The sequence below is a fragment of the Papio anubis genome, chromosome X, assembly GCF_008728515.1.
Source record: "Papio anubis isolate 15944 chromosome X, Panubis1.0, whole genome shotgun sequence".
Classification (NCBI taxonomy): Eukaryota; Metazoa; Chordata; class Mammalia; order Primates; family Cercopithecidae; genus Papio; species Papio anubis.
This window is the reverse complement of record NC_044996.1, coordinates 45,702,561-45,846,739: the sequence shown is the minus strand read 5'-3', so window position 1 is coordinate 45,846,739 and position 144,179 is coordinate 45,702,561. Positions and strand designations below refer to the sequence as shown.

The window sequence follows — 144,179 nt, the reverse complement described above, 5'->3', positions numbered from 1 at the left end:
AAACAATCTTTGTTTTTCTGAGATTCAAATTCACCTGTGCATCCCGGTTTTGATCTGGCTGCCCTAATTGTGAGTGAATCTTGATTTTATAACTGAGGTCTGGCCACCATAAGATTTGTCAGTCTGAACACCAGTATCCCAGACAAGGAGATGGGGGAAAGTAAGTTGAAGAGGCTGAGCTGAGTGGGTAGTTCATGAGTAGTCCCTCCCATTGACAACTGCTTTCTTAAACTCCCCATAGCTGCTTGTTTTCTTCCTAATTGCTCATTTCTTTTAAATGCCAATCACAGGAAAAAAATTAACCAGTTTAAGTCATGTGTGTGCTCCAAGGAAACTGAGCTAATTGTCTATGAGGCACCTTATTGTGTGGATTAAATAAGATCATGTCAATGAAAGCCCCTTAGCATCCAGGAGTTGCTCAATAAATGTTACTTTCCTTCTTTCCTGAAACATCAAGGATAACTTTCAGACATCCTCAGCCTGGCTGTGGCTCAGAGAGAATATCCAGCTGACCTTCAGATCCCTGAATGCCATTATTATCTTAGTAACCAATGCCTTTATTGAAAAAATAAGCCATGGTTAACAAAAATCCAGGCAGTACAAAATAGTATACGATGAAAAGGGAGTCTCTCTCCTACCCCAGGGCACAGTCCTCCACTTCCTCTCCCTAGAGGCAACCAGTTACCAATGTATTCTTCCAGAGGAGTTCCATGCATATGCATACCTATATATAACCCTCTCATTTCCCACCAATGTGAACATACTAGACACACTGTTCTGCATCTTCACATGCTACTTTTAGCTCCTAATTACCTGGCTGTGGTGGGATACAGGCAGTCGATCCTGAGGGTCCTTATGAAAAGCAGCCCTTGGAAACTTGTTGCTACTGCTATTGAAAGGATGTTGTCAAGGCTGTTGTTCATTGTATCCCACAGCATCCTCTCTGAGGACCCCTGGGAGGAATTCCTGTCTGATCTTAGTACTGAAAACACTTGCCCTTCTGAGCGATTCGTTTGTTTTTATCTCCTGGACATTGTGAATTGTGTAACAACAAGGTTTCCCCTTCCCTGTTGGCTGCTAGAAAGCTTTAGTTAGAGCCAACTTTTTGGCCCATCCTTCGTGGGAGCAGAGGTCTTTGTGGCATGTATCTGTAGCCTGATGCTTGGCTGTATTTTGTGTCCACCCTCCCCTGCTTTTCTATCTTTAATTTACGCTGCCTTGATATACTTTGTGTGCCCTTGCAAGCCACCTGAAATCACTTCTGAAAAAAGGCAAAGTTGGAGTAATTAAATAACTGCCTGGCTCAGCGGCTCACTACCTTCGGTCTCCACCCACCCTCTCTTAACCCCCATCATATCCTCTCAGCAGCTTCCTGGAGCTCCCCGCTGGCCTGTCGGGCAATTACTCTCCCCTTCAACCTTTTGTCCTATCTGGCCCCTCATTGCTCTTGGGCCTTGCAGGGCCTCTACTGCTTTTCGCTGCCCCCTCACCCCCCGGCCCGCATCCTCACCTCCATATGCATCGTGTGCAGCCCTCAGATGCTTGCTTTGATCATTCTGGGCTGAAAACTCAGGTCCTTGGCTACATGTTAGGACTGTTCTCTGTCCTTCCAAGGTTCAGTAATGCATGCTGCTAGAGCAGAGCCATCATAAAGGAAGGCTACCTCTCTGGACCAACCTGGGCAAAACTCCAGGGGCCGGGTGTGGTGGCTCACGCCTATAATCCCTACAGTTTGGGAGGCCAAGGTGGGTGGATCAACTTGAGGCCAAGAGTTGGAGACCAGCCTGGCCAACATGGTGAAACCCCATCTCTACTGAAAATACAAAAATTAGCTGGGCATGGTGGTGCACATCTGTAATCCCAACTACTCAGGAGGTTGAGGCAGGAGAATTACTTGAACCTGGGAGGCAGAGGTTGCTGTGAGCTGAGTGCCACTGCACTCCAGCCTGGGTGACAGAGTGAGACTCTGTCTCAAAAAAAAAAAAAAAGAAAAAGAAAAAGAAAAAAGAAAAAAGCTCCCGTGAGGCTGATGAGATGATGATGTATTGCATAGAGGAGGTGAATTTTTTGAAGGGCGCTGCATCCCAGGACAGCTAACCTTGTTTCCAAGGTGAAGAGCTTAGAGTCTGAAGGGCCAGGAAGGCAGAGTGGTCTCGAAAAAAGCATGAAGGCCCTACAGAAAAATTAGGGCATGCAAGTTCTGTCTGTTGCCCCACCTGCCACTGAGTGGCTAGGCAACATCACATAAGTCCTGTCTGTTCTCTGGACCATGTTTTTCTTTTTTGAGACGGAGTATAGCTCTGTCACCCAGGCTGGAGTGCGATGGCACAATTTCGGCTCACTGCAACCTCCACCTCCCAGATTCAACCAGTTCTCCTCCCTCAGTCTCCCGAGTAGCTGGGATTATAGGCATGCGCCACCATGCCAGGCTAATTTTTGTATTTTTAGTAGAGACCGAGTTTCACCATGTTGCTTAGGCTGGTCCCGTACTCCTGGCCTCAAGTGATCCACCAGCCTCGGCCTCCCAAAATGCTGAAATTACAGGCGTGAGCCATCATGCCTTGCCTTTTTTTAAACAAACAAACAAACAAACAAACAAAAAAACCTAAGAGGGTTGTCTCTATGTTGTTCAAGCTGCAGTGCGGTGGCTGTTCGCAGTTGTGGTCATAGCACACTATAGCCTTAACCTCCTGGGCTCTAGCAATTCTCCCACCTCAGCCTCCAGAGTAGCTGGGACTACAAGTGTGAGCCATGGTGCCCAGCCTGCATTTCCTTTTGATGCCTCTGCAGCATTGTCCATTTCTCACTGCAGTTAGATGAAGTGACTCATAATAAATGTCATTTTACTGTTTTCCTGATAGTCCTCTCTGAGCTGAACGTGCTCAGCAGTTAATAGTGGCCTTTTTACATGGAGTTGCTATTTTTGGTTTTAAATATAAATATGTTTGATTCAGAAACCCTTGAAACAAAGTATAGAAACAATAACAGCTGATTCTAATGATTCATACTTACTGGGTCTATATGTACCAGTCCTGTCCAAAGCACTTATTTATTTTGAGACCATTACAGTGCTGGGATTACAGGCGTGAGCCACCATGCCCAGCCTGTTCAAAGCACTTTAGATGGATTATCTCATTCTTCACAACATCCCAGTGAGGTTGGCACCATCATAATATGCACTTTATGAAGTCACAACCCAGATTCAAGATGTTCACTTTTTGTCATATTTACCCTAGATCCTTTTTTTTTTTTTTTTTTTGAGACGGAGTCTCGCTCTGTCGCCAAGGCTGGAGTGCAGTGGTGCGATCTCAGCTCATTGCAACCTCCGCCTCCCAGGTTCAAGCAATTCTCTGCCTCAGCCTCCCAGGTAGCTGGGATTACAGGTGCCCGCCACCACGCATGGCTAGTTGTTTTTTTGTATTTTTAGTAGAGATGAGGTTTCATCATCTTGGCCAGGCTAGTCTTGACCTAGATCCTTTTTTAAAAAAAGAAGAAAGAAAACATTGCACACACGATTAGCATTCTCCCCATCCATTCCCCTTCTACCCTCCCCATTATCCTCAAGTTGGTAGTTGGTGAGGGTCCTTCCTGTGGTATGTTTTCCTATCTTTACTACATAGTGTATATCCATAAATATAATACTGATTTCTGAGGTTTTTTTGGCATCCATTATTTCTGATTTTTTTTTTTTTTTTTTTTTTTTTTTTTGAGACAAGGTCTCACTCTGTCACTCAGGCTGGAATGCAGTGATGTGATCTCAGCTCACTGCAACCTCCACCTCCCGGGTTCAAGCGATTCTTGTGCCTCAGCCTCCAGGGTAGCTGGGACTACAGGAGTGTACCACCACACCCAGCTAATTGTTGTATTTTTACTAAAGATAGTTTGGGTATGTTGACCAGGCTAGTCTCAAACCCCTGGCATCAAATGATCCACCTGCTTTGGCCTCCCAAAGTGCTGGGATTACAGGCGTGAGCCACCACTCCTAGCCCAATTTCTGAGGTTTTAAAATTTTTATACAAATGGTGTTATAATGTACATTTTTTTCTTTTTTTTTTTTTGAGACGGAGTCTCGCTCTGTCACCCAGGCTGGAGCGCAGTGGCCAGATCTCAGCTCACTGCAAGCTCCGCCTCCCGGGTTTACGCCATTCTCCTGCCCCAGCCTCCCGAGTAGCTGGGACTACAGGTGCCCGCCACCTTGCCCGGCTAGTTTTTTTGTTTTTTGTTTTTTGTTTTGTATTTTTTTAGTAGAGACGGGGTTTCACCGTGTTAGCCAGGATGGTCTCGATCTCTTGACCTTGTGATCCGCCCGTCTCGGCCTCCCAAAGTGCTGGGATTACAGGCTTGAGCCACCGTGCCCAGCCAATGTACATTTTTTTAAAATACAGGGTCTGTCACCCAAGCTGGAGTGCAACGGTGATGTTCGCAGCTTCGACTTCCCGGGCTCAAGTGATCCGCTCACCTCAGCCTCCCAAGTAGCTGGGACTACAGGCATGCACCACCACACCGGGCTAGATATTTTATTTTTTATAGAGGCGGAGTTTCCCTGTGTTTCCCAGGCTGATCTGGAACTCTTTGCCTCAAGCGGTCCTCCAACCTTGGCCTCAAAAGTGCTGGGATTACAGGAATGAGCCACTGCACTTGGCTGTGTATATTTATTCACCACCATAACTGTCTTCCTTCCAACTCATCAGATCCCAGAGCTTCAGTGATTACCTATTGAATGACTGACTTGCCAATCTGTATCTACAAAGCCCCTATTTCTCCTGTGCTTCAGGGCTGTATATCTATCTGCCTAACTGGACACTCTGTCTGGATGTCTTATAGGTATCTCAGATTCAACCTGCCTCAAGCTGAACTTATTTCCACCCTCCTAAAACAAGACACAACTCTTAAAATAATTGTCTACATGCATGGCTTCAATGTTTCACTTCCCATTTACTTTTTTTTTTTTTTTTTTTTTGCCTCAGCCTCTTGTGTAGCTGGACCCAGGCATGAGCTACCGCACCTGGCTAATTGTTATTTTATTTTATGTATTGTACAGACTGGGGGTCTCGCTATATTGCCCAGGTTGGTTTTGAATTCCTGGCCTCAAGTGATCCTCTCACCTTGGCCTCCCAAAGCACCGGGATTATAGACATGAGCCACCACATCTGGCCACTCCTCTTTTTAATCTGTTCATTTTCAACCCATTCCAATCTAGCTTCCATCCCCATCATTTCACAAAAGCTGTTCTTGTCAAGGTCCCTGGTTTCCTCCAGTTTACCAATCCCAGCGGTCAATTGTCTGTCCTTAACTTACTGTGCTTCTTAACACCATTTGTTCCACTGATCACTCAGTCCTTCTTGAAACTCTTTTCTTACTGGGCTTTTGGGACTCCTTCACACTTTCCTGGATTTCCTACCTCACTGGCTGCTGTTCCTCACTCTCCTTTGCCAAGCCCTTCTAATCATTCGGCTCTCTAAACGTTGCAATGACCCAGGACTTAGTCCTCAGATTCCCTCCTCTTCTCTACCTGCACTCAGTCCTCAGACAACCTCATTCAGTTTCATTGCTGATGAATCCTGATTCCCAGCACCACTCCACAACTCATCTCTCAACTCCAGACTCATACAGCCAACCACTTACATGACACTTCCACTTGGATGTCTCACTGATATCCCAAACGAATCTAGCCAAAACTGAACTCAAGTTTTGCCCAAATCAGACTTCCCCACCTTAGGAAATGACACTCAACTAGTGGCCTTAAGCAGTAAACCTAGAAGTTATCCTTGACATCTTCTCCCTTACCTCCTGCACCCCAATCCATCATTGCATCCTGCCAATTCTACTTCAACATAGGCCTATTCCCATCACTTCTCACCACTTCCATAGCTTTTGCCCTAGTCTAAGCCACCTCATTTTCTTTCCTGGACTTCTCATTGGTTTCTCTGCCTTCAATCATGCCCTCTTATAATTCATTCTCCATATAACAGTCAGCTATATATTTAAGTCAAATATATCAACTCCCCTACTCCAAATTCTTTAACATATGCCCATTGTCCACAATAGAAATTTTAAAAATGGGGAGGCTGAGATGGGTGGATCACGAGGTCAGGAGATGGAGACCATCCTGGCTAACACGGTGAAACCCGCCTCTACTAAAAAATACAAAAACTAGCTGGGCGAGGTGGCGGGCTCTCGTAGTCCCAGCTACTCGGGAGGCTGAGGCAGGAGAATGGCGAACCTGGAGTAGCGGAGCTTGCAGGATCTGAGATCCGGCCACCGCACTCCAGCCTGGCGCAGATGGTGACCTGGCCCCAAAAAAAAAAAAAAATTCTAAAACGTGTGGGTGGTGATTTTTTGAAACAGTGGGACTTTTTAAAAAGTCAAAAGGCTGGGTTCAGTGGCTCATGCCTGTAATCCCAGCACTTTGGGAGGCTGAGGCAGGAGGGTCGCTTTGAGACCAGCCTGGGAAACATAGGGAGACTTCGCCTGTAAAAAAAAATTTAAAAAAAAATTAGCCGAGCATGGTGGTACATGCCTGTAGTCCCAGCTACTCATGAGGCTGAGGTGGGAGGATTGCTTGGGTTCAGGAGGTCAAGGCCGCAGTGAGCCGTGATGGTGCCACTGCACTCCAGCTTGGGTGACAGAGAGAGATCTTGTCTCAGAAGAAGTTTAAAAAAACAAAACAAAACAAATCAAAACCTTCTGACACAAGTAAAAGTGGAGTTATTCTGTTAGGCTGGTGCAAAAGTAATTGTGGGTGTTTTGGAGTGAAGTGTTGATCCTATAGCCTCATCTGCCCACTGTCCTCCTCGCTCCTGCCTCCACTCTCACCACCAGCAGCTACTGGGGTAGTTCCACAGAGGCAGCTCTGTGGAACGTTAGTGCTCTGGGAAGCTCAGCCGGAAAATCTGCAGGATAAAGTCCAAACTCTCACAAAAGAAAGAAAACAATAAGAACAATAGAAAAAGACTTCCTGAGCCAGGCATGGTGGCTCATGCCTGTAACCCCAGCACTTAGGGAGGCCGAGGCAGGTGAATCACTTCAGGTCAGGAGTTCGAGACAAGCTCACAATATGGGGAAACCCCATCTCTACTTCAAAAATACAGAAATTAGCCGGGTGTGGTGGCATTACGCCTGTAATCCCATACTTGGGAGGCTGAGGCAGGAGAATCGCTTGAACCTGGGAGGTAGAGGTTGCAGTGAGCTGAGATTGTGCCACTGCACTCCAGCCTGGGCTACAGAGACTCTGTCTCAAAAAAAGAAAAGAAAAGAAAAAGAAAAAGACTTCACCATGCTCTGGGTCCTGCCTTCCTGGCCTTGCATCATGCTACCCCTGCCTTGCTCCTTATGCTTTAGCTACAGCCAATCCTTGGCATCTCCCTCAGCACCCTAGAAGTTTTGACCCCCTGCACACAAGCTTCCTGTTCCCTGGGGGTGTGCCCATCCTCTCTGCCAGGTGTTGGTCTGACAAACTACTCTTTCAAGAGTCAAGACAAAAGTCAGCTCAGCACTGTCTCCGGGAAGTAGTATTCCCTGACTCCTCTTGGAAGAATTGGTGGCATTGTGGGAGGTGGCTGCTCCTCCTTCTTTCTTCCTCCTCTTCTTCCTCCTCCTCCTTCCTCCTTCCTCCTCCTTTTTTTTTTTTTTTATTTTTTGAGATGGAGTTCCACTCTCATCACCCAGGCTGGAGTGCAATGGCGCGATCTCTGCTCACCGCAACCTCCGCCTCCTGGGTTCAAGCAATTCTCCTGCCTCAGCCTCCTAAGTAGCTGGAATTACAGGTATCCGCCAGCACACCCAGCTAATTTTTGTATTTTAGTAGAGATGGGATTTCACCATGTTGCCCAGGCTGGTCATGAACTCCTGACCTCAGGTGATCCACCCACCTTGGCCTCCCAAAGTGCTGGGATTACAGGCATGAGTCACTGCGTCTGGCCAGTGGGAGGTTTTTTCAAACTCAGAGTGCTCAGAGCATTGCATTATTTTGGCCTGGGTGCCTCGAGGACAGCTATCTTATTTTGTTTCTCTCTGTATGCCACAGTGCTTGGTTTGTAACAGGTGCCCAATCAACGTTTGGAGAATGGCCCAGTAGACTGAAGTGATGGACTTGACCCTATTAATAGACCCTATTAATATGGTACTTTAACCAACAGGACAAACTAGATATGGCTATCTTTACTGATAAGAATGAAATACACTGAGCCTGGCTGCTTCTTTCCCACCCTGAAAGATATAAACAATGTATCCCTTCTGAACTTAGCAAGTTCCTGAAGGGGAAGACAAGCTTCTCAAAGCCAGCTGGTGTTGGCAGCCTTCTTGAACCATATTTGGCCTGAGTGGGAGCACAACAGGACCTCCAGGTAATGAGCACACAATGGCTACAATGTGTGGAGCGGCAGAGTGAAGAAAACAAACATTATATTCTTTACACTAACTTCATAAAAGCATTTCACACAGGTGGAGGGGCAATGACCCGAGAAGACTATCAACAGGGAGAAGGGGGGTAGTGGGGAGGGAAGTCTGCAAATTAATCAGCAATCCTCCCTGAAAAACATGCTGAGGTGGCTCCCACTATCTACCTCATGTTTTTTTGTCCAAGAGGCAGCAAGGGAAAGAGGACTTAACAAATAACAGCTGCCATTTATTTAGGCTATTTATTTTTTAATTTTTTGAGACAAGGTTCTCGCTCTATCACCCAGGCTGGAGTGCAGTGGTGCAATCTGGGCTCACTGCAGCCTCCACCTCCCGGGTTCAAGTGATTCTCCTGCCTCAGCCACCCGAGTAGCTGGGATTACAGGCGTGCAGCACCATGCCCGGCTAATTTTTGTATTTTTAGTAGAGATGGGGTTTCACCATGTTGGCCAGGTTGGTCTCGAACTCCTGACCTCAATGATCCACCTGCCTCGGCCCCCCAAAGTGCTGGGATTACAGGCATGAGCCACTGTGCCTGTACCTGGCTATTTAACCATTACTATGTACCAGGTACTGCACTGATGGTTTTGTGTATATCAGTTAATTCCTAATAACCACTTGAGATAAATTATTATTCCCATTTTAGAGATGGAGACACAGGCATGGCAAGGTCAAGTAGCTTGCCTGGTGTTAGACAAGGCAGTATTCAAACCCTTGCTGTCTGACTCCAGAGCCCATGCCCTTAACTGCTGTACCACACTGTCTCCCAGTTTTTTTCTTTTTTGAGATGGAGTCTTGCTCTGTCACTCAGGCTGGAGTGCAGTGGCACAATCTTGGCTCACTGCAGCCTCTGCCTCCCAGTTTCCAGTGATTCTCCTGCCTCAGCCTCCCAGGTAGCTGGGATTACAGGCACACACCACCACGCCCAGCTAATTTTTGTATAGTTAGTAGAGACGGAGTTTCACCATGCTGGCCAGGCTGGTCTCAAACTCCTGACTTCAGGTGATTAGGTCGCCTCGGCCTCCCAAAGTGCTAGGATTACAGGTGTGAGCCACAGCACCCGGCCCTATCTCCCACTTTCAAAAGTCCATTGCTCTTGGGGAGCTGACAAGAGGGCAACCAGAGACTGACATGGTCTTCAAGGGGAGAGAATGTGACCGTAAGTACACTGGGTAGAAAAATAGAAAAGGAAGCCCAGATAGGCTCACTAGTCACCAGTCAGTTGATGCTGGGACTCACTGGTGACAGGGGCGGGGGTTAGGGTGGGGTGAAAGAAGGTGCTTTTCCTAGAGGTGCTGTTGTATGCACAGAGACAAAGGAGAGCTGGGGCAGAAAGCTGGGAAGGCAACTTTCTTCTGAGGGGGGCCAGACCACTAGGCTGCCTCAGGGAATGGGCAAATGGCCCCAACATCCACTCCTAGGTGCATACCCCAAAGAATTGAAAGCAGAGACTCAGACGGATACTTGTACACCAATGTTTACAGCAGCATTCTTCACAATAGTCCAAAGGTGGAAACAACCCAAGTGTCTATCAATGGATGAATGGATAAACAAAATGTGGTGCATCCGTACAGTAGAAAATTACTCAGCCTTAATTCATTAATAGGAATGAAACTCTGGCACATGCTACAACATGAAGATTATGCTAACTGAATAAGCCAGACACAAAAGGACAAATATTGTATGATTCCACTTATATTAGGGACCTAAAATAGTCAAATTCATAAGAGACAGAACATAGAATGATGATTACTAGAGGCTAGGGGGAGGGGAGAATGGGTATATTCTCTACCCTCACTCTGGGGGCGGGTTTGTGGGGGGGATTGTTGTTTAATGAGTACGGAGTTTTGCAACATGAAAAGAGTTCTGGAGGTGGAGAGTGGTAATTGTTGCAGAATAATGTAAATGTACTTATTGCCACTGAATTCTGCACTTAAAAATGATTCAAATGGCAACAATTTTTAGGCTGGGCATGGTGGCTCACACCTGTAATCCCAGCACTTTGGGAGACTGAGGGGGGCAGATCATGAGGTCAGGAGATCGAGACCATCCTTGCTAACATGGTGAAACCCCGTCTCTACTAAAAATAAATAAATAAATAAATAAATTAGCCGGGCATGGTGGCGGGCACCTGTAGTCCCAGCTAGCTGGGAGGCTGAGGCAGGAGAATGGCATGAACCTGGGAGGGGGAGTTTGCAGTGAGCCAAAATCGTGCCACTGCACTCCAGCCTGGGCGACAGAGCGAGACTCTGTCTCCAAAGAAAAAAAAAAATTAGCTAGGCGTGGTGGCACGCGCTCGTAGTCCCAGTTGCTTGGGAGGCTGAGGTAGGAGAATCACTTGAACCCGGGAGGTGGAGGTTGCACTCCAGCCTGGCATCAGAGACTCCCTCTCAAAAAAAAAAAAAAAAAAAGATTCAAATGGTAACAGTTTTTAAAACACCACGAAAACAAAAAACAAAACAGCCCGTGCAGCAGCCTAGTCCACTGAGCTTGCAGCCCAGAGATTGGTGGTAGGTTTTGAGGTCTAAAAATAGGGCCTCCTATGGCAAAAATTGGTCACCTGGACAAGAACAGCAGTGAGAGCTTATTGCCTGAAGAGGGTGCAAGAGAGCTCTCGGACAGTGAGTTTCCTCACCCACCCCATCTCCCTTTCCCCCTGCCTCTGTGCGCGCGCGCGCACGTGTGTGTGTGTGTGTGTGTGTGTGTGTGTGTGCGCGCGCGCATGTATGTGGTGCACACCGCACCACCCCACCCCACTCCAGAGCAGACAGACCGCCAACCCAGCAGAAGCAACTGGGTGTGGCCTGACTCCCTAGGAGTCCTGGGGAATCCCTGCAACTGAGCAAAGGTCGCTCCTGCCTCTCCCAGATTCTCCAGGGAGCTCTCCTCTCCTCTGAGGTCCAAGTTAGCTAGCCTATTCTCCAGTGAAAAGACTGATAGGAGGTGTCCAGTTTTCAGGATTGTCCTGGGGGAAATGGAGGCAGTCCAGTCCAGCAGAAAGATCATCGATTCAAGTGTAGCGGACTTGAGTTCAAATCCTGATTCTCCCACTTAGTAGAGTATGACCTTGGGCATAGTGTTTAACCTCTCCGTGCCTCAGTTTCCTTGACTGTAAAATAGTACAGGGACCCATCTCAAAATTGTTGAGGATTAAATGAGATGTGCAAAGCACTTACAACGAGTGTGAGATAAGCATCAGCTAGGATTACCTCATAGTGATTATTAAATGGTAAAAGGGTAGAAGCACCCAGTACCGTACAGGCCCTCAATCGGTGGTAGCTGATATAATGATGCTAATAATAACGATCGAGGTGCAGAGGCCCGAGAACCTAGCAGTCAGAGTAATGGCCAGAGGAATGTGGAGATACCTAGTGCTGGCAGAGAAAGGAAAGCCCTGTTTCAGGGGCTCTAGGGAAGACAGTGGCAGCTCGTCCCTAGAGAGCACTGCTTGGCATCTCCTCTAGGTTGTTGCTTTGTGGCTGAGGCAGCCATTCAGGAAGGCATGGGAAGGGAAGGAAAGAACCAGTAGTAGACATCCAGTGACACTGTTGGCCTTCCACCCATGGGAAACCTTCAAGGGAAGGGGAAGGGGCGGGGCCACCTTGGAGTCTCCAGGGACCAGCTGTACAGTAACAGCCTTTTTTTTTTTTTTTTTTTTCCGATTCCTCCCCTCTTGGTGTCAAGCTTGTTTTTGTGGCTAGAGAGGAAAGGCATGGGCGGGGCTCGGCTGCACAGCACTTGGAACCACAAGCCCGCCCCCAGAATGAGGGTACAGAATGTACCCAGACTGCAAACCACACCCTTGTGGCTTGGGGTGGCCCCTGAGGTGGGCTGCGGAACTGTCACACTACATTGTTTGAGCCCTGCACCTAGCAACCGGCCTGGGAGCCTGCAGCGCTCAGACAACGAGGTGTACTCAGGGACCAGGACTGAGTTAAAGGACCTCCTGCCAAATGGTCCCCCAGGACCAAGGATCCCTCTGATCGGAAAAAGAGGTCCATGGACCCCTAACACCCTCCTGGGACCAGATTAAGTCTGGAGCTGGCCTAGGAGAGGTTCCAGCCAAAGGCTACCGGCTGGGGACACTCCCAGTCACATCCAGATCCTCCTCCACCCCCAATCAATTTAGGGGGGCAGAGTCTGCTTCCCTTTACCTGTCCTCCCCCCCCCCCCCCCTCCCAGGGAGGCCCCCCCTCCCCCCAGGGAGGTTGCCCCCCCCCCCCCCCCCCGCCACTCAGGGAGGCCTATGCAGGGTTTCCAGAGCAGTGAAGGGAGGAAGCCAGATGGGACCTTTTGGGAGGGTGGAGAAAATTTTCCGAAGCCTGAAGTGACTTGAAAATGACAGAAGGTTGGGAGGGGGGCCAAACCCACAGCAGAGAGGGGAGGGACTTTCAGTTGGACGGGTTAGAGGAAGAAGGTCCTGTGAAACGCGGGTGAAATTCAGCGGGGATATGTGCAAGGGGTTCGTTAGTGACAAAACCTAACAACATAATTCGGCTCGACACAAATAAACAAGGAAAACACCAAGTGAAGGAGGGAGTTGACCACAAGCTGAGTATGATTCAGCCTCAAAATAGAGCACAGCTCACTTCTGTGGACCACATTTTCCAAACCAAAGATCAGGACACATATTTGACAAGGATGAATGTGCTTATGGGGAAACAAGCCCGAGTGTTTGAAGCTGAGACTCTCCCCAGCAAACGTGGGTCCTAAGCTTGTTGAGACCATGCTCTGTGACAGTCTAGAGTCTTCATCAGACAGCCGTGTCCATCATCTGGGGAAAAGGGAAAAGGTGCAGAATAGGAAGAAAGAGATGAAAGATGGGGCCTCAGGGCAGAGTGGTGAAGTAGAGGCAGTGTGGTGAGGTGGAAACAGTTCAGGCTTTGTCACTTAGTGGCTGTGCAACATCAGGAAAGTTACTTAACCTCTCTGAGCTCCAGTTTCCGCGTCTTTAAAACTTGGATAATAATCTCTGCCATAAAGGTTGTTGTGAAGATTTAAGTGATTCAAAAAATGTAGAAAGCACTAAGCATAGTAGGTCCTCAAGAAATGCTTGGCTGTCCATTTGGAGAAAGGAGAAATAAGATGAGAAGATTTTATAAGGAGGCTGCTAAGCAGTAATTTTCCCACACTCATGGAAATTGGAACAAAAAGAAACAGACTACGGCTGGAGTAGAAAGGATTTGGGTGGGTGTGGGTAAGAACCTGGTGACTGTCAGAAGTTGCAAACTGGTGGCTAACAGACTGAATCCAGCCCTCGGGCAGGTTTTGTTTGGCCTGAACAGTGTTTTCCATAAATTTGAATTAGTTGCCAACCTTTTAAAAAGTGGAAGATTTCCCATAAAAATCCACATATTGGCTTCTTTTGCAAAAAAAGCAGAGAATCCAGCAACTCTGGACCCTCATGGCTGCATGGCAACGATTGTGGGAAGGGAGTAAGGGCCGTTTGTTTTAGAGGGTCTTTCATGCCAGTGCTTTGCAAACTGTAATGTGTGTAATTGCAACATCCAGACGGAGCAAATCCTTAGAGACAGAAAGTACAGCAGCGGTTGCCCATGGCTGTGGGGAGGGAAATGGGGACTGACTGCTAAAGGTTCCGGGGTTTCTTTTTGGAGTGATGAAAATGGAACCAGATAGAGGTGGTGGTTGCACATCATTCTGAATATACTAACAACTGCTGAATTGTACACATTAAAAGGGTGAATTTTATGGCATGTGAATGATACTTTAATAGGGCTGTTATTTTTTAAATGCAAATGCTGATTCAGTAGATCCCAGCTGGGGCTCAAGAGTCTGCATTTCTGACAAGCTCCCAGTTGTGGTCCATGCTGCCGGGCTTGGGACCAGCTCTGAGCAGCGAGCTCTTGCACTGCTGGTTTTCAGAGTCAGCTGCACATTGGAACCACCTGGGGAGTTCAGACAAACACTCCTGCCTAGGTCTCACCCCCTGGGATTCTGATAACATTGGTGTGAGACTGGGGTGTCCGGATTTGTAAAAGCTCCCCAGGTGATTATAATTTGCAGCCAATTTTGAGAACCACTCTCTTGCACCCTGGCCACTTTCCCCTTTCCCCTTACCTGCTTAGGCAGGCTCTCAGGCATTTGACCCCTGCTCTCCTCCAAACCCCAAAGCTTGGCTTCCAAGGCTGTGCCAGGGCAGCCAGCCCTGCCTGCCTCTCTACCTCCCCCCTGACTACCCCTCATCCCACTGTAGTTCTGGGATTCTGAGGCCAAACATTCATTGCCTCCCCCACTTTTTCCCGCCTCCCTAGTTAGTGGAGCTTGTTTTGTTTTCTTGGGCAGCACTGAGTGAGGACATGTGTCAGAGGCGTTTGGAAAATCTAAAGAACTCACGTCCTTCCCTGGTGCCTCTTGTCTCCACTCCAGTCACCCGGAACTCACCAGGAGCCCCAGGCAGGGCGAAGCGTCCCGGTCCCGCCCTCGTCTGGCGGCCGCATGGAGGCCCACATGCCTTATGCTCCCCAAGCCGGGGCCGCGTGGGGAGACATGTGCTGCCAGTCACAGGGGAGGGTGGCCAGAGGCAAGTGATGCTGATCAGCATGGGCTTGGAAGCCGCCTAAGAACCAACCACAGCGACTTTTCCAGTGGGATGAGGAGGACGGGGAGGGGAAAAAAGTGGGCGGGGGCGGGGGAGGAGATCTTACACCAAGGCTTACTGGGTAATTTATTATTGCGTGAGAGCGTCTTAGAGCAGCAGCCCTGATCAACGTCCAGACATAGCAAGTCATTCCAAGTGAAAAGAGGTTATAACCACAAAAAGACAGAACATTTCGTTCTGAGTGGGAGGGAGACAGCTGGGCAAGGCCAGTGGAAAGGCCCCCCAGCCAGGCTTGCTTTTAAAGGACTGCTACCATTTCCCAGATGTTTTAAGCATAACATCACTAATTTTTTTCCCCCACTGACTACCTGTTTTCTCTGTGAAGGCGGCTTGAATGCAGCTGTGTGTGTCCTCTTTTTCTCAGGTGCTTGCTTTTTTCCCAGAGATTGGGACGGAGTTAATGAGATTCTACCTAGAAGGTACAGAAGAAGCTGGGAAATAAAGCTGACAAATCAAGGGCTTGATTGCCAAGGCGATCCTAATTGATTTAGCACCAGGGGCATTTTCACACTTGCTCTCCATAACTCATCTGAGGTGGAGGGGGAGTAAGTGCCTTTGGAGAGACCTGGTGGGCACTTTGGAGAGCAAAAAACGCTGCCTCCAGTGGTGGGTAAACCTCAGGAACCCCCTCTCTTTTCAAGAATAGCTTTCCCGGCTGGGCATGCTGGCTCACGCCTGTAATCCCTACACTTTGGGAGGCCGAGGCGGGTGGATCACTTGAGGTCAGGAGTTCGAGACCAGCCTGGCCAACATGCTTGAAACTCCGTCTCTACTAAAAACACAAAAAATTAGTGGGGCGTAGCGGTGCATGCCTGTAATCCCAGCTACTCAGAAGGCTGAGGCAGGAGAATCGGTTGAGCCCGGGAGGCAGAGGTTGCAGTGACCTGCCACTGTACTCCAGCCTGAGCAACAGAGCCAGACTCCGTCTCAAAAAAAAAAAAAAAAGGAAAAGGAAAGATTCGCTTCTCCCTTTGGGTTTTCAGTGTGTGGTGTGAATTGGGGCACATGGGTGCCTTCAAGAGAGCAATAGAAGGTGGCAGCGCTGGGCTGGACTGAGGGGGCTGCCAGGAGGGCTATGTAGGAGGTGATCTTTTGAGCTTTTTAAGCTTCTTTTTCCTTCCTTCTGCCCAAGAGACCAGAAACTCAGCTGGGAGGGAGGCTGTGGCCCCGGGGAAGCCCAGCTTTGGACAAGATGGCAGCTGGACATTCTTAGAAAGCTCAGTCCATCAGTGGCTGCTTCCCCACATGGAAAAAGCATTGACGGGACAGACTCTCAGCATCTCTTCTGCCCAGCCTGGCCTAGCCAGCTTGCTCTCTGTCCCTGTCCTTTGTTCCCTGTCTCTGGCTCCTTCTCCTGCAATGGCACAAGACAGAAAAGGCAAAGTGCTGAGGTATAGAGGGCAAGTGGCTCCAAATTAGGGTGAAAGTCCCAGGGAGAACTGCCATCTGTGGAGCAAGGACTGAGATTGTCAGAGAAGGATCCATGAGGAAGCTCTGTGGCCAGCCAATGGTGGCCCGAAGGGGATGGTCCTGATCTGTGGCCTTGGGGAAAAAAGTCTGATGAGGGATGAGGGAACCAAGAGGGGATGATGGGCATAAAATCAAAGGGGGATAATTATAATAACTAACGCTTATTAAATGCTTACTATGTGCCAGATGCAAGGCTAAATGCTTACCTGAATAATCTCATTTAATCCTAGCATGTACCCTTATTATCACCATTTTGCACTTTGGTAGCGGATATTCTGGCTCAGAGAGGTTGAGTAATTTGTCCAAGGTCTACAGCTAGTGAGGAGAGAGTGAAGCCTAGAACTCAGATGCATCTGAGTTTAGAGCCACTCCCCTTAACCACTATACTAGGCAGCCTCCACATTAACTACATAATGGCCTCAGAGGTTACCAAGGAAGGTGCTGGCAACTCCATCCCAAGCCCCGAGGGACCACTGCTTCCCAGATCCTAGAGAAAGACAGCAAGGATCTTGGGCAAATTCTCACCCTACCTTTGCATCCCATGGGGAAGAGCCCTTCCCTGCTATCAGCCTCTTCCTGTCCCTGATGAAGCCATGTGCAGATCCATGTGCAGCCATGAGGTCACAGGATGGGGGCGGGACTTGAGGTCAGCTCAAGCATCTGGGCCAGGGTGGAGCAAATCAACACATAGAAGCAGGCTCTGCCTTCCTGACTCTTGCATCCCCAAGGAGTACCAGGCTTGAGCTTAGGAGAGTGTTCTAGATACTCCTGGCCAGCAGCAGGGCTGAGGTGGGGCATCTTTTTCATCAGTTGTGCTGAAAGTCACCCCCAAAAAAGACCAGCATTGTTTTGGCACCTGTTGTGTCCCCCTGTGTGAAGCTTTCTGAAAGAGTTTGCACAGGAGGCTGTTTGGAGTGTTCTTTGGGGTTGCCTGGCCCCTCCCCCGGCAGGCAGGACCTTCTGTCCAGGGACAGTGATTCATCCAGCCCAGAATGCTCACATCTGCATGGGACAGCACTGTTTGCTCTGGACGGGTGCCGGGCCCGAGAGGGAAAGGGAAGTGTGCAGGACTGACTGGGGGAAAGCCTGGGAAAGGTTTCAGCTATGGCAGCTGCTCAGGCTCTTCTACCTAAGCCTCACCTCCTTCCCTTGGGCAGCAGGAGGTAGTGAGGAAAATCACAGGATGCTCGCTGCTCGCCTATCCCCTACTTGGAGGCTGCTCCTTCTGCAAGCAACATCCATATGCCTCACTCCCCCAATGAGCACTTGTCATTAAGGTAGCACCCTCTGATTTGGGCTGAGTTGCTCCTGTATCCCACCTTCCTCTTTATTCCCGCTCCTCTGCCATGGCTTAGGCCTTAATCCTCTGTCCCTTGAATTGCTGTGACAGCCTCCAAACTTGCTCCACCCAGCAACCCATTCTCCTTGCTGCTATCCAAGCCATCTTTCTAAAAGGCATATCTGATCCGGTCAGTCCTCAAGTTAAAACCCTTCAGGGCCTTCCTTTCCCCCAGGGCACAAAGCAAACACTGTAGCATGGCATTCAAGATTTTCACAGTTTGGCCCAAACTTGCTGTCAGAAAACGCAAGATAGATGCCAGAAAACGCAGGGATGCCCACTTAAATTTGCATTTTAGAAACACAACAATGTTTTAGTTTAAGTGCGTCCCTTACATTGCGTCCTGTATTTTTATTCATTACATCTGGAAACCCTACTCTAGCTGCATATCCATTTCCACTGGTAGAGCTTTAATTCAGGTCTTATCGGCGCTCTTTTTGATGAAGTCACTCACTTCCAAGCTGATTTCCTGGCTCTCTGTCTTCCAAACCACCCTGCCCTGTGCCCCAAGATGTAGCTCAATTCACTCTCTCACTGCCATCCAAGGATGCTCTGTACATTGCCCACTCCTGCCCAAATCCTCCTGTCCTTCACCCTCAGGTTCCTCCTCCATGAGGCTTTCTCAAAGTGTCCCGACAACAGTCACTACCCTCTTTTCCCTGGACTCTTGACACACCCCACTGTTGCACCTAGCATTTGACTGCGTAATGTTTTACACTGCAATCCGTCGATCTATGGAGTGTATCTTCTTGACTCAATTGTAAGCTCCAAGAGGGAAGGCACTATGCCTCACTCATCCTTTTTACTCTCTCTCTCCTCCCACCGTCCCACAGTGGGAACCTCAATAAATGTAGATTGGCTGATGAATGGGCTATTTTCTCCCTCACAAGACTGTGAACTCCTCAAGGGCAGTTTCTGGACAGAGTCTTATGCTGTTCTGTTTGTTAACAAAAAATGTTAACAAACATTTTTTGACCAGGATCTGTTCCAGGTGTGGGGTTACAGAGATGAAAAGCATAGCCCCCCCCGCCCCCACAAGGAACTTACCATGTAGCTGGGAAACCAATGTGTGTGAATATTTACAATGCAGCATGAGATGTACAATGAATAAAGCATATACAAGGTGAAAAATGCCTAAAGAGGTGAAAGTGGTAAGCAAAATTTGGGGAATGGGATGTTGAAGACATAGCAGAGGCAGTGCCTGCTTAGGGAGAAGGTAAGGACATTCCAGTCAGGGGAGCCGTAGGCATAAATGTTTGCAGGCAGGAAAGAGTACGTGGTGTGTGTTAGGGAACAATGGAAGTTCGAGAGCAGGGTCAGGTATGAAGGACCTTGAACAGTAATGGGAAGTGTTCAGATGGAGAATGATGGGAAACTGTTCAAGGGTAACTGAGCAGACTTCTGTACTGAAAGGCACTCAAAGACAAACACAAAAGACCCCATAGCATATGATTCCATTTATATGAAATACCCAGAAAATACAACTCCATGGATACATAAAGTAAATTAGTAGTTGTCTGAGGCTAGGGTTGGGAACAAGGGAGTGACTTCTAATGGGCACGAGGGACCTTTCTGGGGTGATGGAAATGTTTTAGCGTTGGAGTGTGGCAATGGTTACACAGCTCTGTGAATACACTTAAAGTAATTGAGTTGTACACTTAAGAGGTATGAATTTTGTTTTGCTTTGTTTTGAGACAGAGTCTCGCTCTGTCACTCAGGCTGGAGTTCAGTGGCGCGATCTCAGCTAACTGCAACCTCTGCCTTCTGGGTTCAAGCTATTCTCCTGCCTCAGCCTCCCGAGTAGCTGGGACTACAAGCATGCACCACCACGCCCAGATAATTTTTGTATTTTTAGTAGAGATGGAGTTTCACCATGTTGGCCAGGTTGGTCTCGAGCTCCTGACCTCAGGTGATCCACCTGCCTCAGCCTCCCAAAGTGTAGGGATTACACTCCCTTCACCATGCCTGGCTAAGAGGTATGAATTTGAATTGGATGATATGTAAACTATACCTCAGTAAATCTATTTAAAATTAAGAGTCTGCCAGGTGTTGTGGCTCACACTTGTAATACTAGCACTTTGGGAGGCCGAGGTGGGAGGATTGCTTGAGGCCATGAGTTGGAGACCAGCCTGAACAACATAGCAAGACCCCATCTTAAAAAAATAAAATAAAAATAAGAGACCATCAAATCAGTCTGACTGCAGTATGGGGAATGGATTGGAGTGAGGCTAACCTCAGTATGGGGAGAGCAGTGAAAGAACTTTTGCAATGGCCCAGGCAAGAGTTAGTGAGCTCTGGCGCTAAGGTAGTGGCAGAGGGGCTGAAGAGGAGGGTTGAGAGTCAGAGGACATTTAGGAGGTTGAATCAGTGAGAGTAGATAAAAGGATGGAGGGGAGGGGATAAGTTAGACAGATGGAAGAGTCTAGGATGCCACTCTGGTTTCTGGCTTTGACAGGTGGGCAGATGGTGGTACTACCAAACCCCACAGGGCTCAGTACAGTGTCTAGCCCTCAGCACAAGTCTGTGGAATGAACACACGATTGAATGATTGAATGAAGCGTATTCATGTCCTCCCCTCCCTCTCTGTGGCTCCTTATCACCCACAGGGTAGACCTTTGAACCTCAGCATACTTGATTCCACCACTGCCCATTTAGAGGCATGGAGCAGCATGGAGATTCTGCTGTTCCTGGGTTCAGCTCCAGGATACCATTATCTTATTTCTTTCCTTCTGGTCCAGAAACCACCTGGTCACCCAAGAGATTCTTGGCCAGGGTGGAGGGATGGGGGGGAACTTGGGATTGGATAGCCACCAAGGTTCTGAGGACCCTTGTCATAAGCTCAGGACCCTATCATATCATTAACCTGCATCCTCACCCAGGCTCTGCCACTCATCCACAAACCCGCCTCCTCCTACCCAGCTATGCTTCCCATCAATTAGTGATGCGACTGGAGTCCTCATTCCTAGGTTTCCTACTGTGGGCCTATGTTTCCTTTGAAGTTCCCACTGGAATAAGCCACTTGCCAATCCACCAGGACGGCGGTGGGCCTCTCAGCATTCTCTTTGGACCACCTGCCTCAGAACCACGTGGATAGGGAGATTTATTAAACACGCAGATGGCCACACTCCATGTCTGCTCCACTAAATCAGATTCTATGGGGCTGGGTAGAAGGAATGCATCAGTCCTGCATGTTTCAGAGGTTCCCTGGGTGGTCCTGATACCCAGTAATGTGGGAGCTGCTGTGGTGGAGAGTGTGAGTGTGGATTAAGGGTGCATGTGCTCCTGCCACCCTGCACACAGCCCCTGGGGGCCACTCAATGGATCCTTCCTTAGAATGCTCTCCCAACATGGGCATGCTGCCTCAATGCTCATCTTTCCACCAGGAAACACACTCCTGCTCTGCCACTAATCAGATCTTGCAGTCTTCTGCCCCTCCTCCTTCCCCCACTAAATTTCCACAGGACAATCAGTACTCAATTGCTTTTTCCTCTGTCCTCCCAGGCACTTATCACAGTCTGACTTGTGTGAGAATTGGTTGTTTACATGTGAGCTCGTGAAGAGCCTGGGCCGAGTCTGGTAAGACTAATGCTTTTAGACTAGCAGCATCTAGGACAGGGCCAGGCATACAGTAGGTGCCTGATAGATACTTAGGGAATTGAATCCCTCATGAGAGCAGTAAGAGGCCTGAATAACATAAATCAAAGTCTTGTGCATTTGGCTTTAGGATGACTGCATTCCAGGTCTTTTCCGAGAACAGATTTGCCTGACAGTGAGGTTAATAGGTCATCACCACTGCTTTATAAGCCCCAGGGAGGTGGAAACAGAGTGACCTGCCAAGGCCATAGCAGGGTCAGGAGCTGTGGGGCTGGCACTGTGGACAGGCCAAGCTGGCAGGGAGCTTCTTGCATTCATTCTTTCAATCAATTTTTAGTGAGTTCCCCCTATGTGCTAGGCACTGCACAAAGTACCAAAGATAAAGCCGTGAATAAAACAGACAAGGTTCCTGCCCTTACAGTGTTTACAGTTTAGAAGGGGAGATGGATGTTAATTAATTTCATAAAGAAGTATAGTTATGATAAGTGCTGTAAAGGAAAAGAACAATGTGAACTGAATGTGCATATAATAGGAGGACTTGATTTAGCCTGACACGAGGGCAGTGGAGCTGTTCAAGGAGGGTTTACCCAAGGAAGTGGCCATAAACTGAGATCATAAGCATGCTCAGGAGTTAAACACAAAAACCTTGAAGGAGAGCATCCAGGCAGAGGGTGCAGCTATGTGAAGACCCAAGTCAGTTGCAAGTTTGGCATGTGTGAGGAACATGAAAGAGGCTGATGTGGGTAGAACAGAGGGACTGAAGGGGTGAGAGGCAGGAGTTGAGACTACATAGTTAGCTGGGCGCCAGGTCACTAGGGCTTTTGTGGGCCATGGTAAGGAGCTTGCATTTTACTAAAAGTGGAATGGGAAGGTTTTAAGCTGGGGAGTGGTACAATTTAACTGTGTGTGTGTGTGTGTGTGTGTGAATAGAGAGGGGAGTCTCACCATCTTGCCCAGGTTGGTCTTGAATCCCTGGGCTCAACCGATCCTCCCACCTCAGCCTCCCAAAGTGTTGGAATTACAGGCAGCGTGACCCACCACACCCGACCTCATTTGTGTTTTAAAGAGAGTCCCTTGGCTGCTGTGTTGTTGGTCATGGATTGAGGTGGGGACAAGAGTGGGAGCAGAGAGACAAGTTGGGAGGTTATGATGGTGACCTGGCAGTGGGTGGTGGCTGTGGAGGCCTCCTGTGAAAGTTGAGCCCACACATTTTACAAATGAGGAAACTGAGGCCCAGAGAAGGGGAGTGACTTTCCCAAGGTCACCCTGCTTCCTGGTCCTATTCTCCCATAAGAGGGAATTTAACAGAGAATCAAGCAGATAATTCTAAGTGAATTCGGTAGGATGAATTTGTTGGTGCACTGTGGCAAATTTGGGGTTCTGGAAGCTGATGCAGATGCTCAGAGTGGGAAGGAAATGAAGAATTCTGGTATTTGGGATTCTCTGTTGTTCCAGTTCCTGGGGCTGCAGTGGACTGGCATCAGCCCCCAGTTACATATCCCTACCCTGTTTAGTCTGGCCATTGCTCAGACAGGAGCTAAGTGCTTGCAGGCCAATTCCTTCCTGCCTCCATAGTATAAGGAAGTGTGAGCTGGGCAGGACTCCCAGTGCTCTCTTGGTCTTAGAGCAAGCAAGCAGAAACCTCATGCGGGGCCATGTGAGGTCAGGAGGGAGGGGTCCGAATACCTGAGCTTGGTTGAGATTGGCTGCTCTTTGACACACCACTTCTGTGGATGGCCAATCACAAGAGCCACAGTATCCTTGCTCACTTCTTCCCCTGCTTCACTTGTCCTTGCAAAAGCCACAGAACTTCCCGCTACAAAGTGAGCAGGCGAGAGAAGTTCCTTCCCTCCTCCACTCCATAACCGGTCCAAAAGGCCTTGGGGAGAGGCGCCTTGCTTACAGCCAAAGGACGAATGCCCTGCTTCCCAAAGCTTGGAGAGAAGTATTTGCTCTTTGTGGCAGATCAGGTTGAGCACCAATTAGGGAGAAATGACACCAAATGGATTTTCAACCAAGGCTTTGCCGAAATAGTCTAGACTGTAGATAATCGTGAAAATAATCCTAGACAGGAAAATCCCTCTTCTCACAAGGCTTTATCTCCTTCTCCTTCTCCTTCTCCTTCTCCTTCTCCTTCTTCTTTTTCTCTGTTGCCCGGGCTGGAGTGCAGTGGTGCGATCTCAGTTCACTGCAACCTCCTTCTCCTGGGTTCAAGTGATTCTTCTGCCTCAACCTCCAGGTAGATGGGATTACAGGCATACACCACCACGCCTGGATAATTTTTGTATTTTTAGTAGAGACGGGGTTTCACTATGTTGTCTAGGCTGGTCTCGAACTCCTGACCTCAGGTGATCCACCTGCCAGCCTCCCAAATTGCTGGAATTACAGGCATGAGCCGTGCCCGGACAAGGCCTTACCTTGTAGGCGGCACTGGTACCCTGTTACACTGCACCAGTCAAAGGGGCATTTGCCATCTCCCCAACCTGACCTCTAGCAGGTTGGGCCTCAGTTCACTACCTACCCATCTGCTTTGGACAAGAGAAATACCATAGTGGAGCGAAAAGGGTCAGGAAACCGTTTCTAATCCTTGTTCTTTTGTCGGTGAGTTGGATAACCTCCCCTCTAGACCCATTTCTCCATCTAGAAACTGAGGGAGTTGGAGTAAATACTCTCCAAGGTCACTTCCAGTTGTGACATGCTAAGGGTCAAATAGCTGCTATGCATTAGATACCAGGCTAAGCATTTTACATTTCTTATTTAATTTCATTCCCACAACAGCTCCTGTGAGGCAGATACTATTATGCCCCTCACCTCACACATAGACGTCACAGATGAGGAAATCACAGCTCAGGGAGGTTAAGTGACTTACCCCAAAACACACAGCTAGCAAAGGGCACAGCCAGGATGTGGATTCAGATCTGTCTGATCCTGATTCCACACTCCACACTCATAACTGCTTCCCTAAGCGCGACTTTACAGGTTCCATGCCATCCAGATTGCCCTTAAAGCCCTGATAAACTGGGACGGCCGAGGAACGAAAATGACCCTTCCTCCCTGTTTCACACTTTGAAGATGGGACTGACATGTTGGTTGAAGCAGGTGGGCACTTGGATCCTGTGAGCTGAATTGCCAAGAGCGATCGCCTGGCAATAATCTACTGCCATGCTGGGGTGCCCTGGGCATCTGGGGAGAAGCAGGAGGGCACTGCCAGCTGGGAACGTTGGCAGGAAGAATGCCTCACAATCCCCTAACTTATGTTCTGAAATGTCTGACAAATCCTATACAGGTTCTCAGTGCTATACTCTAATGATATTAATGAGGTCAGGGGAGCCTAGTGAAAATTTAATAGACCAGGATAAAAAGTTGCACAGACTCTGTCTGCAGTTCTTTTGAAGGTCCACACAAAGCCACAGAGCTGCTTGGAACTCTCCATCCAAGGAAATTATTAACCTTCCTCATTTCTGGAGGACGATGCAATCTGTTTATTAAATGCCTAAATTAAAGGGAGAGGACACAGTGCAGTTGGGGGTTTTCCACCATAATTCATCTGAGGCTCTCGGTCAGGGAAATTTGAGCCTGGGGCCCACTCAGCTTCCTGACCACTTCCTGCTCCCAGGCTTCCTCCAACCCTGTGTCTTTAATAAGTTCAGGTTGTTTAGAGTTCAGCTCTAGTTAACTCTTTGAAGTCTGGGTGGATAAATCACAGCTCAAGTCCACAAACCACTTAATGTACATCAAAGATTGACCAGTGAAGCAATTGTTCCAGCATGGAAGCTCCTATCGTAAGGATCAAATGAGATAATGTATGAGTGTAAAATGAGATAATGTACGAGTGTAAAATGAGATAATGTATGAGTGTAAAAGCACTGTGTGATCTTTGAAGCACAGTAAATTACTTTTATGATTATTTTTCTCAATAGGATGGCTTGCTTATCTACAGGATAGATACCTGTTCTCATTGGAGGCCTTCAAACAAATCAAATTGGTACTTGTTGAGCCTGGAAGTACTAAATTTTCCTTGTACTTGCCTCCTGTGTTCTTCAAGCTACTTGACACCTGTTTAGGTAGCTTCTGATGGGCCTGTAGCCTTGTGTACTTGGATTAAGAGTAATTTGCTTATTGTTTCTCCTCAACAAAGAATGTGAAAGGCAGACGATGCAGGAGCATTTCCAGCAACATAAGGCTTGATTTTGTCCATTGCTCCCCATACCCCAACCCTGGGATGTGAGTGCTTAAGGGGCAGGTTGTGTTCTGAGTGCCTGAGGGGCCTTCGTGTGCACTGGGATGAATCAGTCATAGACAAAGACAGGTCAGCTAGGAAAGCGAGCTAGTTAGTGTTCTGAAAACACCCTCTTTCAGAAACTCCTGAAGTGGCTCTCATATGTGGCTAGAGGGGAATAAAATTTGTACAGTATCTCACAAAATTATACATGCATTTATCTTTTGACTTACCAATCCCATTTTTAGGAATTTACCCTGAAGATATACCTCCAACAATATGGAAATGCATATGTGCAAGAATTTTCATTGCAGTGTCATTTATGATTACAAAATATTAGAAACTACCCAAATGTCCATACATAGAAAAGTGGTTGGATTATGACATAGCCACAGAGTGAAGTATTACGCAGCTGTGAAAAATAATGCAGATGCTGTCTATGCACTGATATGGAGTGATTTCCAAGATATATTGTTAAGTTAAAAAGTCACGTGCGAAAACAAACAAACAAACAACAACAACAAAACAAATATGTCTGTAGTATGCTTCCTTTTGTGTAAGAAGGAAGGGGAAGTAAAAAAAATTTAGAGCAGCATCTGCTCATTTGTACAAAAAGAGACACAAGAAGAATAAACCAGAAACTGATGGAATTGGTTACCTACAGGAGTGAGTAGGAACAGCTCGTAATAGGTGCTTAATATGCATTTCCTGGTGGTGAATTACAGGACACTACAAAGGGAATGATTGACTCAGCCTGAGAGTATCGGAAAAGGTTTCTATTGCTGTCTTGAAAGATGAGTGTGTGGTCATCAGGTTTGCTGACCATAATGGGGAGATTGTTTCAGGCAGAGGGAACAGTTATGAGCAAAGATCCACACAGGGGAAGTAACCTGGTATGTAAAGTGGCAGGAGCATTGGGTGGGATGGGGACTATTGTGAGAGAAGGCTGGACAGAGCAGGCAGGAACCAGAAGGTGGACTTCCTTCTATGCAATGGTAAAAAGTTTGCATTTTCATCTCAGTAAGATGATAACCCATTGGGATATTTTCAGCAGGATTGATATGGGCCAGTTTATGCTCCATCAATCCCTCTGCTCTAGAGTAGGTATGGACTGAAGGGGATGAGAGTGGAAGCAGGGAGGCCAGTTAGGAAGCTATTATAGCCATCCAGGTAAGAGAAGATTGTGGCTTGGACCAGAGAGGTAGTACAGGTTGAGCATCCTAAATCCAAAAATCTGAAATCTGAAATCTGAAATGCTTCCAAATCTAAAACTTGTTGACATGGCACTCAAAGGAAGTTCTCATTGGAGCATTTCGGATTTAAGATTTTTGGATTTGGGATGCTCAACCGGAAAGTATAATGCAAATATTCCTAAATTCAAAGTCTGAAACATTTCTGGTCCCAAGCATTTCAGATAAGGGATACTCAACCTGTAGTAGAAGTGGAAAGAGGTGGCCATGTCCTGGGTATATTTTGAAGGTAGAGTCAGCAGGACAAATCGATGGCTTGGATATAAGGGAGGGTAAAGGAGAAAAAGAAGTCTTGGCTAATTCCCAGATTTCTGGATTAAGTGATGGGTGTCTGATGGAGCCATTTGGCAAGATGGGTAACAGGGAACAAGGAGCAAAATTCGTGGCATAAGGTGATGAGCTCAGTCTTGGATCTGTTACATGTGAGATGTCAGTGGGATACCTAGCAGTTGGACATATGGATCTGGGGCTCAGGGGAGAAGGCCTGGCTCAGGCCACGGATGTGGTAGCATATAGATGGAGGGGGGAAAGATGAGATTGGATGGGGCCAGAATGGGAGAGTGTATGTACTGGAGTGGGAAGAGGTCTGAGGACAGAGTCCTGGGGACCACTGACATGTAAAAGGGGCAGAGGAGGATGACTTAGTAAAGGTGGCTACAAAAGAGTGGTAATAGCACAGTAGGAAGTCTAGGAGAGAAGAGAGTCGGAGAAGGCTGAAGAGAAGAGAGTTTCCAGGGAAGCATGTTCAGTATGCTCAGGGCCCAGGGCTGAGAAGCCCTCTAATACAGGAGTGGAAAAACATCCATTGGGTCTGGTGTTTACATTGGATCTTTGAGCAGGTCCAGGGGAGTGTCACGGGCAGAAGCCAAACTGCAAGACTGAGGAATGAAGGGAAGGAGTGAGGTGGGATTGTAGCCAGGGGAGGAGTGGAGGGTGACAGGTTGGAGGAGAGTCCTTATTATAAGGATAAGAGACAAGTAATCCTGTGTTAGCCACGGAGAAAGAGTCAGTAGACAGGCTAGGCTGAAAACCTAGAAGACAAAGGAATTAACTAGTGGAGCCATGTAGGGAGTGGAAGGTGGGGGCTTAGAACCCAAGAAGAGGGGTTCGAGTTGAGTAGGAGAAGGGATACCTCTCTTTGAAGGGTTATTTCTCATGAAATCATTTTCAATGTGAAGGAAGAAGCGAAGATTAAATTATCAATGCATGAATTGGGGCTTTTCTTTTTTCTTTTGCAAACTTGGATAGTGTGGCCTAATCATGTGTTGATTCAGATAGAACCCTGAGCCTTGGTCATAGGCATCTGGAGAGGACAGTGCTGACAGAGACATTGGTTCCCTGCTGGAACGTGCAAACAATGCTGCTTCAAATGTGCTTATACAGATTCAAACACATTTTAATGTATGCATGGGAACCTACAGTACTAATCAAGGTTTAAAAGTCTCCCTTAAAACAAATTATGAGCCTTTAGAGTGAATAAATAGGATCTAATGAATAGGTGTGCTAATGGTTCTATCCTGCTCTGGACTTGGGCCAGGAGCAGGAGCATTAAAAACAGAACAGGGAGAAAGGCCTTGGGCTCCTTTCAAGTTTCTCCCCTCTGAGGCCTCCCCCAGCCCTGAAGATTCAGCAGAACTCATGGCAGAAGTGAGGCCCGGGATTGGTAACAGCATTGATCTCTTATGAAGCAGAAGCCCACCAATCATAGTGTTTGCCTTCTAGGGAGAACGGCTTAGGGCTAAGATGTTCTGTCCCTTTGCAGACAATAGAACCTATAAACTACTTCAGAAGAGCTCATGCTAGTCATTGTCTAACTGAAAAACAATGGTCTGACTCTCGCTACATGGCAGGGTGACATATATTGGACAGAGACGCAAGACATCTGGTTTTGACCCAGGCTGTGCTACAAGCCTGCTGTGTGACTTTGCGTAGGTACCTTCCACTTGCTGGGCCTCAGCTGCTCCATCAACCGAGTAAATGGAGTGGACAGATTGATCCCTTGGGGACCTGAGACCCCAACTTTCTTTTTTCTTTTCTTTTCTTTCTTTTTTTTTTTGTGTTTTTTTTTTTTTTTTCGAGACGGAATCTCTCTCTGTCACCCAGGCTGGAGTGCAGTGGCAGGATCTCCGCTCACTGCAAGCTCTGCCTCCCAGGTTCATGCCATTCTCCTGCCTCGGCCTCCCAAGTAGCTGGGACTATAGGCACCCCACCACCACGCCCGCCTAATTGTTTTTTTGTATTTTTGGTAGAGATGGAGTTTCACCGTGTCAGCCAGGATGGTCTCGATCTCCTGACCTCGTGATCCACCAACCTTGGCCTCCCAAAGTGCTGGGATTACAGGCATGAGCCACTGTGCCTGGCCTGTATTTTTTAAAAAATACACTTTATTTATTTATTTAGTTTTGAGACAGGATTTCACTCGGTCACCCAGGCTGGAGTGCAGTGGCGTGATTTTGGCTCACTGGAGCCTCCGCTTCCCGGGCTCAAGCGATTCTCCAGCCTCAGCCTCCTGAGTAGCTGGGACTACAGGTGCAAGCCACCATCACCTAGCTATTTTTAAATATTTTTTTCGTAGAGACAGATTTCACCATCTTGCTCAGGCTGGTCTTGAACTCCTGAGCTCAAAGTGATCCACCTGCCTCAGCCTCTCAAAGTGCCGGGATTACTGGCATGAGCCACCATGCCCAGCTTAAGCTTTATGTTTTAGAGAAGTTTCAGGTTCACAGCAAGGCTTAACAGAAAGTACAGAGAGTTCCCATGTAACTGCTTTCCCCGCCCACACACATGCTGCTCCACTATCAATATTCCCTATGGTACATTGGTTATAACTGATGTCCCTACACTGATACATCATTATCACTGAAAGACCTTAGTTTACATTAGGATTCATTCTTGCAATCATACCTTCTATGGGTTTTGACAAGTGTATGGTGACATGCATCTACCAGTACAGTATCATACAGGATAATTTCACTGCTCTAAAAAATCCCATGTTCCACCTATTCATCCATCCCTCTCCATTAACCCCTGGCAAGCCCTGATCTTTTTACTGTCTCCAAGATTTTGCTTTTTCCAAATTTCATCTAGTTAGAATCATATGGCATGTAGTGTATTCACATTGGCTCCTTTCACTTAGTAATATGCATTTAAAGTTCCTCCATGTATTTTCATAGCTTGAACACTCGTTTCTTTTTAGCACTAAACAATATTTCATTGTCTAGATGTATTACAGTTTATTTATCCATTCATCTACTGAAGGACAACTTCGTTGCTTCCAGGCTTGGGCAATTATGAAAAAAGCTGCTATAAACATCCATGTGCAGGTTTTTGTGCAGACACAGGTTTTCAAATCATTTGGGTAAACACCCAGGAGTGTGATCAATGGATCATATGGTAAGAGGATGTTTAGTCTTGGAAGAAAACCGTCAAACTGTTTTCCAAAGTGACTGTACCATTTTGCATTCTCAACAGAAGTGAATGAGAGTTCCTATCGCTTCATATTTGGTGTTGTCAGTGTTCCAAATGTTGGCCATTCTAATAGGGGTCTGATTGTTGCTTAAATTTGCAATTATCTAATGACATGATGTTGAGCATTTTTTCTTATGCTTATTTTTCAGCTGTATATTTTCTTTGTTGAGCTTTCTTTTCATATATTTTGCCTATTGTAAAATCAAGTTGTTTGTTTTCTTATTCTTAAGTTTTAAGAGTTCTTGTGGCTTACGCCTGTAATCCCAGCACTTTGGGAGGCCGAGGGAGGGGGATCACTTGAGCCCAGGAACTCGAGACCAACCTGGGCAACATGGGAAGACTCAGCCTCTACAAAAAACAAAATTAGCTGAGCATGGTGGCACACGCCTGTAGTTCCAGCTGCTCAGGAGGCTGAGGCGGGAGGATTGCTTGAGCCCAGGCGGTCAAAGCTGCAGTGAGCCGTAATCGTACCACTACACTCCAGCCTGGGTGACAGAGATCCTGTCTCAAAAAAAAAAAAAAAAATTCTTTATATAATTTTGGTTAACAATTCTTTATCAGATGTATCTTTTTTTTTTTTTCGAGATAGGGCCTAGTTCTGTCACCCAGGCTGAAGTGCGGTGTCATGATCACAGCTCACCGCAGCCTCAACTTCCCAGGCCCAAGTGATCCTCCCACCACAGCCTCCCAAGTAGCTGGGAGTACAAGTGTGCACAACCACGCCTGGCTAGTTTTTCTTGTATTTTTCATAGTCATGGGGTTTCACCCTGTTGCCCAGGTTGGTTTGGAACTCCTGAGCTAAAGTGATCCACCTGCCTTGGCCTCCCAAAGTGCTGGGATTACAGGTGTGAGCCACCACGCCCAGCTCAGATGGGTCTTTTGCAAATCTTTTCTCCCAGTCTATGGCTTGTCTCTCGCTCTTGACAGTGTCTTTCATAAAGCAGAAGCTTTTAGTTTTAATGAAGTCTAGTTTATAAGTTATTTATTTCATGGATTGTGCATTTGGTGTTGAATCTAAAAAGTCATCACCATACTCAAGGTCATCTAGGTTTTCTCCTGTTATCTTCTAGGAGTTTTATAGTTTTGAATCCTACATTTAGGTTTGTAATCCATTTAGAGTTAATTTTTGGGAAGGGTGTAAAGTCTGTGCCTTGATTCATTTTTATGAGAGTCTTATGATAAAAACTCTCCTGAATAATTTGAATTCATTAGTTGAATGAATAGGCCTATGCCATTTCTTTTTGTGTGACTTTTGGTGGATTGTATCTCTTAAAGAATTGGTGAATTTCAACTAGGTTATCAAATTTGTGGGCATAGAGTTGTTCATAAGATTATTTTATTATCCTTTTAATGTCCTTGGGAATTGTAGTAATATCCCTCTTTCATTTCTGATGTTAGTAATTTGTGTCTTTTCTTCTTAGTTTGCCTGGCTAGAGGTTTACCAATTTTATTGATCTTTTCAAAGAACCAGCTTTTAGTTTTGTTGACTTTTCTCTATTCATTTTCTGATTTCAATTTCATTGATTTCTGCACTATTTTTTATTATTGATTTTCATCTGCTTACTTTCGGTTTAATTGGTTCTTCTTCCAGTTTCCTCAGGTGGAAGCTTAGATTATTGATTTTTCAACCTTTCTTCTTTTCTAAATACACACTCAATGCTATAAAACTTCCTTCTAAGTGCACTGCTTTTGCTGCATTAAATAAATTTTAATAAGTTGTATTTTCATTTTCTTTTATTTCTTTTTTTTGGGGGGGATGATAGGATCTCTCTCTCTGTTGCCCAGGCTGGAGTGCAGTGGTGCAATCATAGCTCACTGCAACCTTGAATGTCTGGGCTCAAGTGATCCTCCCTCAGCCTCCCAAGAAGCTAGGACTATAGGCACTGTAGGCACATAGCTAGTCCTATTGGCTAGGACTATAGGCGTCATACCCAGTTAATTTTTTATTTTTATTTTCTTGTAGAGATGGGGTCTTGCTATGTTGCCCAGAGTGGTCTTGTATTCCTGGCCTCAAGCAATCTTCCCCTCCAGCCTCCTAAAGTGCTGGGATTACAGACATGAGCCAACATACCTGGCCTATATTTTCATTTTCATTTAGTTCAAAATATTTTAAAATTTCTGTTGAGACTTCTTTGATCCATGTATTACTTGGAAGTGTGTTGTTTAATCTCCAAGTATTTTCAGGATTTTCAACTATCTTCCTGTTATTTATTTCTAGTTTAATTCCATTGTGGTCTGAGAACAGACATTGAATAATTTATATTCTTTTATATTTGTTAAAGGTATGTTTTATATTCCAGAATGTGGTCTATCTTGGTGAATGCTCCACATGTTCTCGACAGGAGTGTGCCTTCTGCTGTTGTGGGATGAGGTAGTCTGAAGATTTCTATTATACTGAGTTGATTGATGGTGTTGTTGAGTTCAACTATATCTTTACTGATTATTTGCCTGCTGGATCTGTCCATTTCTGATAGAGGGGTGTTGAAGTCTGCAACTATAATAGTGCATTTATCTGTTTCTCCTTGCAGTTCTTTCAATTTTTACCTCACATACTTTGACCCTCTTTTGTTAGACATGTACACATTAAAGATTATTGTGTCTTCTTGGAGAATTGACCTCTTTATCATTATGTAATTCCTCTCTCTTTATCCCTAATAACTTTCCTTGCTATGAAGTTTGCTCTGTCTGAAAATAATATAGGTACTCCCACTTTCTTTTGACTAGTGTTAGCATGGTACATCTTTCTCCATCCCTTTACTTTTAATATATATGTGTCTTTATAAGGTAAAGCGAGTTTCTTGTAGACAATATATATTTGGGTCTTGGTTTGTGACATACTCTAACAATCTCTCTCTTTTAATTGGTGTATTTAGACCAATGCTGTTTAAAGTGATTATTGATATAGTTGGATTAATATCTACCACATTTGTTACTGTTTTCTATTTGTTACCCTTTATCTTTGTTCCTATTTTTGTCTTCCATGCTTTTTCTGACTTTTGTGGTTTTGATTAAGCATTTTTATGATTCCATTTTCTCTCCTTTCTTGGCACATCAGTTATACTTTTTAAAAACAGTTTTAGTGTCTGCCTTTATGCAATATTGGGTTAACAACTAATCAAGTCCATTTTCAAACAACACTATACCACTTCAAAGTACTGCAAATATCTTATAATAACCACGTAATCCCAATTCTTCCCTCCTGTTCCTCGTACTATTGCTGTCATCCATTTAACTTCTTATATGTATAATAGAAGTTAATAATAGAATATGTATATTCTATTAATGTCTTGATATATATAACTTAATGAACTTCTTTATACAATAGAACTTCTATTATACGTAAAATAAAATACATTGTTAATATTATTATTTTTAACAAACTATTAGATCACTGAAGAATAAGAAAAATAAGAGTATCATGCTCTACAGACTGAGCTAGCCAGGCACTATGGAATACTACACAGTCATAAAAGAGTACGAAATGATGTCCTTTGCAGCAACATGGATGCAGCTGGAGGCCATTATCCTAAGTTAATTAATACAGAAGCAAAAAATCAAATACCACATGTTCTCACTTATAAGTGGGAGCTAAACATTGGGTACACACACATATAAAGATGGAAATAATAGACACTAGAAACTCCAAAAGCAGGTTGGGAAGAAGAGGGACAAGGATTGAAAAACAAACTATTGGGTACTTTGTTTATTACTGTGGTGATAGGTTCAACAGAATCTGTACTCCCTGAATCTAAAATACAATTTATTAGAAATAATAAGAAAAATAATTTTTTTAAAATTTTACCTTCATTTATTACATTTCTGATCTATATTATGTTCTTGTCTCTGAGGAACTTATTTTAACATTTCTTGCAAGGCAGGTCTACTGGCTACAAATTCCCTCAATGTTTGTTTAAATCTTTATTTTTCCTTTACTTTTGAAAAAAATATTTCACAGGGTACAGAATTCTAGGTTAGTTAGTTTTTTTTTTTTTTTTTTTGGTCCTCTCTCAACACTTTAAATATTTCACTCCACTCGCTTTTTGCTAGCTTGGTTTTTGGGAAATCAGATGTAATTCTTTTTTTTTTTTTTTTTTAAGACAGAGTCTCATTCTGTTGCCCAGGCTGGAGAGTGCAGTGGTGCACAATCTCGGCTCACTGCAAGCTCCACCTCCCAGGTTCATGCCATTCTTCTGCCTCAGCCTCCCAAGTAGCTGGGACTACAGGCGCCCGCCACCACACCTGGCTAATTTTTTGTATTTTTAGTAGAGATGGGATTTCACTGTGTTAGCCAGGATGGTCTTGATCTCTTGACCTCATGATCCACCCACCTCGGCCTCCCAAAGTGCTGGGATTACAGGCATGAGCCACCACGCCCGGTCCAGATGTAATTTTTATCTTTGCTTCTCTATAGGTAAGGTGCTTTTTCCGCATCTGGCTTCTTTCAGATTTTTTTTCTCTAACTTTGATTTTCTGAAGTTTGAATAAGATATGCTCAGGTGTAGTTTTTTTGTGGGAGTTGGGGGTATTTATCCTGCTTGGTATTCTCTGAGCTTCCTGGATCTGTGGTTTGGTGTCTGACATTAATTTGGGGAAATTCTTAGTCATTCCTTTCTTTCTTCTCATTCAGGTAGTCACATTACATGTATGTTATATTTTTTGTAGTTATTGCACAGTTCTTGCATATTCTGTTCTCTTTTTTTGATTTCAGTCTTTTTCTCTGCTTTTCAGATTCGGAAGTTTTCTTTCTTTCTTTCTTTCTTTCTTTCTTTCTTTCTTTCTTTCTTTCTTATGAGATGGAGTTTTACTCTTGTTGCCCAGGCTGGAGTGCAATGGCGCAATCTCGGCTCACCACAACCTCCGCCTCCCAAGTTCAAGCGATTCTCCTGCCTCAGCCTCCCGAGTAGCTGGGGTGCGCCACCACGCCCGGCTGACTTTGTATTTTTAGTAGAGACGAGGTTTCTCCATGTCAGTCAGGCTGGTCTCGAACTCCCGACCTCAGGTGATCCACCTGCCTCAGCCTCCCAAAGTGCTAGGATTACAGCCATAAGCCACCGTGCCCGGCCCAGATTTGGAAATTTCTAATGACAGTCTTCAACTTCAGGGATTCTTCCTTGGTTGGTCTAGTGCAGTGCTTCATGCCTATAATCTCAGCACTTTGGGAGGCTGAGATGAGTGGATCACTTGAGGTCAGGAGTTTCAGACCAGCCTGGGCAACATAGCAAGACCCCATCTCTACAAAAATATATATATATAAAATAGCTGGGCATGCTGGTGTGTGCCTGTGGTCCCAACTCCGGGGAGGTCCAGGTTGCAGTGAACCATAATCAAACCACTGCACTCCATACTGGGCAACAGAGTGAGACTCTGTCTAAAAATAAAGAGATTTTTCCTTAGCCATGTCTAGTCTACTAATGAGCCCATCAAAGGCATTCTTTATTTCTGTTATTGTGTTTTTGACTTTTAGCATTTTTTAATTCTTTCTTAGAATTTTCATCTCTCTGCTTATGCTAACCATCTTTTTAAAAAATTTTTTTAGATTTTAAAAATGTAAAAAATTTTTTCTTTTTTCTTTTTTTTTTTCCTTACCAGCAGCTAAACCAATATCCATCTATCTTTGCATGTTGTCTCCTTTTTTCCATTAAATCTTTTAGCATATTGGTCATAGTTTTTAAACATTCCTAGTCTGATCATTTCAACATCCCTGCCATATCAGACTCTGTTTTGTTGTTGCTGTTGTTTGTTTGTTTTTGATACAAAATCTCACTGTGTGACCCACACTGGAGTGCAGTGATGCGATCTCAGCTCACTGCAATCTTCACCTCCCGGGTTCAAGTGATTCCCCTGCCTCAGCCTCCTGAGTAGCTGGGATTATAGGCCCATGCCACCACACTTGTCTAATTTTTGTATTTTTTTAGTAGAGACGGGATTCACCATGTTGACCAGGCTGGTCTCAAACTCCTGACCTCAAATGATCCACCAACCTTGACCTCCGAAAGTGTTGGGATTACAGGCGTGAGCCACCGCGACCAACCCAGACTCCCAGACTCTAGTTCTTACGCTTGTTCACTCTCTTCAAACTATATATTTTTTGTCTTTAAGTATAGCTTGTAATTTTTTTTTTTTTTTTGAGATGGAGTCTCGCTCTGTTGCCCAGGTTGGAGTGCAGTGGCCACAATCTCAGCTCATTGTAACCTCTGCCTCCCAGGTTCAAACGATTCTTCTTCCTCAGCCTCTCGAGTAGCTGGGATTATAGGTACACACCAGCATGCTCAGCAAATTTTTGTATTTTTAGTAGAGACAGAGTTTTGCCATGTTGGCCAGGCTGGTCTCAAACTCCTGACCTCAAGTGATCCACCCACCTCGGCTTCCCAAAATGATTACAGGCGTGAGCCACTGCGCCTGGCCATAATTTTTTGTTGATGAGTGGAAATGATGGACTGGGTAAAAGGAACTGCTATAAATACTTAGGTTGGTGCAAAAGTAATTGCAGTTTTGGCCATTACTTTTAATGGAAAAAAACCACAATTACTTTTGCACCAGTTTAATAGTTCTCTAGTGATGTGTTGGTAAGTTGTGTGGGGAAGGGAAGTGCTCTCTAGTCCTATGATTAATTCTTAGTCTTTTAGTTAGCCTGTGCCCCTAGGCAGTGAACTTCACCATTGCTTCTCAATCTCTATCCTCCTTAGATGGGACAAGATGGCTAGAGAGGACTGAATTTGTGTATTCCCTTTCCTAACATGGAAGGCTAGAGGAAGCTGCAGTTGGAGATTTCCATCCCCTGGGTTGGTTAGGCTCTGAGAAAACCCCATCAAGTTAGGCTTAGTTTTTGCTAAGAGCAGGCTTTTTTTTTTTTTTTTTTTTTTTTGAGACAGGGTCTTACTCTGTTGCCCAGCATGGAGTGCAGTGGCACCATCATGGTTCACTGCAGCCTTGGCCTCCTGTGCTCAAGTGATCCTCCCATTTCTCAGCCTCCTGGGTAGCTGGGACTAAAGGTGCACATCACCACATCTGGCTAATTTTTTTTTATTTATTTATTTGTATTTTTTGCAGAGATGAGGTTTTGCCATGTTGCCCAGGCTGGTCTCGAACTCCTGAGCTCAAGCTATCTACCTGCCTTGGCCCTCCAAAGTGCTGGGGCTACAGGCGTGAGCCACTGTGCCCAGCCTGGGCAGGCCTGTTTAAGAACAGAATGCTCTGGCATATTTCAAAATGGTTCCCTTTCCCCTCCCTCTTCAAGTAGCATGATATTTCTACCTGATATTCACTGTAAGGACATGTAGAACTTATGGAAGTAAAACTCACAAAAGTGTGGCACCTCCCTTCTCCCCACCATGATTGGTTCCCTCTGGAGTTTTTAAGTCTCAGGCTTGTCCACACTGAGCCTCCAGGAATTTGTCAATTATAATTCAGATTTTCTCCCTGGCACTGGTTCCCACAGAGATTTCTGTTCTTGAAATTTGTGATTCTCTATATCAGCCTTTCTCTCTAATTTTTGAGGTAGCAGTTTTCCCTGTGATTCCACTCCCCTGACAGATCTAAGAAGAGTTGTTAAACTTTCAGTTTGTTCAGCTTTTTACTTGTTGTTGGGATGGAGTGGCAACTGCTAACCTCCTTACATGCTGGACCTGAAACCAGAAGTCTCTCTGGTTTTTTGCTTTGTTTTGTTTATTCACTTTCTCTCCCTAACTATACTATAAACTCTGCAGGAACAGGAACCTTGTTTGTCATATTCATCCTATAAACTCAATGTCTAGTGCTGTGCCTGGAACATGGTAGGTGCTTAATATATGTTCAGAGAAAAAAGGAAGGTACTGAGAGTCAGAAGACCTGGACTGTGATCTCACGCGAGTTCCTTCCTCTCTCCCAGTCTCAGCTTCCTTACTATATGATGTTATTCTTGTTTGTTTCTCTATTGTCTGTCTGCCTCCCTCCACTAGGGTGTAACCTCCATGAGACTGGGAACCTCATCTGTCAAAGACCCTGCCGTATAATAGGTTCTCTATAAATATTTGTTGAATGAACAAATGAATGACTGAATGACTTAATCTACAAAAGGAAGGGATTGACCTTGATAATTTGATGGCAGGGATTTTTGGTAACTTTCCCCTTCCCTACTCAAATGGGTTACCTGTCTGGGCTAGTTTTAAGTACTCCTAAGAGAGATTAATGCCCTTCTAGGAGAGGAACTCAAATAGGTCACATGGATTAGAATGATCAGAAGTATATGGAAAAACAACTCGCCTAACTTTGGAACTCAGCAGCTTTTCTTCGTGTTATCCAGGAGAACACAGGCTGTGCTCCAACATGTGTGTGTGACAACAGTTTGAATCTCAATGTTCAGCCCTTTGAAACCACATAGACTTATGTAATGTGACCCAATTCCTTGGTTTTGCAAAGAAGGGGGGTGTGCAACTGGGAGAAGAGAATGCAGTTATTTACCAGTTTCTTCCTAAGAGCAAAAAACAGAATGTTCAGCATTTGTGGGAGGGGCAAGAGTTTGTGTTCTGCCTGAGTAATTCTTGCTCACTGGATGGGCAAGGTCAGGTGACAAACTTCCATATCTCTGCCTGGCACCAGCATGAGCCCTGCCCAGAGGCAGGTAAAAAATGTTTTAAGTCCTAGTTTCCCCAGCGGCTTGTAACAATGCCCTGGTGTCCCATTTCACAGGCTCAATGAGGGAGACTGAAGGCAATCAAACTATAGGACCTTCAAACAAAAAAACTCGAGGCAGAAGAGTTCAATTGGGAGCCCCCAAGACCAAAGAAGTTCCAAAGGGCCCCTTGCCTTTGCTAAAGGCAAACAACAACAACAGCAACAACAACAACAACAACAAAACATATGCTTTGACCTTCTGCAGGGCAGACACTGACAAGATGATATTGATGCCTTTGGAGGGAGAAGGAGAAAGAACTTATGGGGAATGATCTGGCCCTCAGTGATACTCAGGTGTCTATGTCATTCTCTATAAGGTTAGCAACTGCTCTTCAGCAAGGTTGAAGACTGTTGAAATGGATTCTGTAATCCTACATTTGGGGAAATAGGTGTTACTGAATAATTTTTACCCACAAAAAAATCTTTTAGCTCTGCAGAAAGCTACATTCCCATAGAAAATAATTCCCTCAAATTAACATCTTCTCAACACAGCCTGTCTGTCCTAAATGTGAGACTACAGGGTGGAAGACAGTGTGATCAGTGGGAAGTGGTTTACTTGATGACTCTCAAGGCCTCTCCCAGTTCCAAGATTTGAAGATTCTGTGCTGTTGTTCCTTTTATAGCCATTAAAAACTAAGAGGATCTTTTCTAGAATTTTGACTTTGGATATCAGGGTCCCAGATTTTGACCTGAGGCTGCCTATTTTAAGGATCACTATCCCCTTTGCCTCCATAAAGACATTTAAGAGGACAGTCTGGGCTCCCAGTTTCTGCAATTTCTTTAGTAAGAGGCCTCTGGGGTCATTTCCTGAGATCTCCCTTGCCTGGGCCATTCTGGCAAAACAGCTCTGCAGCAGCAGGGACATTCCCCCAACCCTCAGGGATTTGCTCTTTTCACTGCCTTCCCAAAGCATATGGCCACACCTGCCAGCCAGCTCTGACCTGCTTGAGTAGGCATAGCCCTCTGTGTAGAAGTCATTGGTCACAGAGCCTGAGAAGCTCTTTCCTGTGCTCTCTTCCTCATTTCTTCTTCTCCCTCCTTTTCATCTCTCAATATATCCAAACACCTGAAGAAGAAACTGCTGGTTGCCTACTCCAATGTCTGTTCTTCCCTTCCTTTTTTTTTTTTTTTGAGACGGAGTCTCGCTCTGTGGCCCAGGCTGGAGTGCAGTGGCCGGATCTCGGCTCACTGCAAGCTCCACCTCCCGGGTTCACGCCATTCTCCTGCCTCAGCCTCCCCAGTAGCTGGGACTACAGGCGCCGCCACCACGCCCGGCTCATTTTTTGTATTTTTAGTAGAGACGGGGTTTCACCGTGTCAGCCAGGATGATCTCGATCTCCTGACCTCGTGATCCGCCCATCTCGGCCTCCCAAAGTGCGGGGATTACAGGCGTGAGCCACCGCGCCCGGCCTCTTCCCTTCCTTAATAACAGAAACTTGAATCTGTTTGGGGCTAGCAATGTACTCCGTTCAAGAAAGCCCTTCTTTTAGTTAGGAGTGGGCAGACTAGAGTCTGGCTAATGAGCTATAAGCAGAAGTGTTATGCAGTATGTCTGGGAAGCTTTCTTAAAAGGGAGGAGCCATCTTTCTTCCCCTTTCTTCTTTCTGCGGCCTGGATTGTGGATACAATGACTGGAGCTTGAGCAGCCATCTCAGACAATGAGGCAATATGCTAAATATGGTGGGCAGCAACTAGGAAGAAGTTTGGGTATGTGGTGACTTTATAGAGCTGCCCTATCAACTCTGGACTGTGTACCTTCAGACTTCTCTGATGGGAAAGACGAATAAACTATCTTTTTAAACCAACTGTTATTATTTTTTTCTGTTATTACAGTCAGGGCTAATCCTAACTCATGCTGTGTCACCCCCACCCTGAGAATGAGACTATGGCTTGACAAACAGATGCAGATAATGGTCTAGGGTTTTATGGGTTACAATATGGATATAGGGAAAAGTAAGCATTTGGAATGTCTTAGGTATGGAGGGGGTGGGATCCCTAGTCAAGAGGCACAGGAATACTAGTAGACTGTAGGCAATTTCCCTTCATAGTACAATTTCCCTTCATAGTAAGCCCCATGAAGACCAGCACATGTCTCTCAGATTTACCACAGTATCCCCAGTGCTTAGCCTTGTGCCTGGCACATAGGACAGGCTATATTAAAAATTATTAACAGAGGCTGAGTGTGGTGGCTCACACCTGTAATCCCAGCACTTTGGGAGGCCGAGGCGGGCAGATCACTTGAGGTCAGGAGTTTGAGACCAGTCTGGCCAACATGGTGAAACTCGGTCTCTACTAAAAACACAAAAATTAGCCCAGCATGGTGGCGCACATCTGTAATCCCAGCTACTCGGGAGGCTGAGACACGAGAATCACTTGAACCCAGGAGACAAAGGTTGCAGTGAGCCAAGACCACACCACTGCACTCCAGCCTGGGTGACAGAGCAAGACTCTAATTGACAGAATAAACAACTCAATGTTTTCATAATGGAAATAATCAACAGGCCACCAGTTTACTTACATGATATGAAAGAATCTGGGAAAGCTTTCCCACCCCACTGTCCCTACCCAAAAATGTCTTCCCCAATCCATGACTACTACAGCATGTGAACCTCCCAGAAGTTTCTTTCTTTTCTTCTTTCTTTCTCTTTCTTTCTTTCTTTCTTTTTCTTTCTCTCTCTTTCTTTCTTTATTTCTTTCTCTCTCTCTTTCTTTCTTTCTCTCCTTCCTTCCTTTCTTCTTTCATTTTGTTTGTTTGTTTGTTTTTTGTGTGTTTTATTTTTTATTTTTTTTGAGACGGAGTCTCGCTCACTCTATCACCCACACTGGAGTGCAGTGGCACGATCTTGGCTCACTGCAACCTCCACCTTCCAGGATCAAGCGATTCTCCTGCTTTGGCCTCCCGATTAGCTGGGATTATAGGCACGTGCCACCACGCCAGGTTAATTTTTTGTATTTTTAATAGAGACGGGGTTTCACCATGTTAGTCAGGACGGTCTCGATCTCCTGACCTTGTGATTCGCCTGCCTCGGCCTCCTAAAGTGCTGGGATCACATGCATGTGCCACCATGGCCAGCTTCTTTCTTTTTTTTTTTTTTTTTTTTTGAGATGGAGTCTTACTCTATTGCCCAGGCTGGAGTGCAGTGGTGCGATCTCAGCTCATTGTAACCTCTGCCTCCCTGGTTCAAGTGATTCTTCTGCTTCAGCCTCCTGAGTAGCTGAGATTACAGGCACCTGCCACCATGCCCGGCTAATTTTTGTATTTTTAGTAGAGACGGGATTTCACCATCTTGGCCAGGCTGGTCTTGAACTCTTGATCTCGTGATCCACCCACCTTGGCCTCCAAAAGTGCTGGGTTTACAAGCGTGAGCCACTGCGCCCGGCCTTATTTATTTCTTTATTTGGAGACAGAGTCTCACTCTCACCCAGGCTGGAGTGCGGTGGTGTGATCTCAGCTCACTGCAACCTCCTCCTCCTGGGTTCAAATGATTCTCCTTCTCAGCCTCCCGAGTAGATGAGAATGTAGGTGTGCGCCACCACGCCCGGCTAATTTTTGTATTTTTAGTAGAGATGCGGTTTCACCATGTTGGCCAGGCTGGTCTCAAACTCCTGACCTCAGGTAATCCACCCACCTCGGCCTCCCAATGTGCTAGTGTTATAGGCGTGAGTCACCGTGCCTGGACCCAGAAATTTATTTTTTGATCAGCAAGTATCAGGCACTGTGTTCAGCTCTGAGGATATAGTGGTGAGCAAAATCCGTATGGGTCCTACCCACAGGGATATTCCAGAGTGGTGAAGCAGAAACAGACAAAAATTTGTGAACAAATCATTACAATCTGGGATAAATGCAACAAAACAAAGGTAATGGAGAAAACTTCTTTAGACAGAGTGACAGGCGAAGATGTCTCAGAGGAAAGGAGAGCCCAAGGATTAGAACAAGCATCCAAGCGAAGAGTCGGGGGAGGGTGCTGGTGGAAGGTTCTGGGCTGAGGGAACAAGACACACAAAGGCTCTGAGGAGTATTTGAGGAATGAAAGCAGTTCAGTGGGCTGGAACTTGGTAAGAGCAGGGGAGTGACACGGGAAAAGGCTGGAGAGGTCAGTGGAGGCCAGATCACGCAGGCACTTGTAGGCCATGGGAAGGAGTTTGGACTTTACTAAGTACAATGATAAGCCACTGATAAGCCTAAAGCAAGGGAATGCCATGATCTGATTTTGCGTTAAGAAGGAGGTCACTCTGGCTGCTATGTGGAATTGGACAGGGTCCAATGTGGAGGTAGGGAAACCAACGAGGCTTTTACCTTTGTGTGAAAGGAGAGGGTGGCTTAGATCAGGGAGTGGGAAGGGGGCTAGAGAGAAGTGGAGGGATTCAAGGTGTGTTCTGGAAGTTGAGTGGACCAGACTGGGCAATGGATTGGATGTAGGAGCTAAAGGTTGGGGGAGGAATCAAGGTTTCTGGTTTAAGCAGCTATGTAGGTGGTGGTGCCAAATACCAAGGTGGGATACGCTGCGGGAGGTGGGAGTCAGGACTTTGATTTTGGTCATGCAGATATTGACATACTTGTGACACAAACAAATGGACCTGTCAAGGAGACAGTTGAATATTGGAGTCTGGAGCTCAGGTGAATGCTTAGGACTGGAGATACAAATTTGGGAGTCATTAGCATGGCAAATGTTACTTAAGACCTTGGGAGTAAATGGAACTGACCAGGGAGAGAGTACAGAGAGGACAGAGCTGAGCTCAGAGACACTCCAAATAGGGGAAGAGAAGCCTGCAAAGGTGACTAAGAAGGGACCTTAAGATTATTTATATATTGCCCATCTCTGTAGAATGTTCTGGAGTTTGAGGACACTGATAAATAGCACCTCTTTTCTTCTACCTGAAGTCAGAATCAATCAAGACACACACACACACACACACACACACACACACACACACGCCAGCCAGGAAACAAAAATATTACCTTTAGCAATCATAAAACTATTTGGAGAAAAAGGAATAAGGGTGCAGCTGAACAGACTTGCTAATATGCACTTTTGCCCAGTTAGACAGACTCAGGCATCCTGTCCCTGTCATAGGTGGACAAGCAGGGGATGAGTCTGCATCACTGAAGTTACTGCAGGGCTGTAAGAGCAGACCAGAATACAGAATATGTGTGCTCTGCAGGCTGAGAGAACCTAGAAGGTCGGGAGAGAGGAGGGGGCAACTCTCAGTGTGCTCTGTTTTGCCTTGCCAACTCCCCATTCTGACTTTCATCTGCTCTCACCATTGGAAAACATGAAATAAGCTCCAGGAGCACAGAGGCCTCGTATGACCTGGTCATTGTTTCACCCCTGTGCCTCACAGGGTACCTGGCACACAATAGGTGCCAATGTTTGTTGAATGAATTAATAAACAGATGTGGATGTCAAGACTAGAATAATCCTCACATATCATACAGGAATCACCTATACCCAGGCCTCAATCCCAGACCAATTTTTATCAACATTTCTGAGGATGAGGTTCAGCATTCAGGATTTCTCTAAGCTCTCCCCAGGTGATTTCAACGTGCAGCTAAGGTGAAGAACTATTATTGCCCTGGTCCAACCCCTCATTTTACAGCAAAGTTATTTGTAGAGGGTGTTACATCAGAGGGCTCGTCCTGGCCCTACTGCTGACTGTGTGTGGGACTGGGACTTGCCTATTTCTCTGTCTGGCCCTCATTGCTCTCATGTGGGAAGTGAGGGGGCGGGGACAGATGCTCTCTAGAGCCCTGTCCAGCTCTAATGGTGTATTACTCTCTATTCTGATCCCAGATATGAACTTAACTCACTGGGACATCAATTGTGCCTCAAGATGCCTTTGCACGGTGGTTAGGTTAGTTTTGTGCTTGAGATGACAGAGCTCTGGATTGCAGTGGACAGCAAAGTAGAGATGTTTGGAAGAGTTCAGGACCTACAGACTCAGTCTTTGGTGGTTAATTCGTCCTGTTTTTTCCTTGGGTGGTGGCAGCAAGTTGACCAGTGGAACAGCAAAGAAACAACAGAGGAGCCCAGCTAAGGAAGCTGCAATGAGCTAGGGCTGCCCTCTTTGCTCCTGCTCCTCCTCTTCTAGCTCTTGTCTTCCCCTGCCCATCCCCCTCCCAGTCATCTCTTTCTTATTCCTTTCCTGTCCTCTCCATGTATCTGCATCAATCACAAGTCTTTCAAAGGCAAGCCTATTATTTCTGTCTACCCGTGCAATCCACCCACCTCCCTCCCATTCTAGTTTGGTACCCCAGAGCTTGTAAGTGTGTTGTCACAATGCGGGCAATCAGAAGTGGCTCATGAAATGAAAAAGGGGGGAGGCCAGGTACAGTGGCTCATGCCTGTAATCCCAGCACTTTGGGAGACCAAGGCAGGCGGATCACCTGAGGTAAGGAGTTCAAGACCAGCCTGGCCAACACGGTGAAGCCCCGTCTCTACTAAAATATAAAAATTAGCTGGACGTGTTGGTGCAGGCCTGTAATCCCAGCTACTGGGGAGGCTGAGGGAAGAGAACGGGCTTGAACCTTGGAAGCAGAAGTTGCAGTGAGCTGAGATTGTGCCACTGCACTCCAGTCTGGGCGACAGAATGAGACTGTGTTTCAAAGAAAGGAAGAAGGCTTAGAACTTAAAGTATAATAAAAAAAAAAAAAAAAAAGAAAGGAATACAAGAAGCAAAGGAAGAAAGAGTTGCATGAAGGAAAGAAAGGGGAATAAAAAGGGAAGAAATAAGGCTGTAGGTGATTCTCTTCCTCTCCAAAATTGCATGGAGTCTTGTGGGTGTTGTGCCATGTATCCATCTTTAAAAGTGGCTATTTCCTCAGCATTCTTCAACCAGGGTTACTGGACAAGAGCTAGATATGAGGATGGATAGAATTTCGGGGCTAGAAGCAGAGCTGAGGCCTAGAGCAAAGAGGTAATGTATATGAGTCTCACAGCCAGAGGACTCCTCCCGGCCCCAGTACTCACAAAGCACTTGACTTATAAACCATCCTGTGTAGCCACCTTGTTTTGCAGATTGGAAAACCGAGGTCTAGAGATGCCAATGACTTGTCCAAGGTCATGTAGTTTGCTAGCCAAAGACTAGGACTACAGCCCAGAACTCCTGACTGCCTTTTCCTGAAATACTTCCGCTCCCTCAGCCTTCCTCAAAGTGCCTGTCAGTTTAATTTTATAAGATGGCAGGGCTTGTGGTAAGGACTCTGAAAAGAAAATGTCAAAAGAATAGACCAAATGATGGAAACAGGAGATTGCCAAGCCTCAGCGTTCTCTCCAGCTTTCCCTAGCCCTTTACCTGCCACCTCCACAGCCTGCCTGTCTTCCTACTCCCTGGAACATAAGGCTGCCCTGGGGACAGCCTCCCAGGGTCGGCTCTGGAGCTCCTGCTCATCCTCCTCTGCAGCCACTTCTCTGGGGCATCTGTCCGCACACGTCTTCAGCTCCTATGACACACAGACATGCCCGCATCTGGAGCTCTAGCCCTCGACTTCACCTTCACATTTGTCTTTCTATAGGATATTTCCATATGTAAATATGCCTCACTCAGCCAGAGATCAAAATTGGAATTCATCTTCCCTATGCAAAGCACAGCCTTTTCCTACCCCTCTGTTTCTTTCAGGGCTTCCATAGTACACCAATCCTCCCGACTCAAAACTTCCGTGTCACCAGAGGCTGGGGGAGGGGGAAATGGGGTTGGGGGGCGGTTAGTGTTTAATGGGTACCCAGTGCCAGTTTGGGATGATGACAAAGTTCTTGAGAAGGATGGTGGTGATGGTTACACAACAACGTGACCATAATTAATGGCATTGGACTGTACATTTGAAACGGGTGAAAATGGTAAATTCTGTGTTATGTCTATTTCACCACAATTAAAAAAAAAAAAAACCCAAACCCAAAACTCATGTCGTCCTTGACTTGTGGCTACCTTGCTCTCTTCTCCCCAGCTTACTTTGCTACCAGGTCATTCTGATTTTTCACCTAGTGGAGATTCCTCAAACTTTTCCATACTCCAGAACCACTAGGGACTTGTTAGAGTTATCAATTCCCAAGTCCTACCCACCTCTTTGGTGTAGGGGTGGGGCATGGAATCTACATTTTAAACTTCCCAACAAACCTGATGTGAGTGGACTGCAGACTGCACTTGGAGAAATAGTGCCTCTCAGTGTCTTTCGGTTTTGTCCCTTCCTCTTCCTTCTACTACCCCTATCCTTGCCCCGGCTGGCCCTCATCACCTCACACCTGGATTACAGCAACAGCTGGTCCGTCACTAGCCTTTCCCTATTCTAGCCTCTCCAGCTGCCAGGACCCATCTTCTACAAATATCTTTTGCATCACATCACTTCTCTGCTCGGAAGCCTACCATGGCTCCCTGAGACCTCTTAGATTCTATCTAAAGTCACTTGGCTGGCTTCCAGCCAAGTGAGCCTCCCACCCTCCCGCTTACCTTCTTCTCTGTTCACTGCCACCCCTCCCGTGCTCATTAGTCATTTATTTTCCTTATGTTAGTCCCTCTGCTAGTTTGGGGTGGTCTTTCTTCTACCTCACCCTTCCCACAATGAGCCCTGGAACACTTCTGATTATGTTGGAGGAATTATGAAAACTGTTCAGATTCTCTATCCTGCTTCACATTAATCTTGCCTTCCCCCATGGTGGGCTTTGCCATTCACCAGCTGTATGACTTTGGGCAAGTTGCTGAACCTCTCTGTGCCGTAGTGTTTTCATGTCCTCATGTGTAGAATGGTGATCTCAATAGGGCATACCTCATATGTCTGTGGACAGGATTAAGAGTCAACAGATGTAAAAAGTCTTATGACGGTTTCTAGCATAAAGTAAGTGCCATGTAAAGTGTTAGCTACTATTAGTAATTAGTATGATCACCTCCTCTTCCAGCCAGCTCCTCTCTGGAAACCATGTCTTCTTGGAATAGCTAACAGATGGAGTTCTCTGTTAAACCTTGCCTGATCTTGTGGAGGCGGTTAAGTATTAAGTGTTTGGGTTTCAACAAGCTCCTGTACATGAGATAACCTGAGGAACTGGGCTGTCTACAAAGCTGTAATTATGTCCATTAATTTCTAACCAAGTAGGAGGAGAGGGGCTGAGATTTGAAAGCAAGATTTTCCAGAATAAATAAGATTGACGTTGTGAGGGCAACTTCGCAATACCTTTTTTTTTTTTTTTTTTTTGAGATGGAGTTTCACTCTTGTTGCCCAGGTTGGAATGCAATGGCATGATCTTGACTCACTGCAACGTCCGCCTCCCGGGTTCAAGCAATTCTTCTGCCTCGGCCTCCTGAGTAGCTGGGATTACAGGCATGCGCCACCATGCTCAGCTAATTTTGTATTTTTAGTAGAGACGGGGTTTCACCATGTTGGCCAGGCTTGTCTCAAACTCCTGGCCTCAGGTGATCTACCCGCCTTGGCCTCCCAAAGTGCTGGGATTGCAGGCGTGAGCCACTGCACCCAGCCAACTTCACAATACCTGAAGGGACAGTGGATCATGCATCTTGTTTCCTATGGTCTTTCTGGAGTCCTTCTGCTGATACTCCAGGTCCCGGAGGCCCTGCCCCTAGCTTTCTTGTCTGAGCCCTCCTAGAACACCCTCCCCTGTGGCCATCCCCAGCTTGAAAGCCTCTCACTTTGTGTCTTAAGCAGTCATTGTCTGGAAATAACCCATCACCCACATTTCTGTTCTAGTCTACTTTTTCTTTAAATTGACAGACACAACTAAAATTATATGCATTTGTGATGTTTTGAAATATATACGCGTTGTGGAATGGCTCAATTTAGCTAATTAATATATGCGTTGTTGTTTTAGCTTTCAAATCCATGTCCTTGATTTTGTAGTGAATATAATTAATTCCTTTAAGGCCCACTGAATTCACAGTCAGTGTTTGTAATTATGTGTTCCCCCCAGCCCACCCGCATCTCTCTTTCTCTCTCTCAATGAATACCAAAAGTTCAAGTACTATAGAGTTGGGGGAGGTTTGGGAGTATTTTCGACATAAAAAAAGGGCCCTTATTGTCACTAAGGTTGGGAACCACTGCCCCGTGGGACATGTGGGAGCCATGGGAGTAGCACTAAGTTCTCTGGCTCTCAGTTTTCTCGTCTGTCAAATGGAGGTAAATCATAACTGCCTGTTTTTCCAAGGGCAGGAAACAGAGTGTTCTGTACTCAGGAGTGGGGCCAGGGAGCAGTGATCTTGTGATCCTTGCTGCTATGCTGGGAAGCCTCCATGAGGATGAGATGAGAGAATAGATGGGAGGGCACATGCAGAGGTGGCAAATGCAGGCAGGGGATGCGTACTGCTTCAAGCCTCATTATTATTTTCCTCGTTCTGGGTCCAGCTGGACCAGCTGAGCCCAGAAGCCTAAAACCCATGGAAGCCTTGCCAGGAGCAACGTGTTCTTTTGCCTTTCTCCACCCTTAGTTGCTTTTCTGTGGAGAAAAAACAACAGAGAGCTGCTCCTGTATGTGACTAAGAAACATCTACAAACTTCCTCTTATCTAGCCTAGTAACTGCTGTGGCCTCAGAAGTTGCAGTGTTTGTCTCTGTTTAGTCAGCGTTGCCTAGGAAACAAAGTTGTTCTCTCTTTACCACTACGTGACTGTGGGGCCAGTTTTTTCCCCTTTCTTGTAGAGAAAGGCTTGATGACCAGAGAGGTTTGGGGCGTTGCTGGGCTATTTTCTAGGTTTCCTTTTTTCATCTGTTTTTTCTCGTTCAGCTGGAAGTCTGGCGTGGGAAGTCTACAGAAGATTAACCAAATAGCCACAAAGTCTCTAAGCTAGTTTTGAAAGGGGGAGGGATTTGGGAGTAAGTGGGGATTGGGAGAATTGGTCAGGGTGAGAAATGGCTGCCAGGGGGCTTTGAATGCACTCGTTCGAAGTTTGTATCTGTACCAGCAGCTGTACAATCTGCATGCCATGAACCAGTTGGCAGGTATAGACAATGAACCTGGCATTATGAATATCAAGGTTGGGAGCAGGTGGGGAAACTGGGATTTGAGAGGCCAGCAAGGAGGAGTTTGCAATGTTCCGAAGGGTTTTGGTGATTAGAAAAGAACAGGTCAGCTGGGTGCAGTGGCTCATGCCTATAATCCCTGCACTCTGGAGGGCCAAGGCAGGCAGGTTCCTTGAGTCCAGGAGCTCAAGACCAGCCTAGGCAACATGGCGAAACCTCCATCTCTACTAAAAATGCAAAAAAAAAAAAAAAAAAAAAAATTCAGGAGTGGTGGTGCACACCTGCAGCCCCAGCTACTCAGGAGGCTGAGGTGAGGATCATCTGAGCCCAGGGAGTTGAGGCTGCAGTGAGCTGTGATGGCCCCACTGCACTCCAGCCTGGGCAACAAGAGTGAGACCCTATCTCAATAAAAAACAAAAAACGAAAAAACAAAAACAAAAACAAAATGTCAATGTGTATGACCTTTACAGAGGAAGAAGCAGGTCATTTTGATTATATTTAGGCAGTGGTTGATGTAAGGGGCAGAGGGCAAGACATCTTGGTCACCTTGAGGTTTGTGGCTCAGGAAAATCAAGGAGTTCTGTTTCCCCAGTTTCAAGTGGGAAAAGGATAGGTATATATGCTACCAGAAGCTGAGATGGAATGGAATCAGTTAAAGAGAGGTGATAGTTTCCCTTGGGAACATAGCGGGCTTAGAACACAGCTCAGAGTCCAGAGGAAGTTCAGGTTAGGGCGTGGTAGAGGAGACACTAAGCACTCATCAACAACCAATCAGAGAACTGCTAGGACTCTGGATGCTGGGGACATGGAGCTGGGAAAGGGTGATGGGTGATAATGAACCCCAAAGAGAGGTGGAGGAAGGAATCTGGAGTCAGGAGCCTTAGACTTGGCCCTGCCCAAGTGGTTGGTGCGTTTGGTGAGAGAACTTTCAGCAGTGTCCCTGAGAACTTTGAGCAGGGACTGAGGACATCTTTCCTTGGCTGGAAGTAAGGGGAAGAGCAAAGGAAAGGGGAGTGGTTTTGCTTCCTCATATATTCTCCCTCCTTCTCTTACTAGGGCCTTCTTAGCTCCTTTGCCAAGCCAAGTGTCACATGTGGATTGGTATTAAGGAGAATGCATTAAGTGACCCCGGTGATGTTTTCAGAAGAGAGGAGGCCCACGCCTGTTGATTTGGTTCCTCTCTTCTCGCTCCCTCCTATGTATACCCTGCCTGTTTCTTTTGGGCCTTCCTGGGGGTATCTTTTCTCCAAAATCATCCCCTCAAGCTACGGTTGTGTGTTATGAGTCACCTTGCCACTCACTACGAAGCTCTCATATGAAAGCAGAGCAGGAGAGAGAGGAAGGATCTGGGCTTGAGTCCTAATTCCCATAATAGTCATGTGACTTCGGGCAAGTCACTTAAACTCACTGAGTCTCAGTTTCTTTATCCAGACAGTGAGGGCAAAGAGCATGTCCTTCATATGGGTATTGTGCAGATGACACGAGATCACGGCTGCAGCATAGGCCTGGCACTGACAGGGTGCTCAAGGGATATTCAGGGGGTCAGCAAAACAGCCCCTACTGGGTGAGGGGCCTCCCCCACCCAGTCCGTTTATACTCAATCAGACACTAAGTTTATTTTTAGAAAAACAGAGCAAAGTTTATTGAAATTTCAAGCTACATTTGAAAAATCAAAATCCAAATCCTGGAACCATACATCAGGATAAGGTGTCAAAAAGTGGAAAGTGTTCACTCTCACAAAACCCGCTACAGACAAGCTTTCTGGGCACACCTCCCAGGCTCCATTGGATCAAAGCCATTCCCTTGTTCATCCCTCATCCACAGTAGGACACCATCCTTCTGTTCACTTGAAAGTTTTCCACAATAATTACAAAACAAAACAAAACAAAACAAAACAAAAAACGTTTTCAAATGACACTGTGAAGCCCAAACTGATCTTCTCTCAACCCCATTCTATGTAGTCAGCACCAGTGAATGGTGGGTTTGGCATTCAAAAGAGGACTTCACGTTTCAGTGGACAGCTGGGGAAAGGGTTGCAGCAGCAAGGCATCCGTGGCCGCATTCAGAGCCTGGCCCCTCTCCTTGCCTTTACTCTCGAGTCTTACTTAACCTAAAGGACAAACTGGGTCAACTTGGTAAATGAACACAGTCAAAGACTTAGCCATAAGAGGTAAGGGACCAGTCAATATTCCCAAGGCTGGTTAGGCCCTTCAACATGTAGGTGGATGTGTATATGTATACATCGCTACACTAAGATACAGATCTAGCCCTATGGGTATATATACGCATTTATGGCTATATAGAAAAACTATGCCAATACTAACCAAACAGAACTTTGTAAGCGGTCATCCCAAAGCTGTAATCCCACACTGGGCTGTGCACAAAGCCATGCATTATACCATATTAACCAACAGAAGGCTGACTTGGCTCAATCTCTCCCATCTGTGTCCCCTGCCTTCATGAAGCAGGGGAGAAGAGAGAGGTTGTCTCTGCTTAAAACAAGTGGCTTCTTCATAGGAACAGTCATTGTCAGGTGAAGCTGTTGAAGATGTCCATGGAAATGAGAAACAGACCCCTTAAACTTTCTGGAGCAAACTGGTGTCACACCTCAAACTACCCTTCTCCTTTGCCAGTTGCAGCTAAGTTGCCCAGGCCCTGGGAGCCCCCAGGGCGCAGTAGCATTAGAGGCTCACTGGCTTGGTGTTACTAGGCCCCATGCAACTCAGCCTCCAGAGACCTGCTCTTGTCAGGGGGTCTGTCACTGGAGTGGACCCAGGTGGCCATGTCCTTAAGACATCTCTTGGCACCAGCTATGCTAGGTGTAAAGTTCTCCTCGTGAGATGACGCTTGGGGAGCCAAAAACAAACTGGAAAGAACTAGGTAAAACAAGTTTAGTGGCTCTGCCCACCCTGAGGACAGAGCCACTTACACCGCAGAACCACCAGGAGCCTCGGGCACTTGTGGGGATTCGGGAGCTGGCTCTTCAGGGCTCAGACAGGACTGGAACTTCTCCAGCTGCTCTGGGCTTGCCAGGGTCTTCAACAGGGTGTTCTCACGCTCTAGCTGGGAGTTCTTCTCCACCAGCTCTCGGATCTGCTCCTTCAGGATCTCCACCTCCTCTCTCACAGCATACATCAGATGATTCTTCACCAGATCCTGCCAATGAGGGAATCATAACAAAGCCATTCCTTAGCCATCATGGACCCTCTGCAGCACCTTTGCTCTGCCATTGGTGTGCCTGTGCTGTCCTTAATGCCAGGGCCCTCCAGCCTTCCCTCAGTGAACTGGTCTGGCAAGTCCAATTCCTCGTTCACCTTTCTCTGAAGCACTTAAACCCTCATTCAGGAGAGCTACATGATTTGGCTCATGCTGGAGTTGAGAGCCCAGCTTTGAACTAGATAGGTTCTCCCCTCCAAGTTTCCAATGACTTTCAAAGCTGGCTGCTGAGGGGCCTTTGGGATGACACTTCTGCTGGTTGCCGGTGGTTTGCTATGTCCCCCATTTTACATAAGCCCCTGCTGCTGCTGATCCAGATCTGGGGGAAGGGGAGACCTGCAATGCATCCCATACTGTTTGTCTGCTGTACAAATCTTAACCAAGAGAATAAAATTGGCTATTTTGGAGTCTCTTCCCCTCCATATGACCCAGCACATTGAATTGCAGCTGTCCTGCAGCCGGCCAGTTAGCATGCAGGACATTGGCCTTGGGGAAAGGTACAGAACTCCTGCATCCTCTCTGAATTTGATGACTGCAATGGGGGCAGGGAAGGTGTCCTTAAGCTCCAGGGCACAATTAAGTGGCTCCCAACCGCTGAAGTCCTAACCCTCTGCAGCCATTGTGGCTGCTCCTTGGAGTATGACCTCTACCTGGTAAGGAGAGGGACAGGGGTGAGGTGCTTCGCTTCCTGTTTCCACCCAACTCCTGACCCCAGTCCAGGCTCTGCAGAGGCACTGCAGTGCTGTTGCATCCAATGAGCTCTGCCCCTTGCCAGCTGCACGATGCACACAAATGCAAGAATCTGAGCTCCCTGCCCAGCAACAGGCCCAGAAGAGAGTCAGAGCCTGCTGCAAAGACCTGAGATGGAGAAGAGAGGAAGAAAGGAGGGAGCCCGGGAAGGGAAGACTGGAAATGCCCTAAAAAGTGTCACTGTAATCAGACTCCACCTCCAGTGGGGATAGGAGGCAGGCTGTCGGCTTCCTCAGGGTTTTGGCTAACGGCTTTTTCACCCGTTCCCTCAATCCTGCCCAGAGTTACATAAGCAGCAGCTAAGTCAGGGGATGAGAATGACGCAGTGTTGCCACTCACCATGGCCTGTTCGATCTTGTTGTCTATGGCCACCACGCTGGCTCCGGAGGCACTGCCAAGACAAAAAGCAAAGCGACCTATTACCCACTCGGTTCTACTTTGAGTACATGGCAGTTGTGGCCAAAGTCCTCCACCTGCCTTGGCTCTTCCTCTCTCTCTCTCTTTCTCGCCTCCCTGGCCCAGAGTTCCGGACAGTTTGTCCCCAGATCCTTCCTTAGCCCCTGCAGGAAGCTGCATCTCCTCATCGAGGCCGGCTCAGCGCTGCTGCCGCCGCCCCGAGTTCCGCCCCGAGTTCCAACCGATCGGAGCTGCGTGCCAGTCCAGGGGCGCACAGGCCACCGTGGCCTGCTCAGACGATATGCAAACAATGGGGGGTGCGACCCGGGGAGTACCCCACCGTCGGCCTACAAGGTCCCGGGCAAACCTACCCGGCTCTAAAGCTAGCTAGGAATTCCTTCTCGGCTGGTAAGCTTCCGGCCTTCTCCCAAGCGGCGCACGGCGCTCGGCCAGCCCCCTGCCCAGCCCTGCCTGGCCCTGCCCGCCGCCCCTCTGCCTCCGGCTGCCTCTGCGGCTGCAGCAGCTCGTTTTCACGGCGCAGCGGCCGCAGGGACGCTTCGACGACGGATCCCAGAGCGGCGGTGACCCCCCCTTCCTGCGTCCCCTACCCCCGCCCCTTCCCAGGATGCTGCACCGCGGGGAACGGGGACCAGCGGCGCACAGCTCGCTCAGAGATCGGGCTGGTAGCCCAGCTCCGGCCGGCGCCCCGGCTCGGTAGGCTCCAGAGTCAGCGGTTACCTGTTGTCCAGCTTAACGGAAACCACATCCCCTCCAAGCAGGGAAGAGAAGAAGGAGATGGAGAAATTGTGCAGCTGATAGACCGCCACCTCCATGGGGGTCTGATACATTTCGGTGTTCATGACTCGGGCTGCTGGGGAGCTCTGGCCGGGTTTCCTGCCGTGCTGGGCTGCTGGGCGGCTGCTGGCAGGCTGCGCTGGGCTGGGCTCTGCGCTGGAGTCCGGCCCTGAGGCTAGGAGCGGGACGAAGGCTGCAGAACGAACCCAAAGCCAGGCAGGCGCTCCAGCTGGAGTGGAAGGGAAGTGACTCGAGGGGTGTCACCTCGTGTGTCACAAACTCCACGGCCGCCAGTCCAACCCAGACTCGGAGATATTTTGGCTCCTGCTTCTTTATATAGGAGGAGCCGGCTGCGTCACATGGCGTCAGGGGCCATGCAAATGAGTCCTGTACCGGGCTTTGTGGCCCAGTTAAACCACATCCCCTCCCTGAACCTTAGGCTGAGACTGTAAACAGTTCAGCGCTTTCTTGTACCAACTGGCATCTCCAAAGAGGGCTCTAGAGATTGATAAAAACCAAACTGGAGCTGATTTCTAGAGAAATAAGAAATACAAATGCCCTAACAAGAGGCAGAGGGCATTCAGTAGAGAACAGCGCTAGTTTGAAAAGCTCTTCTTCAGGTGGCAGCCAGCATGCCCCCATGGCTTTGCATGCTCTCCTATGTCATACTCCCTGACACCCGCCCTCACCATCACGGCCTCACCTTCTTCCCAGTCACTGCCCTCTCAGTCTCTCCCCTGCACACATACTTTGTCACCTGCACATTCACTTTCTAATCAACCCAGCTTTCCCCTCACCAGCCAGCTGGCATGCCGACCTGCCCTGAACCCCAGCACTCATCCACTTGCCCCTTCCTCTGAATGTTCAGGTGTGGGAGTACTTGTCTGTGGACTGGCACATGTACAGGTCTGTGACATGCATGTAATGCATGCACAGGTCCACTCTAATCTACAGATGCATATGTATGGTGTGCGGGAGCTGAGGTGAGTGGGTGAACATGTATGGGAGAGCAGCTAGGTGGGTGACAGAGGAGGTGAGGAGGAGACAGGGTATGGGAGTGAGTATTGGAGTGACCACAAGACGCCAGCCCTTTTCTCTTTGGTCTACCACATTCTACTCTTCAAATAAAATACATTAAACATTATCCAGGATCCCGTGTCTCTATTTTTTAAAAACAAAACTTTGTTACTTTTCTTTAAAAAAGTGAATGACAACACTCTAAACCAAAGGTATAAATATATATAAACAATCCCAGGAAAACACCTGCCCTGTGATGGGCCCAGCCATGCACAGCATTAGAGGGTACTTCAGGAAAAACAGACTCCAAACCATAAACTAGATGAGGTGATTGTTCCATAATAAAAGTTACACGTTTCCATTAAAACATATTTTCTTTATATTCAGCCTCAAGCTGAGGGGGGAAAAAAAAAAACAAAAGCACCAGAGACTTGAGGTCCTTTTCTTCCGCTCCTTCCTAAGTGAGGCCACCTGGTGGACAGAAGCAGGATTGCCACCAGAAGGAGCAAGAGGGGCAGGGACAGGTGATGGAACCGGGAATATTATTTACACAAACCCAGGACCAAAGGAGAACACTGGGTTCCACCACATATACAATAGTTTGGATGAAGTTAAGGCCAGTACCCATGAATCAGTGCTCCACAGGCTGTGGTCCAAAGAAAGATCCTAATGCAATCATGCTATTGGAAAAGTACTGGGGCCTCTTATCAGCAAAGAAGGTAATTATTATTTGCTTCAGGACATTTATCTTAACCAGGTGCCTGGCACCAACACCCTGGCCAAGGCCCCAGCCAAGCCCAGTCTGAAGGCCTTGATTTCCTCCCGGCTTCCAGGGCAGTTATACCACTGAACAGCCAACATTTTTGGCTATGGTGTGGTGCTCTATTGGTGGATTCCAGTGGTGATAATATGTGTACAAGAGCCATTATATTGCAAAGTGCTGACCAATAAACTAAGTAAATCTGCTGCACTAGCCCGGGATGGTGTTTTTCTTCATCTCACTTTAGGTAGGAGACAATCCCGATCTCAGGACATTCCGTTAACTTTAAGACACAAGCTCTCTGAACACGGCGTTTGCACTAAGACAAGTGTAGTAGACAGAACAAAGTGCAGACTATACTTATGGATCATCAAGAACATTCGTTGAAAAAAAACTTCTTAAATCAGGAGCTTAACTAGTATCAGAATTCCCTGATATATTAGTATTAATCTGCCCTCCGCACCACATAGTTTTCTTGGTCCAGAAAGTCTCCGAGCTGACCTTTCATTGGCTTGTTAATTTTTCCTCAACTATTGCTTTCCCCTCCCCTCAAGATTCCAAGGAAGATGATGAGAAGAAAAGGGGACAGAGAAATAAGCTGGGCTGTCAGGGGAAAAACACCACCAGGAAAACAGGGCACAGGACAGAAGTAAAACAGCTCCTTCAACAGGGACTCCCTTATGTGGAGACAGAGGCAGAGAAATCCAGGGGGCATGGGAAGGGAAGGCAAAAGGGTTAAGGTTCCCAGCAAAGCTGCATTTGAATTGATCATTAATTTGTCTAGGGCCATACCTCCCTGAACACACCTGATCTCGTCTGAGTTGTTCATTAGTTGTACTTCAATTATGAAAGCAAACTGAGTCTGAGACTCACTGACAATTGTAGTTACTATTAATATAGCATCAGCTATGGGCAGACACTGTGCTGGCTGCACCACCAACCCCAAGGTATAGGCACTGTCACTATCATTTTACAGATGAAGAAATCAAGGGTCTGAGAGGCTACCTTGCCCAAGGCGGCAAAGGTAACAAATTACAGAGCTGGAAGTGCAGCCCAGGGTCTTCCTGACCCAGAAATCAAATTTGTTCCTACTGCACTGATCAGTGAGGCAGGGAATAGGTTTGTTGAATGGGTAGAGGCTTGAATGAGTGAGTTGAGGAAGTTGGTAGGGGGTTTGGAGGTGCCAGAGAGTGGTAAGGAGGAAGAAAGGGTGAGAAGCAGCAGCCCTACTGTTAGAGAGGTCCAGAGACTGCCTTTGAGTCCTGCGAGCCTTGGCTTTTCTAACACGTGAGGCAGAGGAGAGCTGCAATGGGTGACTGGAACAATATCCAACTGTCCAAATGAGTTTTATGAGACGGCCATGCTCACCCACATCATTCCAAAAGGCAGCCAAGCAATCCTCAAAGAAAGCTATCTGTTTGGGAAATAGGAGACATTAATCTAACAGGGTGGCTTCCAGAATGGAACATGTAGGCCTGGGGTGTACAATATTCCAAATCAAGTATGGAGTCTTGGCAGCACAATCACAATCCAGTCAAACTTTGAGTTCCTGAAGCCCCACTCACCGGCACCCTTAATTAACTCCTTTTTCCTCCTATTCCAGCTGTGCTCAGCTTTTAGGAAAATGAGGTCAATAAGAAAACAAGTTCATATCAAAGATTTAGTTTAAAAAAAAAAAGACTTGGAAAGGAGGTCCCAGGTTCATCCCAGACTCAGACAAGCTCTCATCCTCTCTACATCTCTGGTTCTGTTGAGTGAGATGTGATCACCCTGAGACCTTATGATCCTCCAATAGGAAAGAATGAATGGATCCCAGGGTCCACTAGCTCCCTAAGGGAAGAATATGGACTTAAATGTCTCTGTAGAAAGATTTTCTGGCCAGGCACAGTGACTCACGCCTGTAATCTCAGCACTTTGGGAGGCCGAGGCCGGTGGATCACCTCAGGTTAGGAATTCGAGACCAGCCTGGCCAACATGGTGAAACCTTGTTTCTATTAAAAATACAAAAAATTAGCCGAGCATGGTGGCGCACGCCTGTAATCCCAGCTACTCGTGAGGCTGAGGCAGAAGAATCGCTTGAACCTGGGAGGCGGAGGTTGCAGTGAGCCAAGATCGTGGCATTGCACTCCAGCTTGGGCAACAAGAGTGAAACTCCGTCAAAAACAAAACAAAACAAAACAAAAACAAAAACAAAAAAAGATTTTCCAACAACAAGGGCAGGGGAGACAAGGGTGGGTAGGAAGGGTGGGGGTGGGGGAAGGAGGAGGAACCCAAAGAGTTTTCTGCTTAATCCTCAGCACACCAGAAAATTTCTCCATCCAGAATAGCTGTTCCACACCTTGCAGTGAGTGGAAGTTTGTGCTGTACCTACCCATGATCTGATCCAATATTGAGACTCTCAGGGTCCTTGTGTCCCGTGGAAGTGGGCCCCAAACAGGAAACAGTTGCCTAGGCATTCAATGGCCCAGCTACCCCAACATTCACAAATGTTGCCAAATTCTCTTTCCGACATCCCATAACTCACAATGTAGGCTGAACCCAGAGCCAATACGGCAACAGTGCCTCACTGAGGAGCCAGGCCCTTTGCTGGCTCTCAGTTGTAGTTTTAATGGGACATACCAACAAAACAGACATAGCTGACCCTACCTTTCTCAGGGGTGACCTTCTAGATGGAGGGTGGCATAACGAGGACAGTGCCAATTCTCTTCATTTCAGGAGGCCTTAGAAACCAGCATATTCCCTTTGAGCTGAAAGAAGTGCCTCAGCATTTCCTACTCATCTGTTCCCCTTCAAAAGCCAGACTGGACTCTCTAGGACAAGAGCCCTTCCTGCGCCAGGTTCCCATGGGACAGTAGAACAGAGACTGAGCAAAGTCTGGGCGGCATAACCCTGGGCAGGATCTCAGAGCCCTGATAGCGGTTGGACAGCAGATTCAGGGTGGGTGCGGTAGGTTGGGGGTGGTGATGAGGGGGAACATCTCACTTCCCTTTTTGTCACACTTGAAGTACTGTGTACCACACAGCCAGAAGGAAACTATTTATAGGCAAGTCTTCCTTATTATCTACAGGGAATGTTCCACTCAAAGATTCGGCAATGTTGCCAGCAAAACACAGGGTCCTGTGTCAGAAGAAGCGGAAAAAGACATGATGCGAGAGGTGCGGGAGAAGCCACAAAGCAAACATTGGGTTAGGAGCTGGAAAAGGAAATACAAAAAGGATATTGAGCACTAGAGCGTTAACACAGTGTTAATGGGATGGTTGAAAAACATCCCTCCCCACTTACTCCTCCACCGCGGGCCCCTTCCATCTGAAGCTCTGTCTAGTTCTAATTACTTACTTGTCCCTTTTTCTGAAGAGGCTGGGGGAATAAGGAGGCTGAAATGCCATGGTTTAATTTGTCCTTGCTTCTCACTTATCTTCTCTCTTCCCTTCTGGTTCCACTCCAGTGTGGGAGACTATAGACAGGAAGGCCACTGCCACTTACATAGTTACTTTGGTTTCATGGAAAATCCCCAAAGTCCAGAAGGAGGGAAGCAAGAAGGAAAGACGGAGAAAGAGAAAGTGCCTTGTTCTCTGTGGATCATGTGAACTGCCCTGCATGGCCAGGACGCAGAGCTCCGAATTTCGGGGGCAGGAAAATGGGGAGGAGGATGCAGATGCAGATGCAGAAGGCGATGACGAGTGGGAGGGAGCCCAAGGAGAATCTTGGCGGAGATATGGACACTGTCTTGGAAAAGCAGTTCTAGCAATTGATTTGGAGCAAACTCTGGCACTGAATGATGGCAGGGGCAATGAATTGTGCCTTTCAGCTTCCTCCCGTCCAAGGTCCCATGTGAGCATCACAAACAATCTCTGAGTGACACCAGGGACGACAGGCGCAACCCAACCTTGTTTTAACAAGGCATTTTACCCCTCCTGCCCTCACTCAGAGAAGTAAAAAACTGCTCTTGTCAAATCACCTTCGTCACCCTAACTTTGGTGGCTCACCATGGTGGGGGGTGGTTTGTTCTGCCATGTCAGCAGGACTGGAAGTATTGGCGACTTATCCAGGAATGCAGTTTAGCTCAGTGGATCTTAAATTTCATGAACCTTGTGTCAATATTTATGCCTGTCTCCCTTCCCCTTATGCCTTGCAGCTGGGAAAATTTACCTCCATAATTTTTCCAAGCCCTCCTCTTAATTTCCACCCTCCCCATTGTCCATCTACAAGTAGGAAATAGATATCCCTGAAAAAGGCGGTTGGTAAAACTAACCTTGGTAAATGGAGTCACTGTCCTCCTTTCCCCTACCCACACTAGTTGCCATTATCATTTAATTCAATTCAAATCAGTTCAATTCAAAGTTGAATGCTTATTCAAAGCGCAAGGCACATTTCAAGGAAATTTAAAACAGTAAATTGGCAGTACAAGTCCAAAATTGTGCTTCTTTCCAGAATATTCTAGGTCTGTGGCCAATTCAGAAGTCTCCTACTGGTTAGATCTTAGTGAAATGTTTGCTTCAGGAAAAAGCCTCAGGCTTGGGGGTGCTTGGGTTGGGGGGTGGCCTGGGGTTGGGAAGGACCATGCTACTACCATCTGGGGCATCATGGGGCAGAATGAGGCGTGCTTTTCTTCTCCCCACCCTGCCCCTCAACTGGTGCCCACCTAGATAGGATAATGCAGCAGCACGAAACTTGGGGTTTCTGTGGGATCTACCATTCCTTTAACATTGTGGCTGACAGTGCCAGGAAAGTTCTCTCACCCTTGTTCCCTTCCTTAACCCTAAGGCTTTGTAAAGCAAGGGAACAAGGCACAAGTATTTGCTTTCTGAGTTGCCAGTCCCTTTCTTCCAAGACGGGGATCTTTGCTTTGCGTGGGCTCACCTCTCCCTGCCAACTTCTTGATCTTTGTCCTTTGACCAGTTCCTCTCAGCCTTACACTTGTCCCACCTCTTTCACAGGCAGGTGCTAAGGTTCCTTGCTCTCTCCTACAGACCGGCAAGCATCTTCAGGTAGACAAACAGGCTCCCTCGTCACAGCCCATCCTCTGGAAATCCCAGTGTCCTGCAGCCTTCCCAGGGGCTGGGAAAGAAAGCAGCAAGACTATGGCCACTCTTCACTTTTATGCGTCTGCACCAGCCCTCCACCAGTCTATCCAGGCCAGCGAGACACTGGCAAGGCCTCTCTCCATCCACTCTGCTCTGTGGAACAGTTCCAAGAGCCGAAATTCCAAGCCATTTTCTCTGGCAGTTGCCAGGGTTACTTTGAGTAGCATGTGGAGGACTTGGAGGCTATTGGCAATGCTTGGAAGACAGCAACCAGGAGGATCTTGTTGGGGATGGGGGTGCAGCAGACGAGGGGCCTATGAAGAGGGCAGGAGCACCTGTCTCCATTGCGGGCCCCACTATAGAATGGGTGACCTTTGAAGTGGCACAGGTTCTCTAGGGAACAAAAGGATGGTTAATAATGCTGGGCTCTTTAGTTCCTTGGCTATGATGCCTCCTAGGGCCCTTGCTTACCTCACAGCAGAGCTATTCACCATGAGCTCATTTGAGGTAGCTCCTTGATTCTCAGTTGTGGGACTCTATCACATGTGAAGAGGGGCTCTGCAGATTGCAAAGGGCCTCTGGCTCTCCAGCCATCACCACCCACTGCCTCCCACCTTCCGGGATGGATAGAAGGCAGCCTAGCTGGGGTGGGGGCAGTGGCAGGAGGCAGGGGGCACACTACTGCCAGAACAGAAAGAAAAGGAGAAACAGGGCCAGCTTCTCCCTGAGGAGGGCCCCCCAACCATGGGAACAGCACCAGGAATCTCAAAGGAGTGTTGAAAGGACTTAAGGAAGGTCTCCTGGCCTGGTTTGAGAATCACTGACAAGGAATACACACAACTTCTCAGGAAGAAAGAGTAGCACGGAAGCACACGCATTTGTGCAAACACCCTCTCCAGCCTTTCACACAGTCTAATAATTCACAGACAGCCAGGCAGAGAGGGGCATCTGCCCCCCTTCCCCGATGTTTTCACCTTCCCCATGACCCCAAAGGGGTAGTAATGCCATAAGACATAGCAAGATAGCAAGGTAGGACACTCTAGACCATGCCAGAATGTCAAAAGTCATGGCCTCTGCGCTCTCTGACATCCAGAGCTAGCTGTGTGCTGTGCAAGGGTGACAGGTGACAGGGTCTTAGGGGAAGCTTGAGGTGGTATTCAGGTGGACACAGGGGGAACCAATTTGAAGCTTCATACTGCATACTGCGAACAGGAAGTCCTGGCACTGCCAGAAGCACAGTTTTCAAAGACGTCAATCATGCATTATAATGGGCTCTTTTAAATGCAGGAGAAATAAAAACAAGTACCATTTGTGCACAATCAATCATATGGACGCCTAAGAAATGATTCCCACAGGCTCCTCTTGAGGACAGTTCTAACTAGAGCCAGTCCTGGCATAGAGGCCCTCTGTGACCTGAGAAGTGTGATCTGAAGGGCGGTGAGAAAAAAAAAATATCCCTCTCAGTCAGCTGTTTTCCAGACCGCTACTGTGGTCCTTACAAATGCCACCATGAGAATCGTGCCTTTGGGTTCCAATGATCTCTCCTGGAGTTCTTCGTTTATACTTTGAGGAATGAGAACAGCTTCTTTTCCAATGCAAAAAGCCCTGGGAAGGTGCCACATTCAGCCACTATCAGTTCAAATACTTGAGTATGAACTAAATTATAGTATTACTTTCAACAGAGTAGTCAGTGACCAATCAGCGTCAGCAGACAATTGGACACACAGCAGGTAAACCTTGATGGTGGGCTGCAGTGGGCCTAAGGGAGATTGTGGAAAATGCAGGCATCCTGGGCTGCAGCCCTAGCACGTCTAGTGGAATAGGTGTGGGGCAGGAGAAGGGTATTTCTCAGGTGTTTTGGATGCAGCTCTTTTGACACTAGTCCATGGAACTGCTTTTAGGAACTGCTGGCCTAAAGGTAAGAGCCAAGAAAGGATCTATCTGAAGAGCCCCTATGGTGCCAGGGGCACTGAGACCCACTTCGTGTGACACATTCGGACGAGGCTTGGCATATTCTAGACCTGCTGTCTGTTCTGCCCTTTCTCTCACTCCTGAAAGTTTGACCAGAATGTGAGTGAGAGCTACTATTAGAGAGATGATCCTGAACATGCTCTGATTTATATCCAAATCTTTGGCAATTTTTGCCTGCCTGTTAAGAGGAACAGATGCCTTTTAAGACACTTCACAGTGGTCAGTGAAAACTCTCAGCCTGGCAGGTCAGGGACATGTGGCGGGGGAGGGATGGGCATCGTTGTGGGAAAGACAGAACCCAGCATAGAGAAGGGGAAGGGGCTGATTTTTCTCTAACAGCATAGTTTGGTCAATGAACTGGCCCAACCTCCCTTCTACAGGAACCAGCTCTTCTCCAGCCCTGTGGCTGTCACTGCCCGGTCAAACCTGGGTCAATTCCCAGGTGAAAGGGGTGTGACTCATTCCCCCCTCAAGAACCTGCTGGGGCTGACTATAAAGTCTTGCCAGGATCTCTGCAAACATGCCCGTCCCCACCCTGATCCAAGCCTGGAACTCACCCCTGCCTACCATCCTCACCCAATCCCATTGCTTGTGAGCCCCTCCCTGGCAACAAGGCCATCTCCCCTGCCCACTGACTCCCCTCTCCAAGGGGGAGCAGGAGAGGAATTTACTGTTCTCTGTGGTATGCATCCGGCCTGTCTTTTGGCCTTATTTTATTTTATTTCATTTTATTTTATTTTTATGTTTAATTTACATTGTTTGCTAGGTTTGGGCTTAAATAAACAAAAGCTATGCTTCTCCCAAAGGCCTAGACTTCCTGGTTGCCTGCCAGCAACAGAGTGACCCTTTTAACCTCTTCTCTTGTTCCTTGAGACATTCAGTGTTGGGGTGGAGTTGAAAGAAAAAGATATTTAGGGTCAAAAACCTGGAAATTCTTAGTGCCAGCCTAAAATACCATCCCCGGCACTTGCCGACAGTATGAATGTTAAGCATTGAAGCCACCTTACCAAGGACAGGCGGCTTTTAAGCCCACAACAAGATTGTAAAAATAAAGCACAAAAATGGAAAGTTCAAAGTATTAGCATTGATTTCTTTTCTTTCTTTCTTTCTTCTTCTTTTTTTAAATCTACTCTACAGATGTCTTTGTACCACCAAGCAAAGACAGAAGTGCCCGGGTCTCTGTGGGTGGGGCCTTTGTGGCACGAGCAACCTTAAAGACCTATAGACACCAGAGCATGGTGGGCCTGACCAAGAAGACTTCTTGCCAAAGCTCATACAACTTAAAAAATAAGGGGAACACTAGCCCCTATGTCCTAGGGATAGAGCTCTAACAGCAAACTAACGAATCCTGGTCAACAGTTCTGACATCCTGTTATTTGCTAAAACTAATAATACCATGGAGTTTGTTGACAGAGTTGCAGAAGAGCTAAAGTAAATATGGAAACCGAGGAACAGCCAAGTATAGACAGTTACTAGCTCAGCAGTTGAGAGGACAAGAGTTTCACAGATACTCCTTGGACATCTTGGGGCACCGGGCACTGAGCATGATTGGGAGATGACCCAGAAGGCATCTGTCAGGTCACTGGGTGATTTCTCTCCAACGATAGGCTGCTGCAATGATGGGTTTGGCCTACAGAGCTGGTACTGAGCTCTCAGACAGACAGTAATGAGATGAAAAATTGAGAGGGACTCCCCTGATGCATTTGTGAAGGGAGTTATGCCCCAAGAAACATAACTTTAGCTCCCATTTTAAATGAACTTGTTCAAGTGGGAAGAAAATATGTCCGAAGGTCAGAGGTTTTTTTCCACCTTGGCCGCTAGCCAGCTGGAGACTTCATGGAAGACCTCTAAACTCTCTATGCTGCTAGACCCGCATCCCTGAAATGGGAGTAATGCCACACAAGGTATGCGTGTTTTATGGATACCCTAATGTCTGGAAACATAAATATATAATTTTATTTTACTTTTTTACAGATCAAAGATGTCTTTGATGACTTTATAAATATTTACCTATGGACTTTATGGACACCCTGTAGGAAGCATAACTGAGCTCTTTGGAGAGTGAAAAAAAGGGCTACAAGAACGTGACAAACTCTATGAAAAGTAAAAACTCTGGTTCCCAAACACCGCTGGCAAAATGGCTCCCCAAGTGAGCAGCCCTTTTAACACTGTTTCAAATTTATCTTTCTAACCTTCTGTCTGGTTTCAATGTTTGTTCTCATGGTTTCACATATACTGCTACGGGGAGGGGGTAGTTCGAGAAGTTGTTGTTAAAATGGAGTCCATATTTAAATTATTCTCCTGAAGGTCCTAGCAATGTTTCCCTGTATGTAGAACTTCTAACTTGCACAACGTTTTGACCCCAAGAACCACTTTGATAGTATAAACAATCAGTAATCAGTAAGACCTCTATTCTTTCTAGCAGTACTGAAGGCACAGTCAGACAATACCACGACTGAAAATGGGTCATGCAAGGTCTCAGGTGAGCACTGATTGGCTTTCTACACTAGAATATAAACCTTGTGAGGGCAGGGGCTTATCTTATTTACTACTGTACACCCAAGGCTTGGACCGGTGCCTGGCACGCAGTACAAATGCAGTAAATACATGCTTAGTAAGAAAAAAAAAAAAAAAAAAAAAGATTGTCTATGTGTTAGGACTTTGCTAATGGCCTCGTGGAGAACTATAGGCACATTCATGAATTAGTCTTCTGTTAACACTTTAATTTGGGGACAATCATTGTTTGAGAGAAACTGTGCAGTTACAAACACAAAAGACCTGTGAAAATCAAACATACTTGGGAAACCCAAACATAGTTTAATTTAGTAAGTGGCCGCTAATGACCTGGAAGCATGGCTCAACCACTTAAGTAAAAGGGATAATTCACCCATGTGTGTGCTCCTGGTTCTCCACTAATGCTAGGACTTGGGTCAGTTTCCATCTTCAGCTAAAGGGGCTGGGTCGGTTGGGAACAGGTCACCCACAGTGAGCAGTAGAGGGTGATAAAGCCCAGGAGCAGGGTGGCCAAGTCTCAGCTGGCACCAGTATCAAAGAGGGATTTAGGGCTAGCAGGCCTGACGCTCTGAGTGAGTGGCAGCCATATAGCTGGAATGACAGGAGTGGGGGGAGGACAAAAACCATCTGGACTAAAAATACCCTGATACTCACTAAGATAAAGGAAATTCTCACCATTAATGTCACCCTTGGGTTTGAAGTCTTGAGGTGCCCTGTTAAAATGGAAAGTCTTTCTCAGAAGAGGAATTGTTTAGTTTTTCTCAGGGAAGGGATGTGATGACCTGCCTCAGCTTGATCAGAATAGTGGGAGGGGCTTCTGGGAGAAGTAACCCAGGCTGGCTAAGTATAGACTGGTGGGGTGCTGCCTAGGGTGGGGCATCACAATGGGTCCTGGTTATCTGGTGGCCTTGGGATTTCAGGGGACAGGCAAATGTGGCCAAATATTGAAGACTCACTGGCAAGAAACCAAACTGCCTCTGAGTGGGCAGCTTTAAGAGTAGTAGAGTTTAGGGCAAAGGAGATTGTTTTCTCCTTCTGTTCTTGGTAAATGAAAGCAAGCTGTTATGAAGATGTCGTGAGGAGCAGCAAGGCTGCCTTGAGCATATTAGGGATGTTAATCTTCAGCGCTCCCTGCCTGGGAGACACCGTTTGCTTGCTCATCAAAACATCCTCCCCGGGCGCATCCTCCTCCACCTCTACTGCCTCATTTATATGGTGGCATAGCTGAGAAATTAACCCCCAGAAGAGTCTGTGGCTGCTGGGGGTTGATGGATTCTTAATCCCTGGGGTAATTTCTTTTTACCAAGAGCCTGCTGTGAACCCAAAGGAATGAGTCTAGTGGGAGAAATTCCAGGCAGAAGGGCAGGACGCTGAAGGAGCTTTCTTTGACCATTTTCTGCCACTTTCTGCTGGCAGTGGCCTTCTCAGCCTGTGCACCAGTCAGCCCTGGCAGCAGACACAATACTGACACTAGAGCTGGCGAGGGAAGCCCTTGCCCCTCATCACCACTCTTTCTTGCCCTTGTAAAACTCTGGAAAAACCTCAGCCCTGGAGCTCCCTTTAGTTTGACCAGGTGATAGCCAATTGCCTGACACTAGGTAGAGCTGGGCCGATAGAGGGAGGCAGGGGAGTGGGGCTGGGCATCTCCCCCCTCCACCCCCGGGGCCCCGTTGTGAGGTGTTGACAGCTGGGAGAGGACCTGAAACCAGTTAGCCTGGGGCTCCCAGCCAGCAGTGTATTTTCATCTTGTTTTGACTGGGACCGTCCTCCCCTGTGTAAACACATCCATGTCAGGGGGAAGAAAATGTAGAACAGCTTAAAATAAATGGGTGGAATGCCTCCCACTCATGAATCACCAGTGCAGGGAATGCCCTGCAGGTGGGCCTTGCTTTAAGCAAACCTGACATTATGAAAATTTTAACTTAACAAGAGGACAAGGATGGACAGCTGTTAGGACTTGACCTACCTCTGGGAGATCTCAAAGAGTCATCGGGTCCAAATAATATCAGCCCCTCCCATGTACTGATTGCTTAGTGAGCACTGCGCTAAAGACATTAGATACATTAACCTTTTGAATCTTGTCAACACTGTTAGGAGTTGGGTATTATCTTATCATTAGACTTGTTTTGTGGATGAGGAAACTGAGGCTCAGAGAGGTTAAATAACTTGCCTGGGGCTACACAGCAAGCAAGTGGCAGAGATCAGATGAAACTCCCTGGTGTGTGATTTTAAAGCACTGGGCTGTCTCTAGCTGGAATTGTGCTTTGTTCTGAGGAGGGTTCCAGGCCCAGCTGCACTCCAGGCAGTAACTGGAACCTGCACTAGTGTTCCTTCCCACTGAACTCTCTCCATACAGCTGCAGAGGAATTTGAAAAGGGTCCTTATCAGGGTCAGGGTGGGGAAGGCCTTGGGTGGGGGCTGTTTCTTTCAATTGACTAAAGGACTCCCAAGGCAATTAATTCCCTGGAAGAGTAAGCCCCCCTGGAATGCCAGGATGGGATGGATCATCTCCATTTCAATTCAGGGACTGGCAGATTGTTTATGGGCAGCTGCTTGACCAGTCTCAGGGCAGGCCACTCAGTAACTGCAAATAAGTACAAACTACCAGACAGCAGGCTGGGGAGGGGACAAAAGACCAGTATAATCCAGTATAAGCAAAAACCGAATGTAAACACATATTTTGAAACAAAATGTCACCAATCATGGTCTGTGCAGGGCTGGCCCCCAGGGTAAACTGTGAAAGTATGAGTCTGTCTTCAGAACCTTCCTGCTTCCTTTTCGGGTACCTTCCTCCTGTCTGTTCCTTTATGCCACCTGTGCCCTCCTGCTGCCTGGAGTTTGATGGGTCCCATAGCTTCAGGGGTGCAGCAGGGGACCTGCCTTCCTTAGCAATGCCCTCTTTAAGAGAGACTCCCAGTCTCCTTCACAAAAATCAAACGTAAATGGCCTTTAGCATTTAAAAGGACAAATCGAAGAAATTTGTTTGTGTAAATTCTAGGTAATGGTTTAACAGGTTTTTCTCAGTCAGATCACAGGGGCTTTAATCCAAAGATTTCGGTCAATGCTATAATTTTAGTCATACGTAGGGGGTGGTGGGGAAAGAACAAGCTGGAGAGATACAACAGTGGGGGAAAGATTGCTTATCAGTGATGTTGAAATCTTGCCAAGTTGGCCACAATTGACTGTGACTCTAGGTAAGGCTGGCTGTATGAATGTACAGGGATGAATACTATGCTCTTAGCTTGTGCCGTATTCTTTCCAGAGCACAGTGGAAAGAGCACTGGAATGGTAGTCAGGAAACCTGGGTTCTGGTCTGAGTTTGCCCCGACTACCAGAACAGAACAACAACCTTGAAAAGTTCCAGAACCATTCTGGGCCCATTTCCCCTAACTATAAAACGAGAGGGTTGAGGCTGTAAAATTATATTTATTTGGGTGCTTTTTTGATGAATGATACCTCTATTTAGACTGGGAGCTATATCCAAAGTTTCCTACAACAGTGTCTGGCATATAGCATGTGCTCAATAAATGGATTGTGTTGAGTGAAATGAATGAATGAATGGCGAGAGTGACTTCTAAGGTGACTGCTCAGTTCTGATAGTCTCAGCCTCAATCTCCTCAGATGCAGCTGTTTGCAACCATGCTTCTTGAGTCAAGAGGCCTTGGCCAAGAGCTGGGTGAGGTCTTCAGGCCCTTGCCCTCAGGACCAGATCATGTCTGCCCCCATGGGGTACAGGGGCAGCCTGAGCTGGGGATAAACAGATCTGAGACAAAGGCAGCAAGCAAGAGCTTCCAAGAGGTGCGGAAGGCTTGCAGGATGCTGGATGGGGGTCGGGGGAGGGAGAGGGCTGTAGGAAGGGCAGGGTAGGTCAGGAGGAGGAGCCAGGGGAGTAACTTTTACAACATTTTCTGTAAAACGGGAAACCTAGATAACAGAGACCTGACGGGTGTCTGGGCTGAGGTAGGGAAAAGTGCCCAGTCGCATGGTGACTCAAGGTCAGGAGCTGGAATGGGGCCCAGAGCTCTCAAGCCTCTGCTCACTCCCTTGGGACTGGCCCTTGGCTCCAGGCCAGCTCCCTGAATAGTTCCCCCAACCCCCACCCTGCCCCTCCAGGATTTCAGCTTCTTAGGCCAATCTGCTTCCTTGTCCAGCCACTGCCTCCACTGCCCTCCCTTCCCCTCCCTCTGCCAAGGCTACATGGAAGTCCTTCTCCAAACTCCCTCCAAGGACTCAGCACTGGGGCCCAGTGCAGTCACCCATTAGAGCTCTCCAAGGCCAGGCCAGCTTCTGGGCAGACTGGCCCGCCTTCCCAGTGTTGCCCACATTCACACTCTGACATAACTCCTCCCCTCCTTATGCAAAAGGAAGGAGGCTTTGCCAGCGCTACCTTCCTCCCCTTCAAACACCTCCCCCTCCCAACCCGCCCGCGCCCTACTCCAGCCTACTCCATCACCCAAGCCTCTAGGGACACTCCCAGACATTGTTCTCAGGTGCCAAGATGTTCTTCCTTTCCCTCCCTACTCTTTCCTTCAGCAGCACCCTTTCACATTATAACAGGGGCTGCAGTTCCAATCCAAAAGAGTGAATCTTCAGGGGTGAAATTTTAAGTATTAGTGAGTTGGGAGACAGAGAGATTTATGGGGCAGAATTCCTTCCCAGTATTCTTGACATAACACTATGGAGATAGTTACCCACTCTAGATACTCATTAGGCCAGTTCTGGACTTTGCTGCCCTGGGAGTTGGAAGGCTGAAGTTCTGGTCCCACCTCTGCCATTAAAATAGTCTATGTAGGCTGAGTGTGGTGGCTAACACCTGTAATCTCAGATCTTTAGGAAGCCGAGGCGGGAGGATCGCTTGAGGTCAGGAGTTCGAGACTAGCCTGGGCAATATTATGAAACCCCGTCTGTACAAAAGAATTTTTAAAAATTAGCCAGGCGTGGTGGTGCACACCTTTAGTCCCAGCTACTCCCGGCCGAGGAGGGAGGATTCCTTGAGCCCAGGAAGTCGAGGCTGCAGTGAGCTGTGATTGCACCACTACACTCCAGCCTGGGTGATAGAGTGAGACCCTGTCTCAAAAAAAAAAAAAATCTCTGTGTAACCTCTAGCAAATCACTTCATCTCTCTGCGTCTGAATTTCATCTGTCAAGTGGGGGTAATTACCCCTGCCATACCCACCTTGGCAGGGCTGTTACAAAAATTAGAGACAATGTGTGCATGCGTGCATGCACAAGTGCACAGGCATGCATAACACAGAGAGAAAGCATGCGCACTTTCTACATGGCAAGACCCTGGACAAATATTAGGGATTATTATCCCCGCTTCCACCTCCACTGCAATGTGCTTGAAGTACTCATTCAGGTTACTTGGTAGAGCTCTCTTCACAAAAAACATGCCAGTGTACCTTAGGCCTGCCCCTTTCTTCTCTCCCAATTTCTGTCCCTCCCCCAAGGCTTGGCCCTTAGCCACATTTGGTCTCCTGCACACCTCCACCCTGCTTTAAGAACATCTCCCACCCCACCCTTATCCCCCTCACCACCCATCCTGTCCCCTCAAGCCTTCCTCCACCAGCTGAGGGCTTCTTGCCATGCTGTCTCCTTCTCTTGCTACTGTGCCGAATGACCCCGCTTTTACAGCCCTGACCTTGGGCCCTCTCCATCAAAGCTTTAAAGAGGAAGGGACTCTGGGGGGTAATGACTGAACCTAACAATTTTCTACAGAGACTGAGCACAATGCGGAACACCCAGCATGTGCTCCAAAAACACACCATTGTTTGGTTACTTGCGCTGGGGAAGATGTTTGGGGTGGAGTCTGCTTTGGGGCTCCTGAAATCTTGCCAGATAGACAACTGCCTGCCTCACCTCTAGGTTCGGCAGGCACTGCCCATCTGATCTTCCCACCCATTTTCCCCTTCACCTCTCAACCCAGAGAATGGGCTGGGCTGTTTCATCCCTAGGACCTGCACACTAGAATGTGATTTCAATCCTCCCTGGCCTAGTGCCACTGAGTTTCTCTGGTCTCTCCACCTTTCCCCCAGGGATGACAAGCTAAGGAGCAGTCTGGGGCACCCTCTAAATTTCCCAGCACAAACAATCAGCTCCTTCTGTAGGGCCACACCCAAGAGTCTTCTCACCTGAAGAAATCTGGGCTTCCCTTCCCAGAATTGAGGGTTTTGGGCTTTGACCTAGGGGCTGGAAAATGGGGCCCACCATAGTACAGTGTGTATCTAACAGCTCTACTCCTATACACGGTGATGATATTCTCCTTGGCTGGAATGTCTCTCGCTCTGAAAAACACTGGGGAGAGTGTGTCTCCCAAATTGTGCAGGCAAAGCCCTTGCTTTCATCCAAATACTCCCTCCAGGCTGCATTTCAACCCTCCTCTTTGCAAAGAAGGAAATCATAAGCAAAAGGTGACCTTGCTAGACCTTGCCAGGGAACTGGTGACAGGGTGGCAACGCATGGCCTCATTTTTTGGCCCCTGCCACCTGTCTGTCTCCCTCCCTCTGTCTGCTGCTGGGGCCTCATGTTGGCAGGCAAGTTGGGAGGAGGTGGGACTCTCTGGAGAGGCCATCTGGGGAAGCTGGTCCTGTAATGGAGGCGAAAAAGGTGGTCTTGGGGGACCAAGGCTCAGGTAGGTGAACGTGAAGACTCTGAAGCAAGTGAGGGAAGAGGGAAGTGGGAGGTTGGCAAGAAAGATCATAAATTGTCACTTTTTTTTTTTTTTTTTTTACCAGTAATGGTAAGAGTAATAACAATAATAATAGCTACTACTTATTGAGAGTTTATTATATACCAGGCACTGTCCAAGCACTTTTCACGCATTATTTTATCTATTGTTCACAACAAATCTATGTAAAAAAAAAAAAAAAAAAAAGATTGCAGATGACAGATGAGGAAGCAGAACCTTATAGAGGTTGTAACCAGCCCAAGGTCACAGTTAGAGCTGGGATTTGACGATCCAGTTGACTCTAGAACCCACACTCTTCCCCCTTACCCAACCCTCACTGTCCTTGCCCCAAGCATGGGTCGTCACTGAAGGGCTCACCAGGCACCATCCACCACAGTTTGGCCTCTCAAGGCCCTTGGAGCCTCAGTTACTTGAAATTGTTTTGTTTTGTTTTGTTTTGTTTTGTTTCACTCCATTTTTTTTCTCCCTAAGAGGCCAACGTACCAATGAGGGATTTGCTTAATAGCATCCAACAGATGGGGCAGGAATCACGCAAGAGTACTGGGCTCTGAATCAGGAGAAAGACCAACTTTGCCCCTGGTCCTGCCATGAAATTGTCATGTGACCCAAGGCAGGTTGAATGCCCTCTCAGGGCCTTGGTTTCCACACCTGTTCAGCGCTATTCTTGGTCCTGGGCAGGGATCAGTGATGTATAAAATTCAACAGTATCAAAGACTTAGTGATGGGCCCTTGACCTCACTCTCCCCAGTGGAAGAAGGCCTGGCAATTTGAAAGCATTTCAGCTCCCCACCTTCCACTTGGAAATCATGAGTCTGCTGTAGCATTCACCACCACCCTCAGCATTTGATTCCAGGACCAAGTAAGACCTCCATGCCAGGCAACGGCTCCTCACCAGCATGCCCTCCAACCAAGCCCTCTCTCACTGAACATGCGTTAATGTCCTTTCTAATCACCCCTCTGAGATGTCCTTGCCTTGCTTTTTCCTTCCTCTTCTCCTTTTTCCCCTCAGCACCCACCTCCTCAGCTGACTATTGCTCTCAGAATGCCATTCTCCTTCACTCTTGACATATGTAGCTGACCCATACCAACCAACTGGCTTCTTCCCTCTGAATGCACAGTTCTCCCCTTTGGCTTACTTGGCATCTTCTGGCTTCTTTTTGTTGTGTTTTGTTTTTTTACATATTCAAAGAGATGAAAGGAACTCTGAAGATGAACTGGTCCAATTCTCTCCCTTTTTGGAGTGAGGGAACTGAAATGTGGGTAGAGCCAATGACTTGCCCAAGGTCACACAGACAGGTAGGGACAGAGTCAGTACTCCAACCAGGCCCGTGTAATTCCAGAGCCTCTGCTCTTTTACTCTGCTCCCTTGGCCTTTAGGCCTTGGCTCGCCAGCCACCATCACCATCCCCTTCTCCAAGTGTACCTCTTTTTCATGACACACCACTGAGCACTGATTCTATTCTCTAATTGTTTGCTATGTGTATATCTAGTTTTCCTAACAACAAAGCAGTATGAGTGGTAAGGGGCTAACTCATTCCTCTCACTTGAATGAGGTAGAGAGGAGGGAAGTGACCTGCCTAAGGTCACACAGCTCATTAGTGATAGAATTGGGAACAGGATCTTGGTCCCCAAGCCTCAACTTGGGGCCACTCCCACTACACCACAATGCAGCGCACCTCTCTTTCTCTCCCCATTTCCCCCTTCTGTGCTGTCGTGGAATTTTACAATCTTGTACCTTTCTTCTTTATATTCTTCTTCTCATTCCTAAATTCTGCATTTTTCATAACAAGCCTGCTGGATTTTAGAACTGGAAGGGACCTCTACCTGTCACTTAACAGACGAGAAAACTGAGACCAGGAGAGGGAAAACAGAGTGCCTGAAATCACACAGCTCAATAGTGGCACACTGTGCTTGATTTGTTTGGCCGTTCTTGCTTGAAAAGCCCCTTTCCAGGCGTGACCAGATCCAGCAAGATCTGAGAGTGCTTGGGCCCAGGGTCACACAATGTCCCTGGGGAAAAGTAGAAGGAGCTGAGAGGCCCGGAACCACCCACATCCTCTCACATCCCACCCCGGGAAGCCCAATTTGGCCTTGCTGAGGGAGGTGACTATCAAGTATGTGTTGAGATAAAGTCATAGCCTCTCCAATTCTCAGTTCATGGCCTAGACAGTGGCGTCAAAGCCCAAATGGGCTGCAAAACGAGGTCAGTTAACTGTCCTCTCAATGGAAAAATCTTGTTAAATCAATAGCACTTAAAACGTCAACAGACCCAGAGACCTTTCCTTTGTTTGTTTTTTCCTCCTGGGCCGGTCTTTCTCACCCACCCTGCTGTGAAGGCACAGACAACACAGGAATCCAGCAAGGGAAGTTGCAAAGGCCAGACCACGGCTCCCAGGGCCCCTGGACCAATGGGGGACAAGGGGCATGCTGAGGTATAAATGACTTGTGAAGACCCTGGCCAAATCCCTCCTTATTCCCCCAGGCAATGTTATTCAGATTCAAGGCCCTCCCTAGCAACTGGCACCTGGTTGGAAATAACCAGGAGCTACTAAAAACTCCAGTAGAGATTCTGGAAGCTCATCCCTGCCCCAGCTTTGCCACACAGGGGTTTCACTAAGTAAGAGAACAACCAGAAAGCCAATTAGACACCACCATGGGGCCTTCCTGCATTGGGAAGTGTCTGAGGTTCTCAGACTGGAGTGGATGTTGGCTCTTTTCCCAGACATCCTCCCCACTACACACCATGGGTGTATTCTACCTTCCCGCCACGCACAAAGAGGGTGGCTGCCTCCATGCTGTTTTTTTTTTTTTCCAAACAAGCTTCTTCCTGCTCCCAAACTGATCCTACTGCAGAGCCTGTACTTTCTCCCATTAAATGAGGTCCTTCATATGAGAGTATTGTGAGTTGATTCCAACCAGGATTCATTTGACAAAAATTTATTGAGCCCTTACTTTGTGTCAGACACTGGTAGCTTCTCTCAACAGTGTTTTGTGCTATCAAAGACCATTGCATCCCATTAGTTCCCATTGGGAAAACAGGGCCAGATCAATGGCAGATTTGTTGCTACCAGGCAGAGAAAGCTCAGCAGAGATGTGAATTTAGGTTCTGGGAGTAAGTGTGTGCCATGGTGTGGGTCCCTCGACACTGGGATATTGATGTATGGGTACCTGGGGTGGTGAGCTGGGAGATGCCCTTTCCATATGAACTCCTAAGACCAGGGACAAACACTACACCCCAGAGAAGTTGTCCTGGCTGGCTGCAAGGGGCAGAAGTGAGGACAATTCCAGGGCTTTCCATAGCTAAGAAACAACTGTGTCCTTTGGTCTTGGTCCTAGCAGCAGGGATCACTGCCTGTTGGCCTCCCAAGCAAGTCAAGGGACAGGCATTTTGGGAGATGCAGCCCCCTCTTTTTTGATATGTCCCCTGGGCACCGGAGTTTGGTTCCGTTGCTGGTCAAGACGCATCTAAGACATTTAAAGGCAATTAGGTAGCTCTTCAGCAGAAAGGTTTCCTGGTTAAACACCCCATCCCTACCTCTTGAATGCATGAACAAGATTTTGCAGCTCATCCTCTCCTAGGCAAGGTCTTGGCCCTGTGCCTGCTCCCCCAACCCTGCCCTCTGGGTGATCTTGCTCAAGGACGCCAAGGGAGTTGGTGGCAGAGGCTGGGAGCACAGCCCAGGTTTCCTGGATCCTGGCCTGGCACTCTTGCCACCAGACCCTGTTGCCGCTCCCTCTCCTCTCTTGCCCTTTGTGCCCAGTCTGCACCCTCTGGAGGCGCATGCCCCACATCCTACTAGTTTTCATGGGCGAGATGTTTCTATTCAACACCAGTTGGCAGTTCAGCCATATGGGGCATAGGGAGTCTGGCCTTCTGCTACCCATGGGGCCAGGCCTGGGTGAAGGGAGGGGGAGAGTAGGCTACCCAGCAGAGCTGGGCCCTTAAGGCAGTAATTTTTACCAGGGGCTGTAAGTGTGGCCCATGAGCTTGGCTTCCCAGAGCTAGGGCCAGGTCACTGTGGGGTCCCCCCACCCCCAGCCTTGTTGCCATGACACATGGTCCTACAAGTGCTGAGTGGCATTGTCAGAGCCGGATGCAAACAGCACGCAGCAGGGGCTAGCTGTGAGCCAGTTGGCCAGCTGACATTTCAGGGTCCAAAGAGCTTGTGTGTACTGGACAAGCTGTTTATTGTGGTCTTGGCACTGCCCGGCCCTTCAGACAGCAACAAATGCTCCCAAACTGGGAAAGGAGAGGAAATAAGGAATCAGTCGTAGCCAAAGAAGACCTGGACTCTCTTCCCTTACACCATTTGCTCCCTGCAGCTGACATGCTGCTGGTGCCAACCATCGGAAGTGCCCTTGCGAGGGAACTGGAGGGGCAAGCCCCACAAACCTCCATTCGTGAAGACCTACATCACAAATTGCGGGAATGCCCACGTCAGCATTCTCCTGACTGCCCAGCGCTCAGAAGCTGCTGCTGAGGGAAGGTGGAGCAATGGGTATATGGACTAGGAATGAGGAATCTTGATGTCACGAGGTTAACTGGTACTTCAATGCTGCAGGCTCCACACACACACACACACACACACACACACACACGCATACACAGGCGTGTACACACACACACATGCACCCTTTCAGGGAAATGGTCATAAATGGGCTGTGATAAAAATGGTCCTTTCCAGTCCTGGCCTGGTCCTTCCAGATATACTCAAGGTTGACCTCACACATGCTGGGGAAAATGTGGCAAGGGCGTGTGTGTTGGAGCATAGGCGAGGTGCACAGGTGAGAAAAAGAAGACCCCATATGAGGGAAGCAAGGAAGCCAGAGTCTGGAGAAATTGTGGGGAAGGTGGAGCTTCCCAGAAGACACTTATTTAGCCCCATGCCCAAGGGCCAGTCTAGTCTGTCCCATGGCCTGAGGGGAAGCTCTACCTGGGAGGGACGGAATCAGGGATAATGGGTTGAGCTCTGCCTCAGGCTCTTGACTTCTGCACCTCATTCCACCCAGGTTTGTAATTGCCAGGGCTGAACATACATAATTACTGAAGTGTCTTCTTAGTGTCCTGCTCGGGGTCTTTGATCTGTCTATGGTTGATCTAACATAGTCAGTCCTATCAGCCCATTAGTGTGTGATCAACATGCTTGATCATCACATATACACTGGGCAACAGGAATGAACACCAGCAGCTAACAGTCATTAAGCACCTGCTTTTTGCCAAATGTGGCTCAAAGCACTTCATATACAGTATATATGTTATCTCAATCAACTTTCTCAACTCAGGAGGTCAATATTGTTTGTATCACTTCCAGTTTGCCGAGGGGAAATCTGAGGCTCAGAGAGGCAAAGTAACTTACTCAAAGTCATACCGGATAGAGAAAGTGGCTGACTAGGGATTCAAATTGACGTCTGGCTGCCTCCAAAGCCTGAGCTCATTACACTTCAGGGCCACTTATGACTAAGCATATGAGCATGCCCATTTGTAGAAGAAACCTCAGGGAAGGAAAGAACAGTAAGAGAGATCCAACCGGGCGTGGTGGCTCACGCCTGTAATCCCAGCACTTTGGGAGGCCGAGGCGGGCAGATCGCGAGGTCAAGAGGTCGAGACCATCCTGGCCAACATGGTGAAACCCGGCTCTACTAACAATACAAAAATTAGCTAGGCCTGGTGGCGCACGTCTGTAGTCCCAGCTGCTTGGGAGGCTGAGGCAGGAGAATCGCTTGAACCCGGGAGGTGGAGGTTGAAGTGAGCCGAGATCGTGCCACTGCACTCCAGCCTGGCAACAGAGCAAGACTCAGTCTAAAAAAAAAAAAACAAAAACAGAGAGAGAGAGAGAAGATCCGAGAGCTTGGCTGAGGTTGAAGAACCATGATGGTGAAACAGTGGGTGGGTGTACCACAGAGGAAGGATGGGAAGCAGAGTGCCCAGCAGATGCCAGAAGCTAAGCATTATGTAAGTTTGTGGCCTTGCCCCTCTTGGTAACCCCCATAGCAACCAAAACTGGTGTCTGCCATTTCACTGGTACTCATTCAGTCAAACTCTGCTAAAGAATGAATAAGCTCAACATGGCAACCTTGGGAAATACACACAGACCAAGTTACCGCCTCCCACTTGGTAAGACCCGAGCTTTAAAGTGAGTTTCCCCAGAGTCCGGGTCACCAGACATTACTTAAGCCCCAAGCACATGACAGGCATTGGGAGTAGAGAGATGAACATCACAAGGATCCTGCCCTTGAGGTGTGGCCAGGCTGGCAGGGGAGATGTTAGGTTTGCCTAAGTCACTTCCAGGGGTCTACCGAGGTATGGGCTATAGTTAGGGAAGAGAATGAAGCCCCTAGACCTCCTGAGGGATGGGGCTGTTGCCTGCAGCTCCCAGAACTCAGCACTGCCACTCACAGAACTAGGCAGCCCCAGTGGCATCTTTCTCCATGGGGTTGCTTCTACAAACGCAGCTTGGAGCTGCCTTTTGGGGCTATGCTGGCCACTTTAGCTGGCAAACTGGGAGCTTGAAATGAGTGAGGACTGGGAGAAGGGGTGAAGCCACTGTAGATCCCCCTTTCCCATTCTTTCTTAGTGTCTGGCAGTGAAGCCCCCTCAACCACACCCCAGCAAGCAGAGAACAACTTTCCTCAGAGCTCTCCCCCACTCCCACATTGTCTCCTCCCACTCTGGGAAGCCCAAGGCTTAGAGAAATGAATCCAAGTAATTAACTAATTAATGAATATGGATGGCAAAGTTGCTGAGGTTGCTGGAAAACACCCTGTTGCCGCCAACACACACAGCCCAGCCAGACACCCGCTTTCCACAATGGGCGAAAGGAGGCTAAGGAGAAACTACTGGACTGTATCTCCTTAAGGCTCTAGCTGCAGCAGAAGTGCCCACGACCCAGCAGACCCTTGCTCAGTGCCTGGAGACCAGCTCATGGGTAACACATCCCCTTGCAAGAACGGCCTCCTCCAATCCAGCTGGGGCAGCAATCTGCTCAGTTGCTCAGCATCAAGGGTATTCTCTGTGGTCCAAGGAAGTCTGTCTGTAGGGCTAGCCCAGTGCAAAGTGCAAGGCTGCAAGAGATGGATGGATGGAGATAGGAAAAGGGGAGAGAAAAGGAGAAGGAGAGACTGAGAGGCACACACAGCTGGCAAGAGCCCATCTCCAGCTGTTGGGAGGGCTGTTTCCTTTGATAAAGCACTTGGCAGTACTCCCAGTTCTGTAGTTTCTGGCCTGCGAAAGCACACCCGGAGCACGAGCCTGCCTGTGGGAGGACTTCAGCCTTGCTTTGTTTTCTTTCTTTCCTCTTTTTAAGCTTTAGAAAAGGCCCCTCCCCTCCCAAGGAACCTTGTCCCTCCCCCAGCACCTGGGCAAAGTGAAGTTGCACCAGCAGGTGATGTGGGCTGGGCTTCCGGGTGCCTTCACAGAAAGTCAGTGCCACAGAGCCATGTTAAAGGGCCTGGGATGGGTGTGCAGTTAAGTCTCAGCATATACTTTCAGGCACATGTATGTAAGGGAGCGTGTGTATGTGTGTGCACGCGCACGTGCGTGTGTGGTGTGTAGGAAAGGGGAAGGGAGTGGGGGGGAGGGAGGGAGGGAGAGAAAGAGAGAGAGAGAGGGAGAGAGACTGAGTTGTGTGTGTCTGAGAGGCTCTGCTTGTTTGTTGTGGCTTATGCTGCCTTCTGTGTGGCACATCACCACTGTTCTCCCTGCCCAGGCTCCTTTCAGCTCACTAATGCTTCCCTGGAAGGCCCGGGAAATAGAGGGAGTCCCCGTGTCACATGATCACACAGAACAACAAGACTTATCTCTGCTCCCTGGTCTTCTGGCTTTGTGGAAGCCCGTCTCTCCCCCTTCCCCCTCCTTCATAAAAGGAGCAAGGGGACTTGAAGGCACCCAAGGTCCCTAGGAGGGACCAGAGCCTGCAATGTGGCAAGTCTGCCTACCCGCTCCCTGCATTTACAGCCCAATGACCCAACGCCCCCAGACCCCAGACAGTTTAACCAGCCCCCGCAGGGCCTCCCTGCGAGTTTCCCAGATTCCTGAGGGGAACCTGATCCCACCCTGGGATCAGCATGGGCTCTTCACATCATCCCCCAGAGATCTCTGCTCCTCAGGAGCCCCGAGAGCAGCGCCCGTTCCCACAGGCAGCCAGCCCCACAGCACCTGTGGTTGGGAGGTGACCTCCCAGAGTCAGTGGTGAGGCCGCCCAGGGAGAGGGCCCTGTGGCCGGGCAGGAAACACGAGCAGAAGCGACAGAACTTCCCCTTGCCAGCCCAGGCTGCCAGAATAACCCTGGACACTGCCCCGTCTGACCCGCTGCCCCACCATGCCCGTCCAAGGCTGGAGCCAGAGCGGCCCTTGGCCCTGAGCGATGGGAGAAGCCAGTTCAAAAGAAGCAAACACGGCACAGTGACAAACACAGCCTGGGAACTTTGCACCAGCTTCCACACTGGAAGGCCTCAAACGTCCCTTGTTCCAAACAACCCCCCACACCCCCCAATAAAAGTATTTACCTCATGAAGAAAGGGAGGGCGCTAGACTCACAGAACAGACAGCAGAGCCAGAAGGGCGATCATCTAGTCTGACCCTTTCATCTTACATATGGGGAAACTGAGGCCCACAGTGAGGAAGAGACTTTTGCTGGCTAGCAGAAGAACTGGCAGTAGAAGTCAAGGCACTTCCCCAAACACTTCCAGGTCCTAGCCATGGTTGAAAGAAGATATACCAACCTGAGGCCCAAGCAGATATTTCGGGCCCCAGACGCAGTAATCCTGGCTCCAGAGTTGGACTTGTGAGCTGAGGATGGCCAGGACGCTTGTGTGGTGCAGGGAGCACTCTAGACCCCTTTACTTGTCAATAGACATGCCTGTTGACAACATGCCTGTTGACACTGCTGAACCAGGTGGGCATCACATGTGGGGCTCGATGTCAAGCCTGAGCTGGATTGAAGACCTTTGCTCTTTCCTGCCCTCATTCTTTCTAGAGTGCTCTTCCTACCCAGGGCTCAATCTCTGGAAGGGAGGGGAAGCATGGCCCTAGTTTTTTCACTGGTTGTGGGTGAGGGGGGAATCAACAGGGGAACAAACCCATGTCTGTAGCCTTTACCACTCCTTTGGGATTCAGATCCCACCTTGCTCCTTCCCAGTCTAGATGTAATAATACTCCAGTTGAGGCCCAAGTGTGTAGCCTGAAATGAGCACAAGAGAAGTGGGTGGGTGGGAGTGCCCACCAGCTTTGAGAAGGTGATAAGCCATGGGAAACTTTCTTAACATTTAAGCCTGCTCCATGACCAGACTGTAGGTAGATGGCAAGGTTCACTAGGCTGACCCAGGTATGCCCAGGCCAAAATTAAATCAATCAGGTCGATTGATTTAATATATGCTCAAGCCACGGGCCAGGGCTGAAGCTGAAGCCACTGATACTGCTGTCCTGCCCTCTCTGACATGGCCAACCTTCCAATACTGCCAGCCGCTAACCCTTCACTATAGCCAGTGTGGAAATAGCACACTATGTTCTGAGATAGGGTGACCTGGATATCTGGGAGAAAATCCATTAAAATGAAGAGCTCAGACTGGGCGTGGTGACTCACACCTGTAATACCAGAATTTTGGGAGGTTTAGGTGGGCGGATCGCTTGAGCCCAGGAGGCAGAGGTTGCAGTGAGCTGAGACCATGCCACTGCACTCCAGCCTGGGTGATAGAGTGAGACTCCGTTTCAAAAAAGAAAAAAGAAAAAAAAAGAAAATTTTTTAAAAAGCCCAGCATCAAAGAAAACCATGCCTACTACTTTCCATACTTACACACATGCTATGAAACCTATTCTAACCCACCTGTATTCTTGTTCTTGCTGATGACTGTGATATACATGCAACATTTAGAACAAGGTCTTCTTTGGTCTTCCACACATGAAATTCTGCACCAAGATTCCAGACAGTTGCAACTGCCACCTAATTCCTCCTAATGCCAGAGCCCATCATTTTATAGGATATTTTGGTTTGTGCTATTTTGCTCCTGTGGATATATTCCTTTATAATTGTTCTTGAGTGATTTTTTCCATGTGTATCCCATCTCTCTAACTTGACCCAAAGCTTCCGAAGGGTGGGAAGCAGGCTTTTGGTGTTTTGTTTTTACTCCCCTCCTCCCTTCTCCTGTGGCACCAAGTACAGTTGTGTGGGCAAGAATATGGTCTCAATGGTGCTTTTTCAACTCAGTAACAACAATTGGGGAGACCAGTATAATTTCTGAATTCATCTGCAAAGTGCATCCAGTGATGACGGAAATCTGCAGCTGGATGTATCTGTTGCAGCAAAGAAAGAGCTATTCTTGAAGGGAGGGACACCCAAAGCCAGCATGTCAGTTGACTTAACCACCCCCTCCCTGTCCCATCTTGATGAAATAACAAATAAGTAGTTGGGACAAAGGTGGGGTGCCTCACACCAAGCAGCCATTAAGCCTATGAGCTGGACATTTCATTCCATCCCAGCATCCTCTCCTCTGTTTCATCCATCTCTTTGGCAACAGGATTTTAGGGGGATTTCTAGGTTCCTTTCCAGAAGTGGCAGTCTCCCTGAATCTGGCCACGTGACTACATCAGATCCAAAGAGAGTTACTGATAGGAAATCATTTGATACTAGATATCATGTTTGTTCATTAATGTGTATTAACATATACCTTGTTTATGGGTTTACCTATGAGAAAATACAAGGAGGCTGGTTTTGATGGTGATATGGATGGGAGCCGTGAATAATTAGGAATATTTTACCTAAAATACCCCTCAAATCAGAACTGTCTCTAGTTTGTACTTCTCTTCTGCTTTGCAAGTAGCTTTACAGACTGAGTAGCTTGAAATTTTAAATTTCTAACATGAAGAATACAAAAGTAGCCTGCGACCTATATTATAGCTAAAGACTGAGAATTTAGCTAATATCTTGAAAGAGAGAACCACTTACTATTAACCAAGTCATTAATTAGGGTCATGTTTGCACTTCAATTGTCAGCTCCAAACATCTGTTTGCTTAAACCAAGGTCACTTTAGTTTATTACAGTTATAGCCACTGGTGAGATAATCTGCTTAGATTTCACAAGTATGTGTGAATTGCCTACCTCAGCCCTTATTTTCACAGAATAAGAGTTCTCTTGAAGGCACAGGGTCAGACTAAAGATAATAAATGATTTTCTTTCTCAATAGAACTAAAAACAAGGCTTTAATTAATTCACCAAAATTCTAGGATTGAATATCTATATTACATTTCTTGACGACGTTAATCTGTCCAAGGGTGACCCACAGGATTCCCATTGATCCAAGAACAATCTTTAGGCAGACATTTCATTGGCTTGGAGATTGTTTCCCAATCATTGAGCCCTGCAATTCTCACTGGCGGAGTCACCCCCACTTTGTTGGAAGAGACTGCAGGTGGCCTGGGAGAGGGGGCACCTCTCTCTGTATCTTATGAAAAAGAGAAAGGAGGGACACATGGTACAAAATATCTCCCTAAGAAGGAGGAAGCAGAGGCAAAGAACTAAGGAGGTCTGGGAGTGCAGAAAAGGGAAGAGGGGCCAGGACGGTTCTCCCAGGCAGGTCCAAAACTTGAGGACAGTCCAGACATATACACTCTCACTAGACAGACAGACAAGACAGACACACACACACACAGACATACACACACACTCATGCATGCATACACAGGCAGGCACACATACCTCTTTCGCTTCCTTGGTCATCCTGACTCTCCAGGAGTACTACTTCCATACACAGGATTTGACTCAGATGGAGTCACATACACAAGAACACCAACCCTCCCAGATGCTATACTTCCAGCTGTCCCTTCACAAATACTGGTAGGCCCCCATAAGTATATTTACCATACATTTTTCCATACCTTTTTGCATACAGCGTAACAGATGTTTTTTTACGTACACCCTCATCACTCCTCAAGTCCCTTCCACCCACTCAAGTCCTGACATATGTACAGAGTTACACATACACACATTCATGTGTGTCCTCCTTCCCAACAAAGGCAAAAGGAGTCTGCGCTCAATACGTTTTTTGTTCTTTCTTCTTTGGTGGATTACATTTGGAGGAGTGACTGGACAGCTAGGTGAACTGGATAAATACTTTTTCTAATGGTTCTTAGCATGATGGAAAAGTCCATCAAGGACATTTGAAATCCCTCACAGAGTTCACTCCCTTGGCCTATAGACAAGACACCAGTGGTAACCTTTAGTGACTGCCAAAAGCTTCTAAGATTCTCTTAGTCCTGCTATGCTAGCTGACCTTTGCAAGGAATCTTGGGTATTCCAAACTAAGAACATTTAGTATAAGAAACAAAACCAAAACAAAATCTTTCCCTGATAGTTAAGAATAATATGAAAATATCTGTCCAAATTAGCAGGCCTGGCCTGTGGCAAGACGGTAAAGAAAGAAAAGTTGATGTGAAAGCCCACTCTGCTGTGTGTCCTCTTGCAGCTTGCTCACTCCCCCTTATCACACACGCCCTGGGACCGCATCTTGTCCCCTGCCAGACTTACTCTGTTCTGGCCATAGAGGCCTAGAGCTGGGAAAAGGACTTTTGGATTTGACTAGAAGGAAGTCATGGGGAAGCTCAGAAAGAGAAGTGGGCCTGTCAGATCTAAGCAGAATGTAGTGTGACATCTAAGTGGTGGGCACTGTGATCTACGCAGTGCAGTCTGCACAGAAAACCTAGCGACCAGTGAGTTTTTACCCAGTCCCACCAGCCTGCCCATTAAAAAGTTCAAATGTGGCTCGGCTGAAAAGCAATCAGATCTGTTATTGACACTGTTTCATTCTGAATAGCACAGAGGACTAAAGGCTTTCTTTACTTAGTTCATTAGTTAGCTAACAAGCATTTTTCAAGCACCTACTGTGCATGGAGCACTGTCCCAGACACTCGACTGTTGCCATTGCTGCTCTGCTATTGAATTTCTAAATACAGGCTGTTGCCAGACATCCAATTTTCTGAGTGCTTGCTCTGACAGGGAACAATGACTAATGAACCAAACATCAGGGAGGGCCCTCTGATCTCCAGCACAGAACATGCCCATAACAGCAGATTCTAATTTGTTCAGCAAGCAGCTGCCAATTCTTCTGGGATCTTAATTACCTGGAGCAGTTTATGTGGGTGAATCCCCTTGGGAGAGAAACCCTGAACCCTGTCTTTCTCACACCCTATCATACCCCAGGCCCTATAAGTGGCTTTAACTCCCAGCCACTGCATATGGGTCCAAGGTCCAAGCCACAGCAGTTCACCAGACAGGCATTCCAGGCACTGCCCACAGCCTTCTTCACACCCCTGCACACACACCCCTGCACACACCCCTTCACACACATGCACACACATGGAGGGATCAGTATGTAAATAGTGGAAAACTCAATGGACTGCAAGTTAGGAGACACGGGTTTCAATCCAACTCTGCTTCTCCTTCTCTGTGTGACCTTAGGCAAGACTTTTTCTATCTCTGGGCTTCTATTTCCACTTCTGGAAAATGAGGGGCTGGACTAGATAATCTCTATGAGCCTTTCCAATTCTAGTACTTGAAATTCTGCTCCTCAGAATGAAATGAGACTCAAGGGAGCTGTGACAAGATCAGATTTGTGGAGTGGGGATGAGATAAGGTAAGGCCAGTGGTCAGCTCGGAAGCCCCAGAAGCCACCGTCATGGAGAAGGAAAAATCGCTGCCTCCTTGGGTCAGCCCTTCCCAAAGTTCCATACTGCTTCTGAAATGATTCACAAATAAGGCTGGTGGATCTGGGGCACAGTGGGATCTTCCTCCCTTCTGCCTCATCTCCCTCCCCTTTCATTCCTTTTACAACCCTTGTTCCAACTCTTGTTCCCTTTAACTAGCCCATCAGCTCACACCGACTAGTTCTTTTTAGCAAACTCTTCAGAAAGGCCAGCAATTAAATGGTCTCAAGAGTCTCCCGAGTCTGTAAAATGTAAATAATAGCCCCTGCCCTGGCGGCCTTCACAGGCTTTCCAGAGGATCAAATAAGATAAAGTCTGTGAAAGTGCTTTAGAAATTGTCAAGTGCTATGCAAATGCGAGGGATTATTATTAATGATGGGTGAGGAGGCAGCCACATGATGTGAGAAGCAGAGTGCCAACCTGCCTGCTTTGCTTACCATCTTAACTGGGTAAAGGCATTGGCATTGCCAGCCTATAGCTAGCCTGTAGTAGGGACGGTTATTTGCTTAGCATCCTCCCCCACTGGACTCTGTCTGCTAGCAGAGGGCAGAGCCAGAGGGAAGAGGAAAAAAGGACAGGACAGGTCAGGTGCGGTGGCTCACGCCTGTGATCCCAGCACTTTGGGAGGCCGTGGTGGGTGAATCACCTGAGCTCAGGAGTTCAAGACCAGCCTGGCCAACATGGTGAAACCCCGTCTCTACTAAAAACACACACACACACACACACACACACACACACACACACTAGCCGGGCGTAGTGGTAGGCACCTGTAATCCCAGCTACTCAGGAGGCTGAGGCAGAAGATTGCTTCAATCTGGGAGGCAGATGTTGCAGTGAGCTGAGATCGTACCATTGCACTCCAGCCTGGGCAACAGAGCGAGAGTTCGTCTCAAAAAAAGAAAAGAAAAGGACAGGAGGATAGGAGGCGGTTAATTCTGATATGGAGAGAGAAAGGCCTAGAGTAGTGATCTTTTTTTTTCTTTTAGAAACAGGGTCTTGCCAAGTTGCTCAAGCTGATCTTGAACTTCTGGCCTCAAGCGACCCTCCAACTTTGGCCTCCCAAAGCACTGGGATTATAGGCATGAGCCACCATGCTTGGCAGATTTAAAATAGACTCTCACATAGAAAATCCAATTTATAAAACAGACAAAAGCAGAGCTACTCAGGGTGAAGTTGGGGTGATGGGCATGGGGTCCCACTGGCTGGATCCTCCACTTGTCCTTGTGATCACTCCAGTGGCACACAGTGTAATTGGGAGTGTTGAGCAGGAGCCCTTGCTTAACACCTGGTGCTCCCAGGCATCTCCAGGGGGCAGCCACAGCCTCGACACTGGAGGACTTGGGGTGCAGGGCACAGTGAAGAAGGGGAAGAATGCTATAGAAAGGCAGACAGAGTTATGCAGCTTCATCGAGTGTCCCCACAATAGGCCTACATTCTCCGGTTACCCTAGAATGGGGTTGCAGCTTTAGCGATCAGTACTGGAAAGCCTATTAAAAATGTGGATCCAAGAGGGGTATGGTGGCATGCGCCTGTAGTCCCAGTTACTTGGGAGGCTAGGCAGGAGGACTGCTTGAGCCCAGGAGTTCGATGCTATTTTATGCTATGACTGCACCTGTGAATAGCCACTGTACTCCAGCCTGGGCAACATAGCAACATAATAATAAAAATGTGGATTCAGAAACGGGTTAAACAAAGCTGTGGGCCAAGTGGACGTGAGCAATACTCTTGCTTTCTCGCTTAGTTGTTTTTTTTTGGTTTTTTGTTTTTTTTTTTTTTTTTGGTGGTGTGGCGGAATGGGGAGCAGTTGCTCCCTAGGGTGAGTCTGCTGAAGCAGCACCTTCCACCTGTGGTCCCACCAAGAATAAGCATCCCTGGCATGGTGAGAAGGCAGAGGCCAAAAGGAATTGGCCAGACATCTTCAGGTGGGCTCAGTGGCCAGGCAGGTAGAAACCTGACACCAGCTCAGAAGCTGAGCAGAGGAGAAATGCTGGAAGTGGCGGGCAAGACGGCAAAGCGAGGACTGCAAGCAAAACTGCAGACCCAGCATCACGGGCAAGGGGCATTGGGCCTGACCAGGATTAGAACCCAGAAACAGGAGACAGAACAAAGAGAGAAAGCTGGGGAGTTGGGAGAGGGGGCGGCTGAGAACAGTTCCCTCATGAAGCACTTGCCCCATTTTCCCATCCTCCCCACCCAAGCAGGCTCAGCAACAGGGCACATCTGACTAGGCAGAAACTGATCAGATACTGCAGGTAGGTACTCATTGGAGGCTCCAAGCTGGATAGGGGTATGTGTGCCCAAGACTTTCACATAGGCAGGAGATGGGTGGTAGCTGACTCCCTGAGGCAGATGGCACAGTGTCAGGGATTTTGTTAAAGTCATGGAAACTGGGAGGACAGAATCATAATTCTAAGGTCACCTTAGAGTAAATTATGCTGGCATTCTAGAAACATCTGCTGCTGGTATTTCTATATTATTAAAGCCGTTTACAAAAACCCAGCATCTTTCTCTAGGAGATTCTTATTCCACATGTGTCTTCCCCTGATTCCTTTTCCACATGTGATGGCCTAGAGCTACTTCTCAAATTACCCTGAGGTAGCTGCTCCAGAGACATGTTTGGTGTGCCAAGGCTGAGCAGGAAATGGGTAACCCAGAGTAGAGGATCAGCAGCAAAAGCCATTTATGCTCAAAGGAAACAAGAGCATTTGGAATTCCGGTGTGCTTGGGTGGAGGGGAAGAGGTCGTTATGTTGACCCAGACAGTCTTTGTCCCTGTTCTTCTGGAAAGGAGCAATGGGACCATCTTGGAAAATGTGTTGGATGAGAGAATCACTTGGCGAGGGGTTACTTCCCCTGCGTAAGCTGTGTGAGTACAGACACCGGGAAGGAGGTGGGGAGAGAGGCTCCTGAGGGGCCTAGAGGGGAACAGAACTCAAGGAGGAAAGAAGAGCAAATGAGCCAAAAATAGCTTTTCAACAGACCATTCGGAAGGACTGTAACTCTTATTCTGTAAGTGGTTAGAGTTCCTCCCTTTAACCGAGAATGGTTTTGCTATTACAAGTAATTGCCTCATGCTTGTGTTCTCAGATATTTAAAAAGTCAACTGAGTCAGGTACGCACAAGGGAGGATTTCCAGTTTCTTCCCTACATCTTCCTTAAGTGCCTGCCTGGCTGGTCAGGGGAGGGACCAGAGGCCTAGGTAGAATTCAGCTATTGCTCTGCAGGCTAAACTGGGGACTTCACCTAGACAGGATTTCCTCAGTTCCCTCTACTTAAGTTAACCACATTTTCAGGGATGGCCTTACACATAGATGGACAGGGTGGCTGCCTGCATGGTATGATTTGAGGGGATAAAGATCAAAGGCACCATGCCCCAAAAGTTCAACTCTACTTGCCCTGGACTGAGCCTGAAATCCTCACTTTGCTTACTCCTTTTGAAGGTCCAGGTTTAAATAAAATTGCACCTTGGGAAGGGGAGCACATTCAGCTATTATAAGCTGTTTACACCTCAGCAGGATTCATCATATCACATTAGCATTAGCAGAAAGTAAGACCTCGAGGCCATGGTTAAGAGGCAGGAGATCAGGAAAGTTTTGGAACATGAGCTGTCATCCTATAGTTGAGAGTCCTAAGCAGCGGCGGGGGGTAGCATGAAGAGCTTGTGCTAGAAGGGAGAAGGAGTGAGACAAGGGAGTATCAAAAACAAAGCCTATACTGTTCACCATCTGTTTTCTGAGGGATGAGCTTGATTCTTCTATCCAAGCTGAAAGTGGTTCTGATTTGGCAGCTAGGTTTACAACAAGGGAGACACAATCTCCTCTCCAGACTGAGACATTTACTCAGAATTCATACTAACCTCTTCCCACATAATACAGGGACCATGTGCTGGTGAGGAGGAAACTAGGTCTGCAGCCTGGGTGGGATTCACTTTCCCTACTCAACTTCAAGGCCTGGCATGACCCACCTCTTGCTTCCACAGGAGGGGAATGGTGAAAACAGTCATTAGTTCTTTGTTATGGGTGGTGAGTTGGGGGATGATCTGCCTCCTTGGCCAAGCTTCCTGCCCTGGAGACAAAGAACAAGGAAGGGAAGCGCAAAGAGCTATGCCTGGAGGTGTGGACTTTCTCATAGCCTGTCTCAAACAATGAGTGGGTGCTCCTAAAGGCGGCTGGTTTTGATTTTTCAGCTGGGGTCCCTTTGCACTGGAGAGGTTAGGAGCCACCTGGATGGATGAGAGCCCTAAAGATGGAGCACTGCTGCCCAGTTTAGATTCCCCATGGACACCACTGGAGCCTAATGAGGTTGCCAAGGGAGCTGGTCCAGCAGCCTTGCAGAGGAGAAGGGGCATGAAGAAAAGACTCCGTCCCAGGCTCAGCAAGAGATCCCATAGCCAAGATACGCACAGCAGGCCAGAATGTAAAAATCAATTCACAAAGACAGCAAGAATTAAGTCTAGACAGAACCCAACTGAGTGAACTTGCTGGTCTCTGTGGGCTGCAAGAACCAGAGAAGCCCCATCCACTCAGGTTGCCACTAGCTTCAGCCATGGTGACATGGCATCAGCTGCAAGCCTACTGTGGCTGGCTCAAAGGTCTGGGACTTGTCCCTCGGGCCTCTAACTGCCAGGCTAAGAGCACTACAAGCCTCTCCTATCCTTCCCTTTACCTACTGCTTGGCCGCTGGCAGGGTGCACCTGGCCAGCTCAGCTCTGTTTTCTTAAGTGCTTGCTGAGCCAGAGAGGAGAGAGGAGGGAGAATGGACTCAGGGAACGGAGGAAGGGCCAGGATGCTGGCCTCCTGAGGTAGCATAGATTCCCCATGAATACACTGCTGCCTATGATAGGTAGCAGTGCTGCCTCTTCCAATTCTAGCACTTCTGGGAGTCATTTCTCAGCTCACACTTCCCTCCTGTGACAGATACATAAATCCTTGGCTGAAGAGGCTGCCGTGCCCCTTCCTGTCTCAGATGTGATTTTCCTCAGATGAATTGCGCCACCTCCTTCAGACTCACACGGGTCAGATGATCAGACCAGGCATTGTGATACAGCCATCAGGTTATAGTGAGGAAGAAGGGAACTATCGTTTTCCTGGGAACTCCTTGGATCTGTCTCCCCAAGTCAAACTAGGTACCATTACGCAGGCCCCTTAGGTCTTCATGGACAAATCCACAGCATACACAACTATATGACATTTTCCAAAGACACACAGAAATGACTTCGGTATGCTTGAAAATCAACTCCCAAGTATTTCCAGGTGGCTTCTCCACTTTGTGAAACAGCAGTGGCAATACTTGGTTTCAGCTTAGCTTCTCCCTACATCCAGTTTCTTCTAGTTTCTGTATACTCCAGGGGTGCAAGCTTATTTTCATATCAGCCCAAATAATTAAGAAGGGAGATCTACTGAAAAATATTAAACTCATGGTGCAATTTTTCTTCCTTTACTTTTCTTTTCTTTTTTCTTCTTTTTGAGACAGAGCCTCACTCGGTTGCCCAGGCTGGAGTGCAGTAGTATGATTTTGGCTCACTGCAACCTCCACATCCCAGGTTCAAGTGATTCTCCTGTCTCAGCCTCCCGAGTAGTTGGGATTACAGAAGTGTGCCACCATGCCTAGCTATTTTTTTTTTTTTTTGTATTTTTAGTAGAGATGGGGGTTTCATTATGTTGGCCATGCTGGTCTCGAACTCTTGACCTCATGATCTGCCTGCCTCAGCCTCTCACCGGCTGGGATTACAAGCGTGAACCACTGCGCCTGGCTCACTATGGTGCAATTTCAAAGCTAGCTAGACATGACGTTTCTCCTACATTATCTCTTATTTTGGATTATCCATGCCACGTGACCTATGTCACCCTAGCCACGTGAAACTCAGCCATACTTGGATTTGGAATCCATGTGTGAATGGGTAATTTATTTTTGAAAAAAACTATCTTTATGCACTACTTGGGCTGGTATTAAAGTGATCCTGCACCCCAGAGTTCCCAGAAACTAGCTAGAAGGTCGGTGGGGGGCAGCCTGGAATTTTGTGATTGCTGTAGATAATCCACAAAATGAGTAATGAATATAGGAATAGTCAAAACTCTACCCAGATACAAGAATGGGGCTATGTGGGTAGGCAGCTAGCAGCAGAGGCTGCAATGAGTCGCTAGCACACAATTTAGTATCATTAAGGAACAAGCATGATCCTGGATGCTCTAAATATGAAAGAAGCTTGTAGGAACTATGAGGTCATCTTCCTTCTCTATTCCATGGTCATTGGCCACTAATGAAATCTTACACAGCTACAGTTTCCTGTAAAACAGCTAGCTCAGGGGGTTAGGGCAGGTGATTGGGTCCTCTGCAGTTCAGTTAACCCATTTATGACAGAGGTTGTGATGTTTTGTGTGTGTGTGTGAAAAATCAGACCTTGGCGATAACCTTGAGCAGTAGGACATAAATAACTCCCACAAGCTTAGTGTTCCAATAATGGAACACCAGGCACAAATGGGTTAATTTTGCTCCTTTCCTAACCTGCTATCTTGCAAATGTGTGTCACTGATCAGAGGATGGATTGGGGTGACTGGCTAAGGGCAAAGGTTTTCATGTCACAATCTCAGCTGTTACAGAGGACAGAATGAAACCTCTGGTGGATAACTTGGACATTATCTAAAAGATGGAGAAATGAAAGCTAGTTCAAAGTTTTTTCTTTTTAAAAAAAAATGGATTTAGCTAATTTGGAAAATAAGACCGACAAGGGAAGGGATAACTACAATTTAAGCATATTAAATTTATTGCGCATAGGAAAGCTGGAGGACAGAATTAGGAGGAATAATGTCAGAGAGCAGAAGTTGTTAAACACTGGAATGTATGACCAAAGGACTTTGTGGTATTTCCTTTCTTGGAGGTGTTTGAAGATCAACTGCCTCTGCTTGAGGCTTTTGCTAAAGACTGTTCAAGGGACTGGCCAACATAGGAAAGACACACAAGGCTCCCAAGGTGTAACTCAGCCAGAAGGCAGGAGACCAGACCCAGAACCTTCATCGCCTTTGTGCTTCCCTCCAGGGCTCGCCTTTGTGAAATCCACAAGGTGAGCCCTGGGAGGTAGCAGGACTAATAATCATGTTTTGTATCACAGGGAATGGAAAGAAGTGAACCAAACATGTTTACACACAACCTATCATAAACTCCTGGTAGAAGTGGGAACCCTCTTGTATAGTCTGATTTTGTACATATTTCCCACCAAATCTTATCCGAATCTGTCAGGAAATCAGAGCAAGTCCATGTGAAATTGCCACAGTGACATATTTCCTGTCCTTCTACTGTGGCTTTGTGCATTCAAAGAAATATTGTAACCTCTTGATTGGCTTCCTGGAAATACCTCCCTTAATTTGGGTTGAATAAAGCCTGTGAACGATGCCAAGAAGAAATCAATGGAGGCTGGTGAGGACAGACCCACCAATTCTCCAGTGCCTATTTCCCCATGTCTGCCAGGAACATGGTAGAGACAGTGCCTTCAACCAAAGGAAAGGCCTGCTGCTAATCTGGAGTGTTGAGTGTCATGGGGCAGAGCAGGACACTGGGGATATAAAAATAGCAGGTTGCTAATACACTTGGAAGAAGGCTGTCAGAGGGGGACTTCAAGCTAGGTATACATGGAAAAGACCATCTCAAACCATACTATACAGCTCCTGTTACATATCCTCTGGCCCCTCTTGCCACACGTCTGCTAACACACAGTGTAATAGCATGTCCTTGACTCCAGTTACTTGTCTACCACTTTCAAGATTTTTGCCATATCTGAGTATTGTTATTTACTTAATATTTACTGTAAATTAACTTTAAGCAGATTCCCTTTTTAAAAAATGCCTCATCCTTAGAAATAATATTTTTTTAAATCATGGAGTGTATGTGTTACCTATATATTCCCCCAATACATGTTAAATAAATAAATAGCTATAAAAATAGAAAAAGTTAGTCCACGTACCATCTAAAATCATCTTGCACACCACCAGCGTATGTTTACCACACTTGGGGAAACAGTGCTCTCTGTATAGTGCACACAGATGGTCCCCACCGCCAACAAGCACGGCTTTATTTCTTTCTCCAATGTAAAGCCGGCAGGGCTTTAGACTGCTCCAAATGGCCAGGATATGGTCCTGAGCCTGCCTCCCTCCCTCCTTCCTCTCAGGGCCAGGGCACTGGCCGTTATTATTTTTCTCCTTTCAGGTGACAGCCCCAGCCAAGGCTGGGGTTTGCAACAGAACACAGGGCCCTTATTCCTGGTCAAGTGTTCCTTCCCTCGAGCTATTTCCCTTGCCGAGAATTCCACACTAGACTTCACTCAACTCGGCCAGTGCCCTTTGTGGAGTGGACTTCCTCTGCTTTAGCCCCAGGGGCTGCATTGGCTGGAGTGCCCCATGCCCACATCAGTGACCTGCCTGTCCACGCCGAGCTCACATAGGTCCCTTGGAGCACGTGGTGCCCCCAGTTGGGAACTTGGTCTTCCCCAGGAAGCCAGGGGCCACTCCCCTCCTTCTAGAGTCTGCTCCCCGGTGTTCAGGAGACAAAAAAGGCCTTCAGTGGAAACAGGAGAGGAGGGACCAAAGCATTCTGTGGGCAAGATGTGTGCTGATTTTGACTAAACAGACAGACAGTCTAACAATCAGGGCCAACAAACAAGGGAAGTATGTAGATTGCCTTTGAGCTGAAGCAGCCTGTCTACCCTCTGGGAGTGCTTTAGAAGAGATTCTTGTAGCAGCTGGGAAGTTAACATCCTTCTGTGGCTTACAACTTAGTTTGTTGTTGTTGTTGTTTAACATATAATCATCCCTAATCCCTACCTCACTCCCAGGTCTAATGTGGGAGGTCTCAGGGTCTCTGGATACAAAGTCCTTACAGGAGTGGAACTGCTCTGAAGGAGGCAGGGCTGAGGCCAGGAGCTCCACCCACCCAGCCCACAGGTCTCCCCCAAACATCCATCACCCACTTGGAGATGCCTTCTAGTTAGGAGGAGCTTAGCTTGAAAATTCTCTGGTGAGGAAATACAAGCCAGGTGATGAACAAAACCCTACAAACTTTAAAAGAAACATATAGAATCTTATTTGCAACCTTGTTTCCATATGTAGCCCATATTTGGTGAGGGCTGTGGCACAATCTACCTCTCCTCTTTTTGTCCTCCACACACTCTCCCCTTCCCCTTCCCTCCCTCATATTCACCTTTGCCTCTGCTCTCATACCCCAAACTCTCTTCCCTTTCCTCCTTTCCCCTCCCCTTCCCACAGCCCCTAAGGTGCCAAGGAGGACCCTAAGGGTTCTTTGAAAACCATCGTCCTGAGGGAATTCTAAGATCCTCTCCCTTAGGAATCTATAATTGATTAACTTCCAGCCTGGGCAACATGGTGAAACTCTGTCTCTACAAAAAAAAAAACAAAGAAAATAAAAGTTAGCCAGGTGTGGGTGTGGTGGTGCACAGTCCCAGCTACTGGGGAGGCTGCTTGAGCCCCGGAGGTGGAGGTTGCAGTGATCTGAGATTGCACCACTGCGCTCCAGCCTGGGCGACAAAGCAAAGACCCTGTCTCAAACAAACAAACAAAACAACAACAAAAGATTAACTGAGTGGCCAGAAATCACCCAAGAAATTATTGTTGAAAGAATGAACAGAGCCAAGAAGAAGGAGGGCTAGCAGGGAGGGAGGAGACTGTGCAGTAATGAGCACACTAGGACTGTGGGCAGGTGTCTGGACAGGTGGAGGAAGGTTCTTCGCCTACTCACTCTCACCATCACACTTTGCCCAGCAGTGTTAGATACTGGTGGTTATGTGGTTGGAGGAGCACATTGTAGATGATCTGTGATATAGGGAGCCCTGATATATCATGCCTAGCCTGGAAAGGCACTCTCTGGTTAGTGGAAGGTCACCTGCTATGGTTTAAGAGACTCTCACCATGTAATCCAGAGAGAGATGACTGATTTTGATGGAATTTTAATGCACTGAAATGTACCAGCTATCAACACCCACCAAGCAGATTGGCTTTTGGTAGCTCATCTGTGCATTATTTGGGGGAGAGTAGCTGTATATAGCAGCAGTCAGATTCTCAAAGGGACCTGCACTGAGTCATGCAGCAGTGGGTCTGGTGAGAGTGGGGATTTACAAAGAAAGGAGGTTTTCAGAAAGAGGGCCAGACCAGTCTCTCTTTGTAGATTTGCTTTTTAAATCTGGACATCACTATCTGAAAATCCCTCACAATTCAACAGAGAATTTCTGCAAAGACATACGTAAAGAACTCAAGAAATGCATTCTGCATTCAGCGCTTGCATTTTGGGGCACATGGGATCACTGGGAGACATGTGGTTAAGGACCTTATTAACAACTGCACATTAATGACACCTCCAAACACCCAGATTTTCGTTACTAACCAGTTCCAAGCCCATCATCCTTGATTTTTTTTTTTTTTTTTCTTTTTGAGATGGAGTCTCGCTCTGTCGCACAGGCTGGAATGCAGTGGCGCAATCTCGGCTCACTGCAACCTCCACCTCCCAGGTTCAAGTGATTCTCCGGCTTCAGCCTCCCGAGTAGCTGGGATTACAGGTACAGGCCACCACGCCTGGCTAGTTGTTGCATTTTCTTTTTTAGTAGAGACGGGTTTCACCATGCTGGCCAGGCTGGTCTCAAACTCCTGACCTCAGGTGATCCGCCCGCCTTGGCCACCTAAAGTGCTGGAATTACAGGCGTGAGCCACTGTGCCCAGCCCATCCTTGAGTTTTGAAAATAGACCTTAATGTTCTGTTCAGCCGGGACCCCCTCTTGGGGTCATGACTCTTACCTATGTACTACCTTCTCATTCTCTTTCTTTTGTCTTGTTTATGTGAACTCCCTCTCCCTGCACAATACCATTCTGACATTCTGGGGTTCAGTGACTTACTCATTCAAGTTTCCATGCATCCCATCCTCACATATCAAGACTTTAGAAACATAGTCTTCCAGAATATCTGCGTTGAAAGAGACCCTACAGACCATCCTGTCTCTCCCCTCCCCCATTTTGTAAGTAGGCAAAGCAGCCCACAGAAGGGCAGGAGTTACTTACTCAAGCTCAAGCATCAGATTGGTGGCAAAGTCTGGACTCGAACCCAAATCTTCTGGATCCAAATCTGACCCACTTTCTACCACCTCGAGCTGTAGCTCCTCCAGGAACTGGGCCTCCTCCCCAAGCTCTGGGTCCTCCCCGAGTTGGGGTTCCTCCACGAGCTGGGGCTCCTCCAGCCTTTCCACCTTCATCTCACAGCTGCCCAAGCCTTGATTACCTGGCTGGGGTTGCTTCCCTCCTTTCTTTTAGTAGAGCGTGCTCTCACGCTCTGGCTCTCTTCTCTCTTGCTTGCCTTCTCTCCCTTTCTCTGTAGCTGCCGGGTTAGGGTGGGACAACTAGAAACTCTAGGCTCAGAAGAAAAAGTGCTCAGGGAGCCTCAGGGCCAGCCTGGGCTAGCTCGGCTGTTGGGGCGGGAGGAAATTCACGGTCCTGAGTGTCTTCAGGAGCTCCCAGGCCCTGAGGGAAGACTGGAGCTCCTGGGGCAAGCACTGCCCTCGGGATCTTCTGCCGAGACCGGGCCAGTTTCCTAAACTAACTCTCAGACTGAAAGGGAGGGCCGGATCCTCCGGGAGAGCCCAGACGGCGGCTCTGCCAGCCAGCCCCTGTGGTTGGAACTTTCAAAAAGACCAATGTTTCAGCAACTGATTTCTTTTCCAACCCGAACAGCAGGCCTTTCTGTCCCCCTTGCATGACTGTGGCTGTGGCATGCAGCCCCAGCCTGAGCAGAAGCAAGATTCCAGGGCTGGGGCTTCATAACACCCAAACCATTGGTCAATTCCATTAAACAAAATCAAATTTAAAAAAAATCACCATTTTTGGCATCAGGTGTACCCAAAGCTGGTCTCCTGGCATGGAGATGTTGTGTACCTACTGGGATGGGATGCTGCACAGCCGTCTAGAGACGAGAAGTCAGAAGATCATTGGATCAGAGAATCAGGAGACATGGTTTCCCTTTGCAGCTAGTCACTAATTGGTTGTTTGGTTTGGGGCAGGTACCCACCCCATGCTGGGTCTCAGTTTCCTTATCTGTAATGGGAGAGGGTCAGGCAGATGGCTGAGAAAACTCCTACCAGTACTGAGCCTCTGCGTCTCCATCTAAGGTGCATGTGGAGGTACAAGGTGTGGTCACCAACCCTGAAAAGGGAGAGGCTCAGGAGCTTGAAGAGAACGTCCTCGGGCCCACTGTCCTCTGAGATCTTCCTCAGTTACTAGCAATGCCAGTAGGGCACCTTCGTGCTTTCTGTAGGTTTTGATCTCTGGTAAAAATTTCAAAGTTCTCCACAGCTCCCCACTCTCCCCTCCCTGAAGAAAGGAAACCAGAAGTGTTCTCAGTCATTTATACCTAAGTGTGAATGAAGAAAGTTGAGAGAGCAAGCCTTGACAGGGAGAAAGCTTGCCAGGCTGGGTTTCAGATGTCATCTGGCTCTGTGCAGAAGAGGGTATGTGAGTGACAGAGCAAGAAGAGGACTGGTGAGAGAAGGATTTCGTGAGAGAGGGAGGCAAGGCCAGTCAGATAAGGTTTTGTTCTGGTACCACATTTGACTTGGCTAATACTAATAAAGAGACACTCAGTGCTTTCTAGGAGCATCGTCTCACTTCACTTTCCCAGCCACATCACCACCAATTTCTAGTGGAGGAAACTGAGGTCTAGAGAGATTGTCACTTGCCAAGGTCACAGTCTGTCAGATATTGTCTATTAGACGCAAAGCACTTGTGCTTCATGATTGCATACTGGCTAATGTCCTCTGCTCCTTGGTGGCCTCTCCAGGGCCTTGTGAGAGCAGAGAAGCCCATCCTAGCTCCCCACAAGGGTTAGAACTTCCTGCCCCTCTGAAAGAGGGACAGGGAAAAACAGAGTGGGGCCCCACCTCTCTAGGATCCTGGCTCCCCAGGACTGGGCTCCTGCTCAAAGGCCCTGGGGCACACCTTGCAGCTAATACTAGAATATACCAGGAAAGCCTACCACATTTAAAGAGGAGACGGAGGACATAGAATTTTGGAGACATGGCCACTGCTGGGGGTCAATTTCAAGTGCAATTTTCACTCATTAGTTCTTTCTTCTCTTCACTGACCTCCATCCTGTACACCTGGCAAGTGATGAGCTCTTCACAGTCTTCCTGATCCTGATTTTCAGCTGATGAGCCATTATGACCCTTAGAGAGTCACTTGCCTAAATCAAGGCTGCCTGATCTTAGCAGTGAGAAAATTTCCCTGCTCCTATCTGACAGGGCTTCAGTGAGCCGGAGGAGCTTCAAAATCCACATCTTAGGGCATTAGCAGTGACTGGGTTCATTTTGCCTTTCCACTACTGATTTTTGGGCAAGAACCACTCACAGCAGGGTACTTGCAGTACCCCATGTCTTTACATGATGAATTTTCTTTTGTGGATTTTCTAATTCTGGGTGAAGTCCCCTTAGCCTGTGTTCTCCCGACTTCCTGCACTTTTCCTTCATTACCATCAATTGTGATGATGTTGTTATTTGTGTAATTACTATTTGATGTCTGTCTCCGCCACCAAATTGTAAGTTTCCTGTGGCAGGGATCCTGCCTGGTTTGTTGTTTGCCACTGTACTCCTTGTATTTAATTTAATTTAATTTAATTTGTATCGCCTATGTCTAATCTTGTTTGTGTGCATGAAGAGGAAAACATTCTCCTCTGCAACAAGTACTTGGAGTGGGCAGCCTTACTCCAATGCCCCCAGCAGAGCAGTGTGCTCTAAAATTGTTAAAATGTAAAAGATAGGGGACCCCCTTGAGACTAATTTATCCAGGAGACAAGAGAGCTGAAGGATACTACAAGGGGCCCTACCAGCTCCTCAGTCCATTCTCCCACACTTTTCCAGTTACAGGAGAATGTATGCTAGTTTTACTGACTTATCTCCAGTGGAAACTTCATTGACATTTTTATTATAAAAGTATTTTCATGAAAACACCTTCACCTTTCACACATACACTTTCTTTTTTCTTATAAGCACCTGCTCCTAACCTCTTTGCTTTCCCCACCTGTCTGTCCACTTTTGGCCATGGTCCTTATAAAACCAGGACTCTCACACTTTTATCCAATTCTTTATCACTACTGTCATCACCTTCCCCATATGTATAAATTACATACAACATCCCTTGGTAATTTTGTCCAGCTCCTCTGAATGCTTGTAGTCAGGAAGTTCTTTCTGCTATCTAATTTCAATTCTTTATGCTACAATGTAGGCCTGTTTCCTCTTGTTCTCTTCCCAGTGTGGATGGGAAACAGCTAGTCACCATCTCTGAGTTGTGACTTTTCTTGTATTTGCTTTTTTTTAAAAAAAACAAACAAACAAACCTGCACATGTACTTTTCTTTCTTTCTTTCTTTCTTTCTTTTTTTTTTCTGAGATGGAGTCTTGCTCTTGTTTCCCAGGCTGGAGTGCAATAGCATGATCTTGGATCACTGCAACCTCTGCCTCCCTGGCTCAAGCGAATCTCCTGCCTCAGCCTCCCAAGTGTCTGGGATTACAGGTGCCCACCACCACACCCAGCTAATTTTTGTAGTTTTAGTAGAGACGGGGTTTCTCCATGTTGGCCAGGCTGGTCTCGAACTCCTGACCTCATGACCCACCCGCCTTGGCCTCCCAAAGTGCTAGGATTACAGGCGTGAGCCACCACGCCCGGCCCGTACTTTTCTTATATTTGAAGATTGACCTCTCTTCTTGCTCTCTACCACCTTCCACCCCACCCTTAAACTTCTCGTAGATCAATATCTTAGTTCCTTTCGCTTTGCCCCACAGGTCCCTAGAGTCCCATGTTTGTCTCCTGTTGGCTAAATAAGTCCTGTTGGCCTTTTCCTGACACTTCACAATCAGATTCCCTTGGATCACACTGGGCTGTTAGCTATCACCTGCTTTGCCATTGTGGAGGGCATACCCACCATTTGAGAGAGGGGCTACCTCTCTCAAATGAACATTCCTTGGGGCCCCTTGATCAATTTATTTGTCCTTCCCAGAAGAAAGTCTAGCCTTCCTCCCCTTCTTCATTCAGGCTGTTTTTCAGCCTGGATAAATATCTGATATTTGCAGCCCAGAAAATTTACACCTTGGGCCCCAGAAAAGTGCAGCCTGAAGCTCTGTGCCCCACAGCCTCTGTACAATGAGAGGCATTCATAACTCAGAAGGAAGCCCGCAAAGGGAAAAGAAAACCCAGACAACCCCCCGTTTTTTTTTCCTTTACAGTAAATAATTTACAAAAACAAATTTTCCTTCCCACAGGCTATACCCACTTTATCACTGGTCCCCAGGGCTAGCCTTTACACATTTCCATACTGTCATGGACTATTTTTAGCAAAGGATGACATTAAATACTAGTTACCCCATGAGCTTCAAACTCATCTCTTCCTCTTGTCAGAAAATTGTCAGTCCTCCCCTTTGGGACCTGCTGGCTACTCATGGCCTAGAGATATTTCCAGGGGTGTGAGAACTACCTACGTGGTATGGCTTCAGGGGTTCCTCAGAAAGTCTTCTATCTGAAAATATCACCTTTGGCCTGGGTCTGATTATTAGAATTTCAGTGCTAGAGACTCATTTCTTTAGCTCAAATGTAACTTCTCCAGGAAGGCTTTTCTGACCCTTTGTTATACTCTTTGACAGAAGTCTATTCCTTTTCTCTCTTGGCATCTAGTTTGTAACTATACTTTATTAGCGTGACTATCTGGTTAATGCCTATCTCCCCCACTCCGTGGACTACTCTATGACAGTTTTCGTGGGTTTTCCATTATATCCCCAGTACCTGCCACTGAGTCTGGCACATGAAAGTATGCAATGAATATTTGTTATTGACTGAAGCTATTCATGAACTTAAACATGAATTCTCCAGAGTACTGGTGGGAAAGGATGTGGGCACAGGTGTGTGCAAGACACTAACCTGGGGAGAGGGTCCCAGAGAGTGAGGATGGAACGTTGACCATGAACAACACCTTTTTTCCCCAGTTTACCTGAGACTGCTTCCTTTTGCCACCCTAGTTCTGTCTCCCTTCCTGTCAGCTTGAGGCTTCTTACCTTTCTCAACCCTACCCTGAGGCTTTCATTTATAGGGTATCTGGGAAGCTGGTTTGACCAAGGTGCAAACAAGGTTAAAATGCCACCCTGCAGGGCCATCAGCAACTTTTTTTCCAGAAATACTTGGGTGGATTGTCTATATATTCTCATGGTAGCACCTTGACACACCCCTGCTTCTGTTACCCACCTCAGAAGGGGCCTCATGGAGACCGAAGCCAGAGATGCACAGATAGGAAGTCACAGCCTCCAGGGTCCTCTGGTGCCCACCCTCGACTGCACCCCTTGGTTCTACCCAACTCAACTCTCCTTGTTCTGCTGGGCTTTCTCCAGGATAAAGGGGAGGTGCCTCCCTACTCATAGGCCCCGAAGGCCTCTGCCTCCCCAGGGCTAGCCCAGGTTGCCAAGGAGAGGGTGCTAGGGTCCGGCTTGCCCTGTGTCAGAAAGGGGCATTGAGGGGAGGGCCAGAGTGGGCCTTTCTCTCTTGTTCCTGAATCAGTGGTGACTCTGGCTTCCAGCCTGGAAGGAATCAAAAGTGTCCCCACCCCAGGTCAGCCCCTTCCTACTCAAGAGCCCTGCTGGACTAGCGAGGTTCTCCTCCCTTCTCCTAATCTGAAAGCCCTGCTGCTTTCCATCGTGCCAAAGCCAACCTATTCTTTGAGGCCCTGCTGGAAGCTGCCGCCATAAAGAGACTCTCCCTTCCTAGTTTGCTTTGGCACCATCCAAGCTCCAGACCTGCGGACCCCGGGAGCAGTAAGCTTAAGGCCTTTCCCTTAAGGAGCAGGAGGCTGGACCAGGTTTGCAGAGGCCTGCGGTCATGCCAGTGCTTTGTTCTCCATTTAACTTGGGTGTAGCTGCTCCACTCCTACTTGCTATACCCTCAGCTCCTCAGGGCCCTAGTCCTAGCCTCTGACGTCTCCTGTGTCCTCTACAGTGATTAGCAGGATAGGCATTCAATAAATCCCCAGTCGGTACTCAATACATAGCAGGCCCTTAGTTAATAAATGATGGATTGATTAATTGAAGTACTTGGTCGCTTTGGTAGAAGGTCGAATGAGGTGCTGCCATCATTCATTTATCTGTGCACCTGGGCAGGCAGATTATGTTGCCTTAAAACTGAGCAGTTCTTTTCTTATTATTTATTTCTTTGTTTTGTTTTCTTTGTTTCTTTTTCTTTTTTACTGCTACAGCCTATGAACCAAAAGGGCAGAGGGGATAGGGAGAAGAAAGGGGCTGGAAGCCTGGGAGGAGTCCCACAAAGGAAAATTCTGCATCTGCATCTCAGGTCCCCTAATTTTCACTGGATTCTGTGATCTGGGGGGCTAGGGGTGCCAAGCTCTTCTGAGCCCTGAGATGGTAGTCTTAAGCTTGTTCAAGAACTTATGATTCAGCTTTGGATGCAAATCATGCCTGCTGGTAATTCCCACACCACCTTCTTGACTTTGTTTCCCTGTTTCTCCTCTCTTTCTTGGAGTGGAGAGCAGTGTCCCCACCTACTCACGACCTGTGAGCCATTTACCTGATGGCAACACATGTGAGACAGACTGGGGCAAAGACAAAGGAAGAGAAGAAGAGGAGCTATTGGTTTAGTCACAAACCTTGAGCTAGTGGAATATTAGATTGATGGGGATATTCTGTGCTGTAGATAGTCACATTCGTTATTAGAGAAATCTATCATAGAATCTGGCAATACTGACTTCACTGGGGGCTCAGTTCCAGTAAGCCGGTAATGTAATTTTCTGAATAGGCCAGGCAGAGAGCTAAGAATCATTGTGAATTCAGGTCAACCTGGGGATTTTGAGACTTCATGGAGCATGGACTGGAAATTGGCTCTTGAAAGGCCTTCCTTTAAACAGCTCCTCCATCTTCCGGTAAACCCCCTCCAGCTTCCGGTAAACCCTTTCACCTGGTGTCAGTCAGCCTGGAGTTTCCACTCCCCACCCCCCACAACTCCCCCCACCCCAGCCCACCCCCCCCACCCCAGCCCACCCAATAGTTTCTGAACCAACAAGCAGATACAAAAGGAAGAGGGACTTCTGCGACCTGTTCTGGGGCCTTTCCATGCACCACGTAGTTTCTTTAGCAGTGCATTATCAGGTGATAGTAGGTTCCTTCCTGTCACCTCCAACATGCCTCAAGCCAAACTAAGTCCACTCCAGCTTGCCTGTCTGCTTACATTTACTGCTGAGTGTGGAGGCTGAGTGTGGGGCCGGGTCAGGCTTTGCGGCCTGGCATTTGTCTCTGAGCAGACTGCTTGCCTGACACTGGGGAGAGTAGGCTTTTCCTTGGGAAGTATGATGAGCTTGACTTGGACCCCCAGCAGGCTTCCAAATGCCTGCCCCCAGGGAAGCCTACCACTGAGTAAGCAGAAGTGTGATGCCTCAGTAACCTGGCTCTGTTACATAAGACATGCTAGTTATGAGTCAGGGCCCTCAGGCTGGCCTAGGCCCAGCCTAGTCTGGGAGTGAGGCTAAACGGCAGCACTGAAGGAGGGGTGTCTTGGGAGTGGGGTAAGCCAGGAAGGAGCTGCTGGAGTTGCTTCCTTTCCTCTCACTTCTCACCCCCTTCTTCCTTAGGGATAGCTCTAGCCAATCAACAGCCTAGATATCATAGAGTGGGAATCCTGGCCAGACCCCTAAGCTGTGAACAGCTGCTCTCCATCTCCCCTGAAGAGAAGATTAGAGGAAGTGGGTTGAATACTCAAGGCTATTCTGTGGGTAAAGTCTTCCTTCGAGGAAGGATGGGGAAGGTCCCTGTGGTGCACTGTCCATAGGCAGGGGCCCGATTTCTGGCTGGACCTATTTGAGGAAAGTGGCTTCCAGGAGAGGAAGGCCAATGGTGAGCCTGGGTCATCAGTGATCCAACCTGCTTCCAGCTCTTGTTTTCCCTTGGGCTAGTGTCTGTACAATGGGAAGCTTCCCATTCAGTCTTCTGTGCTGGCTGGGATCTTACTGCCTCTTACACAGTTTCCAGAAGGGCCACAGCTACTTTGGGGCAGGAATTTTCAGCTAGAAGGTACAAGTGAACTTACCTTGCCTACTGATAAAATTCCCTCCTGCCTGGAATAGCATTGAGAAAAGCTTGTTTTCTGCTCTCACAGATCGCATCTTAGCCCCTCTCCAACTCTAGTTAAGCTGGATTTCAGCATGGTAGACAGTGGTCTCCAAAAGATATTTTTTCCCTGACCTGACTCTTCATCAAACCTAGGTTGCCCTGAAACTGGGATCTAGCCTTCTGGCCTTCATGGGGTTCCTTCTAGCCCATGGGGTTCTATGGAGGGCCTTCTCTGCCAAAGCTGTGGTACTACAGCAATGCCCTAACCCTTGTTCCATTATTGCAGACTTTGGGACAACACAGTATGTTCTGGGCCATTATTGCTCTCTTTATTTAAAACGAAATTTCATCTTTCTGACCCCTGTGGTCATGGAATGCTCTCCCTTGAGTTCACTGAGCACACAAAATACCCCATCAAATGAACCCATGTTTTAGTCTCAACTTAGCACATTGGTTTTTCCAGGGCTCAAGAGGCTATTGCACGACACCAACCAATTGGTTATGTAAACCCAGCCAGCCATGGCAGATTATGACTTTATAGTTATCTTTAGGGATGGCTTACATAAGAAGAAGAGAAAGTTCAGGTAGGAGCAGAATCACGATGAGCCAACAGCGCAACACCACCATTAGGTGCAGACATGGCCAACCTCATTCCTCCCAACCAACCCACCGGTTGGGGGCAAGAATTCTGCAGAGTTCCATCACCCAGGATACCTAGAGGTCTTGGCAGTCTTGGCCAGATACATCCATCTCCATTTTACCCAGACTCCCTGGTCTTCAGGACCTGATCTGGAAAGGAGCCAACCCTCTACCTGAAATGGAGAGTTTGTTGGTTTATCTGCAAGTGCAAATATAAGCAGGAGTGTTAACCTTCTCTTCAGGCAGGGAAGAAAACTAAGGTCACCCTGGAAAGCATTATTTACTGAGGTGTGGACTCAGTAAATAATAGTCCACTTCTGGCAAAAACTGAGGAGTAGATGAAATTCAAGCTCTGTGCTTCCCACCTTTCTTTAAGAGCATGAACTTTCCAAACAGATCTTTTGAACTCTCATGCTGTCCAGGCCCCATGCTGTAACAGCCCAAGCTAGGCCTTCCATGGACTCCAGCTCCATCTCTCTACCTCTCTCCTCCAAACTTCGCTTTGCCACATTCCAGTCCCTCAGGACCCTATTCCCAGTGAGCTGTCACCATGACTGGAGGTCTGATAAACAAATCCATACAAAGTAGTTAATGGCAAGTAATGGTGTCACATGTTACTCTTTTAAAAGGTACACTAGACCTTGGCCATTCATGAGAGATACACACTAAAACTTTTACCAGTCTCCAGCTGATGGATGCAATCTCTAAAGCATGTCATTTCTCCCATAAAACGTCTATTTCCAAGTAGCACCATCACTTTGCTAAACTTTGTAGCTTTCTTTTCATTGTAATCAGTAGCACCAGCAGCTGGCTTAGAGAGGGAGCATTCTCCTCAAGGAATGCCCTGAGACATTTGCTCATTTTATGACAGGTTCCTACGTATGTGTGGACTACGAGAAGCAGACCACAAAATTGTGTTGAAAAGTAGGTGCTGGGCAATGCCACATCTAGGTACATACCCCAAAGAGTTAAAAGCAGGGACTTGAACAGATACTTGTACACCAGTGTTCATAGCAGCATTCTTCATAATAGCCAAAAGAGGGAAGCAACCTAAGTGTCCACTGACAGATGAATGGATAAGCCAAAGAGGTATATCCATACAATGGAATTTTATTCAGCCATAAAAAGAATGAAGTACTGATACATGCTACAACATGGATGAAGTTTAAAACATACTGAATGAAAGAAGCCAGACATAAAATATTGTATGATTTCATTTCTCTGAAATATCTAAATAGGCAAATCCATAGAGATGGAAAGTAGAATGGAGGTTACCAGAGGGTAGTGGGAGGGGGAAATGGGGAAACGGGGAGTTATTGTTTAATGGGTACAGAGTTTTTGTTTGGGATGATGACAGCATTTTGGGAATGATAATGGTTGCAGAACATTGTTAATGTACCTAATGCCACTGAATCGTACACTTAGAAATGGTTAAAATGGCAAATTTTATGTTATATCTATTTTACCACTATATATATATGTACTATGTACAATATATACATATAATACATCTCTCTCTTTCTCTTTCACACACACACACACACACACACACACACACACAAGTAGATGTGAGGTAGGGCACCAGGCTCACTCATTGGTGAAAGGACTGGTCCCCACATACTAGCCTCCTAACACATGTGATTCACATCTGTGCCTCAGCAAAAAGACAGTTTCTTACAAGTCTGAGTTCTCATGAAGTATCCAAACCATGAATGTTAAGTTTGCAAATGCATTTGTGCTTTTAATGGAGAATGTCCCTTAATCCAAGAATGCCTATTCTTTGTCAGACCACTAGGCACTCAGGAAATAGTTATTTTAAATTACTTTGGGCTATGAAAGGACTTTTGAAGCTTGATACCAAAAGCAAAAATCACAAAGGCAAAGAATGACAGGCTTAACCACACAGAAACCCAAAACCGCTCTACAGCAAGTAACTCCATCCTCAAAATCAAATGGTAAATTAGTTGACAATGGGTTGCAATCTCTAATACAGGGTTTCTCACAGTGTGGTCTACATACCAGCGGTGCTCTGGGAGAGGAATTTTAGATGGTACATGGACAGAGAACTGAATCTTAAATAGTATGAACTTAGGCACTTTACTGCAGCAGGCAGCCACTCAAATCATGCCGTGTGAGTGGCCACCACCTCAGAAGCCAGGTCCAGGAATATACATTATGAAATTACTTGTTCTGAGACTCACTTAGAGAAGCACAAATAATTTTTGCACAATTTTTTCTTGAAAACCTGATTTCCGAATCTTTATCCTTCCCCTTTGTTACTATATTAATAGGAGTATTAAATGAATTAGCACACATAAAGCAATTAGAAATGTTTGCTATTTTTACCATTTTCTGAGCATTTATGTGTGGGAACCAGCTGGGGCCAGATCAGAAGCTTAAAGGTAGAATCCTAGGGTTTTTAGAGCCGGAAGGGAAATCGGATTCAGAGTATTTCAGATCACACTTGCCAGGTATGCTCTGGGGTCAAAGGTAGAATAGAGCTGATTAAGAGGTTTCGGGTAAAATCTTAGAAAAAAATTTGAGGTTACAGCAACAACAATCACAACAAATACTGCCAAAGCTCCCGTTCCAGGTTGTTATACCTTACAGGTCAGAAAAATTAAGGAAGGCTCTTCAAATGTCAACTTGGGAAGATTTTTCATGTGCTACGTTTAAATTGGAAACTTCTGTGTTTGCCCAAAATATTCTATCTCCCTCCTAAGTTTTCCAGTATTAGAAACATATTCAAATGACAAGGGGGAGTCCCCTAACAATAGGGTGACCAACCATCCCAGTTTCCCTAGGACTGTTCCAGTTTGAGCATAGGCAGTCTGTATCCCAGGACCGGGATGGTTGGTTTCCCTACCTAATAAGGACATTTTGACCATTTTGAAAGGTTCTGAGCTCACATTTACCTCTGCTTCATAGACAATTCTGAAGTGTTCCAAGAATTTCTTTAGCATTAGTTTAGTTACTGAGTGTTCTTAACAATTCTTTCTTCATAGACAATTCATGCTCTGCTCTTCATTGTGATGCATTGGGCAAGATACTTAATTTTTTCCAAGCCTCAATTTCCTTCTTTATAAAATGAAAATGCATGATAATAGTACCCATTTGGTCCGGCGCAGTGGCTCACGCCTGTAATCCCAGCACTTTGGGAGGCCAAGGCTGGTGGATCATTTGAGATCAGGAGTTTGAGACCAGCCTGACTAATATGTTGAAACTCCATCTCTACTAAAAATACAAAAGTTAGCCGAGTGTGGTGGCATGTGCCTGTAGTCCCAGCTACTGAGGAGGCTGAGACAGGAGAATTGCTTGAACCCAGGAGGTGGAGATTGCAGTGAGCTGAGATCATGCCACTGCACTCCAGCCCGGGCAACAGAGCAAGACTCCGTCTCAAAATAAATAAATAAATAAATAAATAAATAAATAAATAAATAAATGTACCCGTTCCATAGAGTTGATGTAAATATTAAATAAGATTATGCAGATACATTGTGAATGTCCAGGAAGTGTTAGTTATTAATCTATTATGGTTATTAGTTACATAATACAAGATTAAAGGGATAGTGTTTAAAATACACTTCTTCCCCAACCCAATGGTGTACAGGTACCATTTACATAACGATAGGCTGCATGCCCATTCTCACTGATTCATATGTATATACACAATACTATCAGGACTTCCATCAGGCTAGGAGAGTTACTGCATGCGGTTAAAAGGAAGGAAAACAACTTTTAAACATGAATAAGAATTTTCTAGCACAGGATAAAGTTGTAAAATCTTTACAAGGGACCATGTCAATATTTAAGTAGTCATCCAACTAAAGAAACCTTTATTGAATATTGGCTGTATAACTAAAAGCCAAGGGAAAACCAAGCAAGTAAAATACAGGCCTGCCCTCAAATTGCTTATACTCTTGTATTCCAAGGAAACCAAGAACGAAGCTGGGAGCCAGGGACAGGTCAAAGCAGACAAACCAGATGTAAATCAAGAATGTGCCCTGCCCCCTTCTTCCTAAGAAGATAGGAGGCCTCTTGGCAGAGGAATGGACTGCAGGAGGAGGGGTGGGGAGACTAGCTTCTCCAGCAGGAGAGGCCTTGAAAGTTGACAAAGGAAAAAAGCACCCAACAGGAACCTGAAATGTCAAATCATTAAATTGAATAGAAGTAAAAACGATGACTGAAGTATGATGATAGAAACCCAGGAAATTTAATGAAATAACAAGGGAAATGTCCACTTAGGAGAAGGCTGTCCACCCCACATATTGGAGAAGCCCCATGACTAGCAATAATGGTCTTCTAGTTTGCTAATGGAGCATGTCATACTGGGCAAAACCTAAACCGAATTCAGAATCCCCAGTCTCTAAGGTCCCAGTTGTCAAGGAAAACAAGAGGGGATCAGTGGCTCAAGCCTGTGATCCCCGCACTTTGGGAGGCTGAGGTGGGCGGATCGCTTGAGCCCAGGAGTTCGAGACAAGCCTGCGCAACATGGCAAGATCCCGTCTCTGTAAAAAAAAACCAAAAAAACAAAAAAAACAAAAATTAGCTGGGTATGGTGGTATATGCCTGTAGTCCCAGCTATCTGGGAGGCTGAAGTGGGAGGATTGATGGAGCCCAGGAGTTTGAGGCTGCGGTGAACTGTGATCACGCAACTGCACTCCAGCCTAGGTGACAGAGTGAGACCCTATCTCAGGAAAAAAAAAAAAAAAAAAAAAAAAAAGGCAAGAGATTGCTTTGTCCTCTTAGAACTATAAGACTGTTACCACAGGACCCTGTTACTCCCCAGCCTTAGCAAAGCCTGAGAGCTTGCTGGTTCGCTCCTCAGTGTTTTTGAACGCTGAGTGAGTTGCTCTGATCGAAGGAGACAAGGTGCTCACACACATCTTTCCTACAATTTGTGCTTCTCCCTCAACCAATACCTATAACGCCACCCCCCTACATCTCCACCCTGTAGCATTTCCAGGCTTTGCCAGAAACCAAGGGTCACTAAACTCGTATTAGTGGAGTAGATGACAAAGGAGGTATTCCCTTTCCAGAAACCCAAACAACCAGGATGCTCCCGACGTGTGGCACAAGTAAACACTTTGATCTCAGGCTTTTAGCCTCACACTTCCCTCACCCAGGTTTGATCCTCCTAGGCCCAGAACCAGAGGAAGCGTCTCCTCTCACACTTTCCTAAAGCCTGGAGTGGCACTTTCTCTCCCAGTTGAACAAATGCAAATGCTACAAGTGCTCTTTCCAGGTTTTTCTACTATCCCTCCCCTGCTGCCACTCTCCAACAGAGACAGGCGGGATCCTTAGGAGCCTGTTAGGGCTTTCGCTCCGCAGGATTTCAGCATCTGTGGGCTGAATACACTTGTAGTAATCTTTCACCAGAAATGAAGATTCCCTCAAAACCTTTCTGTCCGCAGCCTGGTTTATTTTATTTTATTATTTTTTAAAAAATCAGCCTGGTTTATTTTAGACAATGAGATAATTTGATGCCTAAAGTGAAACAATAGATGAGAAAGGGCTTCAATGGTGTCGAAAATTCCCGAGGAATACGACTTGTTATAATAACACTAACGAGGTTAGCAGCCCTGCTTGTCTTGCCCAGAACCACTGGGGCTGGGCTGAGGCGGAGGCGATGGTGGATTTGTCTTGGGGCAAGGGAGGCAAACCTGCTCTTAGCATTAAGTGAGGATAGCGCCTGCCTTTCTCGATTGCTTTTAAAATTTCCTATTTGAGCCTGCTTGCATTCCAAATATTTTGTAGGTGCTCAGAATTTCTTATCACTTTGGGCACATCACTTGCCTACAACCTAGAATCTCAGAGCTAAAAGGAACCTTAGAGAGACTAGAGCGGTCAGGCGACTTGCTCAGGCTCATACAAACAGGTGAAGTCATAACTTGTGCTACAACCCAGGTCTCCCATAGCGGCGATGTCTTTCTTTTACATAACCTGTGTTGTTGAGCAAGAATAAATCCTCCCTTATACACTCTCACACACATGCTGGTGCCCTATCCTGATGGCGCTAAGGACACTAAATCCATGGCTGGGTTTCCTGATGTTGTCTGCCCTGCCTCTAAATTGCCTCAGTTGTTCCCAGAGACTGGTTCTTGCCAGGGTGTCTCAAACTGAAGGACAGCAGCCGCCTTGGGTCTTCCCATTGTGTTTTTCCCTCCCTTGTCCTCCCCTTGCCTCCCCAGCAGGATTTCTAGAAAGCTTGACCCGTACCCCAACACACGCTTGCAACGACATGGATTCATCCGCCCTCCTGCCACACATAGTTCTTGAGGCACTCAAGGTGTCCTAGGGTGCTCTCTGGGGTTGCGCTTAGCTTACATTTGAAATTGAAGGCTGTGATCCATGAAGGAGGCGAATCCCTCCCATCCAGAGGCTCAAGAAATTCTCACAAGTCTCTGATTTTTAAAAATTTTCCCCTCCCCCTCTCCCACCACCAGCAGTTTAATTTGTCTTGACATTTTGCTTGCCCTCACTGTCAGTCAGGGCCACTCAGTAATTTTAAAGCCCTTGCAGTTTCAATCTGCGTTTGCACATTTAGAAATGGGCTTTGGAGAAGGGTAGAACTTGGAACTCAAGGAGACCCCATGGCAGAATCTCCAAAGGGGCTACGGAAATGTGTCCATTTGAGGAGGGGGTACTTTCAGCTACCTCCAAACCATCTGGTGTCTGCCCACCTTCTAGGGCCCAGCGTCCCCATCAGAAAGCCTTTGCAGGCACCTTTCAGAATAGGGCTTGCACCTGCCAGGCCTCCCCTCAGCTCCGCGGTACTCCAGGCAACCTCAAGGTCCAGTCACTGCAGCCTGTGAGTCAGACCTCCCCAGTAACCCTCGTGAACTTCCTAGTTGCCCCTTTTGTCAGAGGTGAGGGTGCAGCAGAGGCTGGTGCGAGCAAGGACTGAGTTCCCGCCGTGTGCCGAGCCACCCACCTGTGGAAGAAGAGCAGGATGGAGAGCATGGTCTGGTCGATGTTGCGGTTGCAGATGCCCTCGTTGATCAGGTAGCAGGGGTCGCGCAGCACCGGCTCTAGCGAATCCTGCCGCATTATGCTGTTGAGCTTGTCGGTATTGAGGTTCTCAAAGACCAGCTTTTCCTGCAGCTGCCGAAAGTTGCTCACTGTAGGGCTGCCCGGGTTGTTGTTCTCCCCGCTGTTGCCTCGCTGGAGTCCGCTCCGGTGGGCCAGGTCCAGGCAGCAGTTGCAGCAGTCGAGGCCGACAGGTGAGCGGCAGTCGAGCTTGGACTGGGCCATCTTCTCAGGCTCGGAGGTCGCCTGGCCTGCGAGGTCAGGGGCGGCTGGCAGGTGCGCGCCCGCCGGGCTGGCCTGAGGGGACTCCAGGGTGCCTAGAAAAGACAAGCTGTGAGGAAAAGAGTTGGAAATTAGCGCCTAAAGCCAGCCACCCTCGGCTCGGCCCCCTTCTGGCTGTACTGCTCCGGGTGCGAATAGAAACAGCTGGACAAACAGCTCTGAGCGGATCCTTCGGGCTCACTTCCTCCTCTTCCTCCTTCTCCTCCCCCTCTTCTTGAGGCCAGGGCCGTCCCCCTGAGGTGCCACACGCGGCCCCAGCGCAGTCCCAAGTTTCCCAAGTGTGAGCGGAGATTGGGGCGGACCTGTGGAGGCAGGAAGGGCGGGCAGCAGGGCAGAGGGGGAGCCGGGGCGCGCCCTTGCTCCCTCCCTCCTTTGCTCCCTCCCTCCTCGGTTTGCAGGCTCTCCGGTTCTCGGGCTCCCCTGGGCTGTGACGGCTGAGCGGTGGCAGGAGCTGAGAGCGAGTGAGCTAGTGAGCGATCTGCACACCCGAGAGTCAGCACTGGGATATGACAGCATGTAAATTACCCTAGAGGGGCCGGCGGAGGACGCTCCTCCGCCGCTTCTCCGGCGGGCTGGCGGGGGCCCCGAGCGGGCTGGATCCTGCCTCTCCACCCCTCGCCCCGCCCCGCCGCACCCTCGTGCCCTGGCACCCACGCTGCCGCTCGCACCCTCGCCCGCGCTCCTGGGAGCCGGCCCGGCTCTCACTCTCTCGGCGAGCCGGACGCTTCGGTTCAGGCTCTTTCAGCGCTCATGGCGCATCCTCCGCCAGAAATACGCACGCAGCCCACCCGGGCTGCCGTGCCCCCCTAGTGGCCTGGTGTCGCGGGGCTCGAGCTCAGTGTGAGGGCAAATGTCTCTAGTCTCACCTCGAATGGGTCCCCCTACAGAAGAGACGACGCCCTCGAGAGCCCCAAGTGTTGTAGCCTTAAACCGCCGCCCTCCAACCGTCCCCCCCCCCCGCTTTTTTGAGGGGGGGCGGCGTGTAAGGAGAGCGGTTGCCTCAGTAGAGAGAGAGTGCCAGGCACACATCAGGAGTACCCAATAAATGCCGTAAACAAAACTCACAGAAGCACGCTCAAACTCTCCTCAGTTTCTGTCTCTTTCTGCTTACTTAACGATATCGTCACCTCCTTTCCCCGGCTCGCTGTGTCCTCTCTTCCCTGAACCCCTCAGAGGCAGTCCCTTTCCCGGCTTCCCTCTGCCCCTTCGCCGTCTTTCCTCAAACCTCCCCTTCCTTCTCTCTGCTCTTCTGCTCCCGCTCATTTCACTATTTCCCTTCTTTTTTCTCTTTTCTTTTTTTTTCCTTACCCATTTCCTCTACTTTCTCCCCCATTTCCATTCCTTTACCTTTCTTTCCTTGTTTCTTTTCTCCTTTTCTCTATTTCCCCATTTCCCCTTTCTCCCCTTTCCTCTTTTTCTCTCCCCCCCCCGCCATTTCCCTTATTTTATTTTCCCCTCATTTCTTACTTCAGCACCCCTCTTTTTCCTCACTTCACTTACCTTCTCCTATTTCTCCAAATTTGCTCTCCTTCTCCTTTTCTGAACCTCACCTGCCACCTTAGTTGATCTCCGTCTGTCGTTACCCTTTCAATAGATGTAGCGATTGCATGTTCACAGGCCTGAGGGGCGTACCCCAGCTCTGTAAGATGGAGGGATGTTCGGGCTGGGCAAGTGGGTTTCCAGGGTGTTTCAGGACTCAGAGACTTGGAATACTTTAAATGTATAGGATTAAATAATTATTAGTGCCTGAAAAAATTAAACTTTTCATGATGTTCAGTTTTCACGTAAAACTGACTTACATTTCAGTCAGTACTCCCCACCCCCCATCGGCTCCTTCATTCACAAGTCCGGCCTTTGAAATAGGGCAGTATATACTGCCATCTAGTGCCCAAGACATTGAACGGTCTCTGCCTGCGTCACAGAAGCTCGGAGAGGCACCAGAGGCGCCTCCTGGTGGAACCCACGGTGCGTTGGTTCTAAGAGCAGCAGGGAAGAAGCGTAGGAGGCGGAGCTCCTACAATGAGAGCTCCGTGGCCAAGCTAATAGGCAGGAACACGCTCCTACACTAAGAGAGCTCCAGCTAATAGGCAGGAACACCAATCAGGGCCAGAGCCGTCCTTTTTTCTAGTGGAGCTTCACTTGGCCTGAGTCCCTCCAAATCTATGGAGATTGGACTTCCATAGATTTGAAATTTCCTCCAGGTACCACAAACATCAGCCCTGTGATTCAGAGCAAAGAGCGACCAACTACTATAATTCTTATTCCCAAGGCCCCGTGGGTCCTATATGTGCCCTGCAATTTGGGGAAAATGGAGGTGGGGTTGTGGTCTCTATGCTGTAGCAGCCAGAAAGTCAGAAAAAAGCTGTACCTCTAGCTCTTGACAGGATCCCAAGGTCAGAGGTGAAAGAGGTGCTGGGGGTCACTGACCATACCTGCAAAACTGAGAGTATGGTCCTTTTGTTCTAACAGACTGCTGAGGAGTCTCTATTTCTCCTCTCAAAAGCAAACCCTTTAGATGTATTAATTTCCCTTTTTCTTCTTCTTCGCTTTTTTTTTTTTTTTTTAATGTTCTTGGGTAAAAGCCAGAGGAGGTAGTAGAATATGAAATTTCATCTGCATTGTGTATACTTATAGTCTACTAAATTGTTTTTTAATTACAGTGTTTATGTTTTTCCCCTTGTTTATAATTATTTCATGTTAAACGTTATAACAAAATATATTAGATCCATAAATGTTTATTTAAGTTGTGTTTCGTGAACTGCTGGGACTTTTATTTCTATATTTGCCTGAGTCCTCTTATCTTTGTGCCTAACCTTGGGATGAGGCCCTGGTAGAAGTATTTCCTTCTTGGCATTTGGCACCATTAAACTCAAGAGTCTGTCCCCTTGACATTTCCCTTGTTGTGGTCCTTGCTCTCAAGCAGTATTGTTAATAATTCAGTATAGCTTTCCATACTATATCCAGGCTGATCAAGAGTAAATATAATTGAGATATAAAAAAACTAGATAGTTCAGAGATAGCGTTCAGGAGCTGGTATGTATTTGCATACAAGTCCAGCTTGTACTGACATATTGCATACCTCCTCGGGGGAAGGCTGACTGGGCAGGGCCACCTTGGCTCCCTTCTGTGAAGCCTTGCTTTGCTGACATATATTGTGCTGGATGGAGAGACTCCAAGCAGCAAAACGTTCTTGCATAAACTCAGAAAGCAGGGGGTGGGGGGCCACTTCCAGATAGAGCTGGTAGCTTTCTGGGTGGAGCAGAAAGAGGGTATAAGGGGCATCTCTTTCTCAGGTGAACTCATTCAACAGTCACTGTGCGCTTATCCTGTGCTGGTTATAGTGTAAGTGGGGATTCACAGGTAAACAAAACAGCCCAAGCTCCCAAAAACTTCATGGTCAGGCTGGAGAAAGAGATGTAGACAGACAAAAACAGTACAAATACTAAGTGGTGATGGAGGCCTGGTGTGTGTGAGGAGAATGGGGGGTGGCATGTCTTGTGAGGGTGTGGAGGAAGGGTTAGCTCTGGCAGAAGAGAAGGACAATCTAGGTAGAGAGACTAGTGAACAGAGGCTTGGGGCTGAGAACAGTGTGTATGCTGATATCTGGGTGTGGATTACAAAACAGTTCAGTGTTACTGGATAATAAAATGTGAAACATGGAAGCTGGTATAGTTATAGAAGTGCTTGTTATTAATGTAATAAATAACAAGATATAGAAGCAACTCTCATAACCATGGCAACTTGAAAGTAATGATAATTGTAAACATATTTAAAGATACCTGTAGTAACAGTAATGTGACATAAAATTGTGATTTCTATTGGGGACAAAGTCACAGGTACTGCTAACACTATCATGATCTGTTCTCTGCATTTGTAGTTGAAGGAAATCTAAATTTCAGTTAGAGATTGGTGAAAACAAAGATGTAATATTTTCCCATCTGAGTTAATTTATCCCCTGAATATTTATTTATTTATTTATTTATTTATTTATTTATTTATTTATTTATTTTAGAAGGAGTCTTGCTTTTGTTGCCCAGGCCAGGCAATGGTGCGATTTTGACTCACTGCAACCTCCGCCTCCCAGGTTCAAGCAATTCTCCTGCCTCAGCCTCCCAAGTAGCTTGGATTACAGGCATACGCCACCACCACACCAGGCTAATTTTGTATTTTTAGTAGAGACGGGGTTTTGCCACATTGGCCAGGCTGGTTTTGAACCCCTGACCTAGATGATCCAACAGCCTCGGCCTCCTAAAGTGCTGGGATTACAGGTGTGAGCCACGGTGCCCAGCCTATCCCCTGAATTTTTTTTTTTTTTTTTTTTGAGACCAAGTCTCGCTCTGTCGCCCAGGCTAGAGTGCAGTGGCGTGATCTCAGCTTACTGCAAGCTCTGCCTCCCAGGTTCATGCCATTCTCCTGCCTCAGCCTCCCAAGTAGTTGGGACTACAGGTGCCCGCCACCACGACTGGCTAATTTTTTTGTATTTTTAGTAGAGACGGGGTTTCACCGTGTTAGCCAGGATGGTCTCGATCTCCTGACCTCGTGATCCACCTGTCTCGGCCTCCCAAAGTGCTGGGATTACAGGTGTGAGCCACCACGCCCAGCCTCCCCTGAATTTTTAAGGGTCCGTGTTCTAAGGCCGGGTGCAGTGGCCCATGCCTGTAATCCCAGCACTTTGAGAGGCCGGGGTGGGCAGATCCCTTGAGGCCAGGATTTCAAGACCAGCCTGGGCCACACGGCAAAACACTATCTCTACAAAAAGTATGAAAATTCCCTGGGCATGCTGGCATGCATCTGTAGTCCCAGCTACGCAGGGAGGATCACCTGAGCCCGGGTAGGTCGAGGCTGCAGTGAGCCGTTATTGCTCCACTGCACTCCAGCCTGGGAGAAGAGTTCTAGACCAACCTCCTTATAATATTAATAACAATATTAGATGAATGAGCCTTTACTATATGCCAAGCCCTGTGCTAAAAGCTTTACAGCCATTTTCTACTGACTCATCATCACAGGCCTGTGAGGCAACGTTGTTTTCATGGCTCTCAGAGAAATGGAATTGTTTTCTAAGGTTACACAGCTGGCAAGGGGCAGAGATGGGACTTGACCCTGAGTCAGTGTCACTTAAGCCCCACCCAAACTTCAGGCCTTGGATCTGCACCAGGATGGCTACATTAGAATTAGAATCACCTGGGAAGTTCACTTTTTTTTTTTTTTTTTTTTTTTTTAAAAAGACAGAATCTCGCTCGGTCACCAAGGTTGGAGTGCAGTGGCACAATATCGGCTCACTGCAACCTCTGCCTCCCGGGTTCGAGCGATTCTTGTGCTTCAGCGTCCCGAGTAGCTGGGATTACAGGCACACGCCACCACGTAGGACTCATTTATGTATTTTTAGCAGAGACGGGGTTGCTCCATGTTGCCCAGGCTAGTCTTGAACTCCTGAGCTTCAGATCCACCCGCCTTGGCCTCCCGAAGTTCTGGGATTACAGGAGCCACCAAGCCCCGCCTTATTATTATTATAATTACTGAAACAGTATCTTGCTCTGTCGCCCAGAGCTGGAGTGCAGTGGTGCAATCTCAGCTCACAGCAGTCTCGACCTCCTGGGCTCCAGGGGGTCCTCCCACCTCAGCCTTCTGAGTAGCTGGGACTACAAGCGCAGCTACCACCAGCTAATTTTTGTAGAGACAGGGAACTTCGCTTATTTGCCCAGGCTGGCCCCGCAAACTCCTGGCTCAAGTAATCTGCCTGCCTCAAATGGTGTTGGGATTACAGGCATGGAGCCACAAAGGCCAGCTTTTTGACAGGGTTTGGCTCTGCAGTCCAGTCTGGGGTGCAGTGGCATGATCTCGGCTCACTGCAGCCTCGGCCTCCCTGCCTCAAGGGGTCCTCCCTCCCAGCCTTCTGAGTAGCTGGGACTACAGGCCTAGGATCTCTCCTCACTGCTACCTCCGCCTCCCGGGTTCAAGCGATCCTCTCATCTCAGTGTCCCGAGTAGCTGGGACTACAGGTGAGTACCACCACGCCTGGCTAATTTATTTTTTATTTTTTATTTTTGTAGAGATGGGGCTTTGCCATGTTGCTCAGGCAGGTTTTGAACTCCCGAGCTCAAGCAATCCGCCTGCCTCTGCCTCTAAGGTGCTGGGATTACAGGCGTGAGCCACCACGCCCAGCCTGGGATCCATCTATCGTTCTCTCTCTCTCTCTCTCTACATATATATACACACACACACACACGTATATACATACATATATACACACATATATACATTTTTTTTTTTCTTTGAAGCAGAGTCTCGCTCTGTCTAATTTTGGTATTTTTAGTAGAGACGGGGTTTTGCCATGTTAGCCAGGCTGGTCTCAAACACCTGACCTGAGGTGATCTGCCCACCTCGGCTTCCCAAAGTGCTGCGATTACAGGTGTGAGCCACTGCGCCCAGCAGGGATCTGTATTTTTAAAAGGTCCCCAGATGATTCTTAAAGGTAGCCAGGTTTGGGAGCTTTAATGTTCTCAACCACAGATTTTTTGTTTTTATTTTACATTTTAATCGAAATTGTATATATTTAAGGTGTACATCATGACTGGATATAGATATAGATATAGATATAGATATAGATATAGATATAGATATAGATATAGATATAGGTATAGGTATATCCCCACACATATATACACACATAGACTACAGTCAAGCTAACATACCCATCTCTTCACATAGTTAACTTTGTGTGTGTGTGCGTGTGTGTGCAGTGAGATCTACGCTGTTAGCAAATTTCAAGTAAACAATAAGGTATTGTTAACTATAGTCCGCATGTTGTACATTATATCTCTAGAACTTATTCATCCTATATAACTGAAGCTTTGAACCCTTTGACCAACATCTCCCCATGTGTTCCCCACCCTACCCCTGGTAACCACCATCTACTCTCTGCTTTGATGAATTCAGTTTTTTTAGATTCCACATATAAGTGAGATCATATAGCATTTTTCTTTCTGTGTTTGGTTTATTTCACTTAGCAAAATATTCTCCAGGATCATTTATGTTATTACAAATGGCAGGATTTCCTTCTAAGGCTAAATAATATTTTATTATATATATACATGCATACACATATATACACATAATATACACACATATATAAACATAATATACATATATACATATATACTCATATACACATATGCACACACATACATGTGTGTGTGTGTGTATATATATATATATACACACCACAATTTCTATATTTAGAAATTGAATTTTTTAGAAAAAAATTAGAAATTAGTTTGGAAATTGAATGGATAAAAACTCATTTTTATCCATCAATGGACACTTAGGTTGTTTCCACAAGCTTTCTTGGGCATGGTAGATGCCTAATAAATATCTGATTAACCAAGGGGAAATAAAATATGAAGATGGGGAACTGAGGGAAACTGAAAAGCTGTCCTTGGGGGCCAGACACAGTGGCTCACGCCTGTAATTCTAGCACTTTGGGAGGCCGAGGCGGTGAGATCAAGACAAGCCTGGCCAACAGGGTGAAACCCTGTCTCCACTACAAATATAAAAATTAGTCTGGCATGGTGGCACGTGCCTTTCTTTTTTTTTTTTTTAATTTAGAGGGAGTCTCACTCTGTCGCCAAGGCTGGAATGCAGTGGCGCGATCTCGGCTCACTGCAACTTCTGCCTCCCGGGTTCAGGTGATTCTCCTGCCTCAGCCTCCCGAGTAGCTGGAATTACAGACATGTGCCACCATGCCCAGCTAGTTTTTGTATTTTTAGTAGAGACAGGGTTTCACCATGTTGGCCAGGCTGGTCTTGAACTCCTGACTTCAAGTGATCCATCTGCCTCGGCCTCCCAAAGTGCTGGGATTACAGACGTGAACCACTGCACCTGGCCAAGAATTGTATATATTTAAGGTGTACTCCATGATGTTTTGATATACATTGTGAAATGATTACCACAATCAAGCTAATTAATATATACATCAACCTGTCTTTGTAGAACTGTTTCACGGAGGCCATATATTATTACATCCTAATATCTACAGTGTTTTCTTCTGGAGCTCACAGTTTGGTGCGTGTGTGTGTGTGTGTGTGTGTGTGTGTGTGTGTGTGTGTGTGTGTGTTTGTCCAGGGTAGGAGCACAGGCAAGTAAAGAGACAATCACAGTATATATGAAAAGGATTGTCATGGAATGAAGCACAGAATGGTGATGGAAGGAACAAAGAGTGGGCATACCAAACACAGATTGGAAGGGTAAAGGAAGGCTTCCTAGAGGAGATGATGGCTTGAAGGATGAATTGAGAAGGACAAAGTGCTTATCCAAGCCCATTTTTAGTGCCTAGTAGGCATTCATCTAATGAGATGGTGGATGTATAACACTTAGTACCTACCACATAGTCACAGCTCAATATGTGGTAGACGTCATTATTGTTACCTGACCTTTTCAAACAAACATGAATGGTAAGTTACGTTTACTATGAGGAATACATAAGATAATGCATGGCATGGAAAGTACTTAATATAGTGTCTGGCATATAATAATTGCCCAGCAAATGGTGGCAGTTGATAGTGTTATTGTTGCTGCTATCGTTATTTTTAGGTTTGACTGGACTAAGATAGATGGAATCTTCCATCTCTGATCTTTTGGGTCATTCAATTCTGCAATTTATACATGTTACATTATTTCATATTACACAAAATTACATATTACATGTTTATATATGTAATATGAAATTTCATGTTACACATAACATTTTTTCAGATATAATGTCTGCAAGCATGCTTATGTTCAGAACTTTTCCCGATGACAATCTCTGGCCCCAACCACCACTACCACCATCACCAGCCACGTGGTGTTCTCAAGTTGTAGTCTCCACAAAGCATATAGAAAATAGAGGAGCTGGGTGGATGTGGTGGCTCACGCCTGTAATTCCAACACTTCAGGAAGCTGAGGCCGGTGGATCACTTAAGCTCAGGAGTTCAAGACCAGCCTGGGCAACATGGCAAAACTCCCTCTCTACAAAAAAAAAAAAAAAAAATTAGCCAGGTGTGGTGGCATGCACCTGTGGTTTCAGCTACTCAGGAGGCTGAGGTGGGAAGATTGTTTGAGCCCGGGAGGTTGAGGCTGCAGTGAGCTGTGACTGTGCCACTGCACTCCAGCCTGGGCCACAGAGCGAGACCTTGTCTCAGAAACAAACAAACAAACAAAAACAAAACAAAAAAGAGGAAATAAAGAAAAGAAATAAAATAAAATAGAGGAACTGATGGTAGAAGAAGTGGAACAGAGCTGCTGTTGCCTCTAAAAATATTTTCTATATAGTAAAGGGATGACATTGGTTTTCTAATCAGCCTTTGTATTTCCAATCTAAGGACAGTTGGTAGAAGTGAATCAAAAGCTTTCCCCAACTTTGTTTTGCACTTTTGCTGTTCTAGATAGGAGGGTAGAGTGTATGTAGGTTATAAATATGTTCCTCAGTCCAACCCCATCTCCCCACAACAGCTAGCAGAAATTCCTTCTCCATTAGCAATCAACAGTCCCTTTTCCCCTAGTTTCTGTAGCTAGTGCAAGTTTTAGTTTTTTGTTGCGGAGCTTCATGGATATTTTAATGGGCATTCCTAGATGGTGAGTATCAGACTGTGTTATCTTGCTGCCATGTTAACCTGGAGTTCCCCCAGATACAATTGGTTTTCTTGTTAGCGACTTCAGGGAGAAGGCACAAAAGTCCTTTGCTTTTTCATGGTCCTATGTTACTGTCTTTCCAGCCCTCTCCATCCTGGGGGCCCTGTTTTCACCAGTCATCTCATTTTACCCAATACAGGAGTCCTCATCCTTTTTGTAAGGAAAAACTGTGTTGTATATTCCTGATGCCTTGATCTCCCTGGGAAGAGGGAAATTAAGGGTAGAAGGAAGTTGACTGAATCTGGGGGCTGGCTGTCAGGGTGTGGGAGTGAAGAGGATTGGGGAGATACTGCTTACTGTCTTCCTCTCTGAGCTGAGAATCCGGGCAAACTGCAGAAAGCAGGGCAGGAGAAGGGCGATCATGTTGGAGAGTTAGCTTGCAAGGCCTTGATATTGTTTGCAGATCCCAAGCTACTGATTAGGGGCTCCTGACCTAATACAGTAAAAAAAAAAATGGTTTATGTTGTCATTGTGGCTATTTTTTAATATCCTTCCAGAGGTATATCTCCCTTCCTGTATTAGCTTTCTAAATCTTGATACTGTGTACGCAGATTGATCCTTTTGCCCTACTTTCCACTCCTGGTAGCATTCTCATTTGTCTTTCAGCCACCTCTGGAATTCTGGACTTGGTTTACCTAGCCTTTGTGACCACTCCATATATTGACATACAGGGAGCCTCCAACTTACAGACAGGCTGAGCTCTCAAAGTTCACTCTCAAGTCAATTGTTTGGAAGGTGACGTGCATTTTTCCATAGGAGAAAAAAATTGTTATAAATTGAACTACATTTCCAGGCCAGCCCACAAAAGACTTCTTTAGCTTTAATGTACTAAAAATGTGGGCCATTTGCAATGAAAAAGTAAGAAATCTTGGTAATTCAGCAAAAACAAGAAGACAATCCAAGGGAATAAGAAATACTTTTGCTTGGCTACTGGCACCGGAGTCAAGAAAGCTGAATTGGATGAGGTACACAGGGCTTTCCGGAGGCTCTCCAGAAAGACTCATGGGGACTTTGAAAGTCTGTGGAATCATAACATAGTTCTAAGTTTACTTCAAAACTTATGGCTTTCAATAATAATGACTACCATATACTGAGCACTTACTGTGTGTCAGGTGCTGTGCTAGGCAGTTTACATACCTTCCCCTCATTTCATTTCATTCTCACAACAACACTATGAGGTAAATACTATAAAGACCCTTATTTTACAGACTGAGGCTCAGAAAGGTCAATTAAGTTGACAAAAGTTATACAGACAGCACAATTAGAGGCCAAGTCAATGGTTTCCTACTGCCCAAACCTGTGCTTTACAATATATATCTGATGACTCGTTTCTTTTCTTTTCTTTATCTGGGTATATTGGGAACACCACTTTTGGGGCTATCAGCCATGATTAGAGTTATTTGCCAGATCACAAGGAAACAAAGATTGGGAAACTAGGAGAGGTGGTACGAGGGAGAGAAGGAAGGAGGAAGGAACAGAGAATTTTGTTAGGCAAAAGTTCAACTAAGAAGCCACATATGTCAATGTTTCTCAAACTGTACGGTGCACTCAAAGCACCCAAAACTCATTAAAATGCAGACCATTATTTAGCAGGTCTAGGGAGGGGCCTGAGATCCTGCATTTCTAAAAAGCTCCCAGGTGTGCTGCTCCTGCTGGTCCATGGACAACACTTTAAACAGTAAGGCCATATAGTGCAAATGATGAACAAAAACATTCAAGCACCCATTAACACCTGCTTCCTAATTTAATCCAGATCAGCTTCTACACTAAACAGTCACTTATTATCCTCTTTTCTCCTGTAGGCTGTCTCAGGGCATTGTCTCCACTTTAGTTCTGCCAGTCTGTTTCAGCTTATGTTTATTTATTTATTTATTTGTACAAATTTAAGGGGTTCAAGTGCAGTTTTGGTACATGGATATATTGCAGAGTGGTGAAGTCTGGGCTTTTAATGTAACCGTCACCCAAATAGTATAGATTGTACCCATTAAGTAATTTCTCATCTCTCACCCCCATGACATGTTTATGTTTAACTACTCATTTAAATACAGGCGTTAAATACATATGAACATCTTCTGTCACTCTGAGCACTAAGCAGTCTCAATCAAACATGAGTTTCTCTTGGCACAAAGTAGGTATTTGGCCACAGGGTTCCACTTCTTAACAACGGCTCTCGGCTCTCTCTCCCATTAGGAACAGTCTTATAAAGGTAAGGCATGTAGTAACACTACTGTCCCAGCGCTTTCTAATTTCCTTTCTCAGAGCTATTGCCTTCATCTGGAGCAGGAAGCAGCCTGGCTTTTTAAAGAGTCCAGATCCTTGTTTCTTTCACATAGTTGAAACAATCCCAGCATTAGTTTAAGGCAATCATTGAAAAGATTCTTTGCAGAGTCCTGCCAACTCCAAAAGCCCAGTGAAATTTGTTTCCTGGAAGATTATTTACTTTATTTTGCCACCTCCTCTCCTCTGTCTCTTAGGATTTTGACTGATCATTTTGAGCCATTCTTCATGTTTTTCTTCTATTTTTAGACTCTCTGACTAATTTTCCCCAGTAGCAAGAGTCAAGGAAAGCTTTCCACTCCAACCAAGCTCTACTTTTTAGGTAGGAAATATTCTCTCACAGTGTTTACAGATCAACTTGATGATCTGTGGTCCCTGGCAACTGGATTGCTTTTCCATCTTCTCTTTAACCTTTGGGGAGGTTAACCTTGGGGGTGACCCTTCTAACACCTTCAGCAGGTAGGTGTTCATGCAGCCTCCACATGAATAGATTAGGTAAGTTCACATTCTATCACTGGATGAATTTAAAACTCTGCGAAAAAAGAATTGTAATCTGCTTTTAACTTCTATCCATTAATCTTACTTTTATCATATGAAGCAGAAATAGCGCTTTCAATGTTTCCTGACATTTGTCATATCCTCATTTAATCATCTCTTTGCTAGACTAAACATCCCCAATTTCTAATCAGTCCTCAATTACTTCTTGACCCTTCATTCATTCAATAAACATTAGATGCACTATGATTTATAAATGTTCACTTTAAAATATGGTACCTCGAAATGGAACATACTGCTCACTGTGTAGTTTGACCAGCATGGAGTACATTGGGACTGCCACTTCTTGTGATGGTCTGATGCAATTTTATGATCATGCTAGCTTAAGAAAGAGTAACTCACTTCTTCACATCTATTGAGTACCTACTTTGGGTCAGGTACCTAACATCTACTAGAAACCTCCGTTTTCAGTGGTAGAGGTTCTCTGTTCTTTCTTACTGCATGGGGCCTGGAGATGGTACAGCCACCCTCTTCCAATCCTTAGAACTCTCACTTATTGAGGACTTCACCTCCTCACTGATAGTCTTCCTTTAAGTGACCCATAAGCTTCATCCTTTCAATCATTTTACCTCCACTCTGCTTCACCAACTATTTTCAATGATCCACTTTATTCTCAGCAGATGATCTCACCTCTCATTCCATTATGAAAATCTAGGTCATTGGATGCTAACACCCATTTTCCTGCCCTCACCCCACCCTGCCACATAGTTGTGTCCTTACATGTCCTAACCTCTCTCTCTCTCTCTTTTTTTTTTTTTTGATCTTGCAGAAATAGACATAGCTTCTCCAGTTCACAGCTAATTTCTCTACGTGTGCTTTGGAGCCCATTCTTTCTCACCTCCTTGAGGACTTACTTCATCAGTTATCCCTCCTCTCATCTGTATCTTCAACAACTCCTTCTCTGCTTACTGACTGCTTCCCGTCAACCTTCAGACATGATCAACTTTCACTCCTAAAAAAGGAAACAAACAAATTTTCCTTCACCTCTATCCCCAACTGGCATTTGCCCTATTTCTCTTCTTTTATTGTTATGGAATCTTTTCTAAAGTATAGACACTCTCCATTTCCTCACCTCCTGTTAAAAACTCAGCCCCCACTATGGCTTTTCTGTTCCCAGAACACCACTGTTATTTCTCTTGTTAAGTAAACCAATGGCATCCTAATTGCCAAATCTAATGAACAATGTTAAGTCTTTATTTTGCTGGACCTCTCTCTGATGTATTTAACATAATTGATTGCTCTCACCCTACTTCTGTCCTCATAATCTCTTGAAAGTGTCTACTCCTTGGCTTTGGTGATGTTGCACATCTTCTGGCTGTCCTCATTCCTCTCTGATTACTCCTTATGCTCTTTTGTGGACTCTTCGTCTGCCACCCCTTAAATGCCAGTCTTTCCCAGGTTTTTTCATTCCTCACCTTTCCCCTAGATCATCTCATCAATACCCATTGTTTTATCTACCATACTATTGAGCCCCAAATATGTGTCTGTAGTCCCAGACCTCTGTTGAGAGCTCCAAACCTGTATACTAGTTGATACTTGACAGGTATAATATGGCACATCCTACAGGTACCTCAAGACCAAACTCAGTATGTTCCAAACGCCTCTTTTTTACTCTAATCTGCCCTTCCTCCTCTATCTGCCCACTGACACCATGGTGACTCAGACCTCTATCTACACAGTTGACCCCTATCTACACAGTGCTGAAACTTGGTAGTCATCCTAAATTTCTCATTCAACCAGTCACCAAGACCTGTTCAGTCTATCTTCTAAGTATCTATCTGATATGTCTTTCCTTTATGTTACTACAACATATTATTAGACTAGGCTTTCCATCATCTTTTCATTTTTTAGCTATTCAAATAGCTCCTTAACTGGTCTTCCTGCCTCTTGGCCTGCTCCCCCTTAGCCTATCCTTCACATTGTGATAGAATGCATTTTCTCTAATGCAAATCAGATCACATCACTCCTCTGCTTGCAGCCCTATCATGCTTCTCACTGCTTACTGGTACAGTCCATGCTGCTCCACAAAGCTTACAAGGCCCCTCACAATCTGGCCTTGTCTACCCTTCCAATCTTATCTCCTATCATCTTTTCCTTATTTTCTTTGCCCAAATAATGTCAGACTGAATACCCCCCACTATGCCTTCATGCCTTCATACACACTGTTCTCTCTGCCTAGAATGACCCCTTGGTCTTCCAGTCAAATCTTCATTCAGCTTTCAAAATTGGACTCAGTATGTCTGGGTAGATACACAAGAAACTAGTGACAATGATTGGGTGGCTGGGGCACAGGAGTGGGAATAAGACTTACTTTTTCCACCTATTTGTACATTCTGTATTTTGTAACACAAATCTGAATTCACTATTCAAAAAAGTAAATACTATGTACATTTTTTGTTAAAAAAGCTCAGGAATCAGGTCCTTTAGAAAGTTATTTTCCCCTCCTCATTCTCTTCTGTGGTTTTGTACTACCTTCTTTGTGCTACCTCCGGGCCTACTGTGTGCTCCTGTGATTAGAATAATTACATTGCATTGCAATTTATATGGAAGTTGTCCATCTCCTCAGATTGTGAGCTACCTGAGGGAAGGGGCTGCATCTTAGTTTTTATTGTTTCCCCAGAATTTAACATAGTGCTCTATAAATGTTTATTGAATGAATGGAGAAACAAGTGGAGACAGGAATAAAGTAGGGGATGCCTCAAATTATAAAACAAAGCTCCCAAGTCAATTATCTTTCCCAATATCCATCAATCTGTCCTTTTGCCATGTGTTGAGGTTAAAAATAATATTTTACATTTATACTTTTTTAAAAATTTTCTGAGACAGAGTCTCACTCTGTCACCCAGGTTGGAGTACACTGGCACAATTATGGCTCATTTCAGCCTCGATCTCCTGGGCTCTAGATCCTCCCACCTCAGCCTTCCAAGTAGCTGAGTGATTGGGTGATATTGCTAGTAAATGGTGAAGTTGAGATTTGAACCAAGGTCTTTTGACTTCAAAATTCGTGCTTGATTCATAACACTACATTGATTCAAAGGGGTATCTCCACTGCTTGACTACTGGGTGCCTAGCTCAAGGCACCCCATTGTCTTCGGACTGCTCTGACCATTTTAAAAGCTCTTGTTTGTAGTGAGCCAGGTTATAAATGAGCCAAACAAGACATGGCCAATAATAGGGTCTTTTGGCTCTCTACTAGAACTTTCCTTCCAGTCTGACACCAAACCATTTGTTCGCTTCTTTGGCTATAGTTGTTCAACTAGTTATAGGCTCATCTCAACAAATGCCTGAAGCATCCAACTTATATTTTGCCATATCATCTACAAGGGAATTATGGGAAACTTTGTCCAATGCCTGGATGAAATGAAATCCACTATAGCTATCACATTCTCTGATAGCTTATCTAGTAACCAGATCAAAAAAAAAAAAAAAGGAAATGAAGTCTAGGAGGGATATTTGTTTTTTAACGGGGCAATTTGTCAATGACTTAAAGTAATGAGTTTCCAGTGGTATACTTTCAGACATCCTTGACAGGCTGTCAGGAAGATGATTTTTGGCCAGTGGGCTTCCTACTTTTCTTCAAATGACATCAAATAGGGACTCCCATTTTCATTGCTTTGAATTGCACAGCACTGTTGTTTACATCTAGTTTTATTTAATCTTCCATTTCAGTTTTCCGGGCTTTTATTTTTTCTTTGTGTTCTGCCCTTGCATATGTTCCCTCTGCCTGGTTCATTCCCTAAACTACAACCCTGGCCCCACACCACACACATACACATACCTTACTTGTCCTTTGAGAATCAGTGCATGCAGTCCCTTCTCCAGAAGCCTTCTCTGTTGTCCCCAGACTGAGGTAACTGCTTCTCCTCCTGGGTGTTGTAGTGGCAAGCGAGCACAGTGCCTGTCACAAAGTAGATCCCCCGTAAATGTTAACTCCCTTCTCCCCTTCCTCCATGAATATCTCTAAAATAGTATTCATTACACCATATGGTATTTTCTTGTTTACTTGTCTGCCTTCATCACTCAATTATGAGCTCATTCGTTCATCCACTCATTAACAAATATTTATTGTGTGTCTATGGTGTACAAGGCATTGTTCATGTGGTTGCTGGGGACACAGTGATTTCTGAAAATTGTATTTTCACTGTGTCTTTTCACTGTTGTACTTATAGCACCTGTCACAGTGTCTGGCAAGTAGAGTGCTTAGTAAATGTTTGTTAAAGGAATGCACTTCCTCAGCAGAGTTTCTCAAAGTGTGATCCTTGGACTATTTGCATCTGGATCACTGAGGGGTGTAGGTTAAAATGTTAATTCTTGGGTCCCTCTCCAAGTCTACTGAATCAGAATATCTTAAGAGTGGGCTGTAAGAATCTGTATTTTAATCTCGTTTTGCGGTATTTCTTTCATGCTAAAATTTGGGAACCACTGCAAAACAGAATAGAAATAGGGAGACCTAATGCCTATTATTGAAAAGTGTAGCTAAAACCAACTAAATCATGTTTAATGCCTCTGAATGCTATAGCAAATTTTAGTAAAAGAGAAAAAAGAATTTTTACCTGTTGAACAAGTGGAATTATTGCTAATAAAATCTAATCTTAATTTAGGTCAAATTTATGATACCAGAGAGTTTTCATTTTTATAGCGTTACTTGTATATTTGATGGTATATAGGGACCCTTTGTGTAACCCAACAATACAACATATTGATTCCATGTTATAGACTTGAATTGCAAATTAAGAAAGAGTATGTCCAAACTATACTTGTGCTTTAACATTGATTATATGTGATTTATCTGATGTTTAGTTCTTAATCAGAATTGTCAGTGCTCATTCTCTGTGCAAATTTGATCCATTTAACTGTTTTATGCCATATTTTCTAAGAGCATGCTGTTATTAAAAGTGCTTTTTGGTAATAGATTAGGTATATAAGATCTAAGTCAACCAAGGACAGCACAACTTCCCTTTCAGGAAGACTTGACAAGTTGGATTTTATGACCATGTTTTGGAGACTGGAGCTGTCTATTTTTAGTGTGCCTTGACATGATCCTTATGGTCAGGAGCTGAAGTGTTCTTGTATCTGAACACAAATATGTTAAATATTCACAGATTTATACTTCTATTTCCCTCCTTTTGACATACCTCTTTTTTCCAACTCAACTTAGGTTTTCAGTGGTGGTGTCACTGCTTCCAAGCTAAACCGAAAATGGCCATCTGCATGCTGCCCAACCAGCACCATGTCCAAAGGCCTGAAAATTCTGTGTAAAGACCCTGTTTTGGAGCTGAGCTGCTGCCGGGACCATCAGTTCAGTGGCAGTAAATTTCAGCAGGAAAAGTTACTGAAGGAAAGCTCCACAATGAATATGAGGAATCTTTCATTTTATACAACCGAAGAGAAAATACATGAGCTCTTTAGTAGATCTGATATCAGGAATATCTTTATGGGCCTGGATAAAATAAAGAAAACAGCATGTGGCTTCTGCTTTGTAGAATGCCATAACAGAGCTGATGCTGAAAATGCCATGCGGTTTCTAAATGGGACCTGCCTAGATGAATGGATTATCCGCACTGATTGGGATATAGGTTTTAGAGAAGGTCAACAGTATGGTCGCGGTAAATCTGGCAGTCAGGTAAGGGATGAGTTTCGTGAAGATTTTCATTCTGGTAGAGGAGGCTTTGGAAGACAGAGTCAGATCTAAAACAATCCATAGAGAAAAAGTTTTAACTCTAACCCCTTGAAAAGTGTGTTATAGACCAACCTCAAGTCTGCAAATAGCCAATTTCAAGTTTAAATTACCTTATTGTTGATGTATTTTTTTCTCTGAAAATTTATTAAATGGCAGAAACAAAAAAAAAATCCATTTGCTTTTGTCTGAATTTTGAAGGTGCTTTTCAGATTACCAGTTTGACTGTTAGGTGGTCTAAAGTGAAGTGTTTTTCGGGAACAAATTAGGTATGTAAGATCAGAGTCAACCAAAGCACAACTTCCCTTTTAAGAAGATTTCCACTGGATTCTATGGCCATGTTCCTGCAGCCCGAAATTATAATTTTTTTAAGAGCTTGCATAAAACACAGTTAAATAAGTGGAAATTTTAAAAAATTATCAAGAGAAACACAAGCACTGTTATTTGAAAACATAGAAAAGTCTGGAAGAATTTGTAATAAAAACAAAAATCCTCCTGCCCCACCTCTTCCTATCCTATGCCTATTCCCTGGACGATAACGCTTAATTATTTTTTATTAGTTTTTGGTTTGTTTGTTTCTTGGTAGTTTCCTCCATATCTCCAAATAACATGACTGCTTACTTTCTTTTTAAATGCTATCTACTGACTTCCTGCTTTCAGAGATGAGGATTTAGCTCACTTACACCCCCATTTGCACTTCTCTACTCTCCATCCTCTCAATGTAGTTCACAACACTTTACAGACGGTTCCTGAGTTACAATGGCTTGGCTTACAATGTTTTGACTTTACAATGGTATAAAAGTGATATGCATTCAGTAGAAACCATACTTCAGGTACCCATACAACTATTTCGTTTTTCACTTTCAGTATAGTATTCAACAAATTGCTTGAGATACTTAACACTTTGTTATAAAATAGGCTTTGGGTTAGGTGATTTTGCCCAAGTGTAGGCTAATGTAAAGTGTTCTGAGCACGTTTAAGGTAGGTTATGCTATGCTATATTTGAGAGGTTAGATGCATTAAATGCATTTTCAACTTAACAATATATTCAATTTACAATGAGCCTATCAGGATGTAACCCCATCATAAGTTAATGAGCATCTGTACTTACTTTCTTTGTTGTTACATAGCATAACTTAGGTTATGCTGCAGTAATAAACAATCAAAAAATTTTAGTGCTTAAAATTACTAAGCTCTGTTCCTCCCACTACATTCCCATTGCTGATTACATGGTGCGGGGGTCTGCTCCATGCCATGATTGTCCTCCTTCTGGGGCCCAGGCTAATAGTATAATCACTATCTGGAAGGATGGTGACAGAGGGAAAAACAGAGTGACAAATCATATCCTGGCTCCTCAAGTTTCCACCCAGAAATGATATCCGTCACTTTTGCTCACATTTCCATTCTCAAAACATGTTGTCAAAACTGATTCTGAGGGAGTGGAGAAGGATCTGTAGGAAGAGACCCTGAATATTAGTGATGAGTTATACAGTTTACTACAGGTCCTCCTATAACTTTAATATATACAAATATAATTCCATTTTTGTTTTGTTCCACCATATAGTACTCTCCACTTTGTAAGATGAAGATGTTAATGTCCTTTTGCCTTTTCTTCATCTTTCCTCCTCCCCCTTCTACTTTCTGGCTTTTTTCATCTACATTTGTGTTTTTACATTGTCAAAGTTGATGATAAAGTTGTCAGTGCTCTGTCTTTCTGTTAATTCCAGAAGTTTACAATTAGTAAAGAGTATTTTATTACTGTGACTATATAAATATTGTTCCCTGGCCAGGTGCAGTGGCTCATGCTTCTAATCCCAGCATTTTGGGAGATTGAGGTAGGCAGATCACTTGAGGTCAGGAGTTCAGGACCAGCCTGGACAACATGGCGAAGCCCTGTCTTTATCAAAAATACAAAAATTGCTGGGCATGGTGGTATGTGCCAGTGGTCCCAGCTACTCAGCAGGCTGAGGTAGTAGGATAGTGATTCCTCCTGAGCCCAGGAGACGGAGGTCACCGTGAACTGAAGTTGTTCCACTGCACTCCAGCCTGGCTGGCAGAGTGAGACCCTATCTCAAAAATAAGTAAGTAAGTAAATAAATAAATAAATAAATAAAGTTCCCTGCAAAGCCAGGGAGAGTCCAACAACTGTATCTTTTCTTCTGGAATTTTTATTTACCATTCTCTATTTCTTTTATTTGCCATTATTGCACCCCTTAATTTCCTTCAAACTCTGTAAAAAATTAAGCTTTCCGTGGATATTCTACTTTTTTTTTTTTCAAAGTCTCACTGTGTTGCCCAGGTTGGAGTTCAGTGGCACGATCTCAGCTCACTGCAACCTCTCCCTCCTGGGTTCAAGCAATTCTTGTGCCTCAGCCTCCCGAGTAGCTGGGACTACAGGTGCGTGCCACCACACACGGCTAATTTTTGTATTTTTTTAGTAGAGACAGGGTTTCACCATATCGGCCAGGCTGGTCTCAAACAGTGATCCGCCAACCTCGGCCTCCCAAAGTGTTGGGATTACAGGCGTGAGCCACCGCGCCTGACAATTCTCCTACTTTCCTCTCCATGATCTGTCTGTTCTCCTATTCTGATCTGGATTTGTTACTCTCTAGACCAGGATTTCTCAGTCGCAGCCCTACTGATGTTTTGGACCAGAGAATTATTTGTTGTGGAAGGCTGTGTTGTGCATTGTAGAATTCAGTATACTTGGCCTCATATACCCACTAAATATAGTAGCACACATTTGTGCGCACACACACACACACACTCCAACTTGTGACAACCAAAAATGTCTCCAGACATTACCAATTGTTTCTGCCAGGCCAGTGGGGAGGCAAAATCACAACTGGCTGCAAACTACTGCCCTCGGCAACAGTTCCCATCCAGAGATTTTTCTTCACTGTAGTCCTGAATTGGACTGACTATTTCATGGATCCTGTGTTTATCCCTTTTGTGGTTTATTCCTATATTAGTCCATTTTCACACTGCTATAAAGAACTACCTGAGACTGGGTAACTTATGAAGCAAAAAGGTATAATTGATTCACAGTTCTATAGGCTTAACAGGAGGCATGACTGAGATTACTCAGGAAACTTACAATCATGGCAGAAGGGGAAGGGGAAGTAAGCACATCTTACCATTGTGGGGTAGGAGAGAGAGTGAGAGAGCAATGGGGGAAGTGCCACACACTTTTAAATCATCAGATCTCATGATAACTCACTATCACAAGAACGGCAAGGGGGAAATCCACCCCCATGATCCAGTCACCTCCAACCAGTCCCCTCCTCCAATTAGACATGAGATTTGGACAGGACACAAATTCAAACCATGTCATTTCACCCCTGTCTCCTCCCAAATCTCATGTCCTTCTCACATTGCAAAATACAATCATCCTTTCTGAATAGTCCCCCAGTCTTAACTCACTTCAGTATTAACTCCAAAGTCCACATTCCAAAATCTCATCTGAGACAAGATAAGTCCCTTCTACCTATGAGCCTGTAAAATCAAAAACAAGTTAATTACTTCCAAGATACAATGTGGGTACAGGCATCGGATAAATGCTCCCATTCAAAATGGAAGAAATTGGCCAAAACAAAGGGCCTACCGGTCCCATGCAAGTCTGAAACCCAGTAGGACAGTCATTAAATCTTAAGCCCTGGATCACTTACTTGTAGTTTCTTCCCTTCCATTTCCTCTGCTGTTTCTGTAACCCCTCTTAGCTGGATACTGGACATTTTGGATTAATTCCCTAATTTTCATGGTCCTGATTAGTGTAAATCAGTTATGATAATCCTCTCCCTCTTGCTAGTGATTGGTTTAGGAACCTAGGCTTAAGCCAATCAGAAGTGGACAATTCTAAAGTTATATTAATAAGTTGAGGGATGGACAACGACCAATGGAGACCCCAGTGAGCTCGAATGAAGGATTTTTAGTTTTAGCATGAAGGAGAGGCTGTATCTCTCCTTCCTATTGGATATGAATAAGCATGCATGTAGTGATTACTGCAGACAGCTTTCTTAAAACCACAAAATAAACTAGCTTTAGGATGAATAGGACATTTTAGATGGCAGAGAGAGGGACCAAAGAACCTGTGTTGCTCATGAGATTATCTAGTTGCTGAGTCAACTAACCTTGCAGCATGCACTATGTCTGGATGTTCTGTATATAAGATGATACATTATATTTTATTGTTTAAGCCAGCTTGTGGCAGGATTTTCTGTTAACATACAGTCAAAAGCACTCTGAGGAATCAACCCAAATGTCCATCAATGATAGACTGGATACAGAAAATGTGGTACATATACATCATAGAATACTGTGTAGCTATAAAAAAAAGAATGAGATTATGTCCTTTGCAGGGACATGGATGGAGCTGGAAGCGATTATCCTCAGCAAACTAACGCGGGAAGAGAAAACCAAAAACCACAGGTTCTCACTTATAAGTGGGAGCTGAACAATAAGAAAACGTGGACTCAGGGAGGGGAACAACATACACTGGGACCTGTTGGTGGGGGATGGGAGAGGGCATCAGGATAAACAGCTAATGCATGTGGGGCTTAATCTGTGCAGCAAACCACCATGGCACACATTTATTTATGTAACAAACCTGAACGTCCTGCACATGTATCCTGGAACTTAAAATTAAATTAAGTTAAATTTTAAAAAAGCACTCTGATACCAAGACTTACACACTTTCCCTTTAGCTTAATGCTTGTATAAAGAAACTAAATTGATACCGCATGAAACCAAGCATGTATCTCCAGGTTCATGACCTTTTGTCTGGAAAGTTTGAAAAAATAAATGTCTAGCTCCTGAATCCTTTACTCTATAACTTGAATTAATTCTCTCTGATCAGTAACTTTTTTTTTCTGAATCAAGGAGGAATTGGAATGTCAATTTTTATGGAGTAACTATTATGTGCTAGGCATTTTGCCAGAGGCTTTAAAACACAATATCTTATTCTTAACCACTCTGTGCCGATTATATAGGTGAGGAAACTGAGGATTGAAGAGGTAAAGTAATTTGCTCAAAGTCACTAACTAGGAAGTGGCAGAGCTGGGATTCAAACCAAAGGAGTCTGTGTCAAAGCTGGTGCCCTTAATCAGGGTACTATATTGTCTCTTTCCCTTTCCTTCACTCACGCCGTAAATGCAAGCCTCTCTTTGAGTTTCCTTTTTCTCAGGGAATTATCCCACTGACTATATTGCATCTGAGCTTTGTCTCCTTCAAGCAAACTTCTTAACTGTGCTCTCCTTTCTGCCTTGACATCCAGAATCACTCAGACTCCACAATCTAGTGGGAGAAGGAAGAACATCTAACTGTATTTCTGGCCAATTTAGCTTATTCTGCATATAGTAATGGAGTTTACTAATGTTTGAGTATCTCTCCTCTGTAACTTTCCCAAAATAAAAAAAGGGGTTTGCAAAGTCACACAACTAAAATTTGTTGTTATCACAGAGTGTTTCTTGAGGGGTATATTGGAGTATCTTTCAACCACTGTTTCTAGTGGCTGTCCACTTGGATTGCTCCTGAAGAGCAATTGTTTTCCTAGGCTCAGAAAAAGCTTTTAACAATGTCTTGTGAAACATATTTTTGGTTAAGTTAAGGGACTTTCCTACTGTGTGACTAGAAGACTCCTCCAGTAGTTCTTACAATATGTTCTTCAAAATCGTGCTGAGTGCATCAATAGAATAAAGGATAAAAACCACACAGTCATCTCAAAAGACCCAGAAAAAGTATTTGAAAAAATTCAATACCCTTTTCATGATAAAAACACTCAACAAACTAGGAATAGAACAGAACTTCCTCACTCTGATAAAGGGCATCTGAAAACCCCACAGCTAACATCATCAATTGCGAAAGACTGATAGCTTTCCTAGGATCAGGAAGAAGACATTTCTATTCAACATTGTACTGAAGGTTCTAGTTAGGACAATTAGGCAAGAAAATGAAATAAAAGACGCCTAGATTGGAAAAAATAAGCAAAATTATCTTTATTTACAGGTGGCATGCTCTTGTATATAGAAAATTCTAAGGCATCCACAAAAAGGTCTATTAGAGCTCATAGTTCAGCAATGTTGTATCATACAAGATTAATATACAAAATCAACTGTATTTCTATACACTAGCAATAAATCCAAAATCAAATTAAGAAAGCAATTTCATTTACAATAACGTCAAAAAGAACAAAATGCTTAAAAACAGGTTTAACAAAAGAAGCGCCAAACGTATACTCTGAAAACTACAAAACATTGTCAAAAGTAATTAAAGAAGACCTAAATAAATGGAAAGATATTCCATATTCATGGATTGGAAGAATTAATATTGTTAAGAGGACAATAACCTGCAAATTAATCTATACATTCAATGCAATTCCTATCAAAAGTTTCAGCTGGCTTTTTTTTTTTTTTGTAGGAATTGATAGGCTTTTAAGTGTTTTTTCAAACTACTAGGAAAAAAATTGACAAGCGGATCCTAAAATTCATATGGAAATACAATAGTCAGTTTAGCCAAAACAATCTTGAAAGAGAAGAACAAAGTTGGAGAACTCACACTTCCTGATTTCAAAACTTACTACAAAGCTACAATACATAAGACAGCATGGTACTGGCATAAGAATAGACATGTAGATCAATGGGATAGAATTGACAGTCCAGAGGTAACCCTCACATTTACAGTCAATTGATTTTTGATAACAGTGTTAAAGACCATTAAATGGGAGAAAGAAGAACCTTTTAAGCAAATGGTGCACAACTGGGTATACACAGGGTGGACAATGGATACACATGTGCAAAAGAATAAATTTGGGTCTATACCTCACACCATATACTAAAATTAACCCAAAATGGATAAATGAGCTAAATGTAAGAGCTAATACGATAAAATTCTTGGAAGAAAACGTAGATATAAATCTTCAAGATCTTGGGCCGGGTGCAGTGGCTCATGCCTATAATCCCAGCACTTTGGGAGGCCAAGGTGGGTGGACTGCTCGAGCTCACAAGTTCAAGACCAGCCCGGGCAACATGGCAAAACCCTATCTCTACAAAAATACAAAAATTAGCTAGGTGTGGTGGCAGTAGTCCCAGCTACTCGGGAGCTGAGGTGGGAGGATGGCTTGAACTCGGGAGTCAGAGGTTGTAGTGAGCCGAGATCATGGCACTGCACTCCAGCATGAGTGACAGAACAAGACTCAATCTCAGGAAAAAAAAATGTAGAAAGACAACCCACAGAATGGGAGAAACAGTTTGCAAATCATATGTTTGTTAAGGGACTTGTATCTAGAATATGTAAAGAACTCTTACAACTCAACAATAAAAAGACTAATAACCCAATTTAAACATGGGAAAAGAGTCTGAATAGACATTTCTTCAAAAAAGAGATACACATAGCCAATAAGCACGTAAAAAGATCTTCAACATCATTAACTATCAGGGAATGCAAATCAAAATCACAATGAGATACTAGTTCACACCCACATGATAAATGTAACTAAAAAGTCAGATAATAAGTGTTGAGAATGTAGAGAAATTGGAACTCTCATATAGTGCTGATGGGAATGTAAAGTGGTGCAGCATTTTGAAAACAGCCTGGCAGTTTTTTGAAATGTTAAACATGGAGGACCATATGACCCAGCAGTTCTACTCCTAGTTATATACTCAAGAGAAATGAAAAAAAAAATGTCCACACAAAAATTTTTTATTTCATTTTTATTTTTATAACATCAACTTTTATTTTAGATTTTGGGGTTACATGTACAGGTTTGTTACTTGGGTATATTACATGATGCTTGGGTTTGGGGTATAACTGGTCCTGTCACCCAGGTACTGAGCATAGTTTCTAATAGTTTTTCAACCCTTCTCCCCACTGATAAATCACCATTGTCTATTTTTGCCATCTTCATGTCCATTAATACCAAATGTTTAGCTCCCACTTATAAGTGAGAACATGTGGTGTTTGTTTTTCTGTTTTTGCATTAGTTATATTAGGGTAATGTTCTCTAGCTGCATCCATGTTGCTGCAAAGGACATAATTTCACTTTTTTAAAGGATGTGTAGTATTCCATGGCCACACAAAAACCTGTACATGAATGTTCATAGCACCATTATCCATAATAGCCAAAAAGTGGAAACAGCCCAAATGCCCATCTACTGATTATTGGATAAATAAATGTGGTATATCAATACAATGGAATAGTATTCAGTCATAAAAAGGAATGGAATACTGATACATGCCACAAAATGGATAAACTTTAAAAATATTATCTTAAATGAAAGAAAGCAGTCAAAAAGGACCACAGATTGTATGATTCCACTTATGTGAAATTTCCAGAGTAGGTAAATCTGTAGACAGAAAGCAGGTTAATAATTGCCAGGAGCCAGGGATGGGGATAGGGGAGGAAGTGACCACTAATGAGTATAAGGCTTCCTTTTTTTTTTGAGATGGAGTCTCACTCTGTCACTCAGGCTGGAGTATGCAGTGATGCAATCTCGGCTCAATGCAATCTCTGCCTCCTGGGTTCAAGTGATTCACCTGCCTCAGCCTCCCAGGTAGCTGAGACTATAGGCACCTGCCACCACACCAGGCTAATTTTTATTTCAGTAGAGAGGGGGTTTCACCATGTTGACCAGGCTGGCCTCAAACTCTTGACCTCAAGTGATCCACCCTCCTTGGCCTCCCAAAGTAGTGGGAATACAGGTGTGAGCCACCATGCCAAGGCTTCCTTTTAGAGTGGCAAAAATGGCATTTAAATCCATGAGAATGGGCTGGGCATGATGGCTCAGGTTTGTAATCCTAGCAATATGGGAAGCTGAGGCGGGCAAATAGCTTGAGCCCAGGAGTTCGAGACCAGCCTGGACAACATGGTGAGACCCCATCTCTACAAAAAAATACAAAAACTAGCTTGATGTGGTGGCACGTGCCTGTAGTCTTAGCTACTCAGGAGGCTGGGGTGGGAAAATCTCTGGAGCCCAGGGCACAGAGGTTGCAGGGAGCTGGGATGGTGTCCAGCCTGACAGATAGAGTAAGATCCTGTCATAAAAATAAATAAATAAATAAATGCATTAAATTTGTGAGAATGGATGAGATCACCCAATGAAAGAATGTGGAGTGAAAAGAGGAGGGTATAGGGCAAATTACTGAAGAATACTAATATTTAAACATAAGGTAAAGGAAGAACAGGTAGCAAAGGAGAGTGAGGAGTAGTTAAGAAGTTAGGAGTAAAACCAAAACATTATGGTGTCAAGAAAGGCAAAAGGAAAGTGTACTTCAAAATGAAAGGAGTGGTCAACCGTGCTGAATACAGCTGACAGTGTGAGTAAAATGAGGACAGATAAGTGCCCATTCAATTTGGCAACATGTAGGTCATTGGTGACAATAACTGTTTTGGTGAAATGGTAAGAGGGTGAAGGTCTGACTGAAATGGATTGAGGATTTAATGGGACAGCAGGAAGTGGAGACAACATATGTTGACAATTTTATATATGAGAAGTTGGTAATATAGAGGAACAAATAAATGGGATAGAAGTTGGAGGTAGATTTATCTTGGTCAAGGGAGACTATTTGTTTTTTAAGATTAGCAGTACTAGAGCTTGCTTGAACTCTGAAGGAAATGATCCAAAGGAGAAGGAGAGATTGCTATTGCAGAAGAGAAAGAAGATAACTGAAGGAACAGATTCCTTGAGGAGAAAAAGAGGGATGGGATTCGGAGCACAATCGAGGAACTCTTGACCTTTGTGTTTAATGGACTGTAAGGGACACTTAAGATCCATTCTCATGGATCTAACTTAAAATGAAACCAATCAGCTCAATTGTGTGATATTCTCCTGCACTATTCAGCAGTTTGGGTGCAGGCTCCAAAATGACAAATTACAAAGTTCATATAGTGTTGGAGCTTTGCCAGTGGAGTAAAATGGAGAATTGGGCAAGGGAGTTGAGAGTGTATTCACAAAGATGAAACATGGATTCAGAATGGTTAAGTAAACAGACAATCTACAGAATGGGAGAAAAGATTTGCAAACTAGGCATCCAACAAAGGTCTAATAACCAGAATCTATTATATAAACCAGTTAAACAATTCAACATGCCCAGAGCAGTGGCTCTCGCCTGTAATCCCAGCACTTTGGGAGGCTGAGGCAGGCATTTGAGAGCCCAGAAGTTTGAGACCAGCCTGGGCAACATGGTGAAAACCCGTCTCTACAAGAAATACAAAAATTAGCCGGGAATGGTGGCATGCACCTGTATTCCCAGTTACTCAGAAGGCTGAGGTGAAAAAATCACTTGAGCCTGGGAGGCTGAAGCTGCAGTGAGCCATGATTATGCTGCTGCACTCCAGCCTGAGCGACAGAGCGAGACCCTGTCTCAAAACAAAACAAAACAAAACAAAACAAAAAAACAAACAAAAAACAAGCAAAAACCAAGGAACTCCATTTAAAAATGAGCAAGGGACATGAACAGACACTCACTCTCATCACCAACAGTGAGAAACCTGACTCCTGTTATCCACAATACATCATATACACTTCTATGGAGTATCGTTATGTTGCCCCAGCAGGTCTTGAACTCCTGGGCTCAAGCTATCCTCCCACCTCTGCCTCCCTAAATGCTGGGATTACAGGTCTGAGTCACTGCACCTGGCTGCAGTCTCTTCTTAGGTAAATTTATCTGCTCTCATAATTCCAGTGAGCATGTTCATGACATCCACATCTATGTCTTTAGTTCTTATCTCTCTTCTGAGCAACTCATTCAAATAACCATTTGTCTTCTCAACAATTCTACTTAGTTGTTCCATAGACTGCTCAAACACAACATGTTCAAAACTGATCTCATTATCCTTCCCCATCCCCATTTCTTTTTAAAATTCTATTTATTTTAGTTTTATTTTTTCCTATTCCCATTTCTTCTGAAAGTCTGCTCCTCTGTCTGCATTCCCTATCCCAGTTAGTGGCACCACCTCCAGTACCCAATCAGAAAACTGACTCTTCACTTTTATTTATTTATTTATTTATTTTCAGAGTCTCACTCAATTGCCCAGGCTGGAGGGCAGTGGCATGATTTCCGCTTACCACAACTTCCGCCTCCTGAGTTCAAGCGATTCTTGTGCCTCAGCCTCCCAAGTAGCTGGGATTACAGGCATGTGTCACCATGCCTGGCTAATTCTCGTATTTTTAGTAGAGACAGGCTTTTTGCCATGTTGGCCAGTCCTGTCTCAAACTCCTGGCCTCAAGTGATCCCCCCACCTCAGCCTCCCAAAGGGCTGGCATTACAGGCGTGAGCCACCGTGCCCGGCTTCCCTCACTTATTACGTCACAAAATTCCATTCAACTTTTACAATTTTATTTATTTATTTATTTATTTATTTATTTATTTATTTAGGACAGAGTCTTGCTCTGTCCCCCAGGCCGGAGTGCAGTGGCGCGATCTCAGCTCACTGCAAGCTCCGCCATTCTGATTGACGCCATTCTGCTGCCTCAGCCTCCCAAGTAGCTGGGACTACAGGCGCCCGCCACAGCGCCCGGCTAGTTTTTTTTTTGTATTTTTAGTGGAGAGGGGTTTCACCGTGTTAGCCAGGATGTCTACGATCTCCTGACCTCGTGATCCGCCCGCCTCGGTCTCCGAAAGTGCTGCGATTACAGGCGTGAGCAACCGCGCCCGGCCATTTCTTTCAAATATATGTTCTCCTTTTTATCTCTTGCTTAACATAGTGCAATTGTTTCTCAACAGCTTTCCTGCTTCATTCTCATTCCCTTCAAATCCACCCTTCCCGCAGCTATCTGAGTAAATTTTTTTAAATAAAAATTTCATCGTGCCATTCTCTTATTTAAAACCATTCAAAGATTCTGGATAACGTTCATAATCCTTGGAATTTCATAATTCTATCCATAGTTACTGGATAATGTCCATACTTTTTGGAATGGCATAAAGAACGTTTGTGATCTATCCTCTGACTATTTCATCTACCTTTTCTCTTCATTGCACTCCACACTCAACCTATGTTCCTACAATATTATCAGAAGTTGTTACATTCTCTTTGGCCTTTGTGCTGTTGGGCATGCTATGCTATCTTTCTGAAATGCCCTTCTTCCCTTATATAACCGCTACTCTACTTTCAGGACTCATCTTTCCCTGACTACCCTT

General features: G+C 46.1%; 2 protein-coding genes across 7 annotated transcripts; one reads left to right on the top strand and one right to left on the bottom strand.

The window, feature by feature from the left end:
* Positions 1–51,577: 51,577 nt before the first annotated feature.
* Positions 51,578–115,469, bottom strand: TSC22D3 (TSC22 domain family member 3). 6 transcript variants are annotated; one of them, XM_009198081.3, is made up of 4 exons: positions 115,370–115,469; positions 113,493–113,904; positions 54,270–54,321; positions 51,578–53,120 (listed from the first exon to the last, which is right to left on the bottom strand). In XM_009198081.3, the coding sequence occupies exons 2-4, from the start codon at positions 113,810–113,812 to the stop codon at positions 52,890–52,892; spliced, it is 603 nt and encodes a 200-aa protein (XP_009196345.1). In that variant the 5' UTR covers positions 113,813–113,904; positions 115,370–115,469; the 3' UTR covers positions 51,578–52,889. The 6 variants fall into 6 exon arrangements, with proteins under 6 accessions (XP_009196345.1, XP_021788196.1, XP_009196344.1 ...); XM_021932504.1 differs by having other exon boundaries at positions 113,493–113,918; positions 115,370–115,464; XM_009198080.2 differs by lacking the exon at positions 115,370–115,469 and adding an exon at positions 114,172–114,380 and having other exon boundaries at positions 113,493–113,918.
* Positions 115,470–129,831: 14,362 nt separating this feature from the next.
* Positions 129,832–133,834, top strand: NCBP2L (nuclear cap binding protein subunit 2 like). The gene has a single exon (XM_021932505.2). It carries the CDS (start codon positions 131,601–131,603, stop codon positions 132,060–132,062), a length of 462 nt encoding a protein of 153 aa, XP_021788197.1. The 5' UTR covers positions 129,832–131,600; the 3' UTR covers positions 132,063–133,834.
* The last annotated feature ends 10,345 nt before the right edge of the window (positions 133,835–144,179 follow it).

What these genes read in the sequence shown, in the direction of transcription:
- TSC22D3 (XM_009198081.3), bottom strand. Translation starts at nt 113,812, where the DNA reads ATGGCCCAGTCCAAGCTCGACTGCCGCTCACCTGTCGGCCTCGACTGC. An exon ending in ATCCTGCTCTTCTTCCACAG is followed by an intron (nt 54,322 to 113,492) that starts GTGGGTGGCTCG and finishes TTGTCTTGGCAG; the next exon opens with TGCCTCCGGAGCCAGCGTGG. An exon ending in ACAAGATCGAACAGGCCATG is followed by an intron (nt 53,121 to 54,269) that starts GTGAGTGGCAAC and finishes CCTCATTGGCAG; the next exon opens with GATCTGGTGAAGAATCATCT.
- NCBP2L (XM_021932505.2), top strand. Translation starts at nt 131,601, where the DNA reads ATGTCCAAAGGCCTGAAAATTCTGTGTAAAGACCCTGTTTTGGAGCTG.